Here is a 144,179-nt window from a genome sequence, read left to right as displayed (position 1 = left end):
GAGAGGTCCAATGTGTCATTTTTTGGAGGATCTATTACCAGAAATGTAATATAATATACACAACTATGTCTTCCGATGTGTCTAAAGACCTTACATAAAGAGGTATTTTGTTTTTATTACCTTAGAATGAGCTATTTTTATCTACATACACTACAGGTCCGCTTACATGGAACTCACCAAGTTGTTTCTACAGCAGCCCTCCCTAACGGACAAACTGCTCTACAGAACGGGTTCATAAATATGTTATTTTCTCAGGTAAAGAAGCACAAACCTTGACGACATCTTTGTCCTGTATCAGCCACCGTAGTGCTTCGAAAGGGAGGGGTGGGGTGAGCCGTTGGTTGCAATTCGCAACCTCACTGCTAGATGTTGCTTTATTTCATACACTGGACCTTTAAAGGAATAATGCAACCAAAAAATTGTAGAACCTTGGTGACCCCATTGATTTTTATTGTATAGATATGTCTCAAAATGTATTCAGTAGAATAGGAAATGTGACAACTAGCCCCAGCCCGGTCTGTATTTTGCTGTATTTATACAGTATGCACATGCTGTTGTCTGTTTTTCTCCTTTGCCGAGTTAAACAAGTAAATTTAGTTCATTGGATGCTCGCATCGTAACACTCGCTCACGCTGTGATTCTTTCAGCTAAGTGGCACGTTTTTGAGAAGAAGATACATAGGAAGAGGAGAAAGAAAACCCGACATGATACTTGTAAAGCTGTTTCTTACCTGCAGGGGTGCGTTTACTGAACGTTTACTGACGTGGGAGCGTGTGAAACGGCTTTTAAGCTTCATCAGGAAGGGAGACATTACTGGGAAGTGTAAATTCTGCCGATGTGTTTAATTACTTTTCGAATGACGACGCGTGCCACGTTTTCATTTGCAAATGGGGAAATAAATGAAAAATTGAATAGTCAATCAGGTTCCCATTAAAGAAACAAGCCATCTTCTATGTACAGCGGTGATAAACATCTTCATGGGTGCGTCGAGGTGGAAATTCTGACTGTGTCTCATTGCTGGGATTTGTATCTGGGGTCTAGTTAAACTTCAGCTGGGATCCGTTTTGGCATCAGGAATCACAGCCGATTGTGTTTTAAAGTGCATAATCAATTGCTAATTATCTGCTGTAGGTCACTTCGTAGATGCTGTACTGGGTTGTTATAATGTGATTAACAGCTCATTATTCATGAAGAGTTTTGAATTGGTAACATGCACAAGACACAACTCAGCATATTAAAAAAATGCATTATATTATAACCAAACACAGACCAGATGTTAGCCTCCGGCTATAATACTTTATTGAGCAGTCATCGTAATTATCAAAAATCGCCTCCAATAGATAAGAGTCAAAAGTGTTACATGTTCCCTATGTAATATGCCAAATATGCTTTTAAGGATTTCTTCTAACAGCAAATGGTTCACACTATCTACTTCTCATTCCTTCTTCCCCCAACAGTGGGATTCAATAGTTTCACATCCAATAATCACCTCTGATTGAGATCATTCTCATTATTGCCACCCGCTTTTATTGTCAGATTGACTGTTTCAGCTAGAAGCCAAATATGATCCTACGATCCCAATTGTGTCAATAAAACGCTGTTCACAATGGTCATGCGTCGACTCGACTAGTTGTTTAAGCCGAGGATAATACTTTTCCACGCGACTCTGCACCTAAATGGCGTCGCTAGCGCTATAGCAAGCTAGCTTACGTTGTTATTACCCACACAGATAAAGTTACAGCTCATGTTTTCAAATGAGTTCACAGGCTATTATTTATCTGAAATTGCGGTTGGCTGAGTTTGTTCTTTGTGATGAAAAGCCCTGTCTGTAATTTCAGAAACGCTGACATTAAGCTTCAATCCGTGTAGGGGCCATGTCTGCTGCATGCTAAACTTTGCTTTTTTTTATTCTCGTCAAGTTGTTGTTCGGCTGAAATTGCCGCATCCACACCGTTAAACTCACAAGTTGCTCTTTGAAGCAGCAAAGAGTATGAAACACTCACTGAAAAGTCAATTTCAGACGACGAAGGAAGGTCATGAGCACTTGTCTACAGTGGCAGAGAATGTGGATTATTCAAGACATACCGACGCAAGTCTTTTATTTGCATCGTATTATTTGCATCGTGACTGTCTCTGTAATGACATTGAGATTTTTTGAGAGGTTTTAGTATTTAGAGGCATAGAAACGTTTCAGAATCTTATTTCTTACAAATTACACAGAAGGGGAATTCCAGTGCTTTATATGTCACAATTTTCAGTCAAAACTTGAAATATAAAGGATACCTTTACAGAGATTGTACATATGTATTAAAATGTGCAAACCAGAAGCAATAATACACAAAACATGGAGAAGGGATGGCTCTTTATAAAACATAAAATAGTTACTATTGTATATTACATTTTTCATGTGTCCATTTATGAGGAATAAGGAGTGTTACGGATGTGATAGTTCCGTTATGGATATGACAATTATGGAAAACTGTGCTTCAAAAAAATCTTCAACTTCTAGAGAGACCAAATATTGATATCTGACCTATCAGTATTATGAAAACCATTTGTATAAAAAAATTTCATCTTATACTTATGATTGGGTCAAATATGGACAAACCCAACCGTTGGGTTAAATTAAAACAAGTTAAAACAACCCATCATTATGGGGTAAAACAACCCATTATAAACGTAAATTTATAACCCAGCATTTGGGTTTGTCCATTGTTGACCCCATTTGTACAGTGTAAGGTTAACAATTGCTTGAATTCGCCCACAAATATTCTCTCTTCATTTCATATTATAAAGTTGGTATTATTTTTTCAAATCTAGAAACAAAATACTATGAGTATGCCCAGGTTACAATTTGACCCAGATTTTCTTTCAGAGTCTTGAACCCTTCGGTATAAAGCTCGCCTCCTGATCATTTCTTAAACATAGCTAGCTCTGCCCAGATGGCATGAGTCATTTTGAAAGGGAAAATTTTAAACCTGGCCCGACATAAATGAAGCCAAGATTAGAAACAGTCTTCAACATGAGGTGACGATGTCAGTTTGCTTTGCCAAAGCTGCATCGCGAGCATGCTAATTCCCTCTGAATACAGTACACTGTCAGTCTTTATAAAGTCACAGCCCCTTAACACAGAGTAATAGAGGAAATAAACTGAAAGTGGGTTTCTGTACAGTAAGTGCAGTAAACGTATCGCATGCTCTCTCTTTCTCTCTCTCTCTCTGAGTAGTGGATCATGAGTTAAATGAAGTGTGGAGGAGAGGGACCCCTTCAGCTTCTATAACCGTAGCACTCCTTGGGGATTCCAGCCTAATTCCATTTAATTCCACGGATGTCCTGCCGTTCCCAGATGGGCACTAACTGCTCAATTATGCCATGGTAAAACTCTTATTCCGTGGACCTTGCTGGAATTCCTACAAATTTCCCTAACAATACCTCAATGACAACCCTTAGAACGTCTCAGTGGGTTCCTCCGATTTAAAACCAGGAAGTGCATGTTGCATTTTTCATGCGTCGAGTTTCAATCCACACAAATAGCATCGTAATCTGGGTAGCAGGGAAAGTTCAGTAAGGGGGTAAAAATATTTTTAGTGCGTCGTCTTTGGGAGTCCTTTCACAGAGACGCGTTCAAGTCGAGAAACTTTTCTTATAAAACCTTTTATCATGGTCCTGGACTGCTTTCAGAGTATCTGCTCTCATGTTGTGCCGAGGGATTACGCTGAGTCATAAGAGACGAGACGCAAGGAGAGAGAGAGAAGAAAGGACGGGGGAGGCAGAGTGAACAGGAGAGAGAAACATGGGATTTTAGATGCAATGACAGAAAACAAAACCCAGTGCAGAAGCTTTAACACTTTTAGATGCAAGCTGAAATCAACTTGTGAAATCTTTGGTGGTGCTCAACTTAAGTAATACTGCTAATACCTGTTATACAGTATATATATACATATACTGTATATATATATATTTCAGATTGATATCCGATACTGAGAGATGCACCAATAATCGATATCGACCGATAAAAGCGATTATTGGCTGAAATATCGGTGCATCTCTAATAAAAAGCAACATTAATATTATGTGATTACTCAAAATCCTTAAAAAATTCACTCAAAAAGAAAAATCTTATTTTATTCATCCTCATGTTGTTTGAAATACGTATATGACTCTTACTTCTGTGGATTACAAGAAAATGGTTTTGTGTCCGTACAATGGAAGTCAATGAGAACATTGGCCCCATGTTGTTTGGTTCTCGACATTCTTCAAAAAATCTTCTTTTGTGTTCTGCAGACATTCAATAACATGAGGATGAGTAAATGATAAAAAAATCATTTTTGGGTGAACCATCCCTTTAAGGCAGGGGTCTCCAACCTTTTTGTAAGCGAGGGCTACCAAAATATCTCAAATCCTCTAGAGGGCTACTTGTTGACAACATACTTTCAAACTTTAAACCTGTGATGCATTATTTTTACGCTCACAGAACCAAATTCAGTTTTCTTTCAGATATTTTTGCAATTGAATATATTAAAGTTCATAACACTTGCTTATAATAAACTTTCATGACGATGTGGCACTTGGGTGATTGGTATAGTCATAGATTTGTCAACTGTCTTGAGCATTATTGGTGAGCCCTGTGTTAAGCGGACAACTTACAGAGTTCATGCGGGCTACCAGGTGCCCACGGGCACCACGTTGGAGACCACTGCTTTAAGGGGTATATGAGATTATATGGATATAGGCATTTGGGTCATATTTAAACAGTAAAGTAATATTTAACTAGAAATTGTAACTGGTGTCATTTTACGTAAAATATGGTTTATGCAGGATTATGAGAACTAACGCTATAATAACTAACCTTGAAATAAAATTGACTTAAAGTGATCCATATCAGAGATTGAATTTCTAGAGCTGCTGTCACAAAGCCTTACCATTTGCCATCTTTTTGAGTAACATTTCTAATTTCTCATCTTCCTTCGCGTGAACTCCCCGTCTTCAACCCATTCATTTTTTAAATCACATCAAGCCAAGGTTCACGCTTGCATAACTGCCCGGTAGCTTACATTTCTGTAATTATGAAATGCCTGCACAGACTGCTGATGGCTCACATCGCCCGCACCAACACTGACAACTAAGACCCATCCAGCTGGCATGTTACACGAACAGACTTGTGTATGATTTCATCACCCTGGTTCTAAACAGCCTGTGTGAACATGTGAACACGTATGACACATATGTCAAAATGATGCTCATTAGGTTCTCCATGCAACAACGTGATTCCATCCAAGTTGGACTTAGAATTGCACAATCTTTCTAAGCAAAGGATATTTCAACAGGTGGCAAATAGTAAAAACCTAACCCAGTTAATTCTGATTTGAAATAATCTCCATATGCGTCTTTTCATCTATGACTGTTATGAAGCCCAGAGCAGACGCATTATGGAATTAATTTGTAATTGGTCTAATCAGGGGTGCTGGTAAAACCACACTTCTGAGTTTAGCCATCGTCTGTTCTGTGTCTGTTTTTACTTAAGTTTAATGTTTTATAGAGATGTTATGCTGGTGATGTGCACTTTCATCGGTTACAAGGCGAGTTTGCCGGATCAAGTGCTTGGTCATTTTAATAACAGCAAAAATGGGCGCATACTAAATAATATGAATTTCTGCATGTCAATTTCATCTTTATATTCACTCGAGTTTTTACAGTATACCGATCATTATTAGCATTAAATGCGACACCATAAGACTGGTATAAATACTGTGTCTAAGAGTGACATGTTATAATTGTCTCTCTTGCCAAGTGACTTTAACCCCTTAATGCATGAAGGATGACAACCTCCGTCAGGACGTGTCTTTATTGCTCTTACAAAATTTTGGTATCTGAACAATGGCGGTACCCATTCACTTCTATACGGACACAGAACCAATGCAAGTCAATGGGTGCCGCAGTTGTTCGGTTACCAAAGCAAGAGACCGTGAGATGCAGAGGCAAAGGTGAGATTAGATTCTGTGATTATAATGTATATTCATTAAGAATGACATCAACAAACACCTAAAGAAAGTTTAATGAAGTTATTTGGTGTTTTAATGAATAGATTTCCAAGCTTCAAACTTGTGTTGTCTGCAGACCTATGTTCCTTTTATACACACAGTAGCTTCCTTTTGACTTTGGGATAAAGTTCAGGGGAGTGTAAGGCGAACTTTTCCTTCCAAACAGGGACTAATTACAAACACGCGCGCACACAGTGCTGACTACATCTAACCATAACCGTGAAGGTCGACTTTTGCAAGGCCATGTCTAATGGCCTGTATTGGAAGACCTTGTGTGTTTGTTTCTTACAGGATATTTGCCTGTTTGTCTGTCAGTGTTTCATTTCTCTAGTTAATAGAGGGTCGCACACCTGATATGTGACAAACAATATCTTATAAAATAAAATAAAAAGTTTAGCATCGTATGAATCCATGGTGCCGTATTTCATTGTCATCTATTCCATCTCTGATCGAACACAAACATTTCATCCATGATGACTGCCTCTGGCTTGGTTGCGGCTCAATAAAAGCGTGTTGTCTTCCTGACATCTCTTAGCTCAACTCTGTCACTATAGCAAGCATCTCTTCCGTCTAATTGACAGCATGGATGATTCAATGGTTCACAGTTATCTCAACCACAGACCTTTGTAGTTTTCTCTGCTTCTGTTTTGTAATGTCTGACTTTTAGAAAACCTAATGAAACTCTCTGGTCCCAACACTGTCCCTGATGTGCAGCAGTTTAGGTAAATATGCTGACTTATGTGAAAATGTGTTCGAATTTCAAGTCCAGATGTTTAGTAATACAGCACCACAGTAATTCTAGCGAGTTTCTGCAAAAGAAAATGTGTTTGTGGGAAAGACAAACCTAAAGCATTTCACATTGCAATCAAATTAACCGAGTCTGTCAGTGGAAGGTCTCTTAATAATCAATGTGGTTATTGTGTGATATTTTCGGAGCATTATGATTTTTGACAAATACATAATTTGAAAGAATTGTGCGGCTAGATTGAAAAAAGTGTCTGAGTGATTTATTTGATAAAAGCTATTATTGAAATTCTTGGTCTCTCTGCTACGGTGCAAATGTGCATATACTCAAACCATACCTCTTTGTGGCATTAAATATGAGATTTTTGCAAATGAATTCCTGAAACCTTTTTTCTACCGTTTTTTATCAGAGTTTCTAGATGTCAAGGAGAAAATAACTATCACTTATAAAATTTTCAACATCACAGGCTGAATTTCTCTGAATGTTTGGATTCTTCTGTGCCAGTTTAGAAGATTGAGGAGTGTAAAACAGCCTGAGCTCTCAGGGACCCATGCAGACTTTTCACTTCTTAGAGTCTGGTACACCGGGTTACAAAAATGACACATACAGTCAGCAGTTTCACAGTTACTCACTGTTTTACAGTTTCCCACAAGCCCATTTTAATTTACCCCTGCCTTCATGTAGGTTGGACTGCTCATCTCACAACATTTTGCAATCAGGAGGATATTCTTACACACAGACTATGTAAAGGATGAAGTACAGTCAGCAATACATTATTGATGAAATGGGAAAGGGGGTTTATTTTGAGTTGAAGGTTGGCTAAAGACATGTTCACACTAACAACTTTAAAAATAACTGTATTGATACCTCACTGCTCCTGGTCTACATTCCCTCCCGTCATCCTCGGTCTGAAAATGAGCGACACCTGGTTGTTCCATCACAGTGAGGCACCAAATCACTTGCAAAAACCTGCACTCGGTTCCCCTGTGGTGGAATGAACTGTGGGCCTCCAGCCGAACCGCAGCATCCTTCACAACTTTCAAAAAACAGTTCAATACATGTCCTGCATTTATTTGACTTAACAATAACTGTCTATGTCTTGAAAATATCTTGTTTTTCATTCTCTGCCTTGACTCCATCTTAATCCTCCTAGTAGCATGGCCTTGTAAACGACAATGTTTAGCATGTTGACAAAATGTTTATGCGTTCTCCTACATAAGTGACTTTGGATAAAAGTGCTGACAATTTAATAAATGTAAATGTAACCATATACATTTTGTGGTAACACTTCACAATAAGATTTTATTTGGCTACATTACTAAATGCATTAACTAACATGAACTAACAATAAGTCATATGGTTTTTCAGCATCTTTAAATCATTGTTAATGTTTGTTAATGTCAATATAGTTATTTGTGTTAGTTCATCGTGTAGAAGTATTGTTCATTGTTAGTTCTTGTTAGCTAATGAATTAACTGTTAAAACATTCAACTTCATTGTAAAGTATTACTAGTTTTGTATATTGGATGCTTGCGCACTGCAAATTTACATTTCGGTCCTTTAAAATCAAATAGATTGTGATCATCATTATTGCTCATAAACTGAACAAAAAGATTTTACTTTGAAAGTGATCCCAAAGGTATATTTTTTCACTTTTGTTGTATTTGTAATGTAAACTTCACCATTCTCCTGAATTTGTAAAACTTTATCTTATAGTTATTGTGATTGGGTGCTAGGGGTCGCACTGATCCCCTCGACAAAAAGTCAATAGGATTTTGCATTATTTCCAAAAATAAGGTCTGTGATAAGCTAAATTATCTTTACAAATTAACACATTTGTACATTTTGAAGCCTAAATACAATTGCCAGAAATAAAAGCTAACCTTATGCTAGAAACAAACTACAACACAGTCGCTCAGCAGCAAGCTTTCCGCAGTTATTTCAAACTTTCCTTATAAGTACCGACTCTGGTGATGAATCTCCATCCACATCTAGAGATTTATTCCCACGTTGTGTTATTTTTTTTCATTTTTATGCGTAGTGACATTTAACATCCCTAACAATGTCTGAAGTCGCATTTAACAACTTGTTAGCAACCATCAGTTTTAAGTCATAGAATAATGCATGACAATATTTTGAACGTTTGTTAACCACAGATCTTATTTCAAGCATTTAACAAAAAAGAAATAGAAAAGCATTTTAAAAACCTAGTGACTTCCTTATCATCCCTCCATCATTCTATGATGAGAAATATACCTGTTCAACCAGATCACCCTCCTTATTATTATCCCGTCCCCGGACAAACTACACACTACAGCAAACAAATGTCATTCAATGCATTGGCATGCATATGTAAATGCGCTCAGGCAATTACAATAGACCGCATTGCAGTAATTACAGCTATTTGTAGAGTTGCTGTCACGAGAGATTCAAGCAAGAGCAACGCACACATCTTTTTTTCTGGATAAAATACTAAACTCACGTTTCAAAGCAATTAATTGCGTGAGACATTTAGAAGCGCTCTGCACTGTTTTAAAAAAAAGCCACTTTAAGCCCTGAAAAAAGCAACATGCTACAGTATTTCTGCTTGGTCTTTCTAGTCAGAAGTAGGCTGTAAAATGGGCGTGGTCATTCTTGTTATAGAGACCATTTTATTGGATGAAATGAATGAGTGCAGGATTTGTCATCAATACCATCATCAACATTTTAAAGACACACAATGACAAACCTGATGTCATGGGGTATGTGGGGTTTTTACGTTTTTGTTTAAAGTTAATGCTATTGAAAATTCGGGTATGCGGGAATAGTAATGCTAAAGTATAAAATTATCCAAGATTTTACCCTTTCACGTTTGATATAGTTTGGCTGCTGTTGTCGCTGTGTATGCAGTCTCTGTGTGTGTGTCAGAGTGAATGAAGTTTAGATGAGGTGAAAGAATGCTCTAGGGTACATGCTCCACTTGCCTTTACCAGTGAACTGAGGACGTACAACATTCAGTTAAACAAGCTTGTGCTCTCAGTTCTGGTTCAAAATCAGCGAAGGTCACTCTGCTGCTCTCCGCGTGCATGCCACAGTCAGCAGATTCTGATAAGAAGGCTGTACAATTGGCTGATCCAATTGGTAGCAAAAATGTCTTTCCACTCTCATGAATTGAAAAGTGAATTCAGAGTAGTTCAAGCTGAGAGGAAAAAGAAAAGATCTGAGGAAAATTTGAAGCGTGAGGAGACTTCGAGCTCCTCTGCTGCAAGGACGGAACCTTGCCATGTGGATAACACGACTACGTAGTGATGCGTTTTCACTGTCAGCGAGGTGCCTAGTTATAATGGTCTTCTCCATCATTTGATCATTTTTTGATAAATGATTGCTGCCAAAATCAAGAGAAAATATAGATGAACATCCATCCATTATCCAAACCCAGTTGGTCTCCACAGGAGGGCTGGAGCCTATCCCAGCATCTTTGTCATGTCTGCCTGGTTGTTTGTCCTGTACTCCATTTTGTAACGCTACACGTCCTGTTTTGTGCCAGTCCTATTTGTTGGTATACAGTGAGGGAAATAATTATTTGATTTTGTAAGTTTGCTTGCTTACAAAGAAATGAAGGGTCTATCATTTTTATGATAGAGACAAAATATAATACAAATCAATAATTGTATATAAAGGTTATAAATTGATGTAAGTGAAGTATTTGATCCCTGAGCAAAACATAACTTTGTACTCGGTGGAGAAGCCCTTGTTGGCAAACACAGAGGTCAGACACTTCGGAAAGTTGGTCAACAGGTTTGCACATGTGTCAGGATACATTTTAGTCCACTCCTCTGTAAATCTTAAAGGTTTCTTGGCTATCACTTTTGCAAATTGGAGTTTTAGCCTCCTTCACAGATTTTCTATAGGACTAGGGTCTAGAGACTGGCTAGGACATTTAATGTGTTTCTCTTTAAGCCACTCTTTGGTTGTCTTGGTAATATGTTTTGGGTCTTTGTCATGTTAAAGGCACATACACTACCATCTTTAGGAATCTAGTTAAGGGAGGAGGTTCTCGTCCAATATTTTACTGTACATGGGCCCGTCCCTCAGCCCCTAAATGCGGTGAAGTCATCCTGTACCCGTAGCAGAGAAAAAGCCCTAAAGCATAATGCTTCCAACACTGAAAAAATGCTTCCAGTGCAGAATCCAGAATCATTTTGATGTTCGTTGTCAAACTTCAGGCGAGCCAGGCGGGCCTTCTTGGGCAGGAGGACCTTGCGGGTGCTTCAGGATTTCAATCTATTGTGGCATAGCGTGTAACCAATGGTTCACTTGCTTACTGTGGTACCCTTGAAATCATTAACAAGCGTCTTCCGTGTAGTTCTGGGTTTACTTTTATATTTCTCACGATCATCTTTACACCATTGGGGAAATTTTTCAGGGAGCTACAGACCAAGGGCTATTGATAGTTATTTTGTATTTCTTCTATTTCCAAATAATCGCACAAACAATTGTCTCCTTCTCACCAAGCTTCTGTCTGTAGCCTTTTCAAGGTTTGTGCAGGTCTACAATCTTGTCCCTGACATCCTTTGAAACCTATTTGGACTTGGACCATGGTGGTGGAGAAATTGAAATGGAAGATACAGATTTTATATACATAACAAGCTGACTTGGGAGTACATTCTTAAAGTGACAGGACAAATCCGTGGTCCATATAGGCACATAACCAATCTGTGGAGCCAGAGTTCTTGCTGGTTGGTAGGGGATAAAATACTCACTGATATGTAAATCAATGTATAACCTTAATATGAACAGTCCGCCAGATTTTTTGCTTGATATTCGGTTTCTATCGGTTAGAATAAACCTACCATAAAAATTATAGACCCTTCATTTCTTTGTAAGCAGGAAAACGTACAAAATCAGCCGGATCAAATAATTATTTCCCTCACTGTATATGGTATATTGTGAGTACTTTTACTCACCCTTGTTATTTCAAATCCGCTTTGACTAACTAAACACAAAAGATATTTTGATGAAAGTTGGTTACCGAACAGCGGCAGAACCCATTCACTTCTATTGCATGGAGACAAAATGGTCGAACGCTGTTCAGTTTTACATCTTTAATAAAGAATTCTGAAATCATATTGCCAAATAGTTAAACGTTAATTGCGGCAGGCAAATATCAAGCTTTTGTAAACTTTTTTCTACATTTTTGGAGAAAAAGCAATTGCATACATTGAACACCTGGTTGAAAACAGTGTTTGACGTGTGTCTTTGTTTACCAATTTCTGAGAGCAAGCCAACTTTTTGTTGACAGAATCCAAAGCTTAATCGACACACCTATATCAAAATATCCAGTCAGTCTGTTTCCAGACGTTCACCGGCGCTTTGACTTTCACAAGCCTAATCTCTCTGTCCTTCTCTCGTCTCATTCTTCCTCTCTCCGCCCGGGACAACTCGTTTAATGACATGCTGCTAATCCTATTAGACAGCTCGCTCGTTCCGTTTCTCCGGTGGATATGCTTCTGTCACAAATCCTGTTCGCCTGGACAAACCTAAAATGGTTTTCTAATTGTGGATTGCTAATTGCTAATCAAGAATCTAGATAAGATGGAGACTCTCATAGGTCTACAATCTATTACGGTACATGGGATGATATCATCGTTTACACAAGAGGGTTCGGCGGCATGTTAAAACGCAGTTGTAATTCAGCTCAGCCTTCCATGCGGACTTGATTTGTTTGTCTCTTTGGGTTACAGAGTAGAGGGGCAGCGAGTGGTCGGAGAGACGGAATGACACTTGACAGGTCTCGCGTCTTGCAAGTAAATGTTTGTCATGTTTTTCTTACTTGTTCATTCTCTTTCTTTGCCTCTCTCTCTTTTCATCACTTGACACCTGATGTGTGCTTCTCATTCCCCGGGCTTCTGGATTCTGATGCCCTGCATGGCAGGCAGAATGAGAAGCTGTCATGATTTTTTTTCATTTTCTTTTCATTCCTCTCATGTTTTATATGTCTCACATTGTGTTTTATTAGATTTTCTTCACTTTATTTATTTTTGTGCCGGGTCTGAGCTGTAGGAGTAAATCATGAAATCACTATAAAATAGCCTGTCTTAATTCAGAGGTTCCAAAACTTGCATCCCATGGCCCACAAAGATCTAAAGGAATAAATCTGTGCCCCCCAGCCCCTTGTATTAATATTTTACGACGAGATGAATATGTACAATTGGACAAAATATCGCTTATTTTTAAAGGAAGCAGACAGTCTGTGTGCCATTTGGCAGCTGTAGAGAAATTAAAGTGATAGGTTAATCAATTTTTGTATTAACTCACACTGATGTCTTTTTAAACCTATATGTTTTTCTTTCTGTAGAAAGCTAAATAAATTCATCAGTATGCCTGTAGTCCATCATACAACATTTTGGTAACATTTATATTTTTATTTAATGTATACGTGGGATGCATGCATGACTTAGCGGGAACACACACTACATTTTTCTACCCATAAATAAGCTCCTGTGGATATTATTTAAGTACGGGGTTCTTATTATAGTAAACATGAAACAATTGGAAATTATTTGTTCAGTTTTTGTGCGAGCAATGAAAGAATGAAGCATGCAGACTGTCTGTCAACTGTAAATTTAACTTTTTACTTTCTGATGAATTTTTATTTGATTGATTTTTAGGATTGTTTGTCACAAATAATTATTTTAATTATGAGTTATTTTAATGGGTTTTAATGTGTAACATGCAAAATCAGTGTTGATATTTTGAGACTAATCAAGTTTTTCAAGAGCAGTTTGATTTGGATGTTTATATGGCATGCAGTTCCCTCATAATTATAAATCTTACCCCTTTATTCCCCGAATTTTACATACTGTATTGTTCTTTATCTACAGATATGTACTGTAGTGGTAAATTATTGTTACAATTAGTTACGCTGTAAATCCTGTTTAATTATGTGGTACTTTGCTTCACTTTTGCGTAGTCTAAAGCGTTACCAACATTTTTATCGAGTATCTGTTTGGAAAAAAGGCATTTTAAATCTAAAAGGGCTAATCTTTAGGGCAATGCTTAGTCCAATTATTATAATAATCTGTTACGAATGATTATCAAAAAGCCTTTGTTAAGATATTTAGGTCTATATAAAGTGTGTGGTTGGGTTTGTGTGGGTGTGTGAGTTGCGGTGGAGTCCAAGATCAATGTAATCCAAAACAAATGTGTGTGCATGTTATGAGATTTACTGCAGAGATTCGTATTTTGTCATCAGAATCCAGGTTTTAAATGAGACACCTGGATCAAAGCGGCAATCTGTTCTGGTTCCAGACATTTATTGCCGCTTTGATTTCCATCCCTAATCTAATAAAATCTAATCTAATATAATCTCCATAATAATGTAAGTGTGTGCCCGTGCGTGTGTGTGAGGTTAAGTGCATGTCTCTTAATGTCTCTATTAGCCATCTCCACTGTTGTGTTCTGGTTCAGTAGCACAGCAGACAAAACAAAGTGCCACGGACAAATGTTTCTGGGAAAATAAAAATGCATCCACTCTCCCAAATCTCTCTCTCTCTCTCTTGCACAGGATATGAGTACAAACCTTGTGAAAGTACATTTCTAAGATTTAGTTTTTGCATTATCAGATGCACCAAACATCCTTGAGTAATTGTGCTCCGATGTGGTCCATCGTGTCCCTTTGTGAGCAGGAGCCCTGTGTGGCTTGTTAGCACATTGTGCTGTGCAGCTGGGGTGTAAATATGCGTGAGAGCGTGCAAAGTGCATGTCTGATGTTACAGTGTGTCTGTACGGTATATGTGTTAAGGAGCACACCAGCCTCATGTGCGTCCACCACCTCATACCCTTGTGAGGCTTAGTGGCGAGAGAGAGAGAGAGAGAGAGCCAGAGTGTCGCATTGCTTCCTTTGGCCTGGAATACTAAGCTGCAGTTTGAGTGTCTAAAGTATTCCCATAGGGTACTCGAGAGAGCCACATAGAAACCACTTTTGCTGTTACACAGATACTTCCTTTGACGTAACGTGCACAAAATATAAGGTGGATGCTTACTTGTATGCTGTGCGAAGCACAAAGAATCTAAATAAGCTTTTATTGAGCAGCTATATTGTAGAATGTATGTACTTTGAACAACACATTTACTCAGTTTTTTATATTAAAGAGGTTTTTGAAAATATTTCGTGTTCAGTTACTTACTTATGAGGTGAAGTGGATGTGAATCAGAGGGTCTTCACGCTGAAGGGATTTATTTTGTGATAACAGTCGGCTGTTTGTTCATTATCCTGCTTATTACACAGCTTATTACCTCATAAGTCAGTTACTAAACATGAAATATTGATTTGAAATATTACATTTTTAACAAATGCAGACCATCCGCGAGAAAAACAATTGGTTTTAAAGTAAGACACACTGTTAATGCCACAAACAATCAATTTGGTTTCATAATTTGTAAATATAATGTGATAATGCGAGTAATCTTAACATATCAGCCCTCATGCGGTGATCAGATGAGATGTAGAATAAACCAGCTATTTTTCAGCAAAACCATTGTTTACTCTAGGCTAAAAAAAACAAAGTAATTACAGAGTAAAGAATTTGATTAAAGTCTGAAGCAGGCGCAAACACATCCATCTATATACATGCACACACAGCCTTGCTCGCACACACATAAATATAACTTTCCTGCATGTGCATTGATTTTCTTTTGACTTTATTTATGCCCTGGAGACAAAATCTGTTTAGATTCTAAGTAACGATCGACTGCATCATAAGCAACGTGCACACACCATACACGCACAAGCACAAATATCCATACAACAAGACCTAATACTAAGGTGGTGTGTTTATCTCCATCTATTGTCTGGTCAATCAATATTGTCCCTGTTTGAGCTCAGGAATACAGGATTGTTATTAGTCATAATACGTTGACTTATTGATGAGGTCAAAGGACAAAACATGCCTCAAACATTTTGTGTTTGAATTCAATATTTAACTATGTATGCGTAAATAAGCTTGTTTTGTTTAATTTTTACAGTACAGTACAAAATGTAGTATAGCTTGTTATTTTCAGCCTCATATGGCTACGAACCACCCACAAGCCATTAACCCGACTGCTTGATGCATCTAGTAAGCTCCAATGTGATTGGATAGTCATACAAGGGAGCAGTGTGATACAATGAATGCTTTTGAGAATTAAAGAAATCGGTTCACCCAAAATAACATTTAAGGTGTATATGACGTTCTTTAGTCGGACGCGATGTGTAATTTTAATGATGCCATGGCCCTTCTCAGCTTGGTAATGGTATTGAAGAGTAACACATTTCTTTAAGCTCCAAAAAGTGCATAAATCCAGTCAATATGACCCCAGAGGGTTCAAAAATGTCTTCTGAAGTGAAAAGATATGTTTGTGAATAAAAAACGATTAATATTTTAAATGTATTTAGGCAAGGTCGGTAGGTTGGTAAGGTTCTGAGACAAGCGAGAACCAAAAAGATTCGTCCTTGAGATGTGTGAAGCCGGCGTGCCACCATTGAGTGAAACGGACACAAAGGTTGCCATGAGGATGGGTAAATTACAGAGTAAAAATTCATTTTTGGGTTACTATTCATTTTAATAATCACTGCATATGCCCATCTTTGCTTTTTGAAATGTAGAACAGCAAAATATAAAATATAGTTACAAAACCAAGAGCGATTTTGTTGAGATCACATTCAGAGCATAAAAATGAATAAAAAATTAAAACAGCAGTGGTGCCTATTGACTTCTATTATATGAACATCAATGCAAGTCAATGCAAGATATTTACGAACTATTCATTTATTTTACATACTGTAAATTGAAACAAGTATTGCACAACCCGTCCTCAAAGAAATAGTTTCAACCAATGTGACTTTCTTTCTTCTGCAGAACACTAAAGAAGATATTTTGAAGAATGTTGGTAACTGTACAAGCAACCCGTTCTCACTCCCGACTCGTCACATATTGACGCTCGGTCACGCCCCTCGGCGTCACATTTTAACATGCAGGGTACCCCTTTGCCGTAAATTTTTCGATTATTTTTTGACTGTCGTTAGGAAATTTGATATTAAATATAATTTACAATGATGATGTTTCGTGGTTTGATTTAAATTGAACGGCCAGTACATAATTGTGTTTACATGACGCTATTCAGGCAGTTTGAGCAAGAAATGTAACAGTTTATTTATCGTATTATAAAACACAATATAAAAGCTTTTATTCCAAGGGTACCAACGATCGATTTGTACGACGAACCGTGATCCGGTGAGCTGAACAACAGACGTCAAAAAAATTGCCCCCAGAATAACAGCTACTGTACACGTCAGCTTCGATGCCATTGGCTCTCCTGTGTCTCGTGACCGATCGCGTCATTTCATTGGCTTTGAACGTGAAAAGGTATTGGCTTAGTTGTCGTACGGCTTTGGTGCAAAAAGTTCTGCTACACGAGCTGTTTGTAATACTTTTACACTGCTTTTGGTCAGTTTGTGCAATAAATACGTGTGACTGCCCTTTTATTCGTGTGTTGTGTTTTATATCGTTAAAAAGTGGTTAGGTTGTTTGTTGGTAGTTCAGTTAGTAACATTCTTCAAAATATCTTCTTTTGTGTTCTGCAGAAGAAAGGAAATGATACAGGTTTGAAACTATTCCTTTGAGGACTGGTTGTGCAATTACTTGTTGTGTTACAATCTACAGTATGCAGAGTAAATGAATACTTTGTAAATATCTTTGTACGCTATTAATTGGCAAGTCTTGCCAACCAGTAAAAAATGTAATGTTTGCAGACCTTCTCTTTTGTTCCAGGCGGAGGGGCACAACTTTAATGATGTGTTTCAGCTGTAATTATGTTTTTGAAGCATATGATTGGACGTTTGCAAACAGCATGCATTTATATTTGTTCCTTCTTATCACAATCTGACACAATAACAAACAAACGCCATGTGCTTGAACTAGTATGAACCCCAGTGTTTGCTATTGGTCCCTGTGAGGTAGAAGTAATCTAAACTCTTTTTGGTAAAAAAATCTCTCTGCCAAGTATATTTTAATAATGTATATACAAATCTATATCTTCCACTCTATTCTCTCCCTCCCCCTCAACACTTTCTTTTTTCTTGTTGTTTTAAGTAGGTATTAGATAGGACAACTCTTGCCTCTGGCAATATTGTGCTGAGCTCTCTAAATTTAAATTCACCAGCGTGTGTCACAACCCGACTGATCCGTCCACAGTCACCTACACAAAACACACACACAACACCACATATATGCCCAAGCCTTTTAAGTTGGCTCTGATGTGATGGGGGAAACAAAACAGTGACCGTTTGTTTGGCACACACACACACACACACACACAAAACAATGTTTCTGTAGTTGATGAACGCTGGCTTTAACATGAGAATGCATGGACGTTAACACACGTGCAACAACACACACACGCAACACAATATGTGAGGAAACCTCCCCCAGGCGGTGTCTGTTTTCCAGACTCAGTGTATACAGTGTGGAGGAGATAAATCCCCTGACTTTGCAGTAAGAAACGGCAAAGAGGAACACGCGCTCAAAATGGAGTGAGAAACAGATTGCCCTTCAATGATTGTCCAACGCCCCCACAACCACCACCGGGGGGCAGCACGCCTGTCGCCACGACAACTACCATGATGCATTAATGCACCTGTTCTGGGCTGAAAAGTGATGGTCCTGGCTTGGCGCCCTTGTCGAGATCAGACGTCCCCCCAGGGGTGCATACAAATAACAAAATTAAATACAATAAATATGAAAAGTAAACAATAATATAGAGGCAATACAGTCAGCTGGTCTATGGTTCTAATTGAGAAAAAAGCATACACTGTGAATCACATGTAGCCTATTATATCAAGTAGAGCATGTTTGCTTTCATTTCATTTTCTTACTAACCAAAAGAACTTCACCCATACAGTGTGAAGCTTTGAAATGAACCCTGATGAAAACGCTTCGGCTTGGAAAATCATTTTCAATAAGAGGAGCAGACTGAACTCGGATCAGGTGTAATTCTGTATGCTGCTGCAAATGAGCTACAGAGTTGCAAGAGCTGGTGAGATTCATATGGGGGAGGCGCCTGTGCCACCCTAGAGAATGTTACCGCCCTAGGCGGTTGCCAGCGTCGCCGGTGCCAGGATCCTCCACTGATCCTGACGCACTCATACAGTGTTACAAATATATTCACAGTGTACCGCTTGATGTTTTCTGTCATTAATTTCTGCTACAAGTGAATCCAATAAATAAAGTTATTTAAATTTTCTTGAAAAATGTTCATCCTTAATCGACAATGTTAGAATATCATATATAACCCACTGAAAGTAGTGGGTAGTAATCCCTATTAAAGGGATAATTCACCCATAAATGAGAATTCTGTCATCATTTACTCACCCTCTTGTCATTTCAAACCTGTATGACTGACTACAAAATACAAAAGAAGATATTTTGAAGAATGTTGGTAACTGAACAACCCATTGTTGGGATTACTCATTGATTTGCACTGGTTTTGAGTCTGAACAATAGAAGTGAATGGTGCATTGTTCCACGATTTTTGGGTTTACAATATTCTTTCAATATTTTGTGTTTTGCAAAAGAAGAAAAGTCATACAGGTTTGTAATGACACAAGGTTGACAGATTTTTCATTTAGGGTGAACTATCACTTTAAGGATTAATGCTAACATGCTGTTTCTAACAGTTAAATTCCATCTAGGTACATCACATTTAGTCTTTATTTCCATATAGTAGCCACTGCCTTAATGTATGTAAAGCTGCATTTGCTAAATTGCAAAGAAAAGCTGATTTATTGAAGTATTTTTATGAAGTAATTTATATAACTGTTTTCCTGTGGCTCAGTGGTTAAAGCATGGTGCTAGCAACATCAAGGTCATGGGTTGTGTCCCAGGGGATTGCACGTAGTCAGAAACAAATGTATACTACAATGCAATGTAAGTCCCTTTGGATAAAAGCGTCTGCCAAATGCATAAATGTAAATGTTGTATTCGTTTAGTTCAGACTTCACAGCTTTGCAATGGCTTTCAATTAAGAATGCTTTTTAGCTTGATGATGGTGCAGTTACGGCAACATGGCCTGAATGTAATTTAAATCACAACCCATAAAATCCGTATCAAAAACTTCAAAACATCCAAGATGGAAATGATACGTCTGTCACTTTAAATTGCCTGCACGATCTATTAAAATATGAATAACTCTCTTCCTGATCTTTTATATTAAACAAAGAACTGCAAGGGTATTTAAAGAACCGCAGAGATGCTCCATGGGAGGTTTGGCATGCTACAGACTCCCCCATGCTTAATATGTCATGCTTTCTCAGCCTCTCTCTTCTTTTCCATCTTCCTCCTCAATCCCTCCCCCTCCCCTCCATTCACTCTTGCAGTTTCTCTGGTCCACTGGTTTGACCTTGACACCCACTTTTCGCACTCTCCCGTGTGTTTTTCCCTCTGCACGACTCTCTACATCTTCACCTCTTTATCCTGATGCCCGTCCACTCGTCGCAGAGTTTAACCATGAAACCGCTTTTATTAAATGCTTTATATGCTGATCTGTTCTTAATGAGCCATTGGAGTCTGGACGTTTCTCTTCATCTCTCTCGTTTTTTCTCCTGCAGGTTATTTGCAGCTGGAGCGAATCCTAGCCGCCCCGTGTTAAATCTTTTTTATCAGCGTTTCTCGGCTCCTCCTCTGCCAGTGCAGAACCTGCTGATGTGAGGTCAGCACACTTTGATCCATCTGATATCTGATGCCCGACACAGCGAGCTCGCGCCAACGCTCCATTTATGACCAACGAAGCCGCAAGAGTGCAGTAATGAATAACAAAACTGTTCTTGTTGGGTCGCTAGCGGTGAAGATAAGTGTCAAGAATACTAAAATAACCTACTTTGAAAACAAAAATACCTATGATGTGTTTAAAGAGCTTTGCAGGCCTACTTGGAGGTACCCAAATAACTCATGATTCAGCTGGTATTTGAGATATTGACTTTGTAGAGTGTAGTCATACTTTTGAAGGCGTATGGTTCATCACTTTAAAAGCATTGACACTATAGACTAGCCACGCACACACAGTCATTTACATTTACATTTACTCATTTGGCAGACGCTTTTATCCAAAGCGACTTACAAGTAGTTTTATACAGTGGCACATTACTGCAGAGCAAGCCTTGCTCAAGGGCCCTTCAGTCATGACCTTCTGATCACAAGCCCAACCATTAGGCCACAGCTGATTTAATAAAAAACGTTATGTAAATATTTGATAGAGAATTTATCTAATTGTATTGTTTGCGTCTGCACCAAACGTATGCTTTGCCATGTAATCTCACATAAAGAAAAACACCCCTAGATTGGATTATTGTTACTCCAATATAAATATATAAATAAAAATACCCTCGATAAACCAATTGTGTTTAAAGTATCCGGACTGTTCTTCTCACGCACTTTTATGTCATTTGAATTTTCTTCTACTGAAGCTGTAAAAAAGACATCCAACATTTTACTGTGGCCACTCAACTTTAACTTTTTGAGAGATGATGGAGGTGAGGTTTGAGAGAGGAGGAGATAATAGGATTAAACTGGAAAGCAATTTTGCATTAATGCTTATACTTTATCTCGACACTGAGATATCAAGTCATACAGCTATATTTGAAATATCATTTAATAAGGAAATTCATAAAATTTCACACAACGATTGTGAAAAATAAATTGAATACTTTTCTGGGAGCAGTAGTGATTGATGGTGTATACGGTGTAGCCATGAGTTCTATAAACTCAGCGCAGGCGTTCCTGCTCCACCAGTCCATGTGTTTGATTAAAATGTGTTGACAAAGGTCAGCAAATGCTTGCACACTTTACATTATTAAGGATTTTTCCCCTTATCAATATTTGGAGTAGGGACAATTGCTCGGCAAACCAACAGCGCGGTGTTTGGATGAGCAGAATAATTTCTTGCTCTGTACTCTCTCTTTTCTTTAACACAACCACACTCCACCACTGCTCTGACCGTAAACAACACCAATTTCCCACATCCGCTCCTTGTCAAATCACTATTGCGCCTTGGCTGTTTCTGAATTCGCCCTGTTTCTGCTATCGGGTGTCCGCCATTTTGTAGTGTTGTCCGAATTCCAAGTAAAACAACTCATTCCCTACATTTGCTCACTACTTTTTACCCACAATGCATGCTGATTTTGAGTGTACATCCAGCAATCAATCGCAAGCAGCATCGCAACGTTGAGTGGTAAGAACTACATGTCTAGAGCAGTGGTTTGAAGCATCGTTCCTTTATATTATAACATGTAGGCTTATGCATTAAGCTTTCGATCAAAGCAAGCAAGCAACATGCAGTGCCTTCCATACCCATTATAAATATATACAAATTAATTTTACAATTACCATGCAACAAAAAGGTAGGAAGTTCATTTTTCTGTATCTAACCGTACATCATAACACAACCTTTTAGGAACTTTGTTAAGAGTGTATTCTAGTCACAGACATGGATTTCTAATTTAAATATGAAAATCCTTCATAAATTAATAATGATTAAGTTTCTTAGAGTGTGATTATTAAAAATGAGAGAAACCAGTTCATTATTTTAAAGTGAAAATGATCTAATGTATTTTTACTCAAATTGCAGCAACACTCAGTGGTGTCATCAACTTGATGTTCTTGTTTACCAAAGAGACCACACTGTCAGTGAAGAGCAGGCTTGAGGTGAAATATGAAATACGAGTATGATGTGATGTGTTAAGAAAACGAAAAAAACAAGGTAAATATTGTCGCTGTGTTTTAGTTATAATCAAGCTGTAATCGAAATATAATGTAAATGTATTTATCACAAAATGCTAACTGTCAAACTAGCCTCAGCATGACAAACAAATCTGCATCTTGGTCCAAAAATGTTTAAAATGTTATAGAATATAATGATCAAAAAAGACAATATTCCAATGCGTGGCATGTATTTCCGCAGTCTGACTTTGACTGTATACAAATGAAATGAACTAAACAACGGTATGGGATCAGAAACCCGCCACAAGTATTGTGGTCATGGTTTGAAAAATAATGAGCGTAAATAAAAAAATTGAAAACACGTGTAAGATAATAGTGCAAAAAAAAAAAAAAAAATGCAAACAATAAACAACTCGGTCACGGATCGAAAAGTGATAAGCGTAAATCAAAAATGTTAACACGTTTACAATTGTTCTGCACAAAACTTGAAACATGAATTCAACATTTTCCAAATCACAAACAAAATCAGGTTTCACTCATATTTCTTTTTTTGTCCGTGCTTACGGTCTTTTCCCCTTTCCTCTCGTTTCCACATTCTGCTCTTGCTTTTCTAAATGCTGCAGTTCAAGTTTCATGGTAATTAGGGCGGGCTTCGGCGTCACCATTGGTCCACTAGTTCTAGATTGACAGCTCCTCCTCTAGCCAATCAGTCGACGAGGGTGTTGACGTCACTCCAAACGCGACTCACGGCATACCTCTGAAGGTGGATTATATCCGTCAGCTGCAAATCGTGGACAACCACAGATAATTAAAAATCATTATATCGTTACTGAGTGTCAGATACACTTCTTATATCTGTTATGAGTTCGCTCTGCAAGATTTGTTGTGTCCAGTTAGCTGGGTTTAGTCAGCGGTACTATAGTTTACAGTTACTCTATTACATTATTTAAGATTGTTGGCTGTGTATTTAGAAATAATGACTGTATTGGTGTAAATGTGTGATGTTGCTAGCTCATGAGAATGATAATACCACGCATATCTTAATTTAGACGAGCACATCATGCAGCGTCTTTGTATTAGCACCTATTTTAGTATTGCTCCTGTATGGCATATTGTTAATTGCTCCCTGAAACTCTTTGTAAGTCGCTTTGGATAAAAGCGTCTTCTAAATGTAAATGTATTTTCTCACAGTAGTGCATTAATTCAGTAATAAGTGCTAATTGAACGTATTGTTACCGGGGAACAGATTTGTTTCGTGAATTTTGCTCGGATGCAAGGAATTACATCAAACAGCATGATATTACACTCGTGTGTACATAGGAAACAGTTACAACATTTAAAACGATCTGTCTTAATAGACAAAGGTGTATAAAAGATGAACGATGCTAATTTAAACTTGCATATTTCTTTTATCCTAGGACCTTTAGGAGCAAGACAGCTCTTGAAGACTCATTGGGGAGCAAAACACTGGAGTAACAGTCCCTCATGTGGATGAGTGTATGCCGTCAGCTCAGTTCAGAACTAAGCAAAGCTCAGATATTTATTTAGTGTTCAATTTTGTGACACAGCCTGTTGGTACTTGAATCTTAAAGCCCCAGAATATAATTGTTATAATTTCTGTCATTTAACCCCATTATAATTGTGATTATGCTTAGCACAAAGAAAATAAAAGCTGTATACAGAAATTTTTGTATACTCCATTTCTCCATAATATATTAGGAAGTGATGTATAAATTAACACCATTTGCTTGTCACTTACAGAAGGCTTTATTTAAATAATGCAAAAACTTACAGTAGTGGTTAACAAAGAGTGACCAATAATAATGGAAAATAAAATTTTAGGGAATTTCCACACGACAGCAATGATATCTATATTAAATCAAAAGTAACTCAAATGCAAAATAAAATGGAACAAATAATATAATGCAAATATAACAGTCTTTAAGAGAGTGAGGTGAGACAACCAAGTCTACTACTTCTGCTGTATCTTTTCGGAGTAAAAAAAAAGCAAACATCAGTGTATAATTTAGCAAACATTTAGAATATAATACAACATAGAAACATTAATAAAAGAAAGATAAGTATTAAATCGGCAAGAGAAATGTCTTTTGGTGGTTCAAAATTTCACATTTGTCCAATAAACGCTTGTAAAAAAGTTTCAACTTCATCTGTTAGCTTTCTGAAACTCTTGGTCATGACACAACAACATTGATCGGAGATCAAGTTTAGTTAGCAGCTTGTTTTTACTGAAATTTATAGATTTGCTTTAGATGAAATTGACAGATCCACTACACTCAAATGCTAAAATAGCCTTCGAGTTAGCAAATTTTAAATATAGTATACAATGCAAAGCCCAGCTCTACGTTTCTTGATGGAAATATAATTAAAAGTAGCTCATGATCTTCCTCTTTACCAAAGCTGTGGAACTCTCTCTTGCACTTGTCTACCGGTGACATGGCCGAGGTTATTTACCACACTCCGGAGGAGCAGACACCAGAAAACACCAAGAGGCAGACAACAAGGATGAGTTTAAAAGGTAAGTTTTTATTAAGCTAAAAAGGGATAAAAAGCAGGGGTGGGATGCTCGTGGCTGTAGTGTGGACGCAATGAAGAAGGGGGGTGCTGGTAGGTACTTTTCCGTCCTTCAGGTAAGTATATTCCTCTCTAGGTGGGCCAGTGGCTGTAGCGTTGATGAAGTGAGGAAGGGGGGGGTGCCGGTAGGTACTTTTCTGTTCTCAAGATAAGTATATTCCTCTCTAGGTAGGCTCGTGGGACAGACCGGGACTTCCCTCGTCGTCAGACTCGTGGAATAACTCGTGGGGCAGGCAGCTTCCGGGCTCGGATTCATTGACGTGCTTGCAGAGCCAACATTCAACTCTTCTCAATAGCTCCCTCTTTGCTCCCTGCAAGGGACGAACAATTCGAAAGTGAGGCGGACAGTAGTAGGTGAGACAGAAAACGGGGTACTTTACCAGCCTTCACTCTCGTTCTGGGTGTAATGGAACGGCATCGTCAGAAGAAATGGTAAGGCTGGACTTTCGTTGATGTGGGATACAGTCCTCGTGACTTGTGGCAACAACAGTGCGTTGAGTTTTCCTTCCTCCTCTACACCATGCACACGATCTTTATGGACCTGGAAACAACTATGGGGACAGTTCAATTTGAAAGCATCCTCAAAGTCATGGACCAGTTTCATCCATCAGAGACTCAGAGAAAACACAGTTGTTTGATCTCACCACACTTGTGCATAAATCACTCTGGTAAATCCTCACACGTGTTGGTTTCACTCTTTCAGACACTGCAAACTCACTCTATCTTTACAGCGATTAATCAACTCGTTTCTCTCCTCTTCATAGGGTGGATGATCCAAAGGATAGTGGTTTCAGAAGATAAACCCAAACTCAATAATCTCCCCAGTTGGTACAGTTACTGTTCCTCACTCGCCACTCACTGCCGCTACAATAATCCACTCGAGTACTCCTACAGCGCTTCACAACTGCCCGAACATTCTCTTCCCCCTTCCCCCTCCCCTCCCCCCCCCCCCTAAATTAGTTAGGATATGCATGGTATTATCATTCTCATGAGCTAGAAACATCACACATTTACACCAATTCAGTCTTTTTCTAAATATACTGCCGATAATCTTAAATAACTCAATAGAATAACTGTAAACGATAGCACCGCTGACTAAACCCAGCTGGGCACATGTCAATTTAACGGACTTATGGTCGAATCGGACAACAAATGACTACACCTGCAAAACGAACTCATAACAGATATAAGAAGTGTATCTGACACTCAGTAACGATATAATGTTGTTTAATTACCTGTGGTTGTCCGCGATTTGCAGCTGACAGATATAATCCACCTTCAGAGGTTTTTTTTTTTTTTTTATGCTTTATTGAACCTTTTGCTATAACAAAACAATGTTACAACAGAAACTTAAAGAAACACTTAGATTAATGAAAAGAGAGAAGAAAAAAAAACATTTCCATGGCTCGAAACAGACAAGACAAAATAAAGAATAACAATAAAACAGATCAAAAACAAATACATGAGAGGGAGTTACACAAATAATATAAATAAATAAAAAATTACAAATTAAATAGGTTGAAAAGCTTATAATCAGTGCAAATTTTACAAGTCCTTTATGCTTTCATATTGGAGGAAAACATAATTGTTTTTAAATACAGTTTTATCTCTTGTAGAAAAACTATAAAAATAGGTTTGCTATTATAAAATTTACATTTATGTATATAAAATTTACACAATCCACCTTCAGAGGTATGCCTCGAGTCGCTTTTGGAGTGACGTCAACACCCTCGTCGACTGATTGGCTAGAGGAGGAGCTGTCAATCTAGAACTAGTGGACCAATGGTGGCGCCGAAGCCCGCCCTAATTACCATGAAACTTGAACTGCAGCATTTAGAAAAGCAAGAGCAGAATGTGGAAACGAGAGGAAAGGGGAAAAGACCGTAAGCACGGACAAAAAAATAAATATGAGCGAAACCTGATTTTGTTTGTGATTTGGAAAATGTTGAATTCATGTTTCAAGTTTTGTGCAGAACAATTGTAAATGTGTTAACATTTTTGATTTACGCTTATCACTTTTCGATCCGTGACCGAGTTGTTTGTTGTTTGCATTTGTTTTTTAGTTTTTTGCGCTATTATCTTAAACGTGTTTTCAATTTTTTTATTTACGCTCATTATTTTTCAAACCATGACCACAATACTTGTGGCGGGTTTCTGATCCCATACAACGGATCTAGCGAGTTGTTACACAAACGGAAACTAAGTGGCTGTGTATGTGTGAGTTCAAAAGCATACACTGAAAGTGAAAAAGTGGTAAGAGGCAAAAAGATTGAAAGAGACAGCAAAAATGACAATGATGGATGAGAAGTCCATTGATTTCGAGAAAAGGCGACAGGGAAGCTGGACAGATAAACATAAAAAAGCGCAGCTGATTTTGGATAGAGATATAAATCTATGCATTCGTGTCTGTGCCGGGTTGCGCATTCTTTCATCCCTTACGGCAAGACGCTAAAGACGAAGTACGGAAATTTAGTCTCTTGGCTGATCTTGTCAGGGTGCATTATGACAGAAGACGGATCATAACTAGTGTTCATAGATTGTAATGAATGATTAATACTTCGGTGGCAAAAAGCAGGGGCTGATGGGGGGTTACGGCTGATGTGTCGTAAAAAAATTTGATAAAAAGAGAGAGAGAGTGAGAGATTGTGTATGGATATAATTCACGTAGTATTGAGTTTGTGTGTGAAGTGTAAAGGGGTGAGAGAGAGAAAAAGACAGAATAAATGCTTTTTATGAATTCGTGGGTTGAATGTTTTATGTCGCTGACGCCAGGGACAAATGAACATATTTTTCACATAAGGAGCCTTTGAAGACTCTTCAGACCGGTGAGATGTCTAAAGGAAGGACTTTTGCTGTGTGTGCGCGTGTTTCGGATGTTTGTTTACGTGTGTGTGGGGGTTTTATCCTCTAACTGCATGTGTTTACCCTGTGGGCACGGCTAATCTAGTGAACTACTCTTTGTATGTAAATGTTGTAAGCTGTCTTTCCATTCGCAAAATCCTTCTCTTTGCGACCTTTACATTTTCAAAACGTTCTGGATCAGTGGTCGTAAACATACAGGTTGCGGCCCAAAAAAGGTTGCTGGCAGCAGCGGCTCGCCCATAGAGGGCGCTGGGGCGCCGACCTCCCAGCCAGTTTTTTATTTGTATTTTTTTAAAATAGTTTTTTTTTAATAATCTCTCATTTTGAAAAATAATCTGTGTTAATTACATGATATTTATGGTTTTACTTTCGAATGTGTTTAGAACTCTCCAGAATGATATTTGCATGTTGGTGTAGTAGTTTTAGCCAATAGGCTGTCTTCCCTGGGCTCCAGTTCGCTCAGCGCTACAGTGCTGGAATTTAAGCCAATGGTTCCCCGGTTGCTATGCAAAAAAGTTTATATTTCGCCAATCATCGTCGTCTAATTTTAAGGTTTAGGGGCTCTGAAAATAGCGCCCGTAGTACCAAGATTAGAGCAGTGCACCACGAGACATTTACCTCAGAGCGGAGTGCGAGTGCAGTATGGCGGCGCTGGCGACGTTGAATAGCATTAATGTAGTCGTGGGAGTTAAATCTTGCCCCATATTCAGTTAAATCTCTACACCTGTATCCATTCGAAAGAAGAACATTAGCGGAAAAACTAATTGTAAAAGAACTCGGACCAGACAAGCCAGAAGTGAATATAACCCAACAGGCGCGTGAAAAGTAGAAAACCTAAAAGAGAACCTTTTCCCGAGGTTGGTTCGATCGAAAGGTTTGGCTTACTAGCTGTGGTTACGCCAATGCAATCTTTTGCTTCCCTTGCTTACTGTTTGAAACAAGTGCTTGTGATAGCTCGTGGACACAGACAGGGGTGACAGACCTGAAACATATGTCAGAACGCATTAAGAAACATGAACGGGCAAAAGTGCATATGGACAACTCTGTGAAGCTAGCCATGCTAGGCCGAATTACTATAGCCACACAGCTAGATGAGGGACACCGCATTGCCATAAGAAGGCACAACGAGGAGGTGGACAGGAATCGGCATATTTTGTCAAAGATCATTGATGCCGTGAAATTTTGTGGCGCCTTTGAACTTGCTTTGCGTGGTCACGATGAGAGTGACGCATCAGAAACCCTGGCATTTTCCTGGGTCTAATTGATCTTATGGCCTCAATCGACCGTGAGTTGGAGGTGCACCTGGAGAATGCCCCTGTTTTTAAAGGCACTTCACTCACGGTATAGACAAGGGACATGGACTAAAATGCACCAGAATGCAGGAAATCACATCTATGAAATTAAAAAAATTCTAGGGGAGGATCCCCCCAGATGCCCACACACACACAAACAGCCCCACCTAAAATATTTTTCACCAGCCGCCACTGGTTGCTGGTCTGTTTGCTGGGCAACAAGAAAAACAACGCTGCATGCATATCAGATTTGACTAAGTTTGTAACTGTGTTTAGTTTAGATGTCACAATAAAATCAGATCATCAGCTTTTACACCAAAGGTGAAAACGCTTCACCTATTTTTGTTGCTGACATGAAGCGCTGTGACAAATCAAACTCTAGGTGTAAATTATTTTATCCGTCACCTGGTAGAAGATATAGCCAAATTTGGCAGATGCCAATATGGACAGGTTGTGTGACATGCCCTCATTGAAACCCATCCACAAAACTGCATAAGGTTAAAGCCATATGACCCAATTTAAGTTGTTCCATGTTTTGTCAACAAAATGTGTTTAGAGCGCAACTCAAATGCAAGGGATGTTAATGTTCAAGATATTTGGCTTTAAGGCTATTTTCATCTCATCAGATCTGCTAAACAGTTTTAGGAAGTGATGTTTAATGTAAAATCCGAATCTTGCAACAAACCAGGTTAAGAACCACTTTACTGGATCACCTAAAAATTTAAAAACATACTGTACATACTGTGAACTATCCATTTTTAAATAGTTCACCAAAAAAGGAAAATACATCATTTTCTCACCCTCATTTCATTCCTAACCTGTATGACTTCCGATGAATGGACACAAAATCACTGAGACAGTTCTCAAAATATCATATACAGGTTTATACATGAGGCTTTTAAGCAGATGCGAATCAAGCTGGAAATAATTTGAAAATTATAAAAGATCCGGACAGCCCAGCTGGCACTGGTAAGGTCATGAGTTTGAATCCCATTGACTGATTAAATGTAAAGCCTCAATGAGCTGCAAGTGGCTTTACATAAAACCATCTGCCAAGTGCGTAAATGTAAATGACAACATGTAAATCGTTGGTATATAAACGGTTTATTGTAGTGATTTGGGGCAGCAAACATCAATTGCTCGGCGCGTAGAAGGAACATATGCGATGGAGCTTGTTAAACATCCACCCCAAGGCGATGTCAGGCCTTTCACTGAAGCTTACTGAACCCCTTCCGGCTTCTGTGACTGGTCCCCCGGGACCCCGCGAGAGGCAGACAGCTCTGCGGGCGCACAGTCTCGATATTAGAACGGATATCAAAGGTGAACTCAAACATCCTGTTTTTCGAGTAAAGACCGCTGATATTAAAACCAAAAAAGCGTACAGATGATAAAGCACAGATGTGATGAGAAGCATATGTGACGTGCTGAAAAATAATAGCGTTCTGTGCTTACATTCCAGCGTGGAATTCATTGTAATTTGGCACTGTGTGGGAAGAGCGAATAAAACTTGGGTTTCGGTGGCCTTCCTTTTCTGTAGACATCGCATTCATTTTCTCTCTCAATTACGTAGACCTTGAGCTGAGTGATAACATACGACAGCCGCTGATGAAATGAAAACGTTGTATATTTTCACTACGCATTAATCGCTCTTGTGACCTTGACTGATTACAACAAACGGGGTTGCACGGTGGTTCTCTGGGCGGTGAGGGTTTTTCGTACGGGCGTGCACACATGGGGGCATTATATTTGTGATGTGGCAGTGCTGCTTGGGCTGAAATGATAATTGGTCCCAGTGGATTTGTCAGTTCCGGTAGCTATGGGGCGGTAGCCAGGTGGGGGATAAATTGAGCTTAAAACTACCAAACTGTTTTTGCTGCTGTCAGAATGCACAAGGTGTTAAAAGAACAGAAATGGTAGGTATGTTTTCTGCAACTAAAAATGTCTCGTGGTTCTCTGTGTCGACACAATAACAGCTCAGCAAGCGTCTATGTTTGCGCACCTATTTGCATATAATACGCCTGTTGGCTTTTCATATTTATATGAAAGTCTATCAAATTCTGTCAACGTTTACTCGCATTCAAGTCGTTCAAAATCTGTATTCTGAACTCTTTCTTCTGTGGAACACAAACGTAGATATTTAGCGAAATGTGTCTGTTGTTTTGTGTCCATACGATGGAAGTCACGGTGGGGCAGTGTTGTTTGGTTACCAACGTTCTTCAAAATATCTCTGTGTTTTGGAAAACAAAGTCATACAGATTTGGAACAGAGGTTGTGTTAAACTTTTGGCTAAAATGTGAACTTTTTTCACTTCAGCCGGCAAAGTTTATCCTGACTAGCGTGCGTCCCATGTTTACTGTACATATTATGTTCAAAGGCTGAAAGCGATCTTTGTGGCTGTTGAACCACCGGGCTGTACAGTGCGCCATATATGTATTTACCAGTGTAGCACGCATGCGATACAGTTTGCCAAGTGCATTAAATAGAGCTGCTTGTTTGTGTGAATTGTGCTTGTCGTTGCGCTTGGTTCGGTGTGACATTAATCAATTGCATACCGCTATTTTACTATTTAGTTTTTAGTGTATTTTGCGAGTGAAACTTGTTTTCCGGCTGTATTGAGTCCATATAATTGAGTCCATATAACTAAATTGTTAGGACTCTGTCCTTCCTGTCTCGAGCTTTCTGGCTCCCTGGGCAGAGTCATGACATTGCCACGTCTTTCGTGTTTCTGTTGTGTTATGTGTGGAGACATGTGGCTTTATGTTGTTACTTAATGCCACGTGTCTTCCTGTTATGTCTCTCAGCCCCACCCTCCTATCTCCTGTAGTTTCATTCCCATCGTCTGTTTTGTAATTCACCTCGTTAGGGTTTCATTCCCATCAGCTGTCACCACTCTCCCCATGTAATCACTCCTCGTTAGTGTCTCCCTTTATATGGTCTCAGTTTCTCTCTGTTCAGTGTTGGTGCATTGTCTTTATCTTTTGTCTTATGGCTATTGTCTCACGGTAGTATCACAGTTTCTTGTCGTGTTGGACTACCCTGTTTCCTGTTTCGGTTTTGTGAAGTGTTTTGTTTCTAGTGTTTGTTTTCTAGTGTGTTTTTGTTCTTGTTTTTCCCCATTGCGGGTGTTTGATTTAATAAACATTTATATTTAACCCCTCGTCTGCCTGCATCTGGGTTCTGTCAAAACCATTTCGTGACAGAATGCACCAACCCATAAGAACCCAGCAGGCGGCGATTTTCCCTGCAAGGCCTCGCCAGCCTGGTCCCCTCTCCAGCATTCGCCAGGGGAACTTGGACCGGGACGAGTACCTGGACAGGTTCCTGGAAGCCGCAGTGGAGGAGCTCTTCGGGGAGGAAGAGGTGACGGCGGCATTCAACAGCGGACTGAGGGTCCCCCTATCGCCTGCGGAGATGATGAGGCTGAGACCGCTTGGCTTCGAGGGTGTGCTCCAGTTCGCCATGAGCCGACCGGAGCCCAGTGTCTCCGTCTGTCCGAGGTTGTCTTCTCCGTTGGGCCCCATCCCCGAGGATCACACCCTGGAGCTTGGGGTGGTGACCACCACCGCACCATCAGCCTCGGACCCTGCAACCTCTTCACCACCTACCAGTCTTCAGGGCAAGCGTGGAAGGAGAGAGTCCTGGGGGTCCTCTTCGGAGGCCTCCAATGCGGAGCCAGCCCCGTCCTTCACCTCCTTCCTCCAGCCGACTACCAGGAGATTGGCTCGGCAGAAGAGGAAGAGGCAACGGAGGGGGGCACGTAACCCAGCCCAGCCGGCGCTCCTGTCGGTTCTCCAGCCGGGTTCACAGCCAGCGATCCAGCAGGCGTCCAGACCTGCCTCTCCGCAGGCGTCAGGACCTGCCTCTCCGCAGGCGTCAGGACCTGCCTCTCCGCAGGCGGCCAGACCTGCCCTTCCGCAGGCATCAGGACCTGCCTTTCCGCAGGCTTCAGGACCTGCCTTTCCGCAGGCATCAGGACCTGCCTTTCCGCAGGCATCAGGACCTGCCTTTCCGCAGGCATCAGGACCTGCCTTTCCGCAGGCATCAGGACCTGCCTTTCCGCAGGCATCAGGACCTGCCTTTCCGCAGGCATCAGGACCTGCCTTTCCGCAGGCATCAGGACCTGCCCTTCCGCAGGCTTCAGGACCTGCCCATCAGCAGGCGTCCAGACCTGCCCATCAGCAGGCGTCCAGACCTGCCCATCCGCAGGCGTCCAGGCCTGTCCTTCCGCAGGCGGACTTCCAGCCGGTGCCTCAGCCGGACTTCCAGCCGGTGCCTCAGCCAGTTCCCCGGCCGGCATCACCTCAAACTTTTTTCCCCCTTGGACACACACCTCTCCCTAGCCTTTTCAAGTCCCCGCCGGTCTCGTCCGGTTGTTTCAAGTCCCCGCCGGTCTCGTCCGGTTGTTTCAAGTCCCCGCCGGTCTCGTCCGGTTGTTTCAAGTCCCCGCCGGTCTCGTCCGGTTGTTTGAAGTCCCCGCCGGTCTCGTCCGGTTGTTTCAAGTCCCCGCCGGTCTCGTCCGGTTGTTTCAAGTCCCCGCCGGTCTCGTCCGGTTGTTTCAAGTCCCCGCCGGTCTCGTCCGGTTGTTTCAAGTCCCCGCCGGTCTCGTCCGGTTGTTTCAAGTCCCCGCCGGTCTCGTCCGGTTGTTTCAAGTCCCCGCCGGTCTCGTCCGGTTGTTTCAAGTCCCCGCCGGTCTCGTCCGGTTGTTTCAAGTCCCCGCCGGTCTCGTCCGGTTGTTTCAAGTCTCCTCAACCTGTCCCACCCTTTTCTGGTGTCCCCAAGGTTTGGCCTCCCATTCCCCCACCCCCCCTCCCATGTTTGTTGTTTTTGTTGACCCACCCGAACCCCTTCATAGCCTCCCTTATGTTCCCTTTAGTTTGTTCTGTGTTGTGCTTGTGGTGTTTGTCTTTGTGCTTTTGTGTTTTGGCCCGCTGAAGTTTCTCCCTTGAGACGCCATGGGGCGTTTCTGGGGGCGGGGGTAATGTTAGGACTCTGTCCTTCCTGTCTCGAGCTTTCTGGCTCCCTGGGCAGAGTCATGACATTGCCACGTCTTTCGTGTTTCTGTTGTGTTATGTGTGGAGACATGTGGCTTTATGTTGTTACTTAATGCCACGTGTCTTCCTGTTATGTCTCTCAGCCCCACCCTCCTATCTCCTGTAGTTTCATTCCCATCGTCTGTTTTGTAATTCACCTCGTTAGGGTTTCATTCCCATCAGCTGTCACCACTCTCCCCATGTAATCACTCCTCGTTAGTGTCTCCCTTTATATGGTCTCAGTTTCTCTCTGTTCAGTGTTGGTGCATTGTCTTTATCTTTTGTCTTATGGCTATTGTCTCACGGTAGTATCACAGTTTCTTGTCGTGTTGGACTACCCTGTTTCCTGTTTCGGTTTTGTGAAGTGTTTTGTTTCTAGTGTTTGTTTTCTAGTGTGTTTTTGTTCTTGTTTTTCCCCATTGCGGGTGTTTGATTTAATAAACATTTATATTTAACCCCTCGTCTGCCTGCATCTGGGTTCTGTCAAAACCATTTCGTGACACTAAATAATCTTGTTCTGTGTGTTTGAGTGAATACACTGCACCGTTTAACATGATACACGCGGGATTTTCATGGATTTGTCTGCGCTGTATGAGGACATGAACACATGACAGGAATACTTCACCCAAAATTGAAAATTCTGTCATCATTTACTCACCTTCAAGTTGTTCCAAATCTGTCTACATTTCTTTGTTTTGATGAACACAGAGAAATTTTTGGAAGAATGCTTATGACCAGACAGATTTTGACTCCCAAAGTAGGAAAAAATGCAATGGTAGTCAAAAGTGCCCCAGAACTGTTTGCTGTCCTACATTCTTCAACATGTCTTCTTTTGTGTTCAACAGAACAAATTCACAAAGGAATTTTTCCTACTATTGGAGTCAATGCGGTTTCTTTGCATGTGTGTACTGGAAGTTAAGTTCGGGCCACAAAAGTGTGCAGTTAAGTTTGTTCATGTTGTTGCTTTGAAACCGTCCATAATGTTACCGTTTCGTTCAATAACTGATTATTGACACCCCCCCCCCAAGGAAAAGTTACACACTGCAGCTTTTAACATCTTTGCTGCATTTCCAAAGGCCTCCGCTGTCCATTTGGCCTCAAACTGGCTTCAATGTGAACACCCCAAAGGTTTGAATGTGTATTCACGGTATTATTTTTCACCACAATGTCATTGAGCACTCAAGATCGCTTTACTATAATGCCAAACAATCCTCTTGTGTTGTTCGAATCAGTAAAGTGCTGTTTATGTGAAAAACAAAAACCAACAGAAACAGACCACAAATAGATCACAAAACTCAGTGGCAGTAATAGCCAACATTATGGCTATGTAATGACTGTAAAAGCATGGATTTACCCATACGCTTATAAATAAGTGAAGAGCTATGCTAAGCGCAAGGGCATTGAGTTACATTTTACTTTTTGTTCCTGCTGTTGACCCAGCCTTGACTTTCATGGTCATAAATGCCTGTGAAATCACCACCGAGATCTCTGCTGAATTTAGCAGATCAAGAAAATGATGGAGCCGTAGGTTTTTAGAAGGTGTCCGTTTCTGCAAGCCAGTGCATCTCTCTCTCTCTCTCTCTCTCTCTCTACCTCTTCTCTCTGTGATAGATATAAGAGTAAAAAGATAATGCGCTTTTCCCAGAACGCCGAAGGAGGACGAAAGATTGAGATGAATGTAAAAATAGAAGACGCGAGCTGTCGTGATTGATTTTAAAGTGAGATTTGAGATTTCCCTGAGATAATTAAAAAGGCGCTCTCCTGACAGCAGTTTCCAGTACAGTACAATACAGTACAGAGCTATAAAGAACAGAACAGACCAGTGTGAGAAACTCGCAAGTGCAACATAGACATACTGAAAAGAGCGTTTTCGTCTGCACGTTAAGAGAGATTGTATTTGCAGACTTATTAAGCCAGAACAAACAGCGACAAGAATCTCCCAGGAGACCAATTATCTCATGTTGTGTACTGAAATGAACTATGGCACGAGAAAAGCTTCACGCATTTCGCTTCAATATCGAATGTGTGTTGGTTCGAATCACATTATTCGCCACTCGGTTAAAACAAGGAGCCAGCGCAGCCAGTCCTATGCAGTTCTCACGTGAATGCAGTCTGCGAGCTGTTGGCATCCTTTCCTAATCAATTTTGGACGCGGGCCCGGCTTGGAGAAGTCCCACGTACTCTTGAGATATTTATAGTTGTTTTTTCATTATCTTTATACACATTTGGAAATACTAGAAATGGCAATATTTTTAAAGTACCTATCTGTAGCATATTGTTCTTCAAACAGATCGTGAACCCAGGTAGATAAACACCTGGACTGAGGCAAGGTTAAAGATGAGCTTACCTTTAAGACTTATTAAATTATCAATAAACCTAAAACCCCCATGAAGTCCCCTGAGATCTGCAGTCATGAAGACGTTCGCTCTAAAACCCTTGTGGGTAATGCTGCTGACCAGAGCTGTTACTGTATGTTGACAGTGTTGTTTGTTCATTCTGCCACCTCAGGAAGTATTTCGAGAGGTTTTTTTATCTGTTGGATCATTATAGAAATCATCCTTTATTTGAAACTACAGTACACCTTGTGACATTATTGAATATAGTGAAAGCCTTTTTCTGTCCATAGAAAAGCTTTAATTTTCAGTGTTATAAACTACTATTGTTATTATTAACGTTTTTACACAGGAACTGCAGATTTGCATCTGGGCATCTGCCTTTGTAAAAGAAAAGATGCTTCGAAAGGTTCTCCACACCAATGCCATAGAACAACCATTTTGTGTTCCCCAAAAGAACCAATCACTCAAAGCCTCTTATAAGAACCATTTCAGTAATTTTTTGTAGTCTATAGAAGTTTAGAATATAGTTTTTCCAAAACAAAGAACCTTTTGTGAAACAAAAAAACGTTTGTGTTAAAAGTTCTTCATGTAACCATTTACACAGATAGTTAATAGTAACGGTAATAGTCTGCTTCATTTTATAGTTGAATGTAGTCTGATTTTTGTATGTGTTCACCCAGTATATCGCTGCCGTCCTTCTGTATCTCCATATTTGTTCAAATGTTTTGTTATAAATCAATATTATTAGTGAGCTCTTTATGTTTGTAATGACAACTTCGTCAACAGAGTATTAAATCGTTTAAAACATGTTTTTATATTTCCTGAAAATCCGTGAATGTCGACATCCAAGGTTTTGGAAGGACAGCATTACACATATAAAATTAGTAACACTCAATTCAAATTTTTTTATAAAAAGATCATCTGTAGATTTATAGACCAGTTCGCAAGATGTAATCTCTGGTCGAGAAGCACTTTTGGTTTCATTTTAATTCATTTTATTTTTAAATCTTACATATATAATTACATTTTTTGTTTAACATTTTGATTTGGTTATAAATGTTCTGTTGGGGTTGTGATTTGTTCAAATTGTTCTTTAATGTTAAATAAAACTGAAACAGAAAGTTCTTCTGGACCAGTGTTGGATCAGCGTTGCTTACTTTTTACCGAAGTGGTCTGTAAGGGTTTACTAGTTATTCAAACCACCTCAGAGCACTGCTAAAGAAAACAAAGAGAATATGTTTGTGTAATTAGACCTTTGACTCAAACCCTTAAAGATTTAGAGTCTAGCAATGTAGAAAACTTCCCGTGTGACCACTAGCCCCAGTCTCTCCTTTTTATTTATTTTTCATGCATTCTTTTTTTAAACAAATGTTTTTAGACTGTCCATCCTGCATATGTGTGTGTGGTTGTGTATACCTCACATCAATAACGTATACCCTTGTTTATTTTTATATTCTGCTATATTTGCTGAGAATCTTTACATGTATGTATTCATGAGTTTGTCACTTTTGAGTTGCATGGCGTCGTGATGGTCTGTTGCACTCTAGGTATGTGCCTTTGCATATGTTAGCATGTGACTATGTCTGGCCGTGAATGAATAGTTCGATTCTCCTTTCCTCTTAAAATTTCATCTGCATCTTAACATGCTTTCATTCAATGGAGGCTGCTTTGCATGGCCAAACCCTGTTACCATGGTGCTCCAACCCCCCAACCCTCATGGTTCTCTTTGGCTCGGCTTACTTGGAAAGTTTTGGACTACGTTCGACATCAACCATTCCTGTTTCTATTACATTACAGCATATGTAAGAGGCTTAGAGGGAATAGCTGTAACCTTGGAGACGCTCCACAGCTCAGAGCTTCACTTTCGAACTGCCAGATGTTGTGTAATAAATAGCATGAGAGTTAATGCACTCTGAAGTACAGCTGGGCTCAGGGTAAGAACTGGGCCCACTGTGTCCCAGACGCAGATCAGAGCCGCTAAAGTTAACTCACAGTAAGACCCATTGTTCCTAGCCGAGCCAATGCAGGCCAGTGAAAAATCACATCTACCCCTTCTGTGGCATGGGGGTTAAACATATGTGTTACTCTCCGTTTCTTGAATGAGTCTGTTGTTTAATGATCCGTGTGTTGCATTGCTGAAAATTCCCTGTGGAACATTTTATTGCTGAGATCTGAAAGGATATTTTCTTGGCATCGGATTCCTCGATCCTCATGTCATTTTAAACTCGTATGATTTTCTTTCTTCCGCCAAACACAATAGGAGGTGCGAGGAAGAATGTTCAGGTGTTAGAAAGGATGTTCTTTTCTTACAGTGAGAGTAAAATTGTAACCAGGAGAATTAAAGCTCCAAAATGACAAAAAATCTTTACTTTGAAACGTGTAATTCATAATTACAGCCTGGATAATAAAAGATTGGATGGACAAAAGTGGGTAAAAGATGATACTCCTTTAAAGGAAGTAGTAAGAGATGTTTTATTAACCCTTTTTCATAAATCTTTTTAGCATACAGTTATCTTAACCGAAGTAATCTAAGCATACAAAATAATAAATGTAGTGTAAAAGCTGTGGTTTGTACTTATTCAGAATTCAGGCTTGAATTCAAAAAAGGTTGAAAACCACTGTACTAAAGGTTCTTTTTCTCAGAAGAAAAATCTGAGCAACGAGAGGTTTAAGCAAAACACTTCTGCTTATCCGTTCACTGACACTGCTGTCTTCAAGTTATTAAAGTTTTTCTTTCCTACAGGCTATCCAAACAAGAAAATGGTCCTCGAAAATAATCCTGCCGTTCCAGAGAAGCGCTGTAGGTTTCAATATCACTGGCCTTCCTGTGACCAATGCCCTCATGTCCCTCAGCATGCCATTAAAGTTTGAGGTACTCCAGGAAAAGCCATACGTGCCATCACTGTGCCCGTGGAATCTTTCAAACCATTACACCCTCTAAAGAGAGCAGCGGCTATACAAAAGCTCAAGTAGACACAAGCAGAACAATTTCACAGGCAAGTGTCCAACATTTCTTGTGTATGTGTTCACCACCTTTATCCAAACATAAAATATAATACATTTACTTAAATTAGAGAATATGCAGTTCTAATGTCTGTTTGTAAGAATGTTTACCAGGCATACTATCTTTTTTATCGTATGTAAAAGTTTCATACATTTTTCTACTGAATAATTGTAGTTTTTATCTTTTCTTTTTGTACAGTGTGTGTATGTGTTCTCACTTTAATGCAATTGGCTCCACACTGGCTTTCATTCCCATGACCTTGATTCCAAACACACTTCTACTTGTTTTCACCATAGCAACTGTCATAATTTCTTTTAATGAAACATATGCTCTAAAGTCACATTTTTACTTACAAATTAATCATTGTAACATTTCGTTGGCAACGTTGGACAAATGTTTGCTGCCCACTTCTAACCTTTGCCTGGGGCTGCTGGAGAAATATGGCGATGGTTTACAGCCACAAAATGAAATATTGTTTTGACTGACAGGAACAGAACGAACTAGTCCGCTCTCAGTAGCAGTTCTCTTTCAAACAGACAGTTACGTGTTCCCAGAGCGTGCTGAAAAAAGTCTGCGATACATCCCTCGCATACAGATGTGCCCAGAGGAGAGGCTTTCAAAAGCAGAGTTGGTCCTGTGTGGGGAAAAGTGTAGACACACAGGTGTGTGGAGGTGTACACCTGTCTAGACTTTGGGGACAAATTTGTCTCCAGAAGTGAGCTTAATCCTTAGGGGACATCCGGGATGTCCTCATTTGTGAAACAAAATACAAATAGTCAATAATGTTTATTTCTCACAATAAATTGTTTTTATAAGGTATAATGTTGTTTAGTGTTACAGTACCTTATGGTACACACATACTGATCAAATATAACAAATAATAATATCATCATTTATAAATAAAAGAACTGTCCTCAAAAATATGGTGACACGTGTAAAAACGCTTGAGAATAGGGCTGTTAAATGATTATTCGCATCCAGAATAAAAGTTTGTGTTTACTTATGTCTGTGCACTGTGCATATAAATTTTTGTGTTTACAACACATGCACATATGTTTATATTTTAGAAAAAAAATATAAAAATCAATCAAGGTAGAAGTATATATACAGTATATATAAATGCAAATATTGCAAATGATATACGTGTACATAAATGAGTTACATGTATGTGTATGTGTTGGGGTTCATAAATACAAAATGAATACCCACAGTAGACAAGAAAACACACATAAGCCTATTAAACACAAACTATTGTTATTAATCGCGATAAATCGTTTGAGAACGTTTTACATGGTCCTTAAAAGGTGATTCTGAAGATTAAGTTTCTGAGGAGGTTCAATCTAGAGGATAGAAAACATATAGTATTACTGCAATATTTATCACTTGTATTATAACAGTAAGTCTATATGTCTTGCTAATACAGTAAAACAAACATGCATATAGATATACGTTCCCTAAAGCTAGAACAAATCTTTGCCATACTAAGGAATTTTAAAGTAGGTACATTTTATTTTCTCTCTCTATTGTAAATCTCATTTAAAAATGTAGAAACACGAGTACAAACAAACACACACATGCACATTTAAGGGGCCCCACAGCTTTGAGGTTAATAAAGAAGTTGACTGTGGCAGGTTATTATAGGCATCTGTTGCCAGCAGTTACCATTTGTCCGGTGGCCATAGCAACGTTGTTTCCATGGATTTTGGTAAAGTTTTTTGTTGCTTCTGGTAAAAGCCTGTGAACTTTTTGTTAAAATAGGTAACGATAATTTTGTAGGAGTGGTAGGATCTCAGTGCAGTCCGGTGCTGTATTAATATGATTTAAATGTTCTGACAAAGACGTGACCACGAATGCAATATTAGGGTGGCCCAAATGCGACAAGTAATCGATTGGTGTCAAGATCTGTGCACGCATAAAACTGCCGCTGAACATTCAGTGTTTTTATATGTGTACTGTATATATAGGCGATATAAGCACACATGTTGCTTATTGTATAAAGGGCAACAAACCTGATCCATTTTTTGAATATAATTCATGCAAGTTTATAAACACAATCATGTCCATAGGGCATAATTATCCTTATCCTGTAATGTAATGATATCACACGCAAGCACACACGCATTTAAATGCAGTATGCACACCAGGACAGAATTTTCCTTTGCATATGATGTTTAAAATGTTTTGTCCTTTCACTTCACAGGGCACACACACACTTTTTGCATCATAGTGAAGTGTTTTTCCTCCCACAGTGCATGAAAATAAACCATCCTAGGTATGACTATTTGAATAATAAATGCAAAATATGAACCTACAAAATTCTAAATATAAGTTGTATGTATGTATTCGAGCATTTGAATAAACAGTTTTGGGAAGGATTTGGCAGCTCTCCTTTAATAAATTTCATAATTTATTTTTGACTCTCTAAGCTTGGATATGACGTAAATTAGCAGTAAAACCTTTCTCTTTTTAACTGATGTGCCTATATCTAGAAAAGCGTTTTAAGGTGTTATGGACTCTTACATAACCCAGTTAACCAAAATACATTCTAACACCGCATCCTAACCAAACACGATGCGATGAGATTCCTGTAATAAGCAATTTGTTTGTACTTACCGAACAGGCGGGATGTGACAATCAATCACAAAAAACACCCAATCAGACATTGTTTTCTCTGTCCACGCACCCTCTCATGCTGCAGCTTAAGAGTGCACATACAGTAGATGTGTCCTGTTCTCATAACTTCAGTGATGCCTCACCGGACGCTATGCTATAATTTCACAATCTAACCGTATACATATATAGCCTGTCCTCATCCATGTTTGGCGATAAATATTAATGAGGTGCGGAACTTTCATCGAATGAGATCGTTGTGTGGGCGGAGCTGTTAGCCGCGAAGTCGCAGAAATAGAAGCCGTTTCTAATCCCCCGTTCAGACCGCCAGAAACTATCTGCAGCAGAGCGTCGTGATCGCATTCATTTCAATAGAGAGATGGCGACTTCCGGCAAAAGCTGCATTCAGATTATATGCGACTTTGTCGCTGCATGTCGCCAGGGGTGGCGGTTCAGGTCGCTAGTGGTAAATTGCTAACAGTAAGGACCAGTCTCTACTCCATCTTTCGGTCACTAGAAGAGCTGGAGAGGGATCACGTCAGCTCTACCAACTTCCTTTTGGTTGTCGCTTCCGAAAGTCGCTTTTCATTTGCATGAAGTTGAAGATTTCTCTATTTTGTCGCGTCGCTGGACACGCCCCATCCAGTCGCCAACGGTTGCGACTATGGGTGTTGCCGGAAATCGGCAGCTCTCCATTTAAATGAATGGGATGTGAACAAGGCTTAAGTCTCAATGTGAACAAGGCTTAAGTCTCTGGGTGTCTGAACGGCACGTTGCGCTGCGCTGTTAGGTAGGTAGGACAAAACCTCTGATTGACATGAGTAAAACGTGTCACAAAACGAACGTTTGTTTAGGACCCACAGTAAGAACGTTCTGCTAACATTCCCATTAAGTTATTAAAATTTCAGAATGTTTTAAACATTTCACCAAGAATTCTGAGAGAACTTTTATACTGTAGAATGTTCTGAGAACATGCCCTGTTTTACTGAAAAGGTAGACAGCTGCCTTTTTTAGAAACTTCGTTGAACTTTAAGTGGCATATATCCTTTACAGAGAGTCTCAAAATGCATAATACAAATTCATTGAAAAATGGTTCCAAGATTGAAGCAGTTTTTTTGTAAAATCCACTTCTTTCTCATTAAGGCTGGTCGTTTTTTTTATTATTAAGATTTTTCAACCTTTTACACCTTATAGGTTCCCTTATGTTACAGTAGACAGCCAGGCAGGTCACTAAATTTTTACTAAAAACGGAATTAAACTTTATTACTTGGTAAAGGCAAAGTTTATTGCCATTCATAAAAGTATCGATTAAGTATTGTCCATTCTGAAAGCCCAAACACGTGCAGTCTCTGCGATACAGCAAATGGCCAGACTGACTGTGTTATGATACCATTAAGGAAGATGTCACTGTACTGGCCAGATTCCAGAACAGTTCCCCTGGTGTGTTCTCTCTCAGCCTCTCTCTTTGTCTTTCGCTCACACATGCTGTGAAACAGTACACACCTCTCCGTCACTGCAGAATGACTCATCTCCCACTAGCTTACCTCTCTGTCCTCATTCTTATTTCCAATCTAACTTTTTTATTATTGTCTGCATGCACAGTAATTATGTTGACCGGGCGTCTCGGTTTAACTGGGACAGTTCTGGTTTCACTAGATGTCCTGACAATTCACTTAAACATGCAAATATGTTCTGGCTTCAGCTGCTAGGTTTACAGATTCAAAATGAAAGGCCGAATTCACCAACCAATTGCAGCACGTTTATTCAGAGCAAAAATCTGTATCTTCATTTACATTTACGCTTTTGGCAGACGCTTTTATCCAAAGTGACTTACATTGCATTGTACTATCCATTTTTGTTCTGACTATGCGCAATCCCCTGGGACACAACCCATGACCTTGGCATGGCTAGCCACAGGAAAGCAGTTGCACGAATTACTCACAATCTGCCTTGTAAACTATGTGTGCTAAAAATAGCACAAGTCTTTTCAGGTTAAACACACCTGCTAAATTGGGCCTGTTGTAGATTACGCAATATTTATAAAGCCCTTATTTGCCTACCACAGATTACCTATTACCACACTTTCAGCATTTAAAAAAGCTTACTCAGGTGCCTGTGATTCAGGTGAAGTAATTCTACAGTACAGTACAGTCTTCTACTGTACATCCCCCACAACCTCAATGCTCAGAACCATCTCATATATAAAATGAATCATTAAGCGCACCAGAATAAATTCAAAACATGTTTTGTGGATATATTTTTTTGCGTTGTTGCCTAATTTGCATGATTCTAAAATAATGTTTCTCTTTGCTTTATTTGTCAATTTGAGAGTAAATGAAAAACCCAAAGAGAGATTTTCATTTTCTTAATTGCATACGGTCTAGTCCAGTTAAAATTTAACGAAGGCATGTGGACAGAAAAGTGCATAAGTAGAAACACAGTTACACTAAATATGATGCAACAACACATTTTTTCCAGCAATGTGTGTAACATTTTACAGTATTGGAGTTTGGATGCTGTTACGTCACTGTACAGTGTTTTTAAAACGTTGTAAGAACGACACTTATCATTTTTAAAACAATGTAGGTGAAACCACATGAAGTTTGTGTGTCTGTTGTATGACCGAAAACAGCTTTTACCAAATGATGATTTACAAGATGTGTTTCAATTGCAATTTTATTTATTTAAATGTTCAACTTCTTTAAAGTCATAGTACAAACAATGAAAATTCTGTCATCATTTACATTTACATTTAGTCATTTAGCAGAGGCTTATATCCAAAGCGACTTACAAAGAGTTCAGGGAGCAATAAGCGATATGTCATACTAAGAGCAATAGTACAGTAGGAGCTAATACAAAGTCACTAGTTTCAACAAAAGCTAGACCACTACTGTTGAGAGAAGTGGGTTAGTGTACGATTTTATTATTATTATTTTTGTCTTTTTTTTCTCATTTGTGTGTCCGGTATTCGCCGAAGAGGTGTGTTTTAAGTAGTTTTTTGAAGGTTGTGAGAGATGTGGTTGACCGGACTGTATTGGGAAGAATGTTCCACCAGGAAGGAGTTGTGAAGGAGAATGAGCGGAAAAGGGATTTAGCGCCCATATGAGAAGGCATTACAAGGTGCCGTTGTTTGCTGAACGTAGGGTTCTTGATGGGGTGTAAGAGTGTAGTAGGGTGTGAAAGTATGCCGGCGCAGATCCAGTGATAGTCCTGTATGCAAACATCGGTGACTTGAAGCTGATCTGATGTACTCAACCTCTTGTCATTAAAAACCTGTTTGACTTTCTGTCTTCTACAGAACACAAAAGAAGATATTTCGAAAAATGTTGGTGATCAAACAACAGTGGTACCTATTGTTTTTTGTAGTTTTGTGTACTATAGAACTGAATGCGTACCGTCACTGTTCGAATACCAGAATATTTTCATAGATCTCTTTTCTGCTTACTTCCTTTTCACTTTTAAAGATAGAAGTGGTAAAACATTTTGACAATGACATACTAGACTTCTTAACATATCTATCACGTGGTTGTGTCAACAATGCTTTAACATTTGCATTGTTGTGCGAATAAATTATTATGTAACTTCCCTTAAAAACCTGATATTAAGTTCACCCAATAGATTTATGATTCTTGACCTACTGATCATGACATTACATAAACTCCTTATCTACTTTGTATTTCTGTTGATTAAGAAAACGTTTTAAAAACACATGAGAAATTCATATCAAATTGAGAATATGTGATAGTTAAAGGTGTATCAGAGAAAGAGAGACAGGGGGGCTGGCAGGCTACTGCCGTGGGGAGTGGGGCTAAATGAAAACAGATCCGAGATGGAAAGGGTGAGAATAAGCTGGCACAGCAAACAACACAGACTGGCAGGAGTCTGTGGGTATGGGTGTGTAAGAGAGAGAAAGTCTGTGTCTCTGTTTCTGAAAGATACTATGTGTTTGTGTGTGTCTATATGTGATTGTGCTTTTGAGTGTTTGTGGACATTAACTCTGTTTCACCCTCAGTACTGAATTGTGATTGGCTGGATACGAGCTGGGCTTGGCACAGTCTCATTTCCGCAGAAGGCCGTACAACAGGGGGGCATCGACCACATGCAGCATCTGCCCCGCTTTGGTGCCAATACACACATGGGTGCACACATATACACACACATACACACACAGGTGCTCACGTACAGGTGCCTATAGACTTTTATGCACCTGTACATAGATGCAAAATTCTATCTAAGTCAAAAGACAAAACATGTAACCTTCTATTAGCATATCCCCTTTAACAAATCTTCTCAGCACACATATAATTTCAACAGGGGCTGTTTAGTTCAAAATTTAACCATCTGTGAGTTCAACATGCTCATGTTGTTTGTTGTCTATTTGTCTATGTTTGAAGAGTTAATTTTCTCTTTAACTCTTTTTTTATTTTCAAAAATCATGTGTTATATTGTGAATTCAATCAAACAGCAGTTGGGTTGTTTCTTTTAAGTCATAATAACAACAACAAAAAATACAGCTAGCGAACACAATAAAACCTTTAAAATCTGTTTTTGCAAATAACTATTTTGGGGGGATTTTGAGAAACTCTACGATTTTAAATGAAGCCCAAATGTAGCTAAAACATTATAAAACCAAAGCGGCGAGTGCATATAATTAAATGTGTTATATGCTAAATATGGTTGTTTTCTCAACACTGTGAGATCTCAACCCTGTCAGATGTTCTTGTGTGATGGTGGTGACAGCTCGTTTTAAAACGATTTCGTATTCACAATTCATTCTGCCATTAATAAACACACATTTATGTCTCTTTTGAGGAACAAATAAAATGTTGGTGAGTTCTGAAATTTAGATTTAAGCAACACAAATCATCAGTATATAGATATTTGCATTTAGTTTTGTGCCAGAGAAATTATTGATACAGATGTCCATTCGATGATTTGGGTATTAAATTGTTGTATTAATGAATACATTCCTCATAACTCCTAAGTAAAGCAGATATTCTAATAAAAAAAACTTTTTAAAATAGAATATTTTCAAGTGCTAAACTAATGAGATTTTACAGTCTTTAAAAACACTGCATGTAATGATAATTAAGGTGACCCGTAATCTCTCTGAAGATACCTTCGGAGAACATATATTTTCTGTTCGGTGTTACAGAGATGTGCTATTAGCTGTTTTACACCGAGCCGAGCGCAGGGCAGTTCTGAAAATAGAGCAATTAGTCTGAACAAGTGTGAGGAAGGAATAGGATGATAGGTGTGAGCTACAGCTCCAAGTGTTCATTAGGAGAAGGAGTGTGCTTTTGCCCTGCAGACGTAGGACTGGATCACGCTCAGCCTCAGCATTGATGTGTGTGTGTGTGAGAGGATGTTGGTGGAGCTCCAACTAAGAGCATTGATAATTGCATTTGTGCATATGTTTATCAGTGTGAGTTTGGATGTGTCTGATGGTGGGGAGATGTGGCTGTGGGCATCTCAGAAAAGAATTAAACTGCGATGTCCTCTAGTCGAACACGATTTCATATCGCACAAGTGCTCACGGCCTTGCTAAAAAGACGGACTTGAAATTGAATTTCCGTGTTGGTCTGGGACGGTTTGGTGGTCACGTGGCTGAAAGGCTTCTTGGCATAGATGTTTTTTTCTGGGGAATCTGGTGGGCCGGGGAGGTCATGCTGGTTTTGCTGGTCAGAAAGTCTGGTGGGGACATAAACTCACATTTATATATAAGGGCAGCACAATAGTGACTGGCTATATGGACCTTTCACCAGGGGAGCAAGCAATTTTCACATCTGGTCGATGTTGTTATCCTAAGTGACTTAACAGTGCATTTGAGGTAGATTCCCTGGGAAACAAAGCCATCACTGTGAAAACCCTATACTCTTGTTTTCATGTAAAAATAATAGAAAGATCGCAAGGCAAAGAGACAAGACAAATTTACCTTAGGGGAACAATAGTATAAGATATTAATGCTATGTGTCTTGTCTATGTGTGTTGTCTAAATTTAGCAAGGTTATTCTTAAAATACGTGACACAGATCTTGCAAGGGATGACAGAATACTAAGATTTGTATGCTGTTTTTTAAAGGATTTTATGCATGTTTGAATTTTTTGTTAGAAAAAAGTCCTACAGTTCTTACTGCAGACTTTGTCTATTTTCTGCTAACTGAAGCTAATGTCAATGTGTTTCATATAATGCATCTTAGAGCCAATGAAGTGGATATGATTCCCTGACCAGCACATCTGCCAACAGGATGACCTTTTTAAAAAGTTGAGGCTGGGGTCCACCACTTTTATTTTGTTTCATTTGCATATTTTATATGACAGTTCAAAAGCACCCAGAAATAATGTGCATTGAGAAGAAGAGAAGAAAGGAAGAAAGAAAGAAATTAAAAATATGTAAGGAAATAATGATTAGATGGAAAAAAGAAGGAAGAAAGAAGGTAGGAAAAAAGAAAGAAAGACAGGAAAAAGAAAGATACGAAGGAAAGAAAGAAAGGAAGGAAGGAAAAAAGTATTAAATGGAAAAAGGATGGAAGAAAGAAAGGAAGGATAAAAAGTGTTTATGGAAAGAAAGGAAAAAAGAAAGGAAGGAAAAAAGAAAGAAAGGAGAAATGGAAAGAATAAGTAAAAGGAGGTAATAAATAAAGGAAAAAGGACGGATTAGATGGATGGAAAGAAAGAAAGGAAAAAGAAGAAAGGGAAAAAAGGATTGGATGGAAAGAAAGAAAGAAAGGTTTAGATGGAAAGAAAGAAATAAAGACAGGAAAAAATAAAATAAGAAAGAAAGATGGTGGGTCTAAAGATCCTCAGAGTCATAGCTGCAGGGAAGAGAGAGAGAGGGAGAGAGAGAGAGAGAGAGAGAGAGAGAGAGAGAGAGAGAAAGAGAGCAGACTGAGGGAAATGAAGCAGGCGGGAGAGGGAGACTTTGATGCAGCTGTGAAGGCATAATTTGATCTCCTATGCCACCAAAACTGAGACACGGGCCATGAAATATTTATTCGACTCAACAATCAGCAAAACCGGCGATGAACAAGAAATACAGGCAGATGCTCAGCGTATGAGAGCAGTCCACTGACTATCAAAGAAATCTCTGCACTTTCTTTTCACACATTTTAAAATTATTACTATTGAACCCAGTCGTGACAAATTTGCATAAACTGTCTTTTTCTGCATTGATGTGGATTTTGTAGATATTTCAGAGGGCTTACTCTGTCTAGGAATGATACGAGGGTGCCTTAATTGGATGCAGTGATATTGAATAATTGAAGAGATATTTTACCTTGTGTGCATGTTTCTGTGTGTGCATGTGTGTCCACATGCCTACTGTTACAACATGTTTTGGGCCATGCGTGCGCGTGTGTGTGTGTGTCTGTGTGCGCGCACTTAATCATTAATGATAGAATGTGTGTTTACACCCACTAAAGCCTTCCCGTGCCCTTAAAGATCTAAAGGTAATAACACCATCCATCACCTTGTGTGTGTGTGTAGGAGAGAGACAAAGAGGTTGTACACTTTGGCGAGTCAGCATACACTCTCTGCAGGCATTCTATATATGTTTTTGTAAAAGGGATCAGAATAAAAAGAAATTTCACTATGTTCCGGATGATAAAAGACACTGTTCTATTGAGACCCCTAAAAATGAAGAATTTTGTGGAAGGCATTTTAATATAATAATTCAATCTGCAAATGTACCTTACTTAAGATAGGCCACACACAACAAGATAAAGATATAGGCCCTGTGAGAGAGCTAGCTAAGCAGGAAGTCTAATGAAAATGATTTATAAGATGATAAATTAAGATGAAATATGATAAGATAATGGCATTACAACATGACTTTTGAGATATGCTTTCAAGTACAGCATATATAGCGGGTAAAATAAATATTGAACACGTCATCATTTTTCTCAGTAAATATATTTCTCAAGGTGCTGTTGAAATAAAATTTTCACCAGATGTCAGTAACAATCCAAATAAGTTCACAAATTAAGTTATGTGTAGTAAAATGGAATGAGACAGGGAAAATGTTTGAACACATGAAGAATGTGAGATGCAAAAAGGCATGGAAAACCAAGACAACAGCTGAAATCTATCAGTAATTAGAAAGCAATCCTGCCCCTTGTCAATGAAAATGAACATCAGCTGGTTCAGCCCCAACTGATGGCATATAAAAGGTGTCTCATTACCAAGGTATCATCTCATAATAAAAGCAAAAAAAGCAAAGAGTTCTTAAGACCTTATTGTTGCAAAACATACTGATGGCACTGGTTATAGAAGGATTTTGAAACTTCTAAATGTTCCAGTTAGCACTGTTGGGGCCATTATCCGGAAATGGAAAGAACATCATGTCACCATAAACCAACCACGACAAGGTGCTCCTCGCAAGGTTTCTGACAGAGGAGTAAATATAATAATCAGAAGAGTGGACCAAGAGCCAAGGACCACTTCAGAAAGACCTGGAATTAACAGGTACAAGTAATGTACTCTACCGCAGTGGCCTGTATGCAAGCTCACCACGCAAGACTCCATTGCTGAAGAAAAAACATTTTAAAGCTGGTTTAACACATTAAGACAAGCCTGTGAAATACTGGGAGAATATAGTCTGGTCAGATGATACCAAAATTTAACACTTTGGATACCATAATAAACACCATGTTTGGAGGTCAAATGGCAGTGCAAATCATCCCAAAAACACCATACCAACAGTGTAGTTTGGAGGTGGGAACATCATGGTGTGGGGCTGTTTTTCAGCATACGGCACTGGGCAAACTTTATATAATTGAAGGAAAGATGAATGGACAAATGTACAGAGACATTCTTGATAAACATCTGCCGCCATCTACCAGAATGATGAAGATGAAACGAGGGTGGACATTTCAGCAAGACAATGATCCCAAACACACAGCCAAGGAAACTCTCAAGCTGCAAGAATGGCCCAGCCAATCACTCGATTTGAATCCAATAGAAAATCTATGGAAAGAACTAAAGATCAGAGTTCATAGAAGTGGCCCACGGAACATTCAAGATTGTTTGTGTGGAAGAATGGGCCAAAATCACACCTGCGCAATACGTGTGACTCATTTCTCCATCTTGAAGCTGTCATTATCAGCAAAGGCTTTTGAACAAAGTATTAAAAAAACTTTCAGTTAGCGTGTTCAACATTTTCTCATTCCATTTTATAATACATAACTTAATTTGTGAACTTATTTGTTTTGTTTTCTTTGTATGTACGGATTATTTGGGATGTTAACGACATCTGGTGTAAATGTCATGTCAACAGCAACTTGAGAAATATATTGAATATAATGGAAGACTTTGACAGACATGATTATATATTTAGCTGTAACTTTACATACCCCTTGTTAGTAAGAGAGATCATATCCCCTGGATTAAAAGCATATTTCCTTACATACTGAATTTACAAAAGAGCTGTGTGAAGTTTCACACTGTGTGATCTTACCAGGATGGTCCAAGACTGTTTTAATAATTTGTTATTATTGTTTGATCTGAGGTGTTAAACTGCCTATTGGTCTTCAGTTCATTCTTTGCTTTTCCAGCACTTTCAGTGGATTTGACTGCTAACAGTGACTGTATGAGATCCATGTTTTCACACTGGGACCAGTTGAGCAAATTATAAACATTACAAGAGACTCAAAACATACACTGATGATCAAAAAGGCAAAGTGACATTTTGAGGGTCGAGTATGTATCTACACTTGAACTGGATGATTTTGCGTCAAGATGTAGAGCAGTTTGTCCGATTAGGGCTACTGTAGAAAATACATGGCAGATACCACCTAACAATGGATCTGACGGATGTGTAGCATTTTGATCACATTTAAGCTTATTGACATCAGTGGTGCATTTTACACCAAAAATGGCTTTTGACTTGCCCATTTAGAAGCATTTGCATGATTCAAAGTATGAAGGTGTGGCAAAGTACAAATACTTTTGATGTATGACTCATTTGGAGGTGAAATGCGGGTTTTGTTCATTTGTTTATCAAGTTTAGAAGAAAGAAATGGTAGGGTAAGAATGAAGGAAGGAGGAATGGAGAATATCAAAATCGTTTGAATAGAAGTTGTGCTACGAATATCCCATTGTGCACAACTTGTGTGCCACTTAAGGAATAACAGCTTTGATGAGTGTTGAATTTTAGTGTAAATCTCGCTAGATCAAAAGACCGCTGCACTGATTTTCATTCACAGCACGACTGACAGGCTTTTTACTCCTAAACCTCCTCAAAGAAATGATTTTTCTTGGCTGTATATAAAGCACGCCTTTACATTTTAACATGTTTCAGCTATAACACGCAGTGCGAATATCAGGGCTCACACTTGTCCTTTTATACAGCTGATCTCTGCACTTGTTCTCCGCACTAAGCAGGGAGAAATAATGTGTTTTCATTGTTGTAGACATCCGCTGCTGTGTTGATGCGTTGCTTTAGCACCTCCAGTGATATCGCTTCTGACATTTTGTTTTATATGCGGCAGAGTCCTTGTAGAATCGGGTATGCTTTATAAAAATATACAAGTGAGAGTGTTTCGTTGCATACATTATCTTTTATGGATTTGTAAGATAGGTTTACCTAACAGCTTGGATGTAAAAAAATATTTTAAAAATAGCCTTGTAGAAATGAATTATTATGATACAGCACCTTCTATTAGAATATGGTCTGCTGTTTATATGATCATACTAAAGTTTCTTTACTTATTAGTGCAAGTAAGTTGGACTTTATACTGATGAATTTAAATATTGCAGTTATGAAGAGATGTGTAATGTAGTAGATTTTACTTTAAATCAATGTTGCAAAATGTCATGTGCCTCTTATTTTCTTTCTTCCAGACAAAAAGCTTTTTACTGTTGATGTAACTAAATGAAAAGCTAAGGATGCACATTCGTTCCGTAATTGATGTGTATCAATGTATTTTATTAGTCTTCCTCTGCTACAAGAAGCCTGACACTGATTCGTAGCGAACAATACACGAAATGAAATTGTGGCGTCGACATTCAAAATTAACCTGAACTATCACCAATGCCATTTAGCTTCTGCCGTATCTTAAAGAAAATCACAGATTTCATCCTGCAGGGTAATTATACCATTCGTGCGTGTTCATCTCAAAATCACAATTACTTCAAAGTGACTTTGTTGTTTGATGTGGCTCTTACCTGACCTAACAATTATCATCATCATTGCCATCATTTCAATATGTCTATATCCCTCGCAAGGTAGTTGAAAATACATAAACAATAACCTTTTCTGCCTGTTTGCGGTAACAATTAAGTGTTTAAAGTTTAAAATAATGTCTCTAAAATGATTAAAGTGGTAATACAACTCTTAACCGGATTAATTCTGCTGCTGTCTGAGCAACCACACTCTGCAAATTCTGTTTTTGGGTTGCTATACACAGCCCTGCCCCCCGCCTGCTGAAGAGTTTGAAATGGTTAATGAACTAAATTTTTTTTAATTCACATCTATTGCCCTGCCCACAGGAAATCTTATTATATACGACATTGTTAACAGACAATTGCGCTTATCGACCCCATGGGGGAGCTGTCAACAAAAGTTCAATAGTGTGGCTTTATAGCGGAGGTAACATGCAATTTCATGCATTCTGAATTGTACACTGTTAAACGTGCTGTCTTCTCCAGCTTGCCGTAGTACTTTTGTGCTCGATTCACTCCACTCATGATCCAGCGAGCAAAAGAGTCAGCCCACACGTCAACCAGTCAGCGTGAGAAAGAGCACGCCCATCAATGTCGCTTCACTCGGCTGACGGAGGTTTAGCTGTGTGTATTTGTTCATTGAATTTCTATGATGAATGATATATAAACAGTGGATATAACGCTGGATTTGGAAATTGTTTGAAACTGATAGAGGCACGGTCCCAGCGCTGTAAGATGCCGGACATGAACCGCATGTGGTAAGTCAAACGAAGTCATATGTCTGTGTTTTGTTGTCAGCATGTACAGGTACGTGCATAATGTAAACATGCAAATAAATGCGATGATTTATTGTGTGCTCGTGCTGTAGTTCCCCCCCGGAATGGCTCCAGGCGCTCGTCTTTTTCCCGAAATAATCGCACCGCTGTTTTTGTCTTTTATAAATTTGGTCGAACTAAATATTCTTCGAAGATACCAAGTATGCGATACTACTATATAGGTACCCAAGATAAATATAAGATTGGCAGAAACTGCGTGTGTCACCTCAACCTTAAGCTCACATGTTCACAAAGGAACGGGTCTTTGATTATGATGAAATAAAACAGTATTCACAGATTATAAAAGCAACAACGTAGTTTTTCCTTCACGTTCAAGCAAACAGATGCAGTAGACACACACATGCAAATATACACAAAGGTATGAATATCTCAAAAGAATATAGTGGGTAATTTTTTTACATGTATGAATTGCATCCGTTCAATGCTGTTGGATTAAGTTTGTAAATAATGACAGTAATACACTTACAAGACTAAATGTTTTTAAAGTCAGAAAAAATAAAGAAAACATTTTTCAAGGATTACTTCTTTACCCAATGCAGAATCCTTAAAAGTAAGCACCAAGATGACACTTCCTGGTATCTTTAGCACAGAAACCAATCTGAAGTATTGCATCAGCCACTTATGAAGTAAACTTCAAGATAATTTTAAATGTGAACACCAACAGGATCACACTTCTATCACACCAGTCTCGTGCTAACATGTGTTTTGACTATCTTCTTGTTTTGACTTTTAAACCAGTGTGATATTTGCATATGTTTATACGCAGGGCCACATGCTTGCCTGTTAGGTGTATTAAGTGTAAATGTGTTTTATCAAAATATTTTTTGGTAATTGATATCATGCAGCAGATGCAGTCCATAAAGTAACTTCAATACTCCTCAAGATATCTGAAAAGAGCATGCAGTGATGGTCATCTTAAAGGGATAGTTCACCCTAGAATGAAAATGTATTCACCCTCAGGTTGTTCCAAACCTGTATACATTTCTTTGTTCTTATGAACACAGAGAAATACATTTGGAAGAATGTCAGTAACTAAACAGATCTCATCTCCACTCACTGCCACAGTAGGGAAAATAAATACCATAGGAGTCAATGGGGGATTAGATCATTTTTGTTTGAACTATCCCTTTAACATTTCTAAACGAAGGTCAGAGCATAGGACTCAAAAACTGACATATTGTCTTTTGAACTTCATGTAAATCCACTTTTCTACCATCTTATGTATTTTCAAATTCGTTAGAGACGCTCGACTCTTTTCATTGCACTTTTGCTCTAAAAACCATTGTGTTGCACCAAATATTCATCTATAAACATGGAAGTGTTTATAAGGGAGGGATTGAGTCAGCCGTTGGTTACAATTCGCCACTAAATTTCATACAGCACACTGGACCTTTAAGAGCCACTAACATTGAAGTCATTGATATAATGCTCTCTCTTGCATAATGTAAACAACTGTAAATGTCAACATCATAACATTTATCTAAAGTATTGAAGTCTATTACGCGAAGTATCATCACACTGATGTTATCCAATCAGTTTGGTATTTTATCCCAAACCCTTACTCCTAGTTAGAGGCTTCTATTGAGTTTATTGGTTTAATGGTGCTGTAACAATTGCCAGCTGGTACAAGCTGTGTAAACCTCTCTCCCTACTCTCAAGAGGCCTAACAGCCGCTGACAGTAGAGACTGTGGCCTTCAGCCTTGTTAGCCAGACTACCGGTGCCGACTTGATCGCTGGTTTGAATCCAAAGTTGTAACCATAGTTTTTTTGCTTAATAGGTTCTTATTATGATCTTTTGTCTCCCACTCGCTTTCTTAATATAACCTCTGCATTTATATTAAACATCAATTCTGTTTTGTTGCTTTACTTTATAAAAGTAACTATGGAAACAGCTCTCTTGAAGTGAGAGAGCTAAATGTGTGCTCCTCCCTATGCTCACACTGGATAAAAAGTTTGGAGTGTAGAATCCCTATTGGTTTTAATTATGTTTCTCGTTTGAATCAGATTTGTGAATTTTATTCCTGGTGTGCTCATTATTAATCGGGTGTGTTGCAGTTCCCCATAAGAGGCATTCACGGGGTACCACCTTGGTAAAATAATGTATATTTGCCACATACTGTATGAATGTCGCAATTTGCAGATTAGACATTTAAACATGTAAACAAAAGGTCCAGATCCAGTAGTGAGTGCCTAGACATATTCTCGATTAATTGGCTTTAAGAAAACCCTGTGAGAGAACAGAACTCCGAAAAAACATAATGAAATTCCATGCAAACTTGCTTTACAATGCTGAAAACAAACATAACATCATTCAAACAAAGCACAAATGCACAGTTAACTAATTGGTGCTCCCAATACACAGCCAATTCTCCTGGCCCCCTTTGCATGTTTAAAATTCATGTCCTTACTCCATGCGCCGGCTAGAAGACGCATGATTGCACAGCAGTGAGTGTTTGAGTCTTGCACCTGAGAAAGCTCCTTTGTGATGGCCATAACATTAGAGAGGTAATAATGCGAACCGCTTCTTTTTACCTTTTGTCCCACAAGAACGCATTTGTAGGTAAATATCCATCAAAAAATCTTTATATTATGATTATTCTATATTATGCAAATTGTGTATTGTACACTGCTTGTATTAGCCTATCAATTCCTAGCAACACAATTATCAATTAAACTACAGTTTGTGACAAATGTAATTGGCATATTTTTTGGATAAATCTTCGCTTTTGTTAGTAGACAGTATGTAGAGCAGCTTGGTTGTATGTCCAATAAGGTGGAAAGAGTCAAAACAGATGTGAAATGCTGACACTTGACAGAATGCATATGACACAAAGGCATTGTGAATATGCGAATTAGCGCGTGACATCTTCATGTGGCATCAAGATGGCTTAAAATTGTTTAAAATAAACATGCACCTGTCCTATGCATTAATTATATGTATATAATATTGTTAAGGACATTGAGGGGGGGGGGCTTGAAGTCAGAAAGTGGATCCACTGATGAAGAATAAGTAGCATATGGCTGGTAAGGTGCCTACAAATATCTATTGTCACAACATTTTGGACACACGCTGTTATTTACACGCGTTTTATACAGAATAGAATGCATGCATATATTCTATTTTACATGCAGGGGATGCAACATGGGGTTAAATTGCTTTTTGAGTCTGTTCTGCACAAGATAAAGTTTCACCAGTGGCTTGTATGCTAACTAGACTCAAACTTTAACGTGATGGAGGGTGCTCATGGGACACGAACGCCGATACCCACTCTCCCACCCATCTCGACTGGGCGATTGATTTCGGAAGAGAAATCAAAACGCGAGCGATGCAACAACAGAGGGCGCGAGACGCAGAGCATCCAGCACGCGCGTGTGGTGACGCCGGCGGAATGTTAACCAGCCCCGGTGCAGCAGCAGCGGGAGAGCCGCGCTGAGACCTGCCGCTCCTCTTCTCTTTCTCCCTCGGCTTTGACCAGACGAACTGAGATTGACCGGGGAAATCCTTCCTGTCAGTTTCAACCGCACGCACCCGATCCCGACCCGACCGTTAAACGCGTGTTTGAGAGACGGGATGGGACGTATAGACGGAGAAGGGCTGCTTCTTTTGTTGTAGTACCGTTCAGTCGGTGCTGCATTGCGCTCGCGCATCCTCGTGGCTACGGGGCAGCCCGTGCTGGGACCGGAGAGTGTGTATGTGTGTGTAGTATAGCTACATGCTCATTGTTCAGAGGATGAGCGAGAACCGATCGCAGCCAACACTGCCGCATTCACACAATGAGAATGAGCGTCATGTATTATAGCAAAAATAACATAATCGTAATAACAATGTAGGCCTAATACAATAATTAAAATATTCTATTATTGGATACAGAGAAAAACAGAAATAAAGATGATGACAATATATGATCGAAATAAAAGCAGCTACTGAAATCATTAGTGGGTGACCTCGACTACTCACCTTATGACCTTTGTCAGTTTTTAAGCGTTTAATTTATTAATCGTGTCAGCCACCCCCACGCGACAATTACACATAGTTTCAACCATTATAACCTCACATGTTAACCACCAATTGGACTTGAGAACAAACTTTTTAATCATCAATTTGTAGCTGAATCGAAAGCTTAAACATTTCATATTTAGGACCATAGAAAAATCATGTTCACATGTGTCAAACGCAACTGTTTGATACGAGTCCGTTTTCCCCTTCGTTGACAGATACAGTTGTGTTGTTATATTTTTGCACACTCCTGAAGTATTTTGTTTTGTGGTCGTTTGCAAACACACACTCGACCGTTCGTATTTGCGCTTTTTACACCGGTTTAAAGAAAAGCGCGAGCCCCTTCGAGACGCACGCCATCCGCACACGCTCCCGGTCTCTCGTTTCATCTGAACGGTCGAGTTACGTAGTAAGGGAAATGTTGCAGTGAACGGAGAGAGGGAGAGGTTGAGAGAGAGAAAGACACACACAGAAAGAGAGAGGGAGAGACTGCAGCATCATTTGAGGGACGTTCACATGCAGTGCAGTAGAACGTGCAGGTGAGGGGAGGAGGAGAATGCGGGACTTTTTCCTGAACCACTTCACACACATCCAGCACGGACTCTGGAGGAATTACTTAAGGCTTTTGTTCGCTATCCTGCGCTCCATCTTTCCATAAGTGGCCAATTTGCGTGGTTTGGGAAGTCGGACTAAGAAGCTTTCTCTTTGTCAAGTTAACCGTAAAGGAATCTATATGAGCTTGGCACGCGCGCGTAAGACTGCGGGGAAAGCGTTGCCCCTCGCTGTGTTTCAAGGTAAGATAACGTATAGTAACGGAAAAAGACTTTAAAGGCAGTTTGGCTCGTTCCCAGCCGCTAGCGCATGCTTTGAGATGCGAATGCGAGAGCCGAATTCTCAGACAGATCTCTTTTGTGTTCTACTGCATTGCAGTTTAAAACAGTGAAAGCGCGAGAGGAGCCGAGGCTCCGCAGCATCTCAATGAGCCGGACAAAGTCGCCGAAACTGCTCAAATTTAACTCCTTGAAGGCATAAAGGAATATTTTTGGCCGCAAAAGTGGCGCAGAGACTTCACAGCCCTTCGCGAAGTGGATGTTTTATTTTATCGCGTTGAAAACGTGACCGGGGAACTAAAAGACTGTTGGTGGAAAAAAGAATTTTGGGCGAATAGGAAGCGTGTATAGAAATTGTTCGAGTCGAGTTTGGCTTGAGCCCGTCTGCTCTGGACCGGAGGAGGCTGCGGATAGAGGGATACAGAGTGAAAGAGAGAGAGAGTCATGGGGAGAAGGAGCGTTGGCGCAGTGCACTCCGCGCGCTGCTACCTCGTGCTCATCCTGCAGCTGCTGACTCAGCTCCCGCGCGTCAATTCGGCGTTGCGCTACCGCGTGGCGGAAGAGGGGCCGGCCGACGTGCACATAGGAAACGTTGCTGCGGACCTGGGGCTGTCCACCTCCGGGATAGGGACAGGTGATGTGACTTTTGCTTTGGAATCTGGCTCTGAGTACTTCAAAATTGACAATGTAACCGGAGAGCTGACTACAGGCAGCAGGAGGATTGACAGAGAGAAGCTGCCCCAGTGTCAGATGATATTTGATGAGAATGAATGCTTTTTGAACTTTGAGGTGTCAGTCATAGGTCCGCTGCAGAGTTGGGTGGATTTGTTTGAGGGGCGTATTGTGGTCACAGACATCAATGATAACACACCCTCTTTTCCATCCCCTGTACTCACCCTATCTGTTGAGGAGAACCGTCCGATTGGCACCCTTTATCTCCTTCCCACCGCCACTGATCGTGATTTTGGTCGTAACGGCATTGATCGCTATGAGCTCATCCAGGATAGCAGAGACGGAGGTTCGTCTTTGCGACGTCCCGCGAACGTACAAGCAAATGGGAATGGTGGGGACCGAAGGAGAGGGTTGGACTCGGGGGTGGGGCCTGCCAGCAGAAGCAGCGTTTTTGAATTGCAGGTAGCGGACACACCTGATGGCCAAAAGCAGCCACAACTAATTGTCAAAGGGCCCTTGGACCGTGAGGTGCGTGATTCTTATGAACTAGTGCTACGCGTTCGTGACGGCGGCACCCCTCCCCGCTCCTCTCAAGCTTTGTTACGCGTGTCCATCACGGACATCAATGACAACAGTCCACGCTTTGAGAGAGCAGTTTATGAAGCAGAAATGGCGGAAAACGCCCCACCTGGCACACCTGTCCTTCAGGTGCGTGCCACGGACCGTGACGTCGGCGTGAATGGGCAGGTTGAGTATGTGTTTGGAGCAGCAACAGAATCGGTGCGACGCCTCCTCAGGCTGGACGAAGCATCAGGATGGCTAAGTGTTTTGCATCGTATTGACCGCGAAGAAGTTTCACAGCTACGTTTCACCATAACAGCTCGTGACCGGGGCCAGCCACCCCGTACTGACCGCACTACGGTTGTTCTGAATGTAAGAGATGAAAACGATAACGTACCTGTAGTCGAAATTCGAAAAATTGGAAGGATACTTGTACGGGACGGTGCCGCCATGGTTCCAGAGAATGTTTTGGTGGACACGCCAGTAGCACTAGTGCAGGTGTCAGACCATGACCAGGGGGAGAATGGTGCGGTTACCTGCACTGTGGTGGGAGATGTTCCTTTCACACTAAAACCAGCGGGTGAGACAGCTCAGGCACCTCCCCCAGCCACAGATGATGCTTTTGAGCGAAACAAAAAGAAATATTTTCTGCACACCTCAGCACTTTTGGATTACGAAGCAACACGTGAATATAGCGTCACTATCGTGGCCGTGGACTCTGGCAGCCCAAGCCTCTCTAGCAATAGTTCTCTTTTAGTGCGTGTTGTGGACATTAATGACCACGCTCCCACTTTTGCCCAAAGCTTAGTGGAGGTTCATTTTGCTGAGAATAACTCCCCAGGAGAACGAGTGGTCACTGTAGTGGCGGCCGATGCTGACAGCGGCAAAAATGCAGAGATTGCATATTCACTGGATCCATCTGTTAATGGAGCTTTTTACATTGACGCAGATAATGGAGATATTCGTGCCACTGGAGCGCTAGACAGGGAGCTGAGGGAACGGTACGAATTTCGTGTGATAGCCCGAGACAAAGGAACCCCCTCTCTGCAGGGCTCCGCTACCGTCGTGGTTCAAGTCACAGATAGAAATGACAACGCTCCCAAATTTGTCCAGGAAGTTTTCACATTTTATGTCAAGGAAAACCTGCTCGCCAACAGCCCTGTTGGTATGGTGACCGTTACCGATGCAGATGAAGGAGAGAATGCCGAGTTGAGTCTTTTTGTTGAGGATGATGAAGAAGAGGGTGGTGAGGAAGGCAAAGAGAGAAAGCAAGAAGTTTTCTCCATCGAAAACAACACCGGCACCATTTTCTCCTCCGCCTCCTTTGACCGCGAGCGACGTAGTGCATACTCATTCCGCGTGCGTGCTGTTGACGGTGGAGAACCGCCGCGGTCCGCCACTGCTACAGTCTCCCTGTTTGTCACTGATGAAAATGACAACTTGCCATCCGTCACATCACCAGCTAATGAATCATACACCTTCTTGCCACCCGCCAGTGGGGCCCGGACTGTAGTCCAGACAGTCACTGCCTCTGACAATGATGCAGGGTCTAATGCTGATCTCCGCTATTCACTGGTTGGAGGTAACCCCTTTCATCTGTTCGAGATCGGCTCTAATAGTGGGGTCATAACCCTGGCCGAGCCACTGGAGAGAAGACACAAGGGTCTGCACCGCCTGGTGGTCCGGGTCAACGACAGCGGTGTGCCTTCCCTTTGTGCCACAGCGTTGGTTCATGTCTTCATCAATGAGACCTTGGCCAATGCTACATTAGTGGATGTGCAGGTGAGAGATAGCAGTGCATCACATGGTTACAATACACACAAAAACTTTACAAAATGCAACAATGAGCCAATGTAGAATTGGTCCAGTGATTGGTCATTAGCTAAATAAGGTTGAATATGTATTTGTTATGAGAGGAAGGAAATCTGCAATATTACACATAGCATGACTAGGAAACCATAGCATAAAGTAGCACATTTAAAAAAATATTACTGTTTATAAATATTTCTCTATATCAAATTGCTGTTGACCCACATACATATTGGAGGGAAGAAAACATGCAAATACGAGGATGAAATATACGCGCAAACACAAGCATATGCATACACAGTCACACTTGCCTGCACAGAATAACTATGATTGAATATCGGAGCCTTGACATGATAATTGAGAAGTCTGGGCTTCGCTGTAAAAGTGAATGTGTGCATGTGTGCGCTTCAGCAGACAGAGCTGGAAAATGAGGATGCAGTTATCAAAGGGCACACACACCATTTCTGGCCTTTTCTTTCAGTCTGTTTCGCTCTCTCCATATGTCTCTCTCTTTTTCAGGTGGCCCGCAGCCTTGCAGTCCCACTCTCTCTGGATATTGCAGGTGACCCAGACAGCGAGAGAGCATTGGGTAAACAGCGTTTGAGTGTTGCCATTGGTGTCCTGGCCGGCGCCGCTGCCGTCATTCTGGTCATCCTCTTGGTGGTGACGGCCCGGCAGTGTGGGGTCCAGGGTAAGAATGGCTACGAGGCTGGCAAGAAAGAGCCAGAGGAGGACTTCTTCAGCCCACAGCCTCCCCCACTACAAGCTCAGGGCTCCCTTAATGAACGTGGACGCAAACCACGCAGAGACAAGCGCAGTAACGGCAGTGTCAAAGCCGAGCGTTCCCTGTACAGTGGAATTATGACGGTGAATGGCTGCAGGCGTGGGGTTGGCGATGAAGAAGAGGAGGACGAAGAGGCAAGCAATGCCAGCGAAAGGATCGCCGCCCGGTACTGCGCGGCAGTGGACGGGGACCCCAGCAGCCCAAGACTGGGCACCAGACGTCACCAATCGAGCCCTGATCTGGCCCGCCATTACAAGTCAAGCTCGCCCTTGCCTGCGGTGCATCTGCAGCCCAATTCTCCACCCGTGGAAGGAAAGAAGCACCAGGCTGTCCAGGATCTGCCCCCAACTAACACCTTTACCGGTAATGGCACGGCTAACGCAGACGCCATGTCCCTCAGCTCAGACCAGTGCTCCGATTACAGCTGCCAGACTGCCAAGTACAACAAACAGGTAAGAAGCTGAACTTTTGTGATTCACTCACTTCAACATGTACTTGCAAGCCATGTTCACAAAGTGTCAGTTACGTTTTAGTTGTGGATATGTTTAGATTTTATATTCAAAAGTACAGCCCTGAAAGGTGTTGGACACTTAAGAAACAAACCCTTAAAAAAATATGCTTTGCATTAAGAATTTTAAATAGTTTTTATGACAAGACAAAAGGACTTCATTAAGAGTAAACGTTTATCAAAAAAGGTAAAATTGTGTAATCGTTTACTCAACCTCTTGTCATTTCAAACCTGTACGACTTTCTTTTCTCTGGAGAACACAAAAGAAGATATTTTGAAAAATGTTGGTAACCATGCAACAGCGGTACCCATTGACTTCCATTGGTTTTGTGTCTATACAATAGAAGTGAATGGGTACCACCATTGTTTGGTTACCAACATTCTTCAAAATATCTTCTTTTGAGTTTTGCAGAAGAAAGAAAGTCATACAGGTGATACAGTGAGTAAATGATGAAAGAATGATCTTTAGTTTAATTATAGATTATAGATGTCCTTCCGAACCCTCGGACGTCACTGTTTTTCAGGAAATGGAAAAAATACAATACTACACTTCACAAGCACTTTTAAAAAAAAATTTATGTTAACCCAACGACAAACATAAAGGGTGATTTTGAATAATGATTTACGGTAAAAAAATGATATCCCCAAATATGGAGGACAGCTGTAATATGTGTTGAAATATATATGTTTTCACCCTGACGCAGCATTAAAGTTTCATTTCTTAAAGAGTCCAAAGGCGTGTTGTTGATATAAATCTGAATAAATATTAGTGTGTTCAGCTCTAAAGACTGAAGCAGTTATAATTACTTCAGAAATAATTGCAGTACTTCGACTTTTTTCACTTTATAAATACGTTGTTGAAAGTTCTGGACTGGGTGGTAGCACCAAAAATGTTACAAGTCTTGTCAAGACAGATGCTTCAAGTCTGAACTAGACCCAAATTCCAAAACTGAACTGAATTCTCCGGGTACCTTGGGATATTCCCAAATTAATAAAGACAATGCTTTTAGCAGTGGCTACTGCAGTCATTTTCCTTTGAACAAGTAATTAAGTTTTCTAAGAATTCAGACTCTGTAATATACGATTATAGGCAGCCACAAAGCATTGGCCCATATCTAGTCTATAACTTTGTGTTCTGTTTCAGAAGAAAATTTTGTTTGTTAACCCTGATCCGTGATCGCCACTTAGCGAAATCCTAATCTGATCTAATAGAAAAGATGAATAAAAACTGCATTTGTTTTAGATAAGAATGAAAGTCTCACCCTGCACTGTTGTTGTGTTACAGCATGTAGAGTGGATAAGGTTATGTGGAGCTAACTGCCTGCTCTCCTTTCCAGGAGTAGCTACTGAAAATAGACTGTCGAAGAGAGGAGAAATGCTAACCCATTTTCTCTTATACCGCATAGATCCCTTTACACACACTTCATCTCGCTCTCTCTTCATAATACTTCTCTCTCTTTTCCTCCGTCATACTTCAAATTTTTTTCTGTCTTTGACATTTACTCCACTTTTTGGACGCACTTTCATTTTCCCGACACATGTTTGGTTGTGTTAAATATAGAGTGAAATATACGTCTACCTGTTTTGGGTTTTCAACTGTTGGGGTTGAGTCACGCAGTGTCTTTTTGACACAATCTGTCATCATTATACGTTTTATCCAATTTAATGCAGCATACCTAAATTGCTTGCTTTGCATTTCCCTGGACGTGTTAATAAAAAAAAGATTAGCTGCACAAGCTTTGACAGGTGCTTTGGACTTAGCGGCAACCTAAGGGTGGCCCCGTGTAATGGACCGACATGGTGAAATTGAGCACTGGGAGCGCATTACATTTTCTGACAGGTATTTGGAGACTAAACCCAATCCGCAGAGGTCTACACGGGAGATATTGAGTTCTAAATGACATGTCGTTTTTGGCCTCTTTGGCTTGACTGACAGTTGGATTGTTACTGTCTCTAACCGGCGGCTAAAAACAGCTGATACAGCCGTAAGGGCGACGCGCGTTTCTCAAGACCTAATCAATCCATACACGCCAGTGCGATTGTGACCGCAGCGGGTGGGTTAATCCAATACCGAGTCAATCCTCTTAATCTGCTGACATTTTTTTCTCTGTCAGATGAAAATCCTTAACGGAGAATTTGGTGTTTGAGGTCTTTTGCGTGCACGTTCCCGCTCCCCGGTGTGAGTGCGTTAATACTTACTGGAGAGTTTGTTGGACTCTTTCTGACGGTTTAATCAATTATTGATCACACTGTAATTAACTCCTCTACCAGGGAGCTTTGTGACCCAGCCTAACTTAAGCTCGGCCAGACTTCGTTGTTGCATGATGGGATGGTATAGTGTGATGGCAAGCCAATACCCCTCTGCAGTATAAATTAGCAAATTGTGTGTGTGCGCATAAACAGCGCTTGCAGAATCAAAAAGTGATGAAAATGGAAATCCCGTTGACCTATATCTGTCTTGCCATCTCTCTATCGCGCGTCCTCTACAAATGCGCAACTCAGCATGTTTCAGAGTAAAACTCCGAACTACCTCTTTGCTGCAGTGCACTTTCTTTTAGCCCCGCCCACTCACGCCAACACCTATCGACCCACAGCTTCCCGTCCCCATGGCAGCCCGCATTTCTATCATTTGAATAGACAGAGGGCAATCAATATACTAGGCTGGTTAATGTGCACATTTGTTGTGAGAGTAGTGCATTAACGCACACACACACACACACACACACCTGAAGTCAAGGTTAGCGGTCAGACAGGTGGGCAGTAGGTGAGTCTGTGTAACTCAACACACACAGTTAGGATCAGGCAACAGGTCAGATGGATAGCCGATATACTTGACACTCGCATGCACTTGGGTCCACGCATACACTCATGAGAACCAATTCCAGAGATAGATATTATAAATTAATGGAGGAGACTATAGATTGAACGACCAGGAGACGGGGGAGACACGTTGAGTAACAGAGAGAGAGCGTGAGAGAAATGAGGGGAGATTACTAATGCCCGCCTCACTTTTGTAGGACTGTATTGATTTTCATTGGGAAAGCATTATGGAAGCTTTTATGGGGACGTGCACTGCAATGGTTATAAAGGATAGAGGATGATGGTGGCAGACGCACTTTTTGTGCTGCACGTGTGTATGTGTATGTTTGACCTAGCTGTGTTATTGGGGACAAAATTGTTTCCAGAAGTTGGCCAAATCCGAGGGAAAGACACATTATCATGATGAGGACGTCCTTCCTTATAAGGAAAAATGGTTTATTAGGAGACTAAATGAAGTCCTTATTAATTTTCAATGGCAAACGTTGTAGGACTATAGCGATTTGAAATAACTATGTTAATTTAAGAGCAAGACTGCATAAAGCAATATAAGATCCCTTTTTAGAGAGATAATTTCAGTTTTAATTCTCTCAGTTTCTGCATCATTATGTTCTCCCATTGCTTTTCTGATCACATTTTTATTGCAGGGACTCGATTTAGTTCAAATTCAAGTACACTTGCAGTCAATAACCTGTGTTGTGTCGTTTGCTTTTCAAAGTTGCACCGGGCATCTGCGAAACGCAAGACTCCGTAAATGATGCTTTTTCAGTGGCCTAGTGTAACGTTCTGAAAAATGAGAGCTTAATAATTTATAGATGACACATTAGGTTAGTGATGGCTATGACCAGATGGGAGCTATTCTCGTGTGACGCCACATATCTGTGCACAACAGCCATTAGTGGAAGGGTAACTCATTATTTAAGATTCAAGATATTCCTTTAGCGAAATCGGACGATGATTAAGAGGAGAGATGTGTAAATCGTGTACAATAGCCTTGTGAACACTTCTTTAGTATCTTTTTTGTCGTATTACAAGTGTCACAAGCCGAGGCAGTCGGATTGGGATTTTTTTTATTGAAAAAGTTGTTCATGCAGAGGCCTTAAACAGTTTTTAATAGTACAGCCTTATGGATTATTAACTTTAATTTACCTCCCACATTCATGCGATTTTTCTCTTTGGACTGTATTGTCATTTCGAACAGTGAGTAGGAAAATGACTGGGGCTCATTGTATGAAAATAATGCTTAAGCTGTAATTGATTGACGGGTTTGTTTAAAACAAGAGAACGTTGTAAACACCATTTATTCGTATCTCTTCCTTTAGTGTACGGTGGTTCTTTGTTTGTCACAGCGCATAAATCAGAGTCAGAGATTCAAGGCTGACATTGTTTTGTGAGGCAGAGACCTGCTCGACTGTCTGTTTTAACCTCAAAATAAGACACGACAGGAATTCCGGGTATTCCTTGCCCGCACAGGCAAGCGGCAACAGAACCAAGAACACACACGCACACACATTAGGCAGAGATCATGAAGCAAAAACATTCCCGTCTTCCTACATCAGTTTCCTGCCCAGATCTAGGCCGTGACACTCAGAGATTTGTTCTTGTGCGTCTGGACTGGGAAATCTTTGTACAGAGACGCTAATGGAAAAGCTGGACGCTTAATGATTCTCACTTTGCCTGTCTTTCAATGATGCGCCATTGCTCAGCAGCCAAAATATCATCTGGCCAAAAGCTTGATGGATATTAGTAGAGATATTCCTGTGTTGGCTGGATCCAAAAGGATGGGCATCAGTTCCATCGAAAATCACACACATACAATTAAATACACATACATACACACACCCACTGCAGACAATTTAATAAACACACCCTTTTTGTTAGCGCTCTGAATTGTATTCATATTTGAGCCGGCATTAACTCCGGCTTTCCGGTTCCCTGGATCTCCAGTGCTGGAGGTTCTCATGGGGTGATCCTTTTGTTGTGGTCTCGCTGTACCGCTGCGGTTCTACTGTTACAGTTCAGGGTTACCCCAGTGTCATGAACCAGCCTGAGTATTCATCTTTTATTCAAACACCCCAGGCTGCATCTGTCACTGCCTGTCAGATGTTGAGAGAGAGAGATGCATAGTTAAACCCCTGAGTACAGAATGAAAGGAAGGACTGAAGTAAATAAATATATAACATGTATAAATAAATATTAAATAAGTGACGGAGAAAGCTATTTTTAAATTGAGAGGTCAAGGATTTATATTTAGAATATAATCAGATATTATCCATCTATCGTCCATCTACAATAATATTTATGTATAGTATTTGATCTCTCATCGTAAGTATTAGACTCTGTAAATTCCCGTAGGACCATTGAAGCAATTTAAGCATAAAATACCATTTAAATGCATAGCATATCTTTGCATTCCCAGTGGATGTGTTCTTATCTTTAAAAAGTAGTGAGATGGTGCACAGTTGCACAGGAACCGAATGAAGGGGTCTTGAGACCTTTTTTTTAAAGTATGACAGTAGCTTGACACTGCATCCCAAAATGTCTGATACTGAGAAAACAACAAGAAACTCTGTGAAACTCTGTTGTGATATTGCAAAATGGATTCCTGTGGTTTGTGTTTAATTATAACAATGAATAACAAACAATCAGACTTTTAAAGAGTTTTTATTCACAATTATGTCTTTGAATTTTCTTCATTTGGGGATTTTCCTCAGGAAATATTGACATGCATACACACGATTTTAATAAATGTTGTAAGGATGCTGATTTAATGCCATATTTAATAATAAATTCAATCCAGATGGGCTCTTTAATGAAAGCAAAGTTGTTGGCAGTCTTTGTATGGTGAAATTTAATTATAATTGATGGACAGTATGGATGTACTTAAAATTTAAAAAAGAAACCCTGAATATTGATTTCGTTAGGATTTAAAAGTCTCTTAAAGACTAAAATAAAAATTCTGTCTTCATTTACTCACCCTTAAGTTGTTACAAATCTGTACGAATTTCTTTCTTGTGATGCACACAGAGAAAGATATTTGGAAAAATGCTCATAACAAAACAATTCTTGGCCACCATTGACTAACATAAGATGAAAAAAGAAGACATTTTGAAGAATGTAGGATAACCAGCAGGTCTGGGGCACTTTTGACTACCATTGTAATTTGTAATACAACTCGAGGGTGAATAATTGAAGACAGAATTGTTATTTTTGTCTTTTTATGATGTACACACTGATTATGTAGCATAATGTCAAAACATATATTTATTAAGCATAAGAGTTTCATTCCAAACATAAAAATATGTCTATGCACTAGAACTTCACTTTCTTTATAAATACTTCCGAAAACGAATGAGATCATATTGTAACTCCGTATGCAATATATATCAGCATGCATAAAGAGAGAAAGAGCCCAGTGTTCATTGGCCTCCTTTAATTAGCATTTTAGTCTGTTTGGACTTGCATACTTGATCATAAGACTGTAATTAGGGATTATATTTTGGCTCATCTTGATGTTGCTGAAAGAAATCTCAGAAAGGCAAAAAAGATGAAAGCAGGGGAATGAGGTTCTTCGTGCTTCTTTTAACACGTCGGTAGGCATGCGAACCAAAATCATTCCTGGCTCTATAAAGTCTGTTGCTGCCTTCGCATGTGCACGACCACCCTGAGGGATTTGCTCATGTATGTACAGTTGGTAAATTATGCCAATTATAGGCTTGGGTTTAGATAACTCACATTTACTAATATGCACAGTCCACGTGCGAACTGCGTGATGATGGAGTGAATTTATACAGAACTTGTTCATGTAGAATTGTTTGAAGCGGTGAATACAAACTTGACAGTGGTCAGCTATACTACTGTGAGATTCTTGTGCAGATTTGACACATTGTTAGCTAACAATGCCGGGCCTCCTGACCACCCCTGTATTGCTTTGAGCCCCACACATCAATACTTTCTGCATTGTTGTGGGACCCCCTGCACCTGTCTGCCCTTAGACTCTCTCACCCCATAGCTGTGGACCTGCTCACTCTACATGCTTTAATATATTTTTTGTTATTTATATATCTGGTATTCATTTGAACTTTTATGGCCACTTGCTTTTTTGCGACACACTTGATATATAAAATCTTTCACCTCTGTACTGTTGCAATAGCCCTTTGATGTAGAAAAAGAAGCACTTGTCTTTCTCCTTGGATACACCGCTATAGAGTCCTCCACCCCCTTCATTTCATCCCACTGGTGGAAACGGAGTGTGTGGGCAAGCCAGGGCCTGTGTGTGTGTGATCCCTCACACCTGCCTGTACACGTCGACAGGAAGCATGCAGAGATAAGACATGATGCTCTCCACACACTGGCCAAGTGTAACGGTGTTCACAATATCACCCAGAATTCTTCAAAGAATTAAAAAAATGCTCGAAAGAAACCAAAGCAACACCCGAATCCACCTCCCGACACCCTCCCAAATTGAATCGCGCACACACTTTCTTCCCTCTTATATAAAACATGCATACACCCATAAACACCCATCCACACCACACACATGCACGTGGCACCGGCACCCGGGGGAAACAACAGCTGCCCGGGCGAAAATAAAACTCTTCACTCGGTTAGAATTAAATCAAAGCGATGCAAATCAAACGGCCAATTAAAGCCACAAACACGTTTCCTGGGAGATGAAATGCTGAAACCTAATTGGTTGGATAAAAGGGGCAATACATCTAAGTAGACAGACCTGAGAAGGACTTTTTGGAAACGCAGCAGTGTGAAGAGAGGGAGATGTGGTGTGTGTGCGTTGGACGATCCGCCAAACATAAGTTAGACTGTCAACTATGTGGGCCGTAAGAGCTTGCTTTTCTTTGTAATTTACATTGAGCGATTTGCTAGGCGAACAGCAAGCCGTGAGATGGATAGGTTGTTTTTGAAGTTCAAGTTTCACGCACCACTTCTTCAGGCGTCTCTCTACAAATGAGTTTAAAGACGTTGGCGCTTGAAAACAGAAAGAAACAGACAATATGCCTGATAACTCTTCCTCCCGTGCACATGCGAACACATTTACGCTTCGGCTTCAGTCACACGAAATGGTCAGACGCCTCCTCTTGAGACTTTGCAGTATACTGTAGTTTTTTGCACCGCTTGTTGCTAAATGAAACCAATTTTTTGGAAATTTGCCTTGAAAGAAAATCATAATTAGTTAATTTCATAATTCATAATTTGAATTTACATTTTTAGATATGTAGTTTTAATGATATGCATATTAAAAGGGAAAGTGTATCCCCCCAAAACAAATTGCTTTGAAAAAATAAAAATCATAATTTGTTAATTTCATAATTCATAATTTGTGACATGCTTTAAAAAAAATGTATCATTCTTAGATATGAAGTTTTATGATATGCATATTTAAACGGACAGTGCACCCCCCCAAAAAAAATCTGTGGAACACAAAAGAAGATATTTTGTGTGTTGTCTCAGTGATTTTGTGTCCATACATGAAAGACAATAGGGGCCAGAGTTGTTTGGAGTGACATGAGGGTGAATAAATTATGATAAAAAATTTTGACTATAAGGTAACCGTAAGAAATCTTAATGTTGAAACAGATACATTTTATATAATCCGCCAGTTACATTTATAACCAAATTTTTAACACTTAGGGGTGTATTCACCAAGAATAATATATGACGGGGTAGCACTGAGCTATGATGAAAAGAACGACAACGTCAATACTTGCGATGGAATTTAAATACTCATTAAACGTCTGAATAAACTGGATCGTGGGTGGTTAGTGATTAAGACCAAGACATTTTTGTGTTGAAATACTGTACACGTAAGTGAAGCAAATGTTTCGTGAAATAGCGTGAAAATGTCCCTCTCTCTGGCTGTATCTCTCCCACACACACAGACACAAGTAGACAGTTTTATTAGTGCTGAGTTGTGGGCTGAGATTGCACTTTGGCCACGTATTGTTTATTGTTGCTAAACGGATTGATTTCCCCCCCTTGTTGTCTATTTCCAGAGGCACTGCTGTAAACGGTGTCTTATCCTTGACTACTATCTGTCCTGTGCTGCACACTAAAGTCTTAGTAGCATCCAAGTTTGTCTTTATAGCCCAAAACTACCATCACAGTATCAGGAAAAGTGTTTCACCACTCATTTTACACAGGTAGTCCTGCCTTAAAGGAATAGTTCATCCCAAAAGGAAATTGATGTCATATTTTATTCAACCTTATTCCTGTGTGCATGTCATCCTTTCCTCAGCCGGACACAAATGAAGTTCGGCTGCTTTCAAGACACTTCGGATTTAGGAAATTTCCCACCTCAACCTGGAAATGATTCCTGGAATCTCAGGCTGTAAATAAATACTTAAAAGGTTTTAATATACTTACTTAAAAAAATAAAGTTTTAACATGGCTAAATCATTAGGAACATTCATGTTTTAAAGCATAATAATAATCCAAATCCTGGCTGTTCCCGGAGTCTAAAACCCAGGAGACGTGTGGATTACTTTCATGATGGATATATGCAGAGCTTCAAAATTGTGTTACTATTCAGCGGCATTACAAAGCCAACAACATTATTGGATTAGTATAACACCAGTAGTTTTCAGCTGAAGAAATGAAGACATGGCACGAGGATGAGTAAACTATGGTTTTTGAAACAATAGATTATTCACAAAACTCAATTATTTGAGATTATTGATATGTTTGTTTTGTCTTGAGATATTTACTGATATAGCTGTTGTGTGTCGGTAGATAATGTAGATTCCCAATCATTGTTTGCCAACGTAGAATCATGTTAGATTTTTGTGAGAACAAGGAGTCCTCCAACAGACGGTTTAGCCCACACAGAGATCTGATCTCAACATCAGTGAGTCAGTCAGGGATTACATGAAGAGACAGAAAGAAGAAAACTGAGACAGTCTAAATCCATAAGAACTCTGGCTGCAGTTAAGACACCTTACGGGACAAAACCTGCTCTAAAAGCAAAAAATGACAACACCCAACTTCAGATATATCATTTAGTTATCTAGTTAGTGAATTAATGAATGACATTATGACATGGAAAACATCCTCTTTGTTTCAAAAATGTTTCACGAAACTAAAACTGTTTCAGTCCAAAAAAATTGAATTAGTTATGATACCCGTACTGTATATAAAGTGTAAAGCAGGTGTCTGGGACATCTTAATGGAGTTTCGAACGGATGTTCAGGAGGAGCATGTTCACCTAATCCAGCTAATAACACCACTAAGGATGCACACACAGCTGGTTTCTTCAATCCTTTTGCAGTTCTTGTAGCATCCATCCACCTCACATCCACTTTTATGATTAAACAAGGACTCAAGCCCAAAGCAAACCAAACCTGTTTGTGGTCAAGGATTATACGGACATTTGAACTTGTGAAACTGATGTTTACAACATCCCGGTCTTTAACAAGTGGAGCCTAGCTTCAGGTGTCTTTATGATGGTTTATGGGAGTCGTTATCCCTCTGAAATTGTATTTATTAAAGTGCAGTGTGATTTAGCGCTCACATTTATTGGAGTGAATATTTTATGGGCTAACACGACATCGAGACGGAGACAAAAAACAACAGGAGATGGAATGAGACAGAGCTGATGTTAATTATGTCTCAGAAAAGGGGCTTTTCTTACAGTGGACGTCAAGAGATGAACTTCGATGATGAAGGTTTCCCGGAGATGAGCGATTGTGTGACTGAAAGAGGGCAGTGTGCTCCGTTTAATAACGCCCCTTTGTGTCACACGCATAAACACACTGAGGTTATTGTCACGGTAACCGCGGCGTGCCATGAGACATTAAATTCAAATTGATGTCTGACACGGGGTGTGTGAGCTGTCTGGGGCAACTGAGTGGAGGTATGTGAATTTATTGTATTGTGCATTCTTAGTCTTGTGTCACCACAATGAAAAGTCTCTGACAGGAAACAGTGTCGAGTCACGCAAAACTGTGTAGCAGCGCTGATTAAAACGCCATCTTGTGTACACACGAGCATATCTGCCTGGCACGGGACATTCTTATTCAGCTCAACATGCGTACGCACATATCGCAAGACATCCTCGGTTACATTATTTAATGTTTTTATTTTTTTGCTGCGTCTGTAACAGGACGGCCTTGTTTAGTCGCTGGTCACTATGAAATGGACAATAGGAGTGTGTGTGGGTGTCGCTTTTCGTCACAAGCGGGTATTCATTCGGTCTCGCGATGCATATGTAAGGAGAAATGCGAGATTCTTACGCACATGTAACGAGAAGAATGGAGCATCCTGTTTACTTCATCAAGCACAATGGAGACTTTTATGCGAAAGTCGAAGACGATGAGGAAGAAAAAAACATAAATATCACCTCCGCGCGTTCGCTGCTCGCTAACATCAGGACCCACTCATTAACCGAGCATTGTTCCGAAGGAAAGGAATGAGCAAGGAAAGACACATCTGTCAGTCATGCATCTAATCATTATCTTTTATTTAGTCAAAGCCCAATCACGTATAGATTAGTTTGCCCTCGACTCAAGAGCTTAATCCTTCCCAAACTCAAAGTGTGGTTGGTTAAACAGCTCCGCTTCAGAATGTGCTCTTCAGTTCCTCTGGGAATTAAGTGCTCGCACGTGTTTGACTTTGTCACAGCTGCGCTGCATAGACAAGTCAGATGTCTGGCTTCGTTAAAGAAGTTATTATAAAGAAAACTCACTCGAAGGTTGCTTCCCCAACAAACTCCAACACACGCTCAAGTGTGCTGGTTCATGAGGCATCAGGCATGTTGGTAACGTAAGTGTGATGTTTTCACTACCACAGCGAACCAAGCCTAAGAATCAAGAAGAGCTGAATGTCGGTGTTTGTTTTCAGTGTTAAAAGCCTTCAAATGCTTTAAACGTTATAAATGAGTTTTTGTTTGGTGTGGGTTGCGCATATGGTCCGTTTCGCAAGTGTTGATTCATCTGAGCATCCATAGTAGGTACCTGCGTGCTGTATGTAGTGTGCGGAATTTCTAACACTGGGTTTAGTTGTAATTTTGAATAAAAAAAATCATATTTACCACTGCAGAGAAGTGTCAGCACATGAAAAATACAGAACGCAATACCACGACAGTACAAGTAGCCCAATATCATCATTTTACAGTATTGGATAGTAGACTGTAAAAACTACACTATATACATGGAGTATATAGACAAGTTTCACTGATTTGAGCTTGCGTTGATTTAACTTTAATATTTGTATTATGTGGTAACCGTTTTATAAAAGTAATAAGGCACTCGACGCGTGCCTGGATGCTTTAACGTCAATAGATCACAGTGTTGACTTATTCACAATACAGCACAGTCTCTGCTACCTTATTGCTTACATATAGACGGTTTCAACGGCAACAACATAAACCGACGTTATGTGGCCGAAACTTAGATTTCTGCAGACCTCTACAAAAAGAACAAACAACTGTTGAGTAGTTTTAATTTAATGTCATAGAATTAATATAAAATAAAATCTTCATAGAATTAATATTAAAATAAAATAAATTGTAGTATTATAGCCAAACACAGACGGACAGTTAAGTTCGGGCCAGGCGTGTGCAGCCAATGAAACCTTCTTTATAAATATGAGTTACATCATCATCATATCATTGTGAATTCTGAACACACAAAAAGTCAGGAAAACTCTTCTTGCTATTACTATTTCTACATTGAGTCACTAAAATCAATCGAAATAACAAATGAAAGCATGGCAACGAATAAGACTATATACATGGTAACCAAATCCAGCTCTCTCAAAGTCGCCACGATCGAAGAGTAGAGCACAGCTCTGAACATTTGGCATCTTTTCAACAATCTTCACAAGTAACTACATGAAAGAGAAATAAGGAAATCTTTTTTAATAGAACTGAAGAAGGTTTCATGTACACTTAGCACTTAGGACACTGTTACTATTCAGTCACTCTTTTTTAGTAAAGAAAATTAATTCAGTAAAGAAAATCATGACATTTCCAATGAAAATTCTGTCAACATGTTCTGAAATATACTTCTCAAAAAGTATAAAAATCCAACAGCAAAGGCAGTGTGAATGGCTGTCAAATGGTCTGATGTCATTGCAGTAACAGTTTAACAGTGTGTGTTTTGGCCACTAAGGGGCACTGGTGCATATCTCCATCTGTGACTGCGTTGCAGTTAGATGATGACCCCACTGCCGCAGTTAATGCGCCGTAATCCACATCTGTATATCTGCGTGTGTTTGCTTGCCTCTTTTTGCGCAGCCGCTTGGTACCGCCGCTTGCTCTACGCTCTACTCACGACGCTCTCTCTTCCTCTGTCTCTCGCCCTCTCTCTCTCTCTCTCTCTCCGCAGTGCCTCTTTCACCGCATGGTGATTATTATTCCTCACACAGACTCAGTGCTGATACTCCGATACTGCTGAGCAGCTCTGTAAATCACCTGAAGCAGAGAGATGGAGAGAGAGAGCGGGCACGAGAGATGATAGAGAGAGCTGAAGGTTGGATGAATGAACGAAAAAGGTTCAAAGGGAATCGTGCAGGTGAAAGGGGAGGATGAGAGTTAAGGATAAGGAGAAGAAGGAAGGAAGCAGAAAAGAGAGAGAGACTGAGAGAGCGTGCGTGTGTGTGTGTGTGTGTGTGTGTGTGTGTGTGTGTGTGTGTGTGTGTAAAATACTGCAGTCAAAGTGAGATGTGTTGGAGGATGGTAATCTGTGAGTATCAGTCACGCTATTGCAGAACACATACTCATCTCTCTGTCTCTCTCGCTCAGTGACCTTTATCCCAGCGCAGGAACACCAGCCCACCACCACGCTTTCACTTATCCTTCCCGTGTCATTGAGCAGGAGACGTAGAGGAAATTGTAAATCGTAAATGTTTTCGTTTGCGCATTCAGGTCTGTCCATCTATCGTCGTCCTCCACAAACTCACGCTTGTCAGTTTGCCACCTGCTCATATTAATAACTGTCAATGTTTGCTGCAACTACTCACGCAGGTGAAATTGTTTTCCACAGGACGGGCGAAGTGTTAATGCTTAAACTGAAGTAAATAAGCAACAGCACATTGTGTGTGTGTACATTTAACATCCGTAACTTCTCTCAGCTTCGCGTGCGTAAGGACTCGCATTTTGTCTCACGCACTTTTTCTGCATTGTAACCAAGCACTGCCATCCCAGAGGAAAACTTAAGGGCCCAGGGACTTTCAACGCTCAGGAGACCCAAAGCCTTATTTCTTTATGCCCTTATGACGTTTCTTCATAAGTGGAACACAAATGATGATGTCAGGTAGAATCTTGTTTTCCATACCGTGAAAGAGACTGACAAGTTTCAAAAATCACAAACAAGAATCATAAAAGGACCATTGAAGTAGTTGAATATACAGATGACTCGTGCGCTAACTAAGTCATCTGAAGTCATACGGTGACTTTGTGTGAGGCACATATGAAAATGTATGTAAATTATTCACTGAAAATCTTCCCTCTGCAATTGCTCTCGAGTCACGTTTGCGAATATTCAAATGCGATACGCCAAGAGGCATTACGGCAGGTTTGATATCAATGATGTTAATGCCACTTGTTCGTCTGTGTCTTGTAAATGAATGACAGAATTTTTTAGACTTTGTTTAATTTCAATGTTTTCTCAGATGCTTCTCTTAAAGTTCAAAGTCAATTGGATATGGTCTAGATGAGCGGGTCATTGAAGATTTCATTGAGAAATGTTCAGACTCTTCTGACTCCTGATGTTCTGTTGATTGCTAACTTTAATATCTTCCCAGAGCGAAATGTGTCTTGATCTGAGGTTTTCTTTTTTTCTTCCACTTTTTTGATGGAGTTGTTTCATTCAAGTATAAACTTAAAGGGATACTTCACCCAAAAATGAAAATTCTGTCATCATTTACTCACCTCGAGTTGTTCCAAATGTGTCTACATTTATTTGTTCTTACAAACACAGAGAAACATATTTGGAATAATGCTTATAACCAAACAGATCTCAACACCCATTGACTACCATAGCAGGAAAAACATAATGGTAGTCAAAAGTGCCCCAGAATTGTTTGTTGTCCTACATTCTTCAAAATGTCTTCTTTTGTATTCAACAGAAAAAAAAAATGATAAAAAGAAATTTTTCCAACTATGGGATTCAATGGGGGACAAAATATGTTTGCTTCTAAGCATTCTTCCAGATATCTTGCAATATACACATTTGGAACAACTCGAACGTGAGTAAATGATGACCGAATTTTGAAGTATCACTTTAATCTCAAATGTTTCTACTAAAACTGTATGTAAATTATAGAAACACTTGAATACACTTAAAGGGTCGGCTGTAACAGATAACAGATTGTATAAGTAAAATCATCCGGGCTTGGATAAATTTGATGTTTGAGTTCTATCGATTTCTTGAATCATTTTGACATTTGGTTGCAGGCGAATCCAAACAGTTTTAGACAGAGATTTCAGGGTCCTTTTTAAGTCAACTTTATAAAAATAAAAGCTGAATAATAAATAAATCAACTGAAATAAATACTTTGGATTGTTAGAAACATTATATTGTTCAATTGAAGTATATTATTTAATTAAAGTATTTACAGACAAATCTGAAACACAAGAGACTTCAGCAAAAGGTACCATTTGCTCTTTTTTTAAGCTCATTTATGTTTAGACGATTTTGATTTTTTAGAGATCTCGTGACTTTTCTTTCTTTTGGATTGGCATATCGAGCGCAGTTTCTAACAATGTGTGATGCTGCTAGATTCCGTTCCTGGGAGAAAGATCTGAGAAAAGAATCCAAGGTGTTGAGTCCCAGTTTGCTCTCCACTTCATATCATTATCATAGGAGAAACCTTTGAGATATCAAATAGATTTCTTTTGCGATTTTTCTTTCTTATTGGATTAGTTGAACGCAAACTAGATGAGAATTTAACAGAATCGAATTACAACGATGCATAAAATGCTGCAAATCCTTTTGAGTGATTTTCTAGGACAGAGTCCATACAGTTACCAGGACAGTTTGTGCATGCTGATCGTGAATAAAACGGATTCCTCAGTTAATGTTAAAGGCTTGAGGGGCCCTTCTGTGCTGCTGTCACTAATTGAATGTACTTAGTTGGAACACACTATAGATCCATATCCAAATCAGCTGGCTTGAATTATTCATCGTATGCGGCATGGCCTTTCAATATGCAGAGTCATGGAACGCAGAGGAAAGGCTAAGCACTAATGAATCAGGCCTCATTAATTTCCTTTGAGCCGTCAGGTAAGAGTGTTTCTCTCTAATTATGTTGATGACTGCGGAAAGCCGACACACACACACACAAACAAGATGTGTTTGTGATGTGTTAGATACACATCTACACCGGCATTGTGGTCCGAGAGACACATTCACACACCCACACAAAGGTTGAGAGGCAGCGATGCACACCTGGTTTTAACAGACAGTCACATCAGTAAACATACAGATACACAGTTGGATGTCATGCTGGAAAGAGAAGTTAAATGGCTTGTGTCAGATTAAAGGGTTGGTTTTTAATGTTTGCCGTCAAAGCCCATTAATATTCTATCAACTCTGTTTCTGCTACTGGTGCACACCGACTGGAAGCTAGCCAAAGCCCAGGCGCACACACACACACACACACACACAAACATCCAAAAGCCCAACCTTTGTGACTTTAGCCAAAGTCTGCTTTTCACACACACATTCGCACAGCCAACGCTCTGTGTCTTCAGCCAGACTCTCTCGCACAAACACATAAACAACCACAAAGCCAAAAGCTTAACCTCTGCAATTGGCGCGACTTCGGTTTCTCTCTCAGACGTGCAGACGTCACAACGGCTGTTGTATTGTGACAGTACGTGTAGATGTGGCATTTATGATTGAAAGTGCAGAATAACGTAACATAACATAAAATAACATATAGTTTAGCCAAAAATAAACTTTGCCCTTCTTCTTTCGTGTTCAAAAGAAAAAAGACATTTGAAAAAATTAATGGTCAATGGAGGCCAAGAACTGTTTGGTTACAAAATATTTTTCCAAATATTTCGACGTGTTCATCAGAACAAAGAAATGTATACAGAATTGTAACAACTTGAGGTATTTGAAGACAGACTTTTCATTTTTGGGTAACCTGTCCATTTAAATAAATTAAGAGCATCTCTTGAGATTGTTAGATCACAAAAACGTTAAGACAAAACTTATGTTTTCTTGCATTGTGATTCGCTAGAGGCCGTGGTCTTTGCCTCCTTGTTTGAGCACCCGACACCCTTGCCGGACCGATCCGGTTCGAGGCCCCCTTGCAGCGAGTAGATCCGGTTACATAGACTGCGACCAAAATGCTCACAAATGCGAGGTATGCAAGTGCGTAAAGCTAATTTTGCCCCGCCAAAGATTTATTTGGACATTTAATGTGATTTTTGAGTGGTGAATGACGTGGTTGTGATAAGTGCAAGAAAGAGCGAGCAGGAGGCTCTTGCACTCCCTCTGTCTCCAAAGTAACTAAAGTTTGTGTTTGACTTCATTCGGTGTTGCGCAGACACAAGAAAAAACGCTCACCGAACATTGATGTCCGAACACATCTGTTTCTGAACTGTCTCTCTCTCTCCCTCACACTTTAATCAAAAGCAAAGGATGAAAGACAGAATCCATGTTTCACGTGGCCGCACATGCATACGTCATAAAGGAAAAATCCTATCCAATATAAAAATGAAAAGGCAAATGTGATCAAAGGTTTTTATCAATGCTCATGCAATAATACTGACAGGATTCAAATAAAAACGTAAAGTTTGATTTTCTTTTATTTCGTTTTCATTAGCATTTTCAAAGCCATGCAAATTACATGTTAGTGGGTGTGGATGAGCGTCTGTACTACTGGGAACCCCTGTGGGGGGAAACAAACCATTGGAATAAACATGTGTAGACCTTGTTAGGCGCTTTGTCTTACCCCTTTGTAATGATAACGACCGACTTTAGCTTGGTGCAATACCTAAAAGTTGCTGTGTGGTGTTCTGCATCTCTGATAAGATAACAGACGTCTGAACAGATGATCCAACTGAAGAATTGGAGAGCCCTACATTTAATAGCGTGCCCTGAACTATGCCGGAGCGCGATTGTCCCCACTCCCCCGCGGGCCTGCGCTCATACTGTACATTTTTCCAAAATGAAATTGAGTAAATCTAGCACATTCCCACCCACCTGTGCACTTCTGAAACGCAGAGATACATGTGACTATTGTAGTCTTTAGCTCAGGAGAAAAGACGCCGGATCATTTTTGCTTTCTCTCTCCATTGGTATCTAGCAGTTGAGAAAGAGATTTTTCTTTCCCCATGATGGGACCTTCAACGGTCGGGGCCAGGCTTTAATTGAAAGCATTTCTCAGTAGGTAGTAAATACTGACAGTGAAAATCACACTACAACTAAGTTTAATGAGTAGAGCTAAGGACAACAACTTGTCAGGACAACGACTCAATATTTGTCAAGTAAACTTTAACAAACTCTCAAACAAACGTTAATTTTCTCGAACGCAATCTAAATATATTTCGGCCTTCAGAATTCATTACAGCACATAATAGGTTTAATTACATTGTTTCTCAGTCAAACAAAGCTAGTTTTTTCAACTCGACTTGATTCAGTGAAGCTCATTTGGAGAAGCTCACTGCAGCAGTTCTCTGCAATTTTGCATGAATCCTCAAAAAAAGAGAGAAAGAGTAGGTGAAATTAAATTCGGGGGTTATTTGTCGAAATCCTTTAGGCACTTGTGTGTTCTGCAAAATTCCGTGGATAAAATTGCGCTCTAGAATTTTCTGCAACATCCTCCACGAGCTGTGCTTTTCGGCTGCCGAGCGCAGACGCCACTAACTGATGCGTGCGAGGTTGATATTGTTCTTAAATATGAACTTAATCTTCATCAAATAAATCAAATGAACCTCTTAGCGGGAATGTGGGTTGAGGTAATCAGTCTGGGGTGGAAAACATAAGCCGGCATTGCTTGGCAATTCAACACGAAATCCCCCGTAATCTGATTGGTTCCACTGTGTCGATAAGACGATGCAGCAAACAGGCTTATATTGCCACCCATGTTATTGAGGCTGTAGACCCACCCTCATTTGATTCCGATGAGTCAACCGTTTACAGTTTTCATTGCAGTAGGTCCAAATTTGGTTTTTACCATCAGGGCACATATCTCACAAGCGGGGACCCAAACACGGTTGTTTCGTTTGACTATAATGAAGGTAAACTTTGATTTGCTTTCAGAGATAGAGGCCATATGGTATGCACATAGTTTTTGTACCTTTTTACTTTTTACCCTGTGGGATTTCATTCCTTATAGTTTGAGAATGTCACACAAATATTTGGTTGGAATGACTAGTTTAAGTTCAGCTTCATATCATTCCACTGTATGTAAGAACGTACTGGGTCACAATCGACTACTATAGTTGGAAAAATGTACGATGGGAGTCAATGGCGCCCCAGAACTGTTTAGTTTCCCATGTTCTTTAAAATATCTTTTTTTGTTATATAACAGAGATATTTAAGTTAAGTTAAAAGCTAAATGATGCTTTTGGCAACAAAAACACGTGAGCCATAAAAGCGGTTCATTTGATCACTAATGTAGAATCCATGTTGTTCATTGCGTATCGCCATTGCGACTGGTGTGGACAAAAACACGAATATAACATGAAATGTTCACATCTGGCATTGATACTCCGAGTCGTTATAAGTATAACTAAACTTACATGTCAACTTTGACAAACATATATACCGTATTATATACCTTTACATACATTAAACATATGCATTAGACTAAACAAATGCCTAAGTGACAGATGGATTTACCGATGGGAATTGTATTCTGCTTGAGGTAATGAGCCTCTTCATATTGCTATCCTAACTACATACTTAAGATGTTTCTCCTTTGATGCTCATAGAGTCCAGGAGAGCCGATCCGGGCACTGGCTGTACATGTTAGATGCGAGGAGATCTCCTCTATTCATTTAAAGGCCGGAATTCCGAGAAGAGCGAGGACGGGAGTTAGTAAACGATGGTGGGGAATTATGGGTCAATAAAGCAGCGTACCACTGAGACTCACTGCAAGGGTCAAGGGCACGGCATTGATTGGCTCAACATAAAGCTGACTGGCTCATGTGTGTGCGCGTTTTATGCGCCTCCAGAGACAGTGAGCACAATGCAGGGAGGTAAAAAAGAGAATATTAGAGATTTAAGGATCTCATAGGAATAACTGTGCTTTGCCTTGTGTAAATAGTGCAATCCAATTATTACACATTAAATCTCCTGATGCACTGCGGAATAATTTAAAGCCATACAGTCAAAAAGAAATTCGCCTTTCATCCCTGCGCGGGAATGCTGTCGTTATTTCCACCTGAAACCTGTCAGCAAGTTCTCAAGTTTCCAAACCATGTCAGACATCAGCTCGCAGACGAAACAGATGATTTGTTCTATTAATGTACATTTGTCACACGCTAGATTTGACACCGGACTCCCATAAAGACTGATTCATCACCCTCTCTTCTCTCCGTTACGACCTCACTTCCCCCCAGTGAAAAATGAAACCACCAGTTAATTACTCTGTTCATTTAGACACCCGTCTCTCTGTCTCTCTCTCTGTTCACATTGTCTCGATTGGAGCAGACCTTGAAACGTATGAATGCGCTTCTCGTAAGGCAGTTCTTTTAACAGCTGTCAGTCATCGCTCCAGTAGATACTGAATGGATGATGGAGGACTTCAGTGGTTGACTAGTCTTTAGAGTTCAACATGAACTGGATGAATTTGGATGACACTTTTAATGTGAGATCAGAACTGTGGTTACAACTGTAGATATGCTGGGTTATTTTAACCCATCGATGGGTCTAATATGAACCATTTTCTGGGTTAATTTAACCCAACGGCTGGGTTCGTTCCTTTTTGACCCAACGAGGGGTGGAAAATAGATGAACATTTTAGATTGACAAATGTAGATTGTAGAAAACATGCACCATCTAGATTTTTGTATTATTAAAGATGCTTTATAGCACACAATATATTATATCTTAGTAGTGTATACTAAAAATAAAATGTTTATCTAAATGTGGACATTCCAGTGACTTTTTTTATTCAAAGCTAGATGTTAAAACTATAATCTACCCCTAACCCTAAAAGAAAACTGTTTTGTATTTGTATATATTATTGTACAGTTTATAAATTATTCATAGGGCAATTCCAGCGATATGGCTGTGACATTTGCAGTCAAAACTTGAAATATTTACTCGGAGAATGTATTTATTATAATATTATTACCAAAAATATATTGAACCATCTGTTTATTGTCCTGAACTTTTGTTAATAGAGTACGGACATCAGTAAATTATCAGTCTGAGCACATTTTCTTTTTAAGATTAGGGAAATATGGTAAATATTTCCATAAAATATTGTGGATGTGAAAAAAATGACACATTTTTGAAAGACAACATACTTTATTGGACTTCTGTGTGTAATGTAAAGTGAGTATTATAACGTTTAGCGATCAATGTGAAATTGCTGTGGAGTAAATTAAATCAATGGGTTTATCCACATAATCCTCATTGATGTAATACAGAAGTTATCTTTTAATCCTGTGTTCTTCTGTGTTTCTTTCACAGCCGCTTAGACGGGTGACATTCTCAGTGGTGAGTCAAGCTCCAGATCAAGGTTGCTATGACAGTGGGGTGGAGGACTCCGAGACCCCCAGCAGCAAGAGCTCCTCGGGTCCCAGACTGGGATCTTTACCTCTGCCTGAGGACGGATATGAAAGGACGACACCAGAAGGAAGCGTGGGGGAAGAGGAGCATGTGGAGAATGGTAAAAGTTTATTTGTTGAGACGGGAAGATAGATAAAGGCACCGGGGAGCCGTGATGCAATTTAACTCAACAGAATCTTTTGTTATTTCCAGGATTTTGCAGAAAATACTCAATTTTAACTAAGTTTAATCATGTTACTGCTGTGTAGATGGTAGTATTCTATAAATGCATATTGCAAGTTAGAATTTTATGCTGTCACCAGAACTAAAATCGTTTTAATGCTACTTTATATGAGTTTTAATAATATATCTTATAATCTTTATATTAATTATATAATTATAAATATATATACAATAATTATATAATTAGAAATATACAAAAATATATTTTTAGGAAATTATAAATACATATTTTATATTTAAATACGTATTAAAAATAAATATATATAAAAAAATGAAGGTTGAGAATATGCTTAAACTGTCTCCTTATCTCAGACCCCAGGCAGCTCCCCGACGTGGCTCTGACAGGAAAGTGCACGCGAGAGTGTAACGAATTCGGTCACTCCGACACCTGCTGGATGCCCGTGCAGCCATCACCACTCAGACGCATCGAACCCCCCCAGCTCTCCACATTCGCCTCGCCCGGTGACAACAATAACAACACGGAGGACGACAGTGACCGCGAGGATGACAGAGACGAAGGCACGGACAAAAGCAGCGGAGGAAGCGAGGAGGTCCGAGATTCGCTCACGAACGGAGATCCACTCGGAACGCTCGGCCGCCGGGACCGCAACAGGAACATGGGCGACCACAACCGCAACCTTCTAAACCGTAAAATGACCTCAGCGTCCTACGACACGTTCAGCAGCGCCGGCTTTGGTCGTCGTCCGGAGGAAGAAGGCTCACACTCCCCCGAGGTCATACCACTTACGAGGACGGGGGGCGACTATAAGACCACCTCTTGTCTCGCTCTGTCTCGCAGGGAAGTGTACCTGTGAGCCGCAGCTAGGGGTACGGACCCTCGAGCGACATCTTCGCTGCAACGGAGCAGGAGGTTCATTGAGACTAGCGCACACCTGTTCAGAACAGGTCTCTTCTCCTTGCCAAAAATTCATCTCACTTTAATTTCTCTGGATGCAAAAAAAGAATAGAAATCCAGGTTGAGGAGAAAAAGCGAATCATCTTGCATTCTTTCATATGCTTTGATGGACTTTGCACATGGCGAAGGCTTGCATGTTAGTCCTCATGCAGGGGGCGCTGTTGGAATTGACAGCTAATGCTCTGAGTTCTAAACTCATTTTATTAGTTCACATAAGGACCCGATTCGGTCACAGACCCGAATATGGACTAGTGGGTGAAGATGTCTTTAAGGGACGCTAATATCGATTGTGGTACATCGCGGACATTACCCATGTAGCATCAGGATGAAGGAAATTCTAAAAACTCATGGTGATGCCTAAATATTTCATTCTAACTGGTTTCCTGATGCTGTGCCAGTACAGTCAGAATATCAAACAGATGTCATAAATTAGAGACTTTTAGAGGAAAAAGTTAATTTGTATTTTGTTTGCCATTTTAGTACAAATATGGGAATAGAATGCAGCATTCATCAGCGCTTCAAAACGTTCAACTGGAAGTCATTGGCATTTCGCTTCTGCAATGGATGATTATCACAATGACTGTTAAATGACCACCTCATCGAACCTCAGTGTTAAAATCTCAGATTCTAAATACTCTGTACACAGCACAAACACACACATAGCATACACATCCGATGCTGAGAATCAGTTTTCTGTCCGTATCCATTTTAGCGCAAGTGTGTGTGTACAGGTGTGTGTATGTATTATTTTTAAGGAATCTTTTTTTGGAAAGTAGCTGTAGCATTTCTGCCTGCTTAATCTTCGACTAGTATATAAGACATTGAAGTGTATTTGAATAACTAATCATCTGTGTAACGTGCATACACGGGCATTAAAAAAACGTTTAGACACATCTATACTATACTATAATCAAGGACTATACGGTATCTCATCCCTTTTTAAGTAGAGCTCATAGTATACTCATACTTGTAAACCAAATTTCTTTAAAGGCTACACTGCATGTCGATAAGCTAACGCTTATTTTGTTAAATAAGGATCCGTTTTTTGTTGCCTCTAGGAGAGGTGCGTGAGTGCGTGTGCGAATGTTAAAGCGAGGTCAGCGTGCAAACAAATCTTTCATGAATCGACGGAGAAGAGCAGCCTTTAATTTAGAAGGAAACGTCCCGCAAATGACACAACAACGTAGTTTTCAAAACCCAGTCAGACACTAAATATATGTTTTTTTACAAACTTGAATATGGCAGCCGTGATCTGGACGGCATTTGAAAGCCGTCTAACGACGAGTTTATGAATGGCTTTTTTTAGCTCTTGTTTTGCATTGTAAGTACAATCCGATTGATGACAACGAATTGACATGTATTTCAACAACTCTCAGGAAATTCGAGATTAAGCGTTTGTCTTTGGACCATTATCAACACTCTGAGCTTTAGTCTGCGCTCTGTCTCCGATCGATTCGTCCTCTCACAAGGCCATAGTTTGAGAGCCTGTTTTCTTAGCCCTCCCCTTTTAGCAGACAACACCGTATGTCTCGACGCTGTCTGAAGTGTGCGTGCTTTCTGGTTTCCCATGTGGTGAGAATCGCAGACTCATCTCTTCACTTCACTGAAACAGCCTTGGATGTGGACTCCGATCCATCTATGCCAAAATCCGTCCAGGTTTTCCGGTGTTTCTGGAACCACTGGTGCACAAACTTACCTTGGAAAAAAAAGACTAGCCCAGAACCTGCAGTTCAGTGCCTGGATGAAAGGAAATTTCAGAACTGGCTTACACTCCGTCGAACAGGGTTTGGATCGAGAGGACTCACTCGAGAGAGAAGAAATATTGTGTGTTTCCTTTGCCAGGTTTATAGGCTAAATATGCTGTTATACAGCAGTCTGTAAGTAGTGTACAGTAGGGCTTTATGTGATTCATAACGGACTATGTATATGAGATGGTGTGTCTTCTTTTTTTACTGCACGTTTACCTAACAGTTCAGCTCGCTTACTGCAGAATAGGGGGTGGGGGGGGTCGAAATACCATTGTGTGTAAAGCATAACATTCACTCGAACTTTTTTATGAGATAAACACTGAACTCATGTACTCGCCCGACATCAGCCATTTTACTGCTACCCTGTAGAGAAACGACCATTGAACTTTAACCTGAAAGGCATGTTGACGGTCTTTAATCCTGCACCTGTGAGGAAAATGTTTTTTTATTTCTCTGTTTTTATGCTATGTGAAAGAGGAGTTTTTGAAGCTTCCTCTTATGGAATCAATGAGTTTATTGCATTTGTTATGACAAATAGCAAATTAAAAAGGGGTTTGGAATGGTTTGGCAGATTTGGTATGTGACATGTAAATGTTTGATTTTGACATTAAAACACCTTAAAACTGTGTTCTGCGTGCACAGATATTTTATTTACTGTCTTACTCATAAATTTAAAGGAACAATTCCCCCCCCCCCCAAAAAAAGTCATAATTTACTCACTTAAGTTGTGTCAAATCTGTATACATGTCTTTATTCTGATGAAGACAAAGATGTTTGGAAAAACAGTTCTTGGCCACCATTGACTACCATAGTAGGAGTAATTTATTTGTAAATGTACTATTGAACACAAAAGAAGATATTTTGAAGAATGATGGCAAGCAAATAGTTCTGGGGCACTTTTGACTACCGTTGTATTTTTTCCTGCAATGGTAGTCAATGGTGGGCATTGGTTTATCAGAACACAGAAATGTATACAGATTTGGATCAACCCGAGGGTGAGTAAATGATGATGGTATTTGGTCCCAATTCTTTTGTCCATACATTGGATATGCTGTCTCTTGTGACGATTCTGCTCCCTGCTGGTAAGGAAGAAAAATCGCACCCACTTTACATGAGTTGTCAGAAATTACAACAGAACGTGTTCTTTAACAAAATATTTCAGCAGAAGCAAAATTGCACAAACAGCATGACTGAAAAGGTATAAAATGGTCCTGCAGGGGTCAACCATGCTTCACTGGCAAGAACAGATGAGATTGTAAAATAGTCTGAATTACTATAAGATTATGTTTGCTGGGTCAATGGGGGTTGGTGCTTTATCCTTATTCCCAGGCCCCATGAAGTCTAGCAGTCTCCCTGCTCCTAAATATAACTAAAAATACCACTAATAAATCCTTAGACTTAAAATCTGATTGCTAGTGAACGTTTAGAGTCCTTAGCCTAAAGGATATTGATCCAGGCTGTACTTGGGTAAATCACATTAGACTCGGCCTTGCAAGTGCTGTGGTTAAGACTTTGTTTGATCTTGGATTAGTGACTTTTTGAACCATGCACAAGATAATATGTTTTGAGTTCTGCAGAAGAAAGAAAGTCATACTGGTTTGAAATGACATGAGGGTAAGTAAATGATGAAGAAAATCTTTTTTGGGGGTGAACTATCCCTTTAATGCAGCTGGAACTCATATGAGCACAAAAGTGGACATTATGTTTTTACCTTATAGAATGTGTCTTCTAATCTTTAAATGATCTTCAAGTCAAATGAGTACATCTTATTATATCTATATGTTACTCTAGAAAATATAAAGGCTGTAATTGAAACTAAAAAAAGCTTATTTAACCTTAGTTCTGTTACTAACGGTGCCTACTGTAGAGAGGCTGCTTCCCGTGTACAAATGTCTTTAAAAGTGACAGAATGATCAAATTTAGATAATATGTATCTGTTCTTTAGCAGTTGAGTTGAATTTAATAGATCTTCTGAACTGTGTGATCCGACTTGTTCCTGTTTGAAGCAGCTGCGTCTACGCTAAAAATGCTTCTACTGACTAATGAAGATCCTGAATGATGTAATAGAATATCTAAAAATGTGCCAGATTGAAAGTCTAGGGACTCCGCCTGATGGCAATTTCAATGAGGCAGGGTTCTTTGAAACACTGCTTGGGGAGCTCTTAATTTTTAAGTTTTTTTCTTCCCAGTGGAATACGGATGTGCTATTCTGGATGTGGAAACAACTCACTTACATTTCAACAAATCATGATTTCTTTCAAAATGTTGTGTCCCTTTTATTGCCAGTGTTGTAAGCCATCATGGATGTCCCAAAAAAAGAAAAAATATACCAACCACGCACGTCATTCATAATGGATGATGCATTGAGTTCAAAGGCGAGAGAGAGAGGGGTTTGTCTGTCCACAATTCCTCGTGCCTTTTGAAGTATGTCACATATCATTTTATAAAATCGTTGATGTTGTTTAAAGACCTTCATTTATACTTTTAAGGACTGGACATCTGTCAGATTATCACAATTTTGCCGAACAAGGTTGTTCAGGGGCACAGCAACCATTATAACCATTGTATTTCACGAACTACAGGCCTGGTTCAAGTCATATTTCTTATAAATCATGCTGAGGAAATTGAGAACAAATTCACCTAGCCCCGTTTTGACAGTTATTAATCTGAATTCACCTAATCAGAAAATGAGACAATATTTTATGACTTTATACTCAGCTGTCCCATTTCATAACATCCAGGATGTTGTGCCCTTAGGCACAACTCTCTGATTGAAGCATCAGTAAAGTTTTTTTCTATTTTTCACTGACATCTAGAGGTTAAAGCTGCTTTACATTGAAAGCCATCTCTTGCAGCATCTTTTTCTTCGGGGCTAACACATGGTCCTGTATAGATCATGCACCAGAGGGGTCAACATCTAAAGCTTTTCTAAGTTCTCAGTGACCAGAGATGCAATGATCCATAAGTAAATAAAGCAAACACCCTGTTTAGCAAACAGCTACTCAAATATTCCTGACTAGACAATTTTGGACAACTCAATTTTCTCATTCAAAATGGCCTCTAGCTAAATCTGAGAACACTTCCTCAGAGACCACCTCGTCAGACAGAGACAAAGTGGTATCTTTTTTCTACCCATGGATTAACAAATTACAGAATGGAAAAGGCGTATGTATCACACGCAGTTTCTGCCAATCTCATATTAATCTTGAGTACCTATAGAGTAGTATTGCATACTTCGTATCTTTGAAGAGTCTTTGGTTTGATCACATTTATACAAGACAGATGCAGCATTACGATTATTTCCAAAAACAATCAACCTTCTGAACGTGAGAGTGGGGGGGCGGAACTAAAGCACGAGCACACAATATATCATCGCATTATCCCTGCATAACTGTTGATTCACTATAAGTTTGTGTTTTTTACATAATGCACGTATGCGCTGATTGCCAACAAAACACAGATTTCACTTACTGCGTGCAGTTCACAACTGGCATCGTTTAGCGCTGGTGCCACTGGATCTATTTTATCATAATACATCCTTTTCCGAAATGCAGTGAACAAACAAACACATCTGAACGCAACACATTGATGGGCGTGCTCTTTCTTTGCTCTCGCCGGTTGACACGTGAGCGTGCTTTTCCGGGAGACTTGTCCAAGGGACTAAGAAAAGTTGTTACGTAACGGAATTTCATGTTAGAAATAACACTTTCCGAAACCTATTTGAATGCTGGGGGAGTGTATCGAGCACAGAAATACAACGTCATTCATCCAAATCGATTTTTGACATGTTAAAGGGGTCATAGGGCATGAATATGTGTTTTTCTGTGTCTTTGGTGTGTAATATGTTGCTCATGCATGTATTAGACACGTAAAATTGCACAAATTAAAGTATCGGAACAAAAGATGCTGACCCAGATCTGCTTGAAACGCCCCGTGTAACCACACCCCCACAAATCTATGTCAGTTTGTGGCATGATTTGACTAAGACCGCCCACATGTAAACCAAAGTAAGGTGTGTCAGTACAATTGCTTTGAAACCCGATGTTCCAAATAAGGTAAGAGGCGTTACATTTCCGTCACACACTTGCAGTATTCGACCAATCACTGCGCATTGGTTAACTGGCAAATTATAGCACACCTTGCTGTTCAGAGCGATGCGCTTTGTTAAAAATCTCACAGATTACTGTGACCGATAGCAGTTAATTGTTCCACTCTGTGCCGATCCATGCCAGCCGGAAGGGACATGGTTTCACTTTCCACCGCAGGGCTGATAACGGAAATCTTAAGAATGTAAAAAAACGTGGCACGCGCTGCCTTGGTAACACAAGAGACTGAGTAATATAACATCTCTGCACGTATTCTATTAGGACGATTCAGCACAGTTAGACAACAATGCTGGAATTTTGGAGTCGAGAACAGTTAGTAATCGTGCCATGTCGAACCAGGCTCACATGGAAACATAACTGTAACCGTTTTTGACCGTGCTTAGAACAGTTCGGAGCGATATGAGTATCTATGTCCTGTGTTGTAATGGGAGTTGTCATGACTAAAATAATGTAAAACCATTAGCCACTCATCCAAAATCTCTTTAAAAAGGAGACAGTAAAACGAATATAGCCACCTCACTAAATGGTAAATAAATCAGACATAGGCGGTAACGTCTCTGAGGCTTTCTTAAATTCCAAGGAAATGTTCATGCATGAAACAGTATATTTATTGTTACCTCAAATTAATATAGTTTTCCCATTTCTTAAGCTCTTTTTTTCTATAATCCTAGTACCTTTGAGCCTCAACTTAACAGCAGCTTCAGATCACGAAGCAGCTTTGGGAGATCTAAGTGTAACCTTAAGAATACAGATGTCTGTTATTCTCAATAGCGTCACATTTTCTTTAAACATTTTCTCACTACTCTAGCAATAGAAATGTCATAATGAGAAGTCAACAGCAGAAGAAAAGGGCAAGGAAATACTCTGAAGGTTTCTGAGAAAGAAGTCTTTGAGGGCCATGATTAAAACCTTCGGTTCTAAAGTGTTTCATATAATAAATAGTGCTCCCTGCACAAGTGCACACGTAATACCCGACAAAAGGCTCACAACTTTCATTTTAAAATGCTTAGTGACGGGGATGCTCTCTGTAACAAATGGCTACAAAAACCACTGACAAAAAAGTCAAATGATTCAGTTTTAAAAGGAAGTTTTATAGGGGAGCAGTCAGATAGGGCATGACATTTGAATTTGTCCCAAGATTTAATATTTTGAGATTTAATATCCTTGAGAAAACACAAAGGACACAAGGTCTAACCAAAATGTAACACAGTTTGGAGAACAGTATGGTACAACCATGTTTGCACCACACTAATAAATACTTTCGGAAGCTTTACAGCAACTTCATGGTTAGAAAATATACCCTTGCTTTTCAGCAACAGATTAAAGTTTACGTTTCGACTTAATAACTTACAAAATAAATTTGATAGCATAGTGGTATATTTATGGTTACAGTATCACATTGATACTGTTTGTGTCACTTTCACCAACCTCAGTGCAGACATATGGATGGGGGTGCAAGAGCTCACGGAAGCACCTGTGCTTATTCTACCACTAAAAAGAGAAAACATTAGTTATGCATCTTACAGCAACTGTATTTCTTTTTACAAGTTTTTTTTACTTAAGCATTTGCATTATGCCAGTGAGAACAATTAATTAAGCAAACAAACCTTTGCAACGTTTTACATCTACACCCCTTGATGTGTTTCTAATAGAAAACTGTTAGACAAAATATTCGAATGCCCTGTTATGTCATCATCCTTATCACCCTTTTCATTTTATGTAAATCCCTTCACAATAAATACCAAAGAAGCAGCATCGGTGACAGACGAAGAAGCATTTGCCTGCATTTTTGTTGAAGTTAGAAATAATCGAATGAATAAATAACAGTTTTTCAGCATTTCAATGTGTTTGCGTTCCTTGAGCAATAACAAATCACATGCGTCTCGTGAATACGTTTAATGAATGACAGTCTGTGTGTCAAAACCTAGTGAGCCACCTATCTAGACAGCATATTGTAAGCTTTAAAACCTCATCCGTCTCGGGTTTTGCTCAACCTACTCGCGTCTGCCTTTGTTTAATCATGTATACAGCATCATTTCTAAAAAAGCACGCGTACCAAACGCTGCTATCGCGCTGCACAAATGCCGCTCGGCTAGGTAGCGCGCTATGATTTGTGACCGAGATCGGACTTTGTCCCTCTTCTCTTCCACTACTCGCGGAGGAGGACTCGGAAGTATGTTGCCATGCAAAAAAGGAACACTTTAGATCTAAAGACAGAAGATCGAGAGGAGGAAGCAGGGAAGTCTGATGTTATGGCATCTGAAGGGGAATATAGACGGACGGTTTCTGCTGTGATCGTGCTTCTGTTAGCTGTAAGCGCAGCTCACGTGACAAATAAACCAGCTTGTAAGTCCGATCTCAACATTTTGATGTCAACGTTGTTGTTTATCCGATCGACATTATACAATAAACATATTTTTTGCTGATTATTTTATTTTGGCTTTTTAGTCTGCTAGCAGCATTGCTAGCCGGCGCTGTTTAGCCTATGTGCGGTTCTTATTTAAAGCGATGTTGGGCAACCGTGTTATTTGTAGACTATACAACATGTTTTTTATTATATGCAACTCATTTAATGTCTATGACGTTACACGTTTCCAGTCAGATTTGTCCACTATCTAGATTATATATATAACTGTTATTTGTTATTTACGTTAGGCTAGTATGATGCTCGTGTTGACGTATAGCCACAACAAAATCATTGTACAAAATACGACAGATCGAATCGATTCAAATCTCCCTCCTGTGGAGATCGGGGCAGTTTCTTGTGAGGCAGATTAGTAAAGCATGTGACTGCAGGGGACACAGAGTCACTATTGTAATACAGCAGGAGTTGCAGAGCACCAAAGCATCTGACCCTTGAGTGTCATTCAGGAATCCTACAGTTTGGTTAAATTGAATTGTAGGGAGCTTTTGAAGTCCACGGAGTTGTAAGTGTTTTGTCCCTGTCGGATCTGTTTCTAAACTTTGTGAACTTCCTACCCGACAGCATTTTTGGGGCATGGAATGTACACTATGCTGTTTAATCAGCTTTGTAGTATTATGTTGACACACATTGTACTGTAAAGTGTGATGTATACCTGTATGTGTATATTTCAAATGCTTTATAACGATATAGCGGCTTGTTTTCTTTCAGCATCTCGTCCTCATCGCAAGACCCCTGTGCTGAAAATGGACCAGGCAGCGCTGTTGGTTTCAAATCAAGTCAAGGATGAGATGATTCTCTCTGTAGTTTCTGATCACTGTTACCAGGTATCAAATATTCATTATAATAGATGTACGTGTACGGTTAACTTATTTAAAGCCTCTGCTCTTCACCATTACATCATTAATACTTAATGCACCAATAATGAGACACCACTGAAACAGTGTTAGTTAATATACTGGCTAGACAATATTCTTCTGTTGACAAATGGGTCTTGGATATACTCCTGTGTTTCTGTGCATGCACGTGTTAGTGTTTGCCCCAGCTGTTGGGAACAGTACCTCCAGGCCAGGGTCCTGGGACACCGACTACTGTGGGGTTTGTCGTAGGCACCCAACACGCTCTGACATTGCAGATTAACAGGACATTTGGCAACCAGGAGCTATGCAAGTAAGCTATGCATAAATACTTTTAAAAGTAAACGGTTTTAGTGTTTATACCGCTAACATCATCTGTACTGTATTTACCGTAATCCTGTGAACCTACTGCGATAGTGGGTATATGCTTGCATATGAGAGAGAGCGAGATTTTTTCGGACTATTTTTCTGATTTGTTTGCAGGGTTTACTTTCACTTTGGGGAGCAGGGGAACTATTCTCTATGGGTGAAGAACCTGATCGAACCATCGCAGGCCAGCTGTGATATTGTTACCGATTCAGAGCCTGTGAACAGCTACCTGCGTGAGTCGACTTTTCGCGTTAATTTGTTTGTCAAATTTAAAACAACCACTGGTAATAAATTCTTTATTAACAATGTTATCAATAACAGGTCAAATAATACTGATTTTTAAATGGTAATGTCCAACATTAGTTCCAATGTCTAGAAAGCAGAATGGCTTATGGCTGATCAAATATCCCATGTAACATTTTAATATATAAAATATTTATCTAATAAATTTGTGATGGCAAATTTGACTTTAACAAATCCTCTGAATTTAAACTTGCACTTCTTTGACACACTGTCAACTTTGACACGAGAATAAAACTATTGACTATTCATTTTGGAGCCCTAAAAATAGAAAGAAAATGGGAAATAAAACATTTAAATGCATTAGACTCGGCTGAGCTCAATCTGAATGTAATCATATTTGTATGTGTTTCCAGCCATTTTGTTTGCTTTTCTGGTTTTTGCTGGATTGGCTGCTTTATCTACTATTTGGAGCACAGTTAGAAGGTACAGACATCTTAAAATATCTTCAAAGCACCTAAACAATTTGCAGCTATTTTATTTTGAAGTTCTTTTCAAATGTATTCTTTATCTCCGCCTTATACAGGCTGGATGCTGTTCGCAATTTACTTCTTCACTTGGGAAGCACAGTGGAGACAGAGAGACTGATAAACTCAGTAAGTAAATGCATAACTCATTTTACATCCCATTGTACCATTCTTTTATTTTAATAGTGACTTTTTTCCCCAGGTTTAAAATCATAGACATGGAAAGGAAATTGAATTATCTTTTTTTACTCTCATTAATTTGCTCTCTCTTTTTCTTTGTATCTAGGAACTTGGCACTCCTAACAGATTAGGAATCACCGCCTCCATGGAGTCGATAATTCCAGCGACCGCAGGACGGAGGCTTCGCTCTTTGGACACCTTTCGTGGGTACGGTGCTCTTTCACTAATTATTTTAAGTCCCAGTATATTTAAGATGAGGGATGAAAAATGTAGATGAATATTATCTTGCAGTGCTGTTATGCATACTGTGAAGCTGGCTGCCCACAGGTCATTTGCATTTTAGTTCTTATATAAAATAATTAAACTGACTGACATGGAGAAAAGCACTTTAATTGCCTGTTAAAACAAGGTTACTTCACTGGTAACCTTGCCTAAAAATCGGCACTTGATAACAGTGTTTTTTTATAAACATCTTGTAAGAGTTTTAAGAGCTGCATTGGGATTTGATCTCCCCATCTGATAGACGTGCCGATATAGTTAGATTCCGCGGTTTAATATCAGAATCCCCTGTGTTCTCTCCACAGCCTGGCTTTGGTCATCATGGTGTTTGTGAACTACGGCGGTGGACGTTACTGGTTCTTTAGACATGAGAGTTGGAACGGTAGATTCATCTCCTTCATCTTTTCTTACACCAGATAGTATAATGTCTTTAAAACCAACAAATCTCAAAACTTATATTATTGTTAATATAGCTGTTAAATACAAGTTAATGTTTAAAAAGCACTTCTCAGGAAGTTGAGGTAAATGTGAACGGTGTTGAAAGCAGGAAGTTATATCAGATTGTCTTCTTCTTCCTGCAGGTCTAACAGTGGCTGATCTTGTGTTTCCTTGGTAAGTCGATTTGACGTCACAAACCACTTATTCTTTCTGCTATTTTATATAAATCCCCTTGCACTCCGGTATAATTAAACTTTTCCTACCCTACTGGGTGATATAGTAGTAAAACATTTATTAGACTTAAACGTTTATAACCATCCTTCAATTAATTTGCTCTGAAATAAGTGATGGTGTGTCTGAGGCAGTTCGGCACGAATGGATGCTTATCACATAAAGTGGCATACTGAAGTCAGCAGAACCCAAAGGCAGCAAACCCAGTGCACTTTTTTTCTGCTGTGAGGCTTTAGAAAGCCTGTTTTTAATGACCGTGAGGTTAAAGGAATCGGTTCAAGTAAATTGGATTTTTCACCAGGTTTGTGTTCATTATGGGAACGTCTGTCGGCTTGTCCTTGAGTGGATCGCTGCGCAGGGGCGTCAAGCTAACTCATCTGCTGGGCAAGATATTCTGGAGGAGCCTACAGCTCTTCCTCATTGGAGTGATCATCATCAATCCCAACTACTGCCAAGGACCCTGTGAGCAGTAACACATTTTCTTTCTCTCTTTTAAAAAGAGTCTGTGTACTGTGCATATTAATATTGTATTTCTAAACACATACACATAAATGTTTACCTATAATTTAACTTGTATATATGTTTTTAGATTTTAAATTTTTCTTAAAAATATGCATGTATGTGCATGTTTTAATAAATGCAAAATGAATATGCACAGTACACGGATAATATATATACACACATGTATATTCTGGATACGACTAATCCCGATTGATCATTGGACAGGCATACGGTTTCTTTACTATTCATTATTTCTAGGTACAATGCAAATTTTTATTTCATTCTGCGAATTAGTGACAACATTTCTCCCAAGTTCCAAATGAAAACATTTCATATTTTTCTTTGCTTTACTAAGTTCATATTTATACAACGCAATACTAATGTTTTTACGTGTATTTTAAGATCCGTTCAAAAATGTATGTGATGGAATAAGCCTGCATGTTTTCACAACTTTCATGCGTCTTTGCATTCTCTCAGTCTTTCACATTGCTATTGTGTGACTGTCATTCCTGAGGTTTGTTTCTGTTGAAATCTAACAGACTTTGGACTTGAACTGCCACAATACATGCATACATGATGATTAAAACTGGTCTCTTATTTATTTTCGCAGCTATATAATTTTTCTCAAAATTCTTCTGCTCTTTAATGAATGCGTTCTTCCCCTCATACCATCTGCCTCTGACTAGCAATATCTAGTAACAAATCCTGCATTTGCCATGGCATGACGTAAACCAAAGGTTTAGGTTATTTTAAGAAAGCACAATTCCTTTTAATAGTTCCAACACTATTTCATGTTTTATTAGAAAATACATAAACGCAGAAAGTAAATTGCATCTATCAAATCCTTTTTATCGGAGTTTTAAAATTGTCCTTTCATTATCACTCATCATTTTGATTTACATCAGCTGCAATATCACCCGCTCACAGAATTGTCAGGTTTTTTAAGGCTTCTAAATTTAAACATACTGCAATGTCAGAATGATAATAAATATTTTTAAGTATGTTAAATAGACAGAGTGCTAAAATTTGGGCTCTGAAGTCATTTTTATGCATGTGTTTGTATCTGAACAGTGTCTTGGGATTCCCTGCGCATTCCTGGTGTATTACAGCGCCTCGGCTTTACATACCTTGTTGTTGCTGGATTGGATGTTGTGGTGGCTCAGAACCGGCTTCCCAACCTGTCAAGTGTGAGTGACAATATTCCCCTTCACGCATATGCACGTACATTCTGATCTCCAACTGTAATTATTTTCTTTGAGAATATCCCATTTTGTGTTCCCAGGACACATGCTGGTACTCTCTGCATGATGTTTTTCTCTACTGGCCGGCATGGCTGTGTGTGATTGCCTTGGAGATAGTGTGGCTGTGTTTGACCTTTCTTCTTCCAGTACCAGGCTGTCCAACGTTAGTCAAATTTGTAATCATAGTTTATCCTTGTCCTAAATGTCATCTTCTGTTTTAATGGTCTCAAAGGGATGATCTAGCAACTTTTATTAGAATTAACCATTTTCTGCCCTAGTACTATAACTATAGGGCATATGTGTTAGATGTATGTATGGGGATAGATTAGAATTGCAAAACAGTAAATTGATTGATTTTTGTGTCAGTTGATGTATTAACCATTCATGATACACACTTGTAATGTGTTACTTATTATCACGTCTCTTTCCCGCAGTGGTTATTTGGGTCCAGGGGGCATTGGCGACTTTCACCAGTATCCAAATTGTACTGGGGGAGCCGCAGGTTACATTGATCGCTGGCTGCTAGGAGAGAAACATATTTACCAGACGCCTTCATCGCGGGTAAACAAACAATGTGACAACTGCGTAAACAATTGCTTATCCAATCATGAACTAGCATCTGACAGTCAGTCACTGTATTGCATTGATGCAGTTCATTTTGTGTCACAGGTTGTGTACCAGTCTTCGGTGCCCTTTGACCCAGAAGGAATTTTGGGGAGCATCAACTCTATATTGATGGCTTTTTTGGGTCTTCAGGTATGTTAGAAAGATTTTTTGTGTATCGCTTGTGTTGTTTGCCCCTCCACTCTTTTACTGTACCAGTTTCAGCAGCGCAGTCACATGCTTCATCTATTATCGTTCTGGAGCTCGGCCAGAAATCCAATCTAATACATTAAATAATTGTCAAGCGGGTTTTCTGTGTGTGTGTTTCAGGCAGGGAAAATTCTTCTGCATTACAGGGATCAACACAGACAAATAATCACAAGATTTCTGATATGGGGATTCGTGCTGGTATGGTTTTGTTTGTGTAACTCCTTATAGTATTTTTCACTTTTTTAATGTATACTGTATCAATTTATGCATATACAGTATAAAGATATCGCATTACTTCAAGTTAAAGGGACAGTTCATCCAAAAATAAACATCCTGTCCTTATTCATTTACCCTTGTGTCCTTTAAAACAGTACAATATTAGAATGTAACTGAGTTTTTGAATCTTGAAATTGCCCTACGAATTCTATGTAATTATAATATCTGTTTAAAAGTTTAAATAGTTGTATATTATTTCTTATATTATATATAAATTCTTCTTTGTGTACAGGGGATCTTATCGGCTGTACTGACCATGTGCTCCAGCAACAAAGGCTTTATCCCTGTCAATAAAAACTTATGGTAATATCACCGCATTTATGTCATTTCATTTGCAATGTTGCTTTGTATTTGTGTGCTATTCTTTAAAAGACAAATATGTGATGTTTACCGGTTCTTTTTTGTGTGTCACCTTTTTCAATTTTAGGTCTTTCTCCTATGTGACAACTCTAAGCTGTTTTGCTTTTGTGGTTCTCAAGATTTTTTACTACATAATCGATGTCAAGAAGTGGTGGTCCGGAGCACCATTCTTTTACCCTGGTATGTGCCAGAGGCTTCACAAGTAAACAGAATGTTCCTAGACCTGTTTTGACTTTTTGAAGTATTTGTTTATCATTTATGTACATTCAAGATTTTTACAGCGAATTGCTTGGACATTATGCTGTACCTTTACCTAAATTGTACCTATAGGTGTACCTGTAGCTCGATTGGTAGTGCATTGTGTTACTGACAAAAATGTATATATCTTGAATGCACTGTAAGTCACTATAGATAAAAGCATCTTATGTTTACTTGTATTTGTCAGGTATGAATTCCATCTTGGTGTACGTGGGTCATGAGGTGTTTGAAGAGTACTTCCCCTTTCGCTGGAAGATGTCCAACAACCAGTCACATGCCGAGCATCTGACACAGAACCTCCTGGCCACCTCCATATGGGTGTTCATTGCCTACCTGCTCTATAGGAAGAAAATATTCTGGAAGATTTAGTGGCGCAGATTTAAAAATGGACCTGCACTTTGTCTCGTCTGGTCAGTTGGATATTTTTAGATTTACAAAATCAGCAAATCTCTGCACATCTGTGCCTGGTTTGCTAGACAAACCCCCACACAGGATCCAGAAATAGAGCTTGATAAATATCAAGACGAGCAGAAGGAAGAGAACGAGGGTTGAGATCTCTGCGGACTCGATCAGGCTCTCGAATTGATCCGATTTCGCTCATTTCTAATTCAAGCAATGAGTTTGGAGGAATGTTTTTCCAAATTAATAGTATTTAAATGATATGAACAAAGCTTTATGATTGAAGGTGATACTTGGATGGGAAAATTCAGAGTCTCGGATGAAGCTGGGATTTAGTTAGGTTGATCAAGCAAAAGAAAACACTGTTCAGACAAACTGGAAGGTTTTTAATGAAGGTCCAACATACCTGTGGAAAGGATCCAACTGAAATTACATAGTTTTACATTTTAAAATCATGAACACTCTTGGACTGTTTTAAGTTTGGACTGTCACTGTTGTTTTATTATTTGTAGTTTGCACCGAAAGTATGTCAGTTAAAAGGTATGATTTTAAGAGAAAAAAAGACTTCTAGCTTCCCAAAAACTCAGGTGATTTGCACAGCTCGATGTGCCAAATATAGTACCCTTTGAAATACAAATGAAACAATATTCCATGTTTCTTAAAGTTTACCAATAACGCATTACCTCTGATCATACATCGAATTGAAAACATTATCACTAATATATATCTCTCTTACGCATTGCTGCTTGTAATGTATTTGTTCCAAGAGAAGGTCAAATATTGAGCTACCATTTATATTGGCACTTTACACAATCAATTCCATCTTTATAATTATGAATTTTATAATTTCTCTCTACAAATGTACTTATTATTTACGTTTTACATTATGTTGTGTACTTTTCAGCATGGGACTGTTGGGAAAATAAAAATGTTTTACTAGAACATTTCTTTTTGTCATATTTTGTGCTTGAATATGTACGGGCTAAACGAGAAGAAACGTTTAGTAAATCATGCATTTGAGTTTATATTAGACACATGGCACCAAACCAAACAGAAAAACGTATTAAGTGGGTGGCTAAAGGGGTTTTGGGGCGGGGTCATGGTCACTGTGCCTTTAAGAAACCTGTCGGCCAGCGGTAAAAAGTGCGCATGCGTGAGCATAGGAGGAAGTCGGTAAGAGTGACGGATGATGTGGACGTGAAGCAATCGAGAGCATAAAGCTCCTAAAGAAATACGCACAGCTATGTCGCGAGTTTTATATGACATATTAGAATTGTTTGAATTTGTCGACTAGGAGACGGATTTAATTCGCGTTAACGATGATGACAGAGTGCGATCCAACCGACGGCGAGCCGGAGAAAGGCGGTGGAGATTTAACACCGGAGACGAACTTTCACCCGTCCGATGTGCCCGCGGTGTTGTTTGAAAAGACCCGGCCCTCGCCTTTACTGGGACTGTCGCAGAACCCCGGAGCAGCTGTCCGAATCTCGGACTCGACGGAAAGCGTGCTGACGGAGCTAGAAGCGGACGGTTCCGGAGAAGAAGCGCTTCTTTTACCAGGACCTGCCGGAAATCTGTCACCTCGAGCGGGCAGAGAGAAGAGGACGCGGAGGAACAGGCACAGCTCATCGTCTGACAACCTAGCGTCTCCAGGTGAGATGCGTGTTCGCCGGATATGAATCTCGTCATCGTTTTGTCAGACCAACAGGAGTTTTAAGATTATTTTTCATTACATTCTTACGACAGCAACAACTGCCTTTTAGGTTTACTTGCATAGCATAGTTCGTTATCCTGGTTGTATTGCTTTAAATGTGATAATACTAGTCCCGGACTAAAGTGTATTTTGACCCGTCTCGATTTTGAGCTCGTCTATGAAACCGGGCCTAAGTGTAATATATTTTGATATGGTTATATATTTATATACATACACTTCCGGTTCCACATAATTCGTACACGTAAATAGCCAAAATACCACTAATTAAACACATGACCACGCCTTTTAGTTAAATGTAGCCACGCCCCTCTAATGGCACACAGTTTGCGTCGTTTTGTGCATAATCTGAATTCTGATTGGTAAAGAACTCGCAAGAGACCCGGCTGCGTTAGTTTCCATAGCAACCACACGTGTTCTGAATCTGTACAGAGCTGTTTCAAAAACATCAGCTAATGCGCCTTGAGGCACTTTCAAAAGACTTCATTAGAAAGAAACCGGTTTGGTTTTGTCTCCTCCCTAACAAGTTATTCATGTTGAAGAATATTAAATATTCTACAAATCAAGCCGGTTTATCTCCGAGCGGTAAGAAAAGAAGATCACGGTACCGTTTACACAGGTCAGTTTACATGCACTTTGAACCCAAGTGCAGGTGACATCAGAGCAGCTGCTGAGATGTCTACAGAGCTCTTTGCTGTTTCTTAATCTGGAATGTGTCATCACTCCAGATGACATTGTAGACACGTGATTATTATTATTATTAGGCAATGCAGTCACGCAAGGCTCAAAGTGTGTGGATAAGTCTGAGCGCAAATAGTTGCTGTTTAACAAAGACTTCAATTTTTACATTTAGTTAAAGGGATACTTCACCCAAACACGAATATTCTCTCATTGGTTACTCGCCTTCGACTCGTTCCAAAGCTGTAAACATTTCTTAGTTCTGATGAACGCAGAGAAAGATATTTGGAAGAATGGACAAAATGCAATGGTAGTCAAAAGTGCCCCAGAATTGTTTGCTGTCCTACATTCTTCCAAATGTCGTCTTTTGTGTTTAACACAATTCATTTTCCTACTATGAGAGTCACAGGGGGTATTTTTGAAATGCAGTGTTTGTTTATAAGCATTCTTGCAAATATCTTTATCTGTGTTCATTAGAACAAAGAAATATTGACGAGGGATGTAACAATATCAGGGGTGTCCTTGACTAAGAATTAACATGGTCCAATCAGAATTGTCACGTCTTGCCTAAAGTCAAAAGCGTGTGCATGTGGGGACTAACGGGAATACATCACGTTCAATACCAAAGAACTACCGATAAAGTTACTGTATTTACAGCATGTAAAGGAGTAATGTAATAAAGCATTTTACTATAGTCAAACAGTCCCTTTCCCTGTTTTCCTGCACGTACTTTCTCTTAGTCTTCCTGACGCGCATTCTTGCTTTCACTGCAGAGAAAGACAAGTTCCGAAAGTCTGTGCCATGCTTGCTGGATGCGTTGACTTTGGTTATATTACTTGATTTATTTATTTTTGTTTCACGCAGCGCAAAGTTCAGTCTAAGTAACAACCCACGTGCATTTAGTGACAAAGTGTTAATTCGTATTTATATGCCCAAACATTAAGTGACAAGTGTTTGGAAACGGTGTACACTTTCATTTGCGAGTCATCTGTGGGTGGGACGTGCTGAATTTTTCACAATGACGTCATTCAACTTTCGCCTTTTCGCAAAGCACTGTATCACAACTTCCATTTTGCCCTCGCACTAATTTAACAACAGCGACTGAAAATACAAGTGGTCAAGATGATTATTGTGTTTAGAATCAGGCATGTTAATATTGCGTAACGTTATTGACTGACAGAACACGTATCTAGCTACATCCTAGCACCTTCCAGATTGCAAGTCCTTGAAAGATAAAAACGTAAGTTGACAGGCGTCAACTCTTCTAGTGGCATCATTTCATCATCATATGTGTTTTACAAAAATCACGTAGCTAAAAATAAAAAGCATTTTTTTTTACCTTGGGGTCATTGAAGATATTGTCAGAGCAAGTACAAATCTGAGCAACATACCTGAATGGGCGATGCAGGCAGCAAAACATCCTTAAAGTTGATCCCTGCTGAGAGAGGGGAAAGTGCACTTGCCCTCTGCTAAATGTTTAATGGCCATCAGAGAGGCGTCTCACTGTGTCTAATGGACTCTCACATTCATCCAGAGAGCATCATCTAAGTGTGCATGTGTTGTACCTTTTAGGGCCTGCGTGGGCCAGTTTGTTGCGTTTTTTGAACTGCTGTATGTGCATTCTGTTTATATAACTGTGCACCCCTGGATAGTAGATTTTAAGGATAAATGTCAATATTTTTGGTCTTCCATGGAAATCAAAACCCTCATGTGAACAACCCAGGGTTAAAGACAGGGAAAGTTTGAACGTTGTGCATGTAGTGCTCGGTTTTAATAAGAAGTAGACCATGTTTCTCGAGTTGGGATGGTGACTGCATCGTATGATCTAATGCTCACATGAGTGTGTGTGTGGGTTTGTTCATGTTTCCCTTTTTTTGTAAAACTCTAATGCATGTAAAGCAACACATTAGATATTCGCCATTGACCATATCATGAGATGTATAACTTCAATAACTTCAAACTATAACTGTATAACACAAAATTCAGTCCTAATACAACAAAAAGTTTGTAAAGGTTGTTTGAACTTGGCTCCAAACATGAACACATCTACGGCTAATAAGGGGACCTTATGGATATAATAAAAAGGTATATTTACTCCCAAATTGAAGTCCGGTCATTTATTCACCCTCATGGTGTTCAAAACCTTTATATGTGAAAGACAAAATAATACATTATCTGTGGTTTTGTGTCCAAATGGTGAAAGTCAATGGGCGCCCTTTTATGTTTGGTTCACAAAATTGTTCCAGATATCTTTTGTTTTGCAGAAGGAAGTCATACAGGTTTGGAATGACAGTGGTTGAGTAAATGATTGGTAAAAAAGGTAAACTTATCTTTTTAAGGAACAAGAATAATCTTTTCATTGTTCTTTCTCATATTGAGGCGACTTCGCTGGATTTCCCACTCACTGAGTGTTTTTCCGTTGCACAATTTGAAAAAATAAGCTAAATATTTATCAGAACCCATGTCAAGAAACTGAAACGTTGTTTGCTTGTCTTGTGCCTTGATATGAAACCTTTTATCTTAGCCATGTTTTTTTAGTTTTTTGTTATATTTTGCACACCATGATCAAAAATGCCCAGCGCTCTTAATTTGTATATGTTTGAACATTCAGAACAGGCAGGCGACATTTTTATAGGCCGGTTTTCAAACAGCAAATCGTGTTTGACAGAATCGCACTCAAGTGATTTGAGCTTTGAAGGTCTAATGTCTAAGAGTATGTTTAATTTTTATCAAGGAAATTGCCCTTGAGCTGTTTTTTCGCCACGTGATGGAAATTATTAAAAAAAAACTAGTCCTCAGAACATTTGCTGTGCTGCACTGTGGCCTTTTTAGACGAGAGGACTTTTGACACATTTTACACATACATTTGCATATTCGCAAGTCCAATAAATTCCTGCGTAGTGCGATTGAAATAATTTTTTGATATGTTTGTACTTACAGGTAATAGCAGTGGAGAATTCAACCATTTCCCAGAGGACCCCGAGTTTGGAGAGATTATTCAAAGGGCGGAGCAGGCAATCGAAAGTGGCGTCTTTCCAGAACGTATCTCGCAAGGATCCAGCGGAAGCTACTTCGTGAAGGATCCAAAGGGGGTGTGTGGTGTGAGATACAACGAAGGTTATAGAGATATGGATAGATGGATGATAAATGCCTCAATGTTTCTTTCAGAAAACCATTGGTGTGTTCAAGCCAAAATCAGAGGAGCCTTATGGTCACTTAAACCCTAAATGGACCAAATACTTCCATAAAGTGTGCTGCCCGTGCTGTTTTGGCCGCGGTTGCCTCATCCCTAACCAGGGCTACCTCTCTGAGGCGGCTGCCTCGCTCGTGGACCAAAAACTGGGCTTGGGAATTGTACCCAAAACAAAGGTAAGGAGGGGCGTTATAAAAGCCACAACTGGCATTATAGTGGTTTAAATTCAGCAAGAAATGAACATTACAGTGGTTATTTCTTCCGCGTCGTGATGTATATCTGAGTGAAACGGCTTTTAAAATGAGGAAAAAGGTTGGTTGGAATTTCATTTTTGTGGAATTAATTGGATCGTTGGAAACCAGGCCAATGGACAAGAGTTATTATTGTTTAACGTTTTATTAAATTAGCTTTTATTGCTGTTTTTAAGGTTTTGTTAATTTTAGTTAAATTTTTAGCTTTTTTTGTTCGATGCTTTTGTCATAAAAAATTTTATTTGTTCTGTATTGTGATATCCCTTTAATGATTTTATGTTGCTACATACGATTAATTGACTTTTATTTTATTTAAGTGTTTATTATAATTTTTGTGCCTTAAACTCTTAAAATTTCAGTTTATAGACGAGGCAACACTTTAATTTCGTTTAGGTTAAGTTTAAAAATTTTAGGCTAATATTTGATACATCATGAAGTGAAGAGGGGAGTATATGAGGGCGCATGAAACAATAAATCATGACCCGCGTGAATACATAATTTATAATGAACAAAAACATATAGTGACTTCAAATAGTTCACACGTCTCTTAAAATCAAGCATTTGTAAGTGAAGTTTTTGAATGAATTCTCACTTATCTTTCCCTTCCAGGTTGTTTTTTTGGCCAGCGAGACTTTTCACTATAGTGCGATTGACCGTGCCAAATCCCGTGGTAAAAAATATGCACTGGAGAAAGTCCCCAAAGTGGGTCGTCGGTTTCACAGAGTCGGTCTTCCTCCAAAGGTGAAGCTTTACCTCATAATAACCTCTTTGTTTGAACCACTGATATAAACTATTTCAATGCTTTTTAGTTTTGGATTTTTAAAATGCCTCACTGGCTGATTCTCTGTTGTGCAGATGGGCTCATTTCAGTTGTTTGTGGAGGGCTACCACGAAGCAGACTATTGGCTGAGGAAGTTCGAGGCGGAGCCTCTACCAGAGAACATGAGGAAACGGCTTCAGTCCCAGTTTGAGAGACTCGTGGTACTAGATTACGTCATCAGAAACACTGGTATGAAACCATGATGTTGTTTCTCATAGTAAAAGTTACGTTTTCTTAAAGGGACAGTTCACCCAAAAATGTTAATTCTGTCATTTTATCACCCTCAAGTTGTTCCAAAACTGTATTAAATCTTTGTTCTGTTGAACACAAATAAAGAGATTTTGAAGAATGTGAGAAACTGAACCATTCTGGGGCACCATTGACTACCATAGTAGTTTTATTTCCCTACTATGGAAGTCTATGATCTGTTTGGTTACAAACATTCTTCCGAATATCTTTCTTCGTGAACAGCAGAGCAATAAAATTCACACAGGTTTGGATCAACTTGAGGGCGAGTAAATGAAGACATGTTTTTCATTTTTGGTGAACAATCCCTTTAAATCATGTTCTTTTTATTGTGCTGTTCAATTAATATCAATCAAACTGCAGTTGTTTTTGATCTGAGCCATAATAACATAAACAATACAGCCAACTAACACAATAAACATAATACAAATATGATTTAATTTAAGTTTTTACCCAGACAACCATCACTCTCATCTCCTCTAGTGAATGTAAATATCGATTTTCTCATGTATTTATGGATGTGCATTATTTAATGGTATTTGGAGGTAACCGTTCTGTTTTCTGTCGAGTAATGTTTTTGTTGAGCAAATGTCACTTTTCATTGTTTTCATGTGTTGCCTCACCTCATTTATTTATGTTAATGTCGCAAACACAAATGTGGCATTTATGCATATTGTTATACGTGGCTTTGAATACGAAATCTGATCTTTTGTCTTCTTCAGACAGAGGAAGCGATAACTGGTTGATCAAGTACGAGAAGCCGGGCGATGGTGAATTGGCAGAGAAGGTGAGCTGCGAGATATTTATAGTTTGCTCTGTTTACAGTGATGGGAAGTTCAAAGCGAAAGGCTGCGACTGAGAAGCGCGGGTCTGATGTAATGGCATCCAAACTGTTCCTCCCACGTACATGGGAAATCACTTTATGGATCATACGTCAAACATAAGACTCAGGATTGAGCTGGTTCCATTCGCAGTATTACTCGATTTAATTGCTTCTGGGTTTTTGATGTTGACGTAATTGCATTGTTTTCCAGTCTTGAATAAAGGCTGAGTTTCAGTTTTGTCTGTCTTTAGGAATCCGATTGGACGGACTCAAAAGACTCCGCCATTAAGATAGCAGCTATAGATAATGGTTTGGCCTTCCCTTTTAAACACCCCGATGAGTGGAGAGCGTGTAAGAATTTTTGCTTTTCTTAATTTATGTTTTAATCCAAATATATAATTTATTTTAATTAGTATGTGTTCACTAGTGATTGAAAGCATGATGTTTGAATTGCTGATGTAACGTACAGTACTACTAGATTTACAGGACCAGTTACATATTTGACCACTTTTTTTTCTGTTGCTTAATTCACAGATTTAGCAGCACTGTACAATACTTAAAATACGTAGATTGATGAAAATTCTGTCATGAATTACTCGCCCTCAAGTCTCTAAAGTCGCCAAAATCTGTATAAATTTCATTGTTTGGTTAAACACAAAGAAAGATATTTGGAAGTATGTTAGCAACTGAGATTTCTGGGGCATTATTGACTACCATGGAAGAAATTATTATTGTATATTTTTATTCTGTTGAACGCAAAATGAGATATTTTGAGGAATTTAGTAAAGCAACCCATTCTTGGGGCCCCATTGACCACCTTGGTTATTGCTTACATTTTCCAAATATCTTTCTTTGAGTTAAACTCAGGTTGATCCAAACCTGTATCATTTTTTTGTTCTGTTTGAGTAATTCATGACAGAATTTTCATTTTGGCAAACTGTCCATTTAATGCTGTAAATAATGTTATTTTAGATGAATCATTTAATTGATAATGTGAGCAGTCTTGCACCTTCATGATGGTTGTATTAGTGTGATTTTTCTCTGTGCGTGCACAGATCCGTTCCACTGGGCTTGGTTGCCGCAGGCCAAAGTGTCCTTTTCCCAAGAGACCAGAGACCTGGTGCTCTCGCGTATCTCCGACATGAACTTTGTACAGGACCTCTGTGAGGACCTTTATGAGATGTTCAAGGTGAGGGATCTCAACCTGTGATTTACTGTTAATCGGCATGCAAGAAGTCGATTTTTACCTGTGCAATTGTAATTTGGCAGAACCTTTTATTTTGGCATGATCTTACACCGTCAATATTAAAGATGTCAAGGTTATATCTATGTTCCCTACACTATGTAGGATGATTTTTGTAAATTTGGCTGGGTTTTTTACAGACAGGGTCACATTTTCAATTCTTGTTGAAATTTGTTTGAGAAGTTGTGCTTCATTAGCGATGGTTCTTTAAAGAGGAAATTCATAGACTTCTCACTGAGAATGTTAAAAAAACCTCCGAATTTGTTTTCTTTTAGTACCATTGCTAATTATATTAAATGAACAAGACCACACTGACAACTAGTTGGTTCAACAACCAATTTAGGTTTAACAACCTGATCCATTTTAATAACATGTTAGATAATATTATGTGGTCGCTTAATAACCTTCCTCATTAGTTTGCAGTGCAAGATATGCTGGACAGACGAAAATGTATAGCCGCGGAAAAAATTACTAGACCATTAAAAATGTGTATTCATTCTTTTCTGAATTTACTATTTATGTGTGTTTAGGACTGTGTTCAGAACTACAAACAATAAGTCTTCTGAATAAGAACATTCTATTTGCATTTATTTGCTGAAAATGAAAACGGGAGATCACAGGTTCAAATAACACGGAATATGTATTTTTTTAGACCTCTAATATTACTAAACTTGTTTTTCTTTGCAGTATTACAGTAATATTTGTACATGTATTTAGGAAAAGTTCAAATATATTTTTTATGTGATAACCTGGATTTTAATCACAGTTTTCATGTGTCTCGTCATGCTGTCAGTCTTTCACATTGCTGTTGAATGACTTTGTCACTTCTGAGGTTTGTTGGACTGGAATGGCCACAATACATCTATACATGCTGATTAAATGAAAATTGAAATGGTCTCTTAATTTTTTCTGTGGCTGTACATACTTTAAATAGTTACCATTGATACACAGATAGAGATATTGTCCAACATAAATAAATGTCATGTTAATAACACTTGTTTTCTTTCAGACCGATAAAGGTTTTGACAAAGCCATGTTTGAGAAACAGATGTCCGTTATGAGAGGCCAGGTATGTCTATATAATCAGAGATGACTTTATCTTCTGCTTACTTTGTGTGCTACAGAAATAGCTTCTCTATGTTTTTTTTCCCTTTCACACTAAATTCTGAAGCTTTATCACTATGAAACATTCACAGTTAGCTTAGATTAATACACCCAGCCAGGCTGCTATTTTCAGCCTATCGCTGCCGAAACGCAGAGCCGGATTTAGACCAGAAATTTTACAGTGCCAAGTAAGATATCTCGTCCTCTGGCATTATCGGTCAAAGTCTGTGTCTCTTTGGGAGAAAACTCTATTAATGTAGCAGCAGTATTAATGCCGCACAGACTGTATTTAATCCGGTGTTGTCACAGTGTATTTGCTGTTGATACTGTGACCTTCAGAGTTGTTTGAGCTAGAGACCGATTGTGTTGACAGAGTGTGTTAATGGTTCCTGCTACTTAATCGATTTATGCACGAGGTGCTTGTAGCTTGTTAGATCTGGAAATATGTATTGTCTGTAACCATTCCAAACTTAACAATGCTCAAAACATACATGCTGACAGTATTCATAGTTTTTTATAAAGTGTTATTTCGGACAGACGTGACTTTGTGTATTATTTCTCAGATTTTCTGAAATGTATGCCATTTACTTTTAAAATATCTTTTGCACACTTGAATGCAGAGTTATTACAGTTTTGAAGTTCATTTATTTAGTTAATATTTTAAATTGGCTTTTTCTTACAGATTTAATGTTAATTTTAGTTAAATATTTAGCCATTTTATTATGTTTTTGTCATTTCATTATGTATTTGTTTATATGTTTTATGTTGCTATATAAGTTTAATTAATTTGAATAAGTATAGTTTTCATTTTAGTTTATCATAATTGCAATTTTTGATATATATATAACTGTAACATAATGGTAATTTTTCCAAAGTGTCCATTTATGGACTTTGTTTATTTTCCTTTTTCCCCCAATAATTTTTAGGCCAAGTTTTGATTCGATATCAATAAACTATAACACTTTCAATTTTTTAACACTGCTTGTATGTTTTTAACATGCAAGGAAAGTATTGCGTTGACTTACCTGACCATTACACTACTTGAGATTAAATTTCTCACCTTGACCTTATTCGTCAATGACACATACGCCTGTTTCTGTTGGTTAGATCCTGAATCTGACCCAGGCTTTGAAGGACGGGAAGAGCCCCATCCAGTTAGTCCAGATGCCTCGTGTTGTAGTGGAAAGGAGTCATGGGGGAGCCCAAGGTCGTGTGGTTCAGCTGGGCAATGCTTTCACCCAGACCTTTCACTGCAAGAGACCTTTCTTCACCTCTTGGTAAAAAGGTTCAAATGAGAAAAATGTGAGATGTGGGCAGAAGGATGTTTTATAGACACACTGGCAGGAAGACTTTCTGATGAAGACTTTTAAAGGCAGTGCAGAGGTCTGTTGTGGAGTATCTGAGGCCTTTTCCCCCTCCATAGCCTTTTCCCAGAATTCTCATCAACTCGCTTTGGCTGTCAGGCTGCACAAAGTCGGAATGTCAAAAGGGAATGTATTGTTCATCGAGAGGTTTTGTGTGGTTATGGCCTTTCTTAACTGCCAATTATTTTATAAGCATAAATAGATATAGATATTATAAATAAAGGACGATTCATTTACATGAATTTAAACTGGAAAATAATTGCTTGAATGTAACCTGCAAGTTTACATTTTACACTTCTGAGAACGTTTCGTCACCAAGGAATATTGGTGACCTTGTTATTTAATATGATGAATGTATTACTATGAACAGAATGCTGTAACAGTACAAATATACATCGTTCAATTCGGGTGCTTTTGTAGCCCCTCTTAAAAGTATAAATTCCAAATGTTTTTTTTTTCACACAACCTGTGTATGCAACTTGTTGTTTTCTCACGAGCGGATGTTTGAGTAGAGGTGTATGTTTAAAATAAAGTGAATAAAAATAAAGCTTTGAAATTGGTAAGATTGTTGTATTTCACTTATGTATTGATGTTTTCTGTGTTGGCAGGAACCGTGGTTATGGTTCACATTGCAGCCATTGAATTTGTAAGAAAATGCTTATACTTCAGACTATTTTTCACTTTAGTACAGTTTAATATTCATGGGGTAAATTTGTTTAAATCAGTGATGCACGTTTTTGTAATGTGTCTCAATAGACATTTTGTACAATTGATTTAAATTGATTATGGACTTACTGTTTTTCCAATTTTCTGGTTCAGTAATTGATTCACCTTAAGAAAATGACTCCATAACAAATCTTAAGATAAATGAGGTGTCGGCAGTTTCAGGTCATCTATATTGCGTTTGCCCCCCGAAAGTCATGGAATGAGTTTAGAACTGGCAAATTATTACCGTCTATAAAACTGATTTAATAGACATTGTTAAGACCGAGGTCGTCATCACGGACTACATGTACGTACGTATCCTTTCGGTCTGTTATTATGCTGCCACCGCGTGGACACTTGAAGTAATTTACGCCACAGCGCTTTCTTAAGCACGGCCTGTGGTCAGATCTTTACTTCGATTTATTTGACCCAGGATGAATTTTAGCTTCGTATTCTCATTTGCTGTTTATTCAATGCAAGCAATGCCTGGTTTATAACCAAAGTGCTTCATGCAGATAAACTAAAGCCACCCTAAGCTAGGGTAGTTTTAACGTTTCTTTTTGTTTGTTGCCGGTTCGTTTTTGTTCAGCTTGTTATGTATATACAGCAAAGTAATACAAAGAAGGAAATAAGCAGACACTACGTAGGCGTTTTGTTTATATATAAACTTGACACTGTTACGTCCATCGATTCGGGATTTATATATAAATATATTATATAAAAAAGTGTGAAGGTGTTTAAAACGGTTTTCTTTAATGATGCATGTGGGCAAAGTGTTTTGTTTCCCAGTTGTGCTGTGTTACTTCTCGCACAGTCTGAGCAACAGGTTCAGCAGTGGCACCTGACATCTATTGCAGCAACGAGGAGGTTGCTTAACCTGTGATTACCAGCGGAGAGAGAGAGAGAGAGAGAGAGAGAGAGAGAAGGAGAGGGAGAGAGAGAGAGAGAGAGAGAGAGAGAGAGAGAGAGAGAGAGAGAGAGAGAGAGAGAAGGAGAGAGAGAGAGAGAGAGAGAGAGAGAGAGAGAGAGAGAGAGAAGGAGAGAGAAGGAGAGAGAAGGATAGAGAAAGAAGGAGAGAGAGAGAGAGAGAAGGAGAGAGAGAGAGAGAGAGAGAAGAAGAGAGAAGGAGAGAGAGAGAGAGAGATAAGGAGAGAGAGAGAGAGAGAGAGATTTTTTTTAATCTTGAATCTTGAGAGAGAGAGTTGTGTGATGCCTTGGAACCTGGAGACCTCAGCCAGCCATTCTCTCCATCCACACGCCTTTCTTACCTTTCTTAACCCCTAGACTAAGTAAGGACGTAACAAGGACGTTGAACCTACCCGATTACGATCTTTCCAGAGGAAGTTGTCACATTGGCCGCGAGGTGGCAGTGCTCAGCTACAAAAGAGCTCACAGTCAGAGGGAGAAACGAAATGAGCACATCCTTCGTTTGTTTGTCCACTGCGTCTTGTCCATGTCATAGCAAGTCTGAAAAGTTAAGAACTCGTTGCCTCTAGGTAAAAAAAAGACATCAAGTTCTGTGACAAAATCCATTTCCAGAGTAGGACATTTTTTTTCCATATATACTGTATATATATATATATTTGTTAAACACAAAATTTGACATTTTGAAGAGTTCTGGGGCACCTTTGACAATCATTACATTTTTTCCTACTATGGTAGTCAATGATGTCCCGGAACTGAAAATCAATAACATTCTTCCATCAGAACAAAGCCATTTATACAAGGATGAAACTATGAAATAACAGTCTTTTTGGGTGAACTATGCCTTTAAGACTATCTATTTCTTTAGAAATAGATTTCTATTAACTAAAATCTATTTCAATTTCCCACATTTACTTCATAGTAATATTTTTGTTTGTTTTCAGAAACTGTGCAACAGTGCCATGTTGACCACAAACCACGCATATAAAACGCTCTGTTGTCTTTTTGCCCCTCTTACACATAAAGGCACATCAGTTATCAATGTGGGAACTCTTCTCCTGTTCATTCTCAGAAGTGAGAGGGAAAACTCTGGAATGTTCTCCTCAGTTCTCTCTCATACTAGTCATGTTTCTTAATTGCTCACACACGTATCTTATCTTTTTTGGCTTGTTATTCAGTTCCCAGAGAAGCTTTCTAACCGTATGTGTACGTGTGCGAGTGAGTGTGTACGTGTTTAGCTATACTAGTGTTTCTTTTTCTTTTTAAATGAACAATGCATACATTAGCATTTGTCATGGGTTCGAATCCCAAGAGAGACACAGAGATGAAATCTAAAAAGTAAAATACATTTTACTTAAAAAATAAGTACATTTGAATTACAAGAAGGTGAAAAAATTAAGGTAAGATTTACAAAAAAGTATACCATATTGTTTTACAGTGTAATGTATCCACTGTATTGGATAATAGCACCTGCAATGATCACACGAGTAAATGTAAACATTTCAACTAATTCTTTCTAAAATGCCCAAAAATATACATAATATGTTATTCATAAACGGGCACAAATTGATTGATTGATCATGATTCGATAATCGAATAATGGCGGATAATAGTCAATAAAATACAGAACAGAGATTCATGTTGTTTTAATACATTTAATAGTGCATTTCGACCAACGATTAATCTGTACAGAAATAATATTAATAAAAAAGATAAACAATTTTCTCATTTCTGTAACTTAGAGTGTAACATTTACAATAAAATAAGATACATACAAAACACGATATGAGTGATATAAATACAGAGAGGTTTAAATTAAACTCATTGTCATGCGTTATTCTTGGTTTGGCAGCATACACAATTTACACATTTATATTACACCGCCGTGTACAGGCACATAAGCAGTAGTAGTAAATCTAGCATGGACGTTGAACTCAGGACCGACGTCACGGAGCACGTCGGCCATAATAGGAGTGCTGCGTTCTTCTGAACCATCGTGTCAGAATAAAACACCGGTCAGAAAAATGATTCCAGGTCAGACGGTTGTGAGTCTCATTACGATATGTTCAGTCTAAACCGAAGCACTCCTTTTGTGAACCTGTTTAGAGTTATGAGTGTGAAAGCAAGCGGTATTATTCTGTTTTAGACTTTTACTTCATTTGTGATTAACACTGACAAACAAACAGACATTACATCCTTTCTCATTCACTCTCTACCATCCTCCGATCAGTTTGTTCTAAACTTTTGTCAAACCTTGCTTAACTTTTTTTCTTATAACCTTGTCTTTTCATAGGAAACAGGACGGAAACACGGTTAGGATTTGACCAATTACGGATTCTGAGTTCAGTAGAATTTGACCTATATGGTGTCTTTTGTCTTTACTTTTTGTCACTCATTGCATTAAACAATTGGTCCATTGTTAAATTGGTCTCTGATTTGGGTTTGTAGCAGTCGAAACCCTCAAAACTCTTTAACAGTATCTACGTGCTCAAGTCTTTTCCTCTATCACAGACTTCCTGTTGGTCTTTTCAAAGGTGTTCCAGCCACCACCATCTTAGCTTTCTGTAGACAAACATCTGTTTCTCCACCATCTGTCCATTCGAACGAATACAAACAAAATAAAAGCACCGTACGCAGATTTGCAATCACAAAAACGGCGCAAAATGCACACACACGGAAACAGATAAAACACTATATTGCAGCAGGGTGCCAGTGCATGGAATACGTCTCATTTGTCAATGATCACACATGCATCATAAATCATACACACACACACAATACATCAGATAACATACAACCTCATTCACACTTATACATATAGCTCACGCAGTCATTCGAACACACACACAAATACTTGCTTCTCAGAAGCAATAGCACCTCCCATTTCGTGCAGTCACGCTATGACATCAAACATTGTGACTTCAGTGATGATGATGTCACAGCAGCAGGCATGCCCATTTCCAGCTTTTCAGTCTGAAAGCAAAACCTCTGACTTGTAGCTTGTAGGTTTAGGAACCGTCCCCATCTGCATTTACATGTAAGGGCTCAGACAAAGGGAGTTTAACAAGGGGAATCTTCATGGTCTTTCTCTTTAAATAAGAGTTTCTTGATACGAGAAATGACACGTCAACACTCCGGGTGTGTGTGTTCATTTGTCCAAGCAGATAAAAGAGTCTCGTATCCGCACCACCTCAGCAGCACACAAGTGACCGTACAGCTTATTGTACCATTCAGGGCAGCGACCCCTAAAAAAACAGGAAGAAAATAAAATAGCAGGAATGTTATTTGTATTCAGATGTCATATTTTATTGAATTATTGTATTTAAGGGGGTACGGCATTGACAATAACAGTGATAGAGTTCTGCACTTGAAAATGTATTTACGATATCGTATGTGTAGTTTTAACACTGTGTATTCCTACACTCATATTATGATTCATTGGCAAAAAAGGGAAAACTAAATAAAATGTAATGATTAAATTAATTCGTCTTTTATTATAATTACATTTGACCTATTATCATCAAAAAATATATATTAAGAACAGTTTTAGGCAAACGTATTAGTTAGCTTTTTATTATTTGAAATATTCTTTGAAAACATTAAATTTCACAGTAATAACTGAAGCACATTCGCAAATAAGCCTGCGATTGAAGTGCAAACTCTCACCTGCAGTCTGTTCTGGAAATGTGTGTTATCCGGCTCTTACTGGAACCACAGGGTTCTATGTAATAGCGAGAGGTCATGACGTTTGCGCGAACACCCAACATGGCTGAGCTCTCGTGATCCACCGACGTGCAGACCAGTGCACACACTCCCTTCGGCAGGTCAGTTGCCCACGACCTGAACCGAAACACCCCAAAAAAGACTCTTAGTGTCTAAATCTACTTTAAAACAAACTTGAACTGTTTGTTAGCTCATGTGTTTGTAATCACCTGAGCACCACGTGGTCTCTGGGGGGATGCGGTGCCATGGAGTTCCTGACGTACTGGTAGACCTCCACGTTTTGCTCCAGTGTCTCAATGACTCTGCACTCCAACAGGTCTTCATCCCAGCGTTCCTGCTCCCGCAGGATTCTTTGGAGAACATCTTCAGGCGATGCAGGCACCTCGACGCAGACTTTCCATTGCCGCAGAGAAGAACCGTCTTGGACCTACCACAAAAGAAGATGTTACAGTCACTGCATGTTCCAACACAATAATCTCCAAACTTACAGTATGTACTTGGGAGAGATACTACTGTGATCAAAGACATTATTTTAGCCAACAAGCTTTGCGGTTCCTCGTGTCTATCTAGGTGCAATCTGTTCTAATGCTCTATGGGTACTTGAAGCACTGTCCACATGCAAAGGGAGTGGATCTGAGAGAACACAGAGACGAACACAAGAGTGTTAGCAGGCGAAAGAGCTGAAACAGCTGACAAACTGATGTCATATTGGATCTAGGCCAAAGTAGGGCTGGGAAAGACATGCTTCAGGCCACTTTCACATGATATAGAGGATGTAAAACGCAGGGAAGAGACACAACTTTTCCATAAGACTCACAAGATAAGCAAAAAATGAGAAAAGGAAGTTAGAGAGAAATTGGACAAAATGGCAAATCGTGTCTTAGGGACTCAATTGGTAGATTCTACTCAGCACTCATCTCTCTGAACAAACTTGAAGAAAAAGCTGGAAAAAAATGTTTTCCTTACCTTCTTATATGCAAGTTCAGCATTTTCAGGGGTCGAGCAGGTGTCGTAACCTTTAAACTTGTCCTTGCCTTCTTTCAGCAGGGCGTCCATACCGTCTTTGAGCAGATTTTTGTAGTTACAAACTGCAGAGTTTTCCACGAGTACCTCCATTCGCATGGGACTCAGGCCTTGCTCCATGTAAGAGTTCCGACAGCGTGACATCTCCTCTGGGATCTGAAAGAGAAAATATAATACATTTCAACTAATCCAGCGCAATTTAAACTGGTAAGTCCTGAATTGATGTCTTCAAAACTTAAAGGTGGTCTTTCTGGTTGACCGAGCTGGTCTTGCTGGTCAAGCGAGTCCAGCCCACCACCATTCAGAACACAACAAGCTAGTCTCTTCAGCAATACAAATTCATTCAAAGACAAACTGCTACTAAACTGCCTACTTCATAAAATGTATAGAAGTAAATGAACATGATCAAATTATCATAAATAAGATTAACTTCCCTAAGAACGGAACAACGTGAGCTCAAATTTACATTGGACAAATATGAACACTTATAAAGCTTACTAACTACATACAATGATACAACTGCATCGTGGGGAAAAGGTCTATTAAGTAGGAGAAATGGTTAAACTGCTCTCAGTGTGCATACGAGTTGAATTAATATCAGTGACATGAATGATTCATTCTGAACTGGAAATGCCGCATCCTGTTTGCGTCCATGTGTGTCCAGCTTTTATTCACTGTCAGTGTTTCTGTGTATTTCCTGTCTGGCGATGTTTATCGTGACACGGTGCATGTCTTTTTCCAGCGTCAGTCCAGGTAATTTTGTTATCTATGTTAGGCAAAAAGGATTAGAACGATGGGTACAGTAGGACCAGACCTTCACATCTGTGCCCTCTGCTACAAGATAGTATCTTTCCATTCCACATTCACTCTATAAATAGCCAATTAAGAAGAAAATAATTTGATTGAGAGATACGCTAATGGATTTACATAATAATTTAAATTGAATAAAGGAGTTATTATTATGGTCTGCTCAGGGAAAATGATGGCAGAGGCGTATGATGTAACAATGAGCTTAAGAGCAGAACAATGCTGCTTAGTTCGACCTCCATGTCGGATCAGTTTCACAGGTCTTTAAACTGCTAGTGACTTTCATTATTTTACTTGGAAATGTGTGTGTGCTCTGCAAAAACAGTTTACTTGCTACAAACTTGCAGCTAATGTATCAAAATGTTGAGGCCAATATTTGCTACCAATTTGTTATAAATTTCATTTTGAGGACATGTTTGCACAAAGAGAAGAGTCTGTTTGTGTAAGGTCATGGATTTATATGTGCTAACCAACACAAGGTCTTTACTAAATAGACAAGGTCACCACTGTCTGTAATCAAGGTTAAAGTGTTCCTAGCAAACTCAAACTACTCAATGTCATGCAATACTTTATGCATAACTTCAAGAAAAACTAGAAACAAACAACATTAAACTACAAGATAAAAAATTGTGCTGTCAAATCGATGAATTACAATTAATCGATTCCAAAATAAATATTTGTGTTTATATACGTATGTGGCATGTATATTTACATGTATATTTAAATGCACACACATGTTGTAAAAACATAAAAAAAGTATTGTGCATTCCAAGCAATATCAATATAACTGCAGCAGGGCTGTTTTAATAAACGGAGTTATCTGTTTTTGCAAATTAACTCTTCATATATAACAAATATTGACAAATATATATAAACTTTTATTTAAATTTGCACTATGTATAAATATGTCACTCATATTTTGTAGAAATAAATAATAAATACATATACACAGGCCACACAACATATATTATATAAATACAAACTTTTATTTTGAATCAATTAATCACGATGAATCGATCTGACATCACTAAAAGATATGATGACCTATGTAACCACAGGCCATTTAAATAAAAGGGTTTCAATGATGCTTTGTGAAACTTTGAATTATTTGTTTTTTAAGATTTCGTGATAGTACGTCGTAACCTTTGTCTACATGCTCTATGTGCACGATAAACTTACGTGCATGCGGGCGTTCACCCATCCGTCTACCTGACTGGAGAGCACATGCTCTCCTGAATGACAAAGAGAGACATCTGGTGTGCAGTGATAAGACCACAGTCTTAAACTGTTACTGTCACGCTTTTGATTTGCGTGAGAGATGAACGTTATGTTGCTTTTTTTTAAACAAAAGTTAAATGTTTGTTACGTAATTAAATAAGTTAAGTCAAACGGTAAAATGAAGACCTGCCGCAATCTGCTTACCAGGAAGAGCATTCTGCACTCCTGAATCATGTGGGCTAGACCATGTGTGGCCGCCAGGTTCTCATTCAGGTCCTTTTGGTCAGGTTTCCCCAGGGCATTTTTCCTATTCATGACCCTGCGATAAGGAAAAACACACAAGGGATAAATTAATGCAGAATTGATGTCTAACATGCGAATGCTTATCTTATCGTAATGTGATGGCTATTTTAAAGCTACTTTTTTCGAATTTAGCTGGCATTCAAAGCCTTATGTAAGTCAGTTTTTTATTTTTTCATTCATTACCCGTCCCTTTGGTTTTCCTGTTTTGATAGCGCTGTTTTCAACCAAGTACAAGAGCGAATAATTGCGTGGTATTAGGATTTGAAGTAGCCGCGTTCCAAATGCGATAGCTCCTCATGCAATGTGCAATTAAAAAGATGAGAGGATCCATGTGAAGAGTGTTAACAGACGTGCACACACACCTGGGTGAGGAGCTTTCTCTCCGCAGCGTATTGAGATGGAAAAGAGAGGGGGCCAAACACACAGCCAGGTTGGTGCAGGTCATCTGGTTCTCGTCCACGTTGGCTGTCACATCGCTCAGGAAGCACAGCAAGGTCTGCAGGGCCTCGCGGTTCTCATCTGGTAACAGCAACACTGCGGCCCTCACCGCCTGTAGACGCTGTTCTTTGGGAACATCTGCAAGTGACAAAAGAGCGTTTTATTCGTTTATTCTGAATACTGTGTGTATGAATCCTCATGAAAAACATTGTAACAGTATACAGATGGTGCGATCATATATGGATTTCTATATGATAAACACACCCTCTGTGATTCGCTTTCAATCGTCTAAGCCTGCTGTCAGACGCGAGTGACTGAGAACAGAGACGCCTTTAAACAGCGAAAACACATATGCAGTTTTGTGTGTCAATGCTCAGTGTGTTATCTTCGCCCTTGGGAATGAAAGCCTCTGTCTAAACACAAACACACACAAAACAGACACACACAGACCCTTGCTTGTCCGTGTGGAATGCTAAGACCTCCACTGTGGTTGGGGTCAGCTTCAGTGCTTGGGAGAACATACTTGTTTTCCTCTTATTTCGGTTCATGGTAACAAACTGTTTTACCAGGCAATATGTATCTGAGAGATGGGGGTTGCAAAACTGTTTTCAGAGAGCAGAAGAAAATCCTGTGTTTACTTTAAATCTAATTTGGCCTGTTCAGTTAATAATAACAATATTTTGTAATACTATGACATCATGATTTGTTCATCATGAATAGCTGTGAATAACATTACAAAACACAGATGAATACAATACCAATTTTGTGTGTTCCTCCACCAAAGACAAAATCGCAGTACCTCCAAACCGTAAATGTGTTTATTTAGTAATTAATTTATGAATCGTGTTACAAAGTGTTTGGAGTTGAGATTCAGGTATTTATTGACGTGAGCACACACCCAATAAAATGTGTGTAAATTAAGTAATAGCTGTGGTTATTACACACTTCCTTGTGGTGTTGACTCTGATAGTGATTTATTGGTGCGGATGCATCATTTGACAGCTATTTCCTGAAATAAATTAGTTTAGACTTTTTATCCTTCAGAGTGATTCACTTGTAAGCATCCGTAGCTATTTGTGTCTTGCCCTTCTAGGAAACACTTTGTGCTTTACACGTGAGAGATAAATGCCTAGCACAGAATGTTTTTGTGTACCTTTTGTAAGGCTGTGTGTGGTCTTTTGATCTTCGATGTAGCAAAATACATTGAAGGTTAATTGTGTGCATGATCTTACATTGATATATCTGCAGGAACGTGTCTGACAGTTTGCTTGTAAGCAGGGGCTCCGGAAGGTCTCGGAAGTACTGCTTCAGCATATCCGCCACATTGTAAGCCGACTGGCCCTCGTAGTTGACTCCGCCTCCATTAGTGCCGCATGATTCGTTCATCTGCCGAAGGGCTTGGATGCGTGATTTTACTCCTGACTTTCGGAAAAGCCCCACCTTTAGAGAAACGCGGTCAGACACTTATTTATGAGAAACACAAATTGCGAATTTGTCTTGAAGACAAACGTCAAACAATCCACTTCCATTTTCTAGTTCATTTCATATTTGGTGTTAAGTTAATTATTTCTTGCACTTTCTCTTTTTCAAACGGACTAAATAGATGGATCACTTATTTGGCCATGAGTTTTCCAAACATGCAACAAGAAATCTAAAAGGCACCTCTTCTAGAAAACATCCTATGACTAGTCATTAATTGTAAATATTATGTAATTTTTCAACTAGTTTTTTCCATCTGACACCAGAGAGAGAGAGGGAGAGAGAGAGAGAGAGAGAGAGAGAGAGAGAGAGAGAGAGAGAGAAAGAGAGGTTTGTCTATAGTCCATAGATCACTTGCCCTCTCATAAACACTCTTGGAATGGAATGTCAGCCATGTTGGTAAGTGGTAATGTGTAACTAGTGGATACTTCCAACTGGGAAAGACATGCATGCTTTTTTCAATTTAATTTTGCTGCACATAGACTTGAACGTGCATGCATATCGAGTGTTAGACTCAGGTATGTGTGCAGTGATAAAACAACAGATGTCCCGTGCTTGAATTTGGGTCCTGTTACATATAATGACACTACAGGGAACGTGCAACTAAACAGCTGTTCAAATAGGGATCATTTACTTAGGTTATGACCTTGCAGTTATTTATCTCCCTCGACGGAACAGCTTTTGACTAATAAATAACCAGACCGTTTTTTGTATTTATATAGATTGACTATATCACGAAGCCTGTTTAAAAGTATGGTTAAAAAATGGAATTATATTATTATTTACTCGCCCTTGTGTCATTCTAAGCCTGTATGACTTCCTTTATTTAGCAGAACACAAAATACGATGTTTTGAAGAACGTTTGTCACCAATCAACACTGGCCCCCTCTTGACTTCCATTTTAGAGACACAAACCCCCTGAAACATTCCCCAATATATCTTCTTTTGTGTTCCACAGAAGAAAGAGTCAAATACAGGTTATGACGACATGATGGTGAATAAATAATGACAGAATCCGTATTTTTGAGTGAACTATCCCTTTAAGTTCAGTACGTTACGGCATGTTTCTTTAGGCACTGCTTGGACAAGCATGCACTTGTATGGTTTTAGTGCGTGTCTGTCATCTCTCACCTGGTCGAGGCACTGGCTGCGTAGGTAACGCATGGCTTGCTGGATACTCTGGGGCAGGGGCTGTCCGCTCCTCTGAACTATCACCTGCAGGGGAACTCCAAACACATTTCTGTCCTTGTAGTCTCGAACCTTGATCCGCTTCATGAACTTAGGGACAGCCCTGTCAGGCACACAAGCATGTTTATTTATTATAGGACCAAATGCACTTGGTTCAGTAAAGATTAAGTGGAAATGGAAATTATTTTATTTTAAAGAGGGACAGTGCACAAATAAACATTAAACTTGTTAAAACAAGAGAATATGTCTCGGGCCAGGTTATAGCCACAGTGGCTAATTTCCACCTGTAGTCCCTGGAATACTACTGTCATACAAAAGTCATACAAAGTAACCACTTAATAACACAAATAAATAACAAAGATCGCTATAATTGTTTCCGACATATCTACAGAGTGTGCTGTTCAACATGACATGTTTATAAAGGCACAAATTTGGTACATATGAGCGCCGTGTGTTGACAGGATGCTGGAAGTGTATGAGTGTGCAGGTTATTGTGTAATTAAGGGGAAACCTCTAGAAGCTGAGGGGCCACTTAAAGCTGTTTCCCCCTTTACAGGCTAACGGATAAACACAAAGACAGCAGACAATAGCTCTGAGCAAATGGAGAAAATGGAATGAGGACACATCTGTGCACATCCGCACGGACGGGTGTTTGTCTTTCTGAACGGAAGTGTGTGTGTGTCTCAAGGATGTCAAATAGCAGGCTTGTCAGTAGCATGATTTGAGGTGGTTTCATAATCGCACATAAAAAAATCTCTCGCTGTATGTGGACATGTGCGGATGTGTGTGGGGGGTGTATAACAGGAACAGGTAATTCACAGGACCGCATGCTCTGTGTTGTGGAGGTCTGGACATAACCAGCCCCCAAGAAAGGAAAAGGGTTGAACAAATGTGCCACAGGAAAAGGAGGGAGTTCATAACCCGTGAGGTCTGTATATTTACATTGCATGGACCCTGAATCTTAGGCGAGGAGTAGAGATAAGCTAGAGAGCAAACAGACAGAAAGACAGGCAGAAAGTGTGTTTGTGTGTTCTCACCAGCTAAAGCCGTGTTTGTTGGTGGGTGTGTATCTCTCCAGCATAGCGGTAAGTTTAAGCATGCTGTATTTCTGGAGAAGGTTCATCTGCAGAACTGACTGACATCCAACTTGTAACACCGTTGACGACAGACTTGGCCTGTGGGAGCTCTGGAAACTTGGCCAGCGCAGCTTCTGAGGTCTGTAACATACGCATTCGTAAAAACATAACACTTTTTAGATAAACATACTTATAGCCCAAACTATGATTTAATAAGTGAATCACAAAATGTTCTTGGAAGATTGTAGACTCGAGTGTGCGTATTTTCAAGATGTGAACCCTCCTTGCGCATTAAAACCATGAAAAACAAACATTCACAAGCACAAAGTACACTCAGTAACTTGTAAAAAGCACCTACGCAACATGCATCTGACATGAGCACAAACTACGTGAACAGCTAGAGATAAAAAGCATTAATAATCAAGGTCTCTATCAGCAGGTGGGGACTCTTTGAATTCCTGTGGTAAATTCCAAAAGGATTCCATATCCTACAAGTATCCCTTGTTATATACGGAGAGACGTTCTGACATGCTGTCTTTCTCTCCCTTCCTGCATCCTAATTCATTGTTTCATTGGCATGACTGTTTTCCATAGAGTACTGCCAAGGGTTTAAAATCACTACAGAAGTGTATTAGCAAATCCGCTAATAACAAAGCAAATTTCTGAGAGCTATTCAATGTGTGTGAGTTTTACCTGTTGGTTCGTGTAAGTGATGCTCCCACGCCAGAGTCACATCTCTCTCGCACGCTGAGCGTCTCATCCCTTTCCGTTAGTGGGTTTCCAGTGCTATCTTGATCGCTGCAGTTCTCTGTCTCTTCCAAGCGGTTCTGCAGTGGGGATGATGGACAAGGAGATGCAGAATCGAGGGCAGAATCTGAATCCCCTTCTTCTTCCTCTTCATCTTCCTCCCCTGTTCCTGTTTCTGACCAGGCATTTACCAGCTGCTGGAGACCACTGACCCGTTCCAACACATCCTCCAGTTTTGGTTCTACCTCATCCTCCTCATCTACCGCTTCTGAGAAAGGAACATTGTCATAGATGCTCAATCTACTGTCTAGTGAGGCGGCGGAGCCCCTCTGGGGTGGACGGCGGTTTACATTGTCAGCACTACGATAGCATGCCCCGTCTGCAAGTGCTTTAGGAAAAGTGCCAGGCTTGTGGCCTTCAGGCAAATAGAAAAAGATCACACCTCCTTCCTCTTCTCTACTGTCCTCTTCCTCCATTCGCCTATTATCCAACCTCTGGTGGTTGTGTCTATTATGCTCCGCGGTTGTGCTGGGTTCCATTCTCTTACTCTGGTGGTTCTGTTTCTCTTCCTGGTCTTCCGAAGGTTGCAAGACGACAAAATTTAATGGGTCAAAGCCTTCCAAGTACATTCCGCCTCTCTTTGTAGACCCAGCTGCCGTGCTATGACTACGTGCTCTTGAGACCGGACTGGGTGTACTTACAGCACTCCCACTGCTGGCCTCCGATTGGCTACTCCCTGTGCTCCCGCTACTTGTCTGTGTTGAATAGGAGATGCTTCTGGTGCGGTTCGCATTGCAATCCAGAGTTGCGATGTCTACGCAGTTGAGGTGCCGCAGTTTGTCTTCGTCAAGACCTTCCTTAATCACCGGCCCACTAATCTCTATCTTGCCCTGCCCGGCTGCACCCTTCTTCTTGCGTTTGGATGACGCATTACTGCTGGTCCGTAGCCGCAAGCTTTCCATGCGCTTTATGAAGCTTTTTGCTCTGGAGCGTGTGCTTTTTTCAGCGCCAGTACTTTTTGAGCTGGGTTTTACCTCAAACGCAAAGGTACCACGATCCAGTGGAGATGGGAGCCCATCAGACATAGAGTCCTCATTGGCACCTGACGTTCCAGATGAACATACACTAGCAACTGAGCTTGCCCTTGTTGTGGTGGCTGTGTTAGCATTAGAGATGGTCGTAGCGGGGTTGGACAGTACAGTGGTACTCATGGATCCTCCTCGATCTCCACTACCAGCACTGTGCAGAGAGCCCACCTCTGGTTGTTCGCTAAGATCTGTCAAGACACTCTCAGAGCTGGCATTAACTCCCTCTTTTAAAAGGGGTCCTCTGGCAAAACGTTCATCTTGGGATCCGAAGGGAGCGAAGGAGCCAGTTTCTCCAGCTGGAGGAGAGAACACGTCCAAGTCCAGCTGGTCGAGGCGAGACCAGCGTTTGCTGTCCCGCTGGAAGGTCCAGCGGCCACTTATGGCACATGGCTCATCCTCATCAGAATCCTCACTCTGGAATAAAAGGGAGAGCAGTACCTTTAAGATCGAAACTTTAAGAGCCATATAGCATACTAAAGACTCATTAGTTACAAATCTTTTCAAGTTTTTCTATTATCTATCATTAAAGTAGCACTGCAAGGAATCATTTCACCCACTTTGTTCACCCTTGGCCCGCTTGGGCTCGATAAGGTCATATGTAAGAGACCGGAGTCCATTCAAAGAAAAACTTGTTATTGTGGTTGGCTTATCCATGTCACAACATAGTCACATGTCCACCATTCCCCCCCCCCCCTCCCCTTTACTCAGGTTAATCTATCTCCTCCTTCAGGGTGGTAGGGATGGAAAGTAGGGGGTGGTGGACAAAATTCCAGGCCAGCTCTCAGGGTTCACACCCCAGCCTGAAAGGGCAGGTCTGGTCCCATCCCCCATCAATGCAATCATCTTAAGGAAACCTGAAGAACTACGTGAGGGGACTGCTGGACAAAGTGCTTGCAAAGAAGGAAAACATATATAATGTCTGTGCTGCAATGGGAGATCTTTATCGTCAAATGCAGCTTTAGATTTTTCAGCCACTTTTCATTGGTCTTAAAACCAATGTAATGTTTCTAGAGAGACAATGGAGTCGTTTAAACATTCTGAGAAATGTTTGACAATTTTACACCCCTAATTAAATTGTGTGGTGATTTTAGTACAACAGACTTGAGTCCCAAAGCCCTGACTAATCGGCAAAAGCAAAGCTAGTTGGCCGGTTAACAGGGGGTCGCGGGATCCAGAGGTGTTTCTTTAACAGTTCATAATAACGGAGGCGACGAAAGTCCATAAAAGTGGGCTTGTCATTTTATAGCCCCTTAGGGCAAGCCTTTGATCATAAAGAACGCAGACCTTGGGCTTGACGTTTCATCACTACCACCCCATTACGCTTTCCTTATTTAAGAACACTAATGTGGGTGCAAATATGAATTCATTTATTTGTAACTATTTTTACTTCTTTTTTTTTAAAATACAGGAAGAACCCTACAGAGGCCACCTGAACAGTTCAATGCATTCCAGGCATGGTAAGTGCTTGTACGTCTCAAAAGGGCAGCTCACTTCCTCAAGTCATCTCGTGACCTCTACCTTTGACTCCGTCAACATAAGATGACAGCGAAGGGTCATCTGCCTTAGAAGGATGCACACTTGACAAGGCTGCCATTGTTCAGACTTTTAAGTTTTGAGGGCAGAAAAAGCCAAAGTAAGACATGACGGTTACCTTCTCAAGCTCTCTGTATTGATTAAATAGTTGGGTTGTTTGTTGTTGCATTCTCGACCCACATGTACTTTCCAGTCATTGCTTAAGGGGAGTCTTAGACCATACAAACTCATTCTGAAACCACACTGACAAAGTGACCAATAACGAGAGTTGCGTAGTGTGCATTCTCTTCCTTTTATGGTATGAGGGGGGGTTTAGGATGTGCATGGTGAGAAAAAGATGACAAACAGGAGGGAAAGATAGCAGGTGGAGGACAGAAGTTACCGAAAGCCCATCATTTGGAGCTAATCTGCTCTGCCCTCAGGCCCTTGAAAATGATAAAAAAATAGACCTTCCTTCTAATTATCCTACACGGAAGGCAAACGCGTGAGGAGAGAGTTAGGAGAATACCGTCAATGCTGAAGAAGGATACAATGAAATGATTTGGCAAAATAAAGAGAAAGGGATTTTTGACAAGACACTTACCCTCTTTCTTTGTGGAGTGATCTCTAATCTCATAAGAGCGCACTTGTTGAGGGTGTTAAGTCTTCTGCAATACACACAAACAAATGAGTAAGCGAAACAGTGACAATCATTTTTAAGCAGACACCTTGAAAAGAACCATGGGGCCGCAAACAAAGGCTAAATTCAGTCATTAGCCTACAACAGAGTCAAAACACTGGACAGAGACAATGAGAAGAGGGGGGCATAGATGGGCTAAGCAAAGAGATAGAGGTTAAGATAGATGGTGAGAGACAGAGATGGAAAAAATGAAAGGAGGATGAGAAGTGGGAGCCGAGCCCGATAATGAGCTGCTGAGGGATAAACTTCAGATTAAAGAGGAGGACAGACAGACAGAGAATTAAAAAAGGAAGAAAGGAAAAGGGAGGTAGAAATTTGAAGTGGCGACTACAATGCAACAAAAGAGACGGAAAGCTTATCCCAGAAGCCACCTGGTCGGTGTCATGTGACCCAGAGTTGAGGGGGAATGTGTGTTTGTATGCATCAGGGGGGCTGGCACCAGAAAATGGCCTCCAGATGTCTGTGAGCTCCAGCTGAGATCTGGTGGATCTGTCTCAATGTAAATATTCTGAATCTTTTTTTATAATTTCTTTATGCAGTTTGTTTTCTTATTGTTTTGACGTTTCATTTAGCTCCTTCAGAGCCGTAACCTCACTATTACATGTAGTGTAAGAGTCTGGGATGCGGAAGACAATGAGAAGGATGCTGAAAGGACATGTACTGACAGGCACCCAATCAAAATCATGCAAATGATGTGAGAAAGTGAGGGGAAACAGCACAAGGAGATTAGAATTTATATTAGCAAATTATTGAGAAAAAAATGGATTACAGAGAAGATCTGCATTCAAGATTGGTTTTATTAGCTAGATTTTTAGATGATGAAGATAAATTTGACCAACGCTCATTATGGTGATCAAAGTCCTCAAAAGAGTCTCAAAGATAAATTATTCATAATAATTTTAATTTAATTGTATGTCCTCATTTAAATAGATAACTGTGTGTGTCTCACCTGCACAAAGCTTCTATGGCATCCTGATCCAGAAAGTCATGATCTCTAGTCACAGAAGAAATCTCAATAGGGAACTGAGCATCTAAGAACGAGTAACATGGACAGAAAAGAACAGAATACATTTTTTGTTAAAAATGAATTACATATACAAATAATGGAGACCCAATCAACATGTTGGAGTAACGTTTGTGTATGTAAGGGAGGCAGATGAAATGCATGTCTGTCCAATGACACACACAACCCTCCTCCAGTGTTGAAAAGCTAGAGGAAGTACATCTTAGCCGGCCAAACAAACACAGCTGCAATACTGCAAAGCTCACCAGTGGGAGGTGCGTATGTGTGGGAAGGGGGTGCTGGAATCACAATAGGCACTTGGCAACCCTCAGAGAGCACAGACTGCCTTTATTAACCCAGTCTTTAATAACTCACAAATGTGTTCATTTTTTGTGGGAAACACGTGTTTCTACAACTTTTCATGGCCAGTTGACTAAGTTGTTGATTGTGTGTGTCTGTGAGTCGGTGGGAGTGAGAAAGCGATAACAGAAGAGTATTTTATTGGTTTTGTCGAACTGTACTCACTGTCTCTTATCTAGTGGGGCAGTCATGACAGCTGGATAACACAATACTGATTCCTGCACAACACACCTCAAACGGGCAGGTGATGTGACAATGGCAGTTTAAGTCGGTTAAAGATGTTTGGTGCTGGAGGATTGACAGAATCTTAAAATGACCTCCTGTAATCTGTGTATGAGCTATACGTGATACAAGGGCAAGTGTTTTTAATGATATAAACTGATGAGTTCCCCCACTAAGACACTCAACACATTCATTTGTGTTCAAGCAGTTCATTTTACTTCACAATTAAATTATAATCTAATCATTGCAAACTATATATCACTATAAAGGTTCATAAATATAGGTAAATATATCACTAAAATACCTGTCCAGTTCATAAAAAATCTGTCCAGTTTATCACAATATACTGTAAGTTATGTAGAAATTTTCTACATAAGAAACAGAAGCAAGGACTGGATCCCAAAGCATGCACGAATTACAACCATTAAAATTTGCAATGCAATTGTTTTATGTATATTCTGCATACATTTCGTTGCAGTTAACAGGGGTTAAAATTAAGAGTTTGTATGCTGGTTAATAGAAGGACTTGAGTACATTCCAGAGTTCATTAAAGAGAGAAAGGTCTCTTATTAATACAACCTGGCGAAATGTAATGTTGGCTTTCGTGGTTAAGAGCAAAAACATGAGGTCCTACCTTCATAAAGCTGAGCATATTGTGGAAAACCTGCAGCCCTCAGCCACGTGCACGCCTCCTTCGCTTCAATTTCTGCAAGACACAGAAAGACACAGATTTACATTTAAAACAGCATTTTATGCAGTGGTATTTGTCAACATAGTGAGTGAGGCGTAATAAACATGTATGGATTAACAATTTTCTTAATGATAGCCTACTCTTTCAAAAGAAACACTTTTCTAAAAAAACAAAACTGTACAGTGGAGTGACGTTCTTTTTCCTTCTAAAAGTTTGTCAGCTTGTCTTTTTTATCTGCCACTATGGTGTAATGTTTGAGGCAGCAGTGCTAAGTGGCCATCCAAAGTGTCCCGAGCTGTCGTTGGACTTGTGAAGAGCCACCACATCCCTCTCCATTAGCTGTGAACGACCATTTAGACGCCACATGCCAAATGGCAAACACCAATCGAGGGATCTTGGCTCTTCCTGGAGACCACATTCACACAGTGAGGTGTCAGAATTGGAAGTTTAACTGTGATTTTGTCACCAAAGACCACTAGCCTAGTAACACTGGATCTGTTTGAGTACCTGCTAAACATAGTCATACAAAATTTGAGGTATGAAGTCTTGTGTTTTCGACCGACATCCAAGTTAATGTACCAATCAAGGGGTTTTGGTGTTTATTGGACTGATGAATGGCAAGATAAGGATCTTCCGGCAAATGTAAAGATTGTTGTGCCGAACTCAAGCAGGCATGACGCAGGAACTAGCGAGTTACTGTGATTGCAATCTCTCCTGATAGCCACTGTGCCTTGAGCAAGGCACTTAATCTCAGGTTGCTCCAGGGGGAATAAAGCTTATTTGCCTTGGTCTAAATATCAAATCCCTTGGCTCGGAGCTTCAAGGCCCCTACTAGCGTCCCCCATAGGCCAGACACAGCTGATGCTGTTGCTCCACTGGTACCACTGTAGTCTATCACAACAACAATCTAGGTCGCAATTACATCTAACAATATTAGGGACCTCTCTTCGTTTCTCTGCAGCTAAATGTCCCGAACTCCTAAAATCCCAATTATCCTAATTGCAAGACAGCAGTGATGTTGTGAAAGACCACCTCAGATAAGTTCATTGTCAACTCAACAGAATGAAAGAGAAATAGCCGTCTCGAACATTAGGAAGGGGATTAGGAGGTGCCGAGGAAAGTAGAGGCGAGAAAGACGTGCGTTATGAGATTTTGCCCAGAGGAAGGACGCGGATTCCGTCTCAACTGGCGGGGATACGTGACTCCCCACTCGAATGAGCGTGAGAGTGACGGCACACTTGGCAACAACAAAGGCACGCGATAAGGGAGGTCCTCTGTTGGTGGAGAGAGAAAAAAGCAGGAGATGGAAGAGTAATTGCGGGAGAGGGAGGATTTCAAAACATGCTTTGACAGCAAGAGCGGGAATGCGAAAATATGCAAAAACAATTGCGTATGCATGTCAAACCCATCGAGCATTGTGTTAGGCTCAATGCAAAGGTCATGGGTTCGAACCCACGGAATACACATAATGATAAAAATGCATGAAAAGTCACTTTGGATAAAAGCATCTGTGTAAATGTAAAAATCCATCCGACTGGATCCCTTTGACGGACAGAACTTAGCATGAAAGCGCTTTCCTAGAGTTCGTGAACTTTGAAGAATGCGCTACACTTAAAATAATGACACACATTTTTTGGAATGGTCTGTAATGAGCGCTGTGGCTTCCTGTGTGTGTGTCTCTGTGTTTGCAGTGGCTTGGCACCACTGAGGACCATGCAGCTAGACGACAGACCGCATTTAAATGTAAATGATAAACACACACATAAACACACACAGGCTCCATGGCTGTGTCTAACAGACTGGCCTTTCATTCAACGGCAAGGTGTCCCCCCACCTGGTAACAATAGCTGCTATCACACAGGTGCCCACCAACAGTAAATACGCTCAAGGCTGTCTGAGTAGAAAATTCAAATCACTCCATCATTCGGTGGGAGAAAAAACTCAAATATGTAGGCACAAAGACAACATGTGGATACGCAGACGGAAACTCTGTCATGTCTCAGGAGACCTCAAGGAATCTCAGTTAAGTATCAGAGGTTACCATGGTTAGTGCCGGTCTAGCTGATGGACCACCATGGGTTTATTGTTCACCAGCAAAATGATGTATGTTTGGTGAATCAGGCTGACCAAATAAGCCCTAATATATATTTGTATTAATTTAATATATTTTATTATTTGGCGAGTTCTTACACAATGTTTGGTGGCACATCTGAGAACATTTGGTCACATCATTCATAATATCCTTGAAAACTAAAATCGCAGACTTCATCTGATCTCCATTAAATCTCATTTCTTGAGATTTTCTTGACACTTGTCAAGAGCAAGCCATCCCATCTCCTACTGAAGCACACACCTCCGTGCTAAATGTTCGATTTTGACTCATTAGGCTAGAGTTTGTGTTTGTGTTTGCACGTTGCATCCTGTGATCTTCCCACAAGTCTGTGCGGATCGCCGCGCCAGGTGGTGACCTCACTTCCACTGCCTTCCCGAGGCCGACAGGAAGCCAACAAGAGCGGCTCATTCCACAGTTACCATGGTCATTTTGGAGGACACACCTCCTTTTGTTCAAGCCCGTGATAGTGGAGGCCTTCAGTGCCAACACAAACACAGAGAACGCCTTACATCCTGTAACACACACATGGAATGTCGAACGTTCTACCTCACAGAAAATGAGAGATAGGTTAAACTGCCCCTGTAATGTAAACAGTTGATCCTTTGTGATTGTACAGTACATGCGTTTACGTTTGAAGGAAGCTATAAATTTAAGTTACGGACACATCTTGGGTGAGCGTCTGGACTAACATTGTGTTACAAGCCAGACTGAAGCCAGTATTACTTCATGGAGTTGGACACATTCAAACTTTTCCTTTGACGTTGAGTATATTATCCAGATTCAAAAATATCGCAGAAGGCCTGCATATGCCATCATGTCATAGACGCAAATGTTTCCAACATGTGACTTTTTATGTAAGGCCGGGGTCAATGAAATAACATTTGACAGCACTTATTTTAGAAAATAATAATGGAAAAACTGATCAAATTACTTAAAAGTTGTGGTTGAACATTATGGGGTTTTAATGGCATATGCTGATGCTAAAATCTAGAAAGCAGGCCTGGAGTATTAGGGCAATATGTATGTAACACAGTTGAGGATGTACTTAAAATAGCTCATATTCCATAAAATATGGTAAAAGCATATCAATAAAAAGGTTTATATTTATTAACAAGATAATTCCTATATTTTGGACCAATTGGACATCACATAATATACAAATGCCATCATATTAATTGAAAGCTTTTTAACAAATTTAAAGTATTTTTTACACAAATTATATTTTGCAACAATACATTATAAAAATGAGAAATCCACTATATTGCAGATTTCAGCATGTTCCCATTTTTCTTTCATTTTTAGCAAAACCTAAAGATTTAATTTTTTGAAACCCTAACATCCATCACCGTCCCACTTCCTCCCCGTCTCCATCAGCCTTAATCTACAATCCATCTGCTTCATATCTTGGTGCCAGTCACCCAGTGGATGCCTGACCTGTGACCCTGCCACAGTGACCTGAGCCAAGCACACAGGATGTCTGGTCGGCATCCGTCACAATGAAACGCATGAGCCTTTGTCTATTCTCCTTTCATAAAAGTATACAGTATGCATCTGTCTGTATCGAATCTATGATACGTCCTCTTTGATATAAATTCACAGGAAATCCAAAAAACTGAGGCTGACAAGACAAAGGTGCAGACAACAGCCTCCAGACGGGGAGAACGACAGACAATCGTAATCTCTAGAGAGAGACCTTCCTATAAACTCAGCCAAAGTTGAATTCCTGCAAGCTGGATCTTTTTTCGCCACTTCTAAAATTACCCTTGCTCCTCCCTTTCTTCTTCCTCTTCTTCTCTCTCCCCTCCTCTTCCTCTTCTTCCTGTCACAGGAAATTCTCACAATCACTGGCTGACGACTCCTCAGCATGAGGGAGGAGGTGGAACCCGTGTGTATGAAAGCTGGGTTGTGTAAATATGATAAATGTAGTAAATGTAGATGTTTTAGAAACAGAGAACTTCGGCAGTCTTGCAAACACAAGACACAATCTTGATATGACTATCTACAGATGGAGGTAGAGTTTGACCACGATCTGGCCACACGCACAAAACAGAAGGATGATGGGGTTACCCCGTGGCTCAGTACAGTCACCCAACACCGCAATGCCAGTGACACACACACACACACACATACACATTGGCCAGATGGGCCCATTAATGTGTGTTTCAGGCTTTCTGAAAGATTTAAACATTGGCTATCACTGCCCAGGAGCCAGCTTGGTGAGCTCTGATGACTGGTCACCTTGTGGAACGCAAGACTGACCTCAGGCCCCCTTTTTAACCCCTTAATAAGAAAATTTTGAGGTAAAAGAAAAAGAAGAGTCGTCTTTTATCCAAGATTAATATGCATCAAATAACCCTGAAACCCACCATAAAACCTTTCAGACTGACATATTAAAGTTTCCGAATAACAATGGTGAAGATTCATTAATAAAAACAGATTAGACAGATATGCCCCCCAAAATTACCATATGGTGCCGCGTGGGGGGGTTTGAGTATGTCAATGTCAGAGTCCATCACTCTCACTGAAAACCGTGACCTTAGACTATCAGGTGATTCATATATCAACTTCAAAAGGATGTTTTCTAAGCATTGGAATTCTTTCCTTGACTCCAGACTGACCTGCTTCTACCTTATCACCTGGAGCTAACACGGCCTTACGTTTATTGACCTCTACTTATAGAAAGAAAAAGTGAAATTCTTTATTAGAATTATTCTTTAAATAACATTGTTTTAGGGATGCAAGACAATAAGATCTCCGAGCACGGCAAAAGGGCTGTGTTTGGAGCAAAAGATTGAAAGACTTCACTTTACGACCAATTTAGGGCAACCGAAAAGAAACGACTGTCAGAATCATTTCATCAACTTACTTAACTTGTTTTATACTGTTATAGGGTAAGACGTGTAGAGATGCACGAATGCGCCCTCGGTCTGAAAACGAGACGCTCATCGGACCCTCGGCGCTTTGCCGGGCAATGCCAGCAAGACCTCCCCCAACTATCAGAATTTGGGCTCAATAGTGAGAGAACACAGACCTTGACTTACGAAACACACAACTCTTATCGCGGAAATATGTGAAATCCACGTAAAGCCGACGGGTAAGCGCTGCGTTCGCGGAGCGAGAGATTAGTTATCTGACAGCCCGAAGCGCCAGCAGCGCGTGAACACCCGTATCTCACGCGCCACCCAAATAACTGCATCAAAACTTTAAGAGATGAACGTAAAACTAAAAAGAACAAGAAAATGGCAAAGCTTTATAAATACCTCACATCCACTTTACAACTCCAAAGTAACAGGTTTCAAAGCAAGACAAAGTTATTTATCGAAAAATAATTAATAAACAATCAAATAAAAATAAACGGAAACAACTGAACTTACGAGTAAGGATCATGGTTAGTATTTGCGGTAACGCAGAGGTGCGCTATGGTTCAAGAGCCGTCTTCGTTTTATTCCAACATTACAGCGAAGCTCGCATAGGATCCGAATAAGAATAACATTTGCGAAATATATTTTTATAATATCACGTTCCGCCAAAATGAAGTTTATGGAAGGTCCCAAGACCAAAGCGCAAAACGTAAATCCATGACCGATTTCTTATCCTGTCTGCTCAGAGCAAAACTCCTCCGGAGAGCTGCGTTTGAAACTCCCGTAAACCGTCTGGCCCTTGTGTGAATGTGAATGAACACTCTGACTCGCTATTCGGGATTGGGAGGCTGAAGGAAGGCTCCACCTCCTCCCGCCCGCGGCAGCCTCAGGTGGGCTTTCGCTGATCTAGACGTGGAGGTGGAGCTCCTCCAATACACACTACCTGGAGCAACAGAATGTTGAATTCATTCACAATTCACTCGCAAGAGGCTTTCAAACGCTCTTGAATGAATGTCCCCGACCTTTTAAAATGTTTATGCCGATTTCTTTCTTCCTTATGTGATAGGATATTGTTTTTTATTCGCATCTGCTGGTTGTGCCACGACGTAATATCAATATCTATATTAATGCAATGCAAAAGTGTAAAAAGCGCTTTAAAACATATTTAAATTGAAAATGCAATAACGTGATGAATTTGAACGCAAATTCCTTATGGCAACGAGTTTATGCTTTTGAATCGTAAAATGTCACATTTGTCGCGCTTCATACATTATTTTGTTGTATTACGACTTTGCTTTGAAAGTCAACTGTCCTTAACACCTTTGCCGTTGGTCATGAAGTCAATATGCGTTTTTCTATCCAAATTCACGTCATCTAAAAAGTGAGAGTGGTTTTCTCGAATATGTTGCTCATTTGCCTGTGATACATTGTGTGGGACTTAACGGCTTTAAACTGTAATTAAAACGGCGCGCCTTTAGCATATCATTAGAGGTCTTCGTTAAGTCGACGGGCCGTTTGAAAGAAGCTATTGTGGGACATGATGTTGTGAAAGGAGAGGACAATGAGACCGTTCTGCTATGGTAATTCCAACAAGCCCCATCGGCAGGCGTCCCTTATCCTCGCCTTCTTCTACACGCACGCACCGGCGCGCTCTCGCACTGGCGCGCACCTGAGCGCACCAGCAGTAGCTTTTTAGGGGAGGACTTTCTATTGTGTGAAGACTTCTTATTGAGATCAAACAAGCTTATGGTCCCCTATGAAGCTGAAGCTTCCTGCTTTAGAAGTCAAAAGAAAGTCACATTCACTTCCTTTCAACATTTCAATTAAAATTCTGAATTTTAAATGGAGACCATAGGAAACATGGACATTAGCCAGAGGTCACCGAGTACTCTTTACTGCACTAGCTTTTTACAAACTTTGTAATTGTTTTTTCTAATAATCTTAATTTTTTTGTATGAACGAACGAACCTCTTAAAATACTTAAGGATAACTGAAGCCAGACAAACACTTTAGGCCTAAACCTTTAAGTTCGTATAAAAGATCATTAAAATCGTACAGCGTGCTTCTGGTTTGAGTCTGTAATTTGTCCTGTCTGTAAAACAGCGCAGTGACTCACAAGGAAAAAAAGCACATGGCATCACAGGGGGAAATTGCCTTTACTTGTGGAATTTTCACCTCAGCCGTTATTCCTCACTATCCAAAAATCCAGCAACTCAGCATGGCTCATATGTGGGAAAGTGTTGCTATGGTAAAATTAGGACGATCTGTGTGAGAGAGATGACGTTCTGCATGAAAGACGAATGAGTAATAAGGGTGAAGTCCTGCTTAAGCAGTTGTTTCCACATCTGTATTAAGACATTGAGCGAGAGAATCTTTTAGAAAATAAAGATTACATTTTTTTCTCTTCTCTTGTGGTTTTTCTGTTGATGTCAACCACATCTGCTATTTTATTTTTACGAAATTTTACGAGCATTATTTTGCTTATAATTGCACAGTTTTTTGCTTCACTAAATATATTTTACTTACTTCAAAAGATTAAACATAGTTTTTTCTAGACACAATAAAAACTGCATCTTGATTTTTCCCCATATTCCGTGTGTATTTTTGTGTGAGCATTTAAAGCTCCAACAAAAACAGTAGACTATTCTATTACAGACCTCACCAGTCAGCATTGTCACAGTTCATCAACTTTGCAAATGCATGTGTTTTAAAGCATGTGCATAGAGGATAGCTCATAGCTCTTAACTCCAGCACAGTATAACGGATGATAGATTGATGATAATTCTTTGAAATCGATGATGTTCCCAGACAGCTGCAATTTTTAAGGATTTAAACATTCGAAAGTGTAAAAGTGTTCACGCTTTTTGATTTAGACTCAGTTAAAAAAAATTTATTATACAGAATGATTTGGATAAACAATGTTATTTGCATTAAAAAGAGAGATGCTTCAGAGAATCTCAGAATTTTTTGTTTTGGTTAAAGATTTGTGTGAGGATTTGGCAGGACAATGCCTAACTAAAAAGGTCACTTAGAGCTTGAGCAAAAATTCAGACTGGTAAAAGTGTTGTGCGCAGAACAAGGCCTGGACTGAAATTATATTTTGTGGACATTATATTTAGCAGGTTGCCATTGCAAATTAAAGGAGTATGAGAGACGCCACCCTAGCACAGTCTACAGTTACTGGAACCTGTGTCCTTCTACTCCTACAATGCTTTGCCTTTTCATAGAATGACCACTGTCACTATAGTTGGTAATTATAGTGAGTGTTATGCATTTATTACTATAGTTACGTTTGAATCCCTGTTTCATTGTTCAATTTTGGTAACTCTTCTACATATTGAAGTACATGAACCATTTGCCTTTCAATGCGTTTTGTGCGTCTGCTCAACAACAGACCTCTAAGACAAAGGGAGAGCTATAGAAGAATAGAACTGCTATCTTCTATTTATAAACCAGCACAGGCTGAAAACAATCAGAAATAGAACAAGGCAGGTGGGAGTGTGTGTATTTCTACACACTGCAACGCATTTTTAAACTGTTTATGTAAGCTGTGTTGTTTGTGAGAGTGCGTGCAAAAAAACTGGAGACCTTCAGCGCATTAGTACTTACTTTATCAGACCACAAAAGCTGTACGTGTATGTACAGAATGTGCCAGCTTTAAATAAAAACAGGAAAAGGGCTCACTGGTGCCTCTTGCCCTGTCCTTACAGAGTCATCTCACTCACTTCCACATATAGACTACACAGACACGTGTAAACAATAAAGACACATCCTGATTGAAAAATTGTGCTGTATAGCAATGCTAAAAATAAGTTAAGTCACCTTTTAGACGGAAAATATCATACAAGAAAAATATATTTTACCACACTCTAAAAAATAATGGGTTATTTTAAACCTGTGATTGTCCGAAAGTGACGAACCCAACCGTTGGGATAAAATAATCCATATAATGTTATATTTGATGCTATAATGGGTTAAAAAGTAAAAAATGGGTCATAACCCAAAAGTTGGGTTTGTCCCAATTCGACCCAATGCTGGGTTATTAAAAATAAGAGAAAATATGTGAGATATTTTTACATCATATTAACTCTATTGAGCATGGAAATTTAATTTAAACCCATTTAGAAAACATTGTGTTAAACAAGAATTTATTTTCTTGTAAAACCAAATATCTTAATTATTTTATTACATTATAAATACAAAAGTTTTATACATACATATGTTTATTTCTTCATTTTATTTACTTTTAAGGTGAAATTTTTTTTTAATATTGAACAGCCGCTTTATAACCGAATTGCTGACTTGCAGAATGTCTGCACATACTGTAGGTAACGTTAGGTAACGCAGCGTAATTCATAACCGGACAGTTTGAAGCGCTTTGGCAGTTCACCAGCCCATTCCTGATTTTTCCATGAGCTAAGAGCTCTTACGTGTATGAAAGACTTTAGTGTACACAGCTGTTATGGAGATATATACACAGTGCAAAGATGGAGAACTTCTGGCTCTCCTCAGAAGCTGTCTGGAATCCGAGAGGCCCTGAGGGAGATGGCTCAGATAGACTATCTAAAACATGGACTCCATGGATTTGACAAGTCTGACATTTAGAATATTTGTCCACAATGGGTTTGAAAAGGTTAATGTACGTGCTAGTGTGCGTCTTTGAGACGATTAGTGCGAAGCATGCAGCCGCACCACATGTGCATTTAGAAAATGGCCAACACATGTTCAAATTTTGTGGTGCTATACTCAAGCATTCCCTATTCACAGGCCATGTGTGTTAGAAACTTACAGTAGGTCACAAATTACTTACGGATTAAATGAAGTATAGCAACTGTGGTAAGGAATGTGTGAAATGTATGTTAATGTGCATTTGTCTTTATTGGCTTGGTTGGTTTATCGGTTTGTCTTCAGTTTCGAAGGCGACTGGTAAAAAAACATGCCTATGCTGGTTCACCAGCTAAACCAGCACTAACCAGCATAAACTGGCCTTGATCTGCACTGATACTCAAGAGGATGGGATAGCTTATGGTCAGGACAGGTTTGGGTTGTGTCAACAATTGTTTGATAGGAATGCTGTCAAGCATGTAAAATAGATATACACAAAACCCCCTGAAGCCAGCCATAAAATGCCATCAATTAGCAAAAAGTCTCCGGAAAGGTCTGACACATTCTTCCCTCAGACAACCTGATTGAAGCTCATCCAACCCTCGCTGACAGATCTGCAGATCCCATATATTCTTGTTGGACTGGCAACCTTGAACACACATTTACACATTCCATCTCTGACATACTTCGATTTTCTTTTTCATCTCTCGTTCTCACATTCCTGGCTATATGAGGTGGGGATATTAGACGACCATTTGGTCTTGAGCAACGTCAGCTGGCCGAGCAGCATACTTTTTTCACAACAATATTTTATGGATAGAAGCGATATGAGCTAAGTTAACAAATACCCCCAAAAAACATTGTTGACAGCAATAGGTCAACTAACTTTCACTCTGGGAAACCTAAAGAATTTTATAAGAATGACAATGTTAATACTTAAATGAAAAGAGAAACATTTGAGCAATAAATTGTTCTTAAATACTACCAAAGTAATTCTTTCTTAAAGGGATAGTACACCCAAAATGAAAATTATGTCATGAATTACTCACCCTCAAGTTGTTGTAGAATGTAGAAAAAAGATTGTATCATTTTTTTGTTCTTTTGAACACAAAATTTTGTATTTTGAAGAATTTAGATAAAAAGTTCTGGGGCATCATTGACTACCGTCCAATACTGTGGTAGTCAATGGTGCCCCAGAAATCTCAGTTGCTAAATTGTTTCTAAATTTCTTTAACATAACAAAGAAATTTAGACAGGTTTGCAACAACTTAAGGCTGAGTAATTCATGACAGAATGTGTATTTTTGTGGGAACTATCCCTTTAAGAAAATATTTTTTTTCACTTTAATTTTATATTCATTATATATTTATGTTCAATCTCAGATATACAGTAAAGTTAAATCGTAGAGAAATTCTTAAGGAAATAACGAAAAGTAGAATTAAAATTAGTAAGAATAAACATATATACAGTACAGGAACAATTGTGCGACATCCATGCACAAAAACAATCACATTGAAATGAATATACGCTCTCACATTTTCATATACTCACAGGAACGCATACACATGATGGACGATGAAACAAGTGACTTCAAATCATGCCTCATATTTTTTCTTTTAGTCATGCATGAATAGAGAAGATTACAGATGGTTTGCTTTAGACAGCAGTTAGAGACATACATTTATGTGTAGGGGGTGAAGAGAGAAAAAGATCAAGCACAGAGTTCAGAATGGGAGCAGGCTAGTAATGTTTACTTTATCTCAGCTCAATTGACTATTAAACTCATATTACTGGGGATCTCCCCCTCCTCTCGCCTGCTGAGCCTCTGGTAATAATTCAAACGCTTGTCAAAAATCTCTTTCACTGTAAATTTGTGATTTGTTCCTTGTATAGATTCTCATCAACACTTTCAGCTGCTCGAGTTGCCTCCAGTCTTCAGCAGGTATGGCTCATTTCAGATTACTTGAAGCGTCAGCTGTAACTTTCCAGCCTCTGCTCGCCTCTCTCAGCCTATAGTGGTAATAAATATATTCCAAATGACTCTGAACTGATCCTCCAACCCGTAGATTGTAAGCTATACGGGGAATTCAAAGCAGAAACGGCTTTTAAATGAGGGCTTCTTTAATGTACAGAAGGCAGCGCCGTTTAAAAGCCACGTTAAAAATACAGCATAAGAGTCTAGTCAGGAAATCACTGACATAATTCAGCATGACTATTAAAAAGCAAACAAATGACTGTGGAGTTAACAGAAAATGTTATTCTGTGCTCTAGTGTAACCTTTGGAAAATTCCGCCGACGTTTGGGTGTTATCCAAATATAATATTAACATATGTGGCACTGTTGTATCATTTCTCACATTTTTAACACTTTAAAACATGTTTAAAAGTAAAATTTATTTAAGCTGGTCTTTAAAAATGTCATTTAAATGAGTAGTTTATTATGAGAAACTTGATGAAACTTTACCATATAAAGAATTGTTTTACCACAGCGGTTTATTTAATTTACAAACTGTATAAATTCCTTGCGTAAAACAGAACTAAAACTTTAAATGTACATTTAACACTAAAAAACAAAGCAGTTGTATGGTATTAAAAAGGAAAGTGAGACAAGAATAACAAATTAATGAATATAAAAAAATCGAACAAATTAT

General features: G+C 39.5%; 4 protein-coding genes across 4 annotated transcripts; 3 read left to right on the top strand and 1 right to left on the bottom strand.

The window, feature by feature from the left end:
* Positions 1 to 58,759: 58,759 nt before the first annotated feature.
* On the top strand, positions 58,760 to 88,439 carry pcdh7a (protocadherin 7a). Its single transcript, XM_079461891.1, has 4 exons — positions 58,760 to 62,081; positions 62,628 to 63,344; positions 84,829 to 85,027; positions 85,462 to 88,439. Exons 1-4 carry the CDS (start codon positions 59,511 to 59,513, stop codon positions 85,962 to 85,964), a joined length of 3,990 nt encoding a protein of 1,329 aa, XP_079318017.1. The 5' UTR covers positions 58,760 to 59,510; the 3' UTR covers positions 85,965 to 88,439.
* A 5,324-nt stretch (positions 88,440 to 93,763) lies between these two features.
* hgsnat (heparan-alpha-glucosaminide N-acetyltransferase) lies at positions 93,764 to 102,268 on the top strand. The gene is made up of 18 exons (XM_079461514.1): positions 93,764 to 94,265; positions 95,053 to 95,168; positions 95,375 to 95,511; positions 95,682 to 95,800; positions 96,224 to 96,293; positions 96,394 to 96,463; positions 96,621 to 96,721; positions 97,099 to 97,175; positions 97,375 to 97,405; positions 97,764 to 97,924; positions 99,035 to 99,150; positions 99,246 to 99,367; positions 99,639 to 99,765; positions 99,874 to 99,960; positions 100,138 to 100,215; positions 100,526 to 100,596; positions 100,721 to 100,833; positions 101,099 to 102,268. Exons 1-18 carry the CDS (start codon positions 94,103 to 94,105, stop codon positions 101,278 to 101,280), a joined length of 1,941 nt encoding a protein of 646 aa, XP_079317640.1. The 5' UTR covers positions 93,764 to 94,102; the 3' UTR covers positions 101,281 to 102,268.
* A 185-nt stretch (positions 102,269 to 102,453) lies between these two features.
* Positions 102,454 to 113,342, top strand: pi4k2b (phosphatidylinositol 4-kinase type 2 beta). The gene is made up of 11 exons (XM_079462589.1): positions 102,454 to 102,483; positions 102,605 to 102,963; positions 106,640 to 106,791; positions 106,868 to 107,068; positions 107,753 to 107,884; positions 107,999 to 108,152; positions 108,932 to 108,996; positions 109,284 to 109,383; positions 110,088 to 110,221; positions 111,285 to 111,344; positions 112,487 to 113,342. Exons 2-11 carry the CDS (start codon positions 102,630 to 102,632, stop codon positions 112,658 to 112,660), a joined length of 1,506 nt encoding a protein of 501 aa, XP_079318715.1. The 5' UTR covers positions 102,454 to 102,483; positions 102,605 to 102,629; the 3' UTR covers positions 112,661 to 113,342.
* A 2,661-nt stretch (positions 113,343 to 116,003) lies between these two features.
* dlc1 (DLC1 Rho GTPase activating protein) lies at positions 116,004 to 137,739 on the bottom strand. The gene is made up of 14 exons (XM_079462456.1): positions 137,438 to 137,739; positions 131,894 to 131,965; positions 130,624 to 130,705; positions 129,579 to 129,642; positions 126,321 to 127,876; positions 125,589 to 125,768; positions 124,495 to 124,654; positions 123,117 to 123,324; positions 121,809 to 122,022; positions 121,348 to 121,462; positions 119,062 to 119,274; positions 118,305 to 118,522; positions 118,039 to 118,212; positions 116,004 to 117,617 (listed from the first exon to the last, which is right to left on the bottom strand). Exons 1-14 carry the CDS (start codon positions 137,448 to 137,450, stop codon positions 117,521 to 117,523), a joined length of 3,366 nt encoding a protein of 1,121 aa, XP_079318582.1. The 5' UTR covers positions 137,451 to 137,739; the 3' UTR covers positions 116,004 to 117,520.
* Positions 137,740 to 144,179: the final 6,440 nt, after the last annotated feature.

This window comes from Barbatula barbatula (genome assembly GCF_947034865.1).
Source record: "Barbatula barbatula genome assembly, chromosome: 8".
Classification (NCBI taxonomy): Eukaryota; Metazoa; Chordata; class Actinopteri; order Cypriniformes; family Nemacheilidae; genus Barbatula; species Barbatula barbatula.
The sequence above is the reverse complement of the archived record's forward strand: the minus strand, read 5'-3'. Positions and strand labels throughout refer to the sequence as shown.

What these genes read in the sequence shown, in the direction of transcription:
- pi4k2b (XM_079462589.1), top strand. Translation starts at nt 102,630, where the DNA reads ATGATGACAGAGTGCGATCCAACCGACGGCGAGCCGGAGAAAGGCGGT. An exon ending in ACCTTTATGAGATGTTCAAG is followed by an intron (nt 110,222 to 111,284) that starts GTGAGGGATCTC and finishes GTTTTCTTTCAG; the next exon opens with ACCGATAAAGGTTTTGACAA. An exon ending in TGTCCGTTATGAGAGGCCAG is followed by an intron (nt 111,345 to 112,486) that starts GTATGTCTATAT and finishes TCTGTTGGTTAG; the next exon opens with ATCCTGAATCTGACCCAGGC.
- hgsnat (XM_079461514.1), top strand. Translation starts at nt 94,103, where the DNA reads ATGCAAAAAAGGAACACTTTAGATCTAAAGACAGAAGATCGAGAGGAG. An exon ending in TAGACATGAGAGTTGGAACG is followed by an intron (nt 97,176 to 97,374) that starts GTAGATTCATCT and finishes TTCTTCCTGCAG; the next exon opens with GTCTAACAGTGGCTGATCTT. An exon ending in CAACTACTGCCAAGGACCCT is followed by an intron (nt 97,925 to 99,034) that starts GTGAGCAGTAAC and finishes GTATCTGAACAG; the next exon opens with TGTCTTGGGATTCCCTGCGC.
- dlc1 (XM_079462456.1), bottom strand. An exon ending in ATATGCTCAGCTTTATGAAG is followed by an intron (nt 130,706 to 131,893) that starts GTAGGACCTCAT and finishes ACTCGTTCTTAG; the next exon opens with ATGCTCAGTTCCCTATTGAG. An exon ending in TCACTTACACGAACCAACAG is followed by an intron (nt 125,769 to 126,320) that starts GTAAAACTCACA and finishes CGTATGTTACAG; the next exon opens with ACCTCAGAAGCTGCGCTGGC.
- pcdh7a (XM_079461891.1), top strand. Translation starts at nt 59,511, where the DNA reads ATGGGGAGAAGGAGCGTTGGCGCAGTGCACTCCGCGCGCTGCTACCTC. An exon ending in CTACATTAGTGGATGTGCAG is followed by an intron (nt 62,082 to 62,627) that starts GTGAGAGATAGC and finishes TCTCTTTTTCAG; the next exon opens with GTGGCCCGCAGCCTTGCAGT. An exon ending in AGAGGAGCATGTGGAGAATG is followed by an intron (nt 85,028 to 85,461) that starts GTAAAAGTTTAT and finishes TCCTTATCTCAG; the next exon opens with ACCCCAGGCAGCTCCCCGAC.